Below are 144,179 nucleotides of genomic sequence, written 5' to 3'. Positions count from 1 at the left end.
TAAAACTATTTGGAAGACAATTTAGTTTCTTCCGTTCATTTGTCCAGTTCCTAGTTCGTAGCGCGTACAATACAACGAGATTACACAGCTTAGTGCGTGGCTGTAGGTATAGCTACAGTTACAATGGCGCGGATGAGAGCCGAGAGCGCAGCGTCCCTTCCGGTGCTTCCGGTGCGACGACGACGACCGACCAGTACACATCACAGCGGAAATAGGAATCACACACAAAAACCTTTTGTTACGCCAATAAAGCGCACTAATAGAGTTTGTATGTATTTTTTTTATAAAGGCTTCACCTGACACGTCCGCGCACAACACGGCTTCAGTGTCGAGGCTTTGTTGGTTCCGGTCTCCAGTAGATAGTATATATGTCGACGAGGAAGCAGCTGAGCTACCGATCCAGGATCAGGCGGGAGGCGGCCCCTTCTTCCAATAAAATTCATTAAACAGAACAAATAATCTAATTCCTATTTCTATGCATCACTATAACAGTGAAGCGGTTGTAAAAAGGGTGTCCGGGTTCCGTCAGAGCGTTCTCCTCCCTGCCGGCAGCTCCGGCCGCGCCGGCTGCGGGGCGCAGCGCCGGCTGCGGGGCGCAGCGCCGGCGTCGGCAGCAGCGCCGCTTCACTGCAGTGTGTTCCACGTGCTAGAGTATAACAGATGCCTGTGCCAATCGTTTTCGGCACAGTTCAGCGAGAATTGTATTATTTTTTGTTCACCCCGTAGAGAGAGTATACTTAGTAAGACTTACGGACCTGCCTATTTCGCAGTCGATTTTTAAATTTTTAATTTGTTTTTAACTCCTAAAAAAGTGTACGACAAACAAATAAGTTAAGCACTGAGTATCCTGCATTATTATTATAATTAGGTTTTAACTAGACGCGCCAATGTCGCGGACATCTGGATAGTTCCACTTGTTCCGCTGCGCCCGCGCCGCGCACGTGACGTCACACACGCGGCCGCGCACGTGACGTCACACGCGGCCGCGTCACGTGAACTCATCACTGTAAGTTGCGACATTATAGATTTTTTGTATTCCGAACCCAATTATCTTTAAATACCTTTCCCATTTGTCAAACTATTTGAAATATCTTTATTGTAACTTGTTTCCGATAAATGTTGGGAGGTTCAAGAGAGGAAGACCGTTGTTAGTTTTGTTCCGGCTTCCGGCACATAATCCTACGGTTGTGGAACACTTTATAGGAGAAAATATTACCTACCTAGTACCTAGCTATACCTAGATCCTTGTTACTATCTACACCTATCGGCGTGTCCATCCTTACATTGTAGCGTAGAAAAGGAGTGTTAATAAAAAAATGTCATAATTACTGCTGATATCTACCTAGTAAGGAACTTTTAGTATTCCTTAACAATCTTCTTCTTTCCATCAAAAAGAGCACAATGTGCTATCTACATTGAATAAATGATTGGTTTTCTTGAATGTGAAATAACAGCGGAAGCACAGATTAATACGGGAGGAAGTGGCTCTTTGGCCGTAGGTAACAAATCATTTCAAGACGCTACTAATAAATAAATAAGATACACATAAAAACGTTAGGCCCACGACGGTCGGGACCTTCATTACAATAACAAGTCGTCCTGCGGATGCGGACGTCCTTCGCGCGCCGGAAGAGGTCGTCCGCTTTAATTGTTGTCTTTATGATACAGTAGGTAGGTATATGTACGTACAAAGGGATAAAGGGATTCGTCTGTATAGTTTTCAAGCATTTTATAGTTTTGGCTTTACAATAGCATGCCCCTCGCCTGTGTCGGTTACAATTGCAAAACGTTCGGCGCAGAGCGCAAAGTCCTACCCAAAAATAGAATTTCTGTATTGACTTAGGCTCAAGAATATGACATGGTTGCATGTTTGCTGCGACACAATTTCCTGGTTATTGAGGTCCTGCCCGCCGATGGCGGCAACGTGGCGGCAACTCTCCTCGCAGTAGTCCAGCACGCAGAGCTCGGCCGCAGACTACAGAATGAGCTACTCTGAGAGCACGGCTTACAAACAGCCGATGTGGTTTAGTTTTTGGCTGAATTTTTAAGCCAGCATCGTTCACGAGGGCTCAGGACGCTTTTAAACCTTTGGTTTGGTTAACTATTGTAATACTATACCTACCTATATACCTTACACCTGCATATGCATTTTAAGGAATCAAGTGTCACTTGCTTCGTGGTCACGGTGAAGGTAAGCATCGTGAGGAAACCGTGAAGGCGTGTGAAGCAAACCGCCATGGGCCAGCGTGCCTAGACTGTGGTGAAATCCTTCTCATTCTGAGAAAACACCCGTGCTCAGTAGTGGGCCGGCAACGGATCGATATGATCGAGGATGGTGATGAAGGCAGGTTTGTTACAGGTGATGGGTGCAGGTAACAATGAAAGCCAAGTTTTACACAAAATATTGTATTGATCGCATCTACGCACGGGGCGCCGCAGCCTGCGCCACGTCCCTACGTACGGGGCGCCGCAACCTGCGCCACGTCCCTACGTACGGGGCGCCGCAACCTGCGCCACGTCCCTACGTACGGGGCGCCGCAACCTGCGCCACGTCCCTACGTACGGGGCGCCGCAACCTGCGCCACGTCCCTACGTACGGGGCGTCTAGTGCCACGTCTCTTGCAAAACTAGACTCTACACATTCTATGCTATATACATTGTACAAGTTTACCTTCTATACAACACGAGATTATCGGCATGAGCTAATATGGCGACGCGGAGCTGGGTCAGTGCTGGAAGCTCGTGTGCTGCATTGTATGCGATATTCACTGTCAACTGTACTGGACAGTCGAGTTGACAGTATAGTGTATACTGTACTGTCTAGTATTCATTTTGCTAATTCTGCTATGTTATGGAATATTGAATTAAGCGACTTTTCGGAAAAAAGTTACAAGTGCAGATCGATTCTAGGCATTAGATAGAAGGCTTTATAGGTTTTCGTTTTTTTTATTAAAATAAGAATAAGAATAAGAAGTGTTTATTTGCTTAAGTTTAAGTTTAAGCTTTTTATTTCTGGAAAGTGTTTGTTTTTTAGTTTGACTTTGCGTACATTGTATTGAAATTGTATGGATTTAATATTATTTGGCAACTGATTTAACCTAAACCAAATTGCATTAAAATATCAAATGACTAGTACATTATTGATAAAGGAAATTATTTTAATAAAGTTTTAATGCATAATCGAATTAAGCGGAAAAAGTGTTTAATTTGAGAAGTTTATGAAACAAACAAACAGACAGAAATTAATAAAAGTTAAATTGATATTGCACAACAACTTCCAGCATTAACCATCAAGCCTCAGACGCCTCGAGTTTTATGTACAAGTAGTGCCTAAGCAATAGAGTAAGTACTGAATACTTGTATTATCGACCCTGTGCAGATGTGCCTCGCGGAACTCGGCGACTCCTCTGCCGTGCGAACAGTACAAAAATATTGTATTGATTATGGTTGCCATTGAACTACTCAAAATATTTTGTCTTCTCTATTTTATCTGTGTATCTCTAAGCCGTGCCCTTAGTACGAGTCGGACATCTCAACTCGATAGACGTCAACGTTACAGCCTTGAAGCTCGAGTTCAGTCAGCGCCGCCCGCGCCGTGCTGCGGCGACTGTAACCGAGAAGCCCCGCCTCTCAGGACTGGAGTCTTACATTATGTTACGTCTCCCGTTGATCAAAATCCATCTACCTTATTGAGATGAAAATTCGTACCAAGGGCTTTGTATGAAACAAAGAAGTAGAAAATTATAAATGGATAGTTTGCCTGCTCCCCGGCGATGTGCGCGAAGCTTAGCGACAGCGAGGGACGTGTGGAGTCTACCAATAAGATCGCTTAGTTTCGATCGCTCAGCTCACTAAACTTTATACCAGTACGCTTAGTTTAAGATTTTACTTCTCACCAATATCGATAGTACCTATTCGAGTCGAAACAAAATAACGTCAAAGTAAAATGGACCTACAGATTCTTGGTTTACAGTCAAAAATTCAGTGCCATTGATTTTAATTTCGCAACGTTTTCGCAAGAACCGCTGCCTGTAAATATATGTACAAACTTGAGCATTCAAACAAGGCGATTAAGGGCAATTTTACTTTAACGATAAAGTGTTTCTACTGTTGAATACTATTAACGTCGCGTTGGTGAGACGTAAAATCTTACACTAAGCGTGCAGAGCCGAGCTGCAGACGGGTCGTCCTCGCACTACCCCGGCCCCGGTGTAAAGGCGGCCTTCAACTCATTTGTTTCGCCCATTTCGTATGATATTGACACTTGGAACATCTAAGTACATCGACACAAAAGGTAATAATTCTTTTTCAATACACTTCATTTGGGCACTTACTTACAAGTTACAATCTACAAAAAATAAAGATCTTAAAACGATTTACTCTCATAACTATAATAAAACTAATATCAACAATCTCATAACTATATTACAAGCGATTTTGTTCAAAATATATAATACTGGCTTTTATAAACATTTGTGTGAAGCAATGCTGATAGTTCACCGAACCAAACCCTCACAACGGCGACGTGCAGCGTGTATGCGCAGCTCGTACTCGGAGGACGTGAAACCTGGCCGCTTGGTGTGCAGGGAGGAGGGACGGAGGCCTGGGCCAGTGCTGCGTGAGGGCCTGCCTCATTAAATGCCAATTCGTCAAATCGGTAATGATAAGCCGAACTGCTGCATGTAGCCTGTGCGACTGTGAATGACTGTGTTTGTGAGAAACTACATTGGAAATAAATGGCGGGGAGTAGTTACCCAGTAGTAAGACTTTAGGAAAGGAAAATGTATATTCGAGTGATGTTTCAGCAATAGGTAACCATTTATTAATTTTTGTCTTATAAACAAAATAAGAAGACAAAAATTTATTAGTAGGTATTTAATGCTGAAACATCGCTCGAATATGCATTTTTCTTTTTTAAAAACTTATTCCTGAAAAGTTACCCTTTTTGGCAACTATTTTTTTTTTTTAAATAGACGGGAGAAAATAGTAGATAGAATGGCGACGAGTGCACTTCTATCGAATGAAATGGAGGATCCATTTCATTCGATAGAAGTGCGCTAGGTTTAATCGATTTCAGTGTTGCCAGTTTCTTTTAGGTTACAATATTGTCCATTTTGTCTACTGGGTCTTCGTATCCACGAGGCCCGGGCTGCAGTCAACCCTTACACAAATGCGCCCCTGTTTCTATGGCTATGCCAGGAGACTCATTTCGCGCTTTACAAAAACAGTCTGCGAGGTAAGACGTTGGTAAGATAGACACTGGCCGTGATTTGTCGCGGCACGCTGCACGCCACGGGAGCTGCGGAGCACACTCGTGCTGCGAGGGCTCGTGTCGGCGAACAGCCGAAGCTGCCGACTAACACTAACATTCCGAACTTACAAATAACAGTAAAAATGCGGCCTCAGACCGAAGTATTAATACTTTCAGTTTACGAGTAAAATGTAATAACAAACAAATGCAGTCACGTTATTGTGACGCCAGCCCGACCCCAAGCCGGAACATACGAGCTCCTCGGGCAGCATACCTACGTACCGCATGCTTGCATCGGTCGCAGTTACGTCTCATCGACTCACACTTAGCTAGATCAGGCAGTTGCTATAGCATTCATTTCTACGATTATTGCAACGATCTCAAGTCTCCTATAAGTTCGCAACAGGTCGACGTACGTGACAATCGGGGTATGAGGCGGGGCGTCTCCCCTCCGATTGTCATGTCGACCTGTCGCGAAATATACGTCCTAGCGGCTAGCCCTTCGTGGCGTCACTACCGAGACTATTTCGGAGCATCCCGGATTCGAAGCGGACCAGAGCACGAGCAGACAAACTCATTCATAATAACTAATAACTAACAATTTGAGATTCAATATTTACAGCATAAATAACAGCTTAGGTACTTTAATCTACGACATTCCCTTATAAAATATTTTCTTTAAGTGTTTTGGAAATTAGGGAGCTTTTAATTTGTTTAACGAATTAAAGTCACTGCATCTTATGTCCTTTCTGACATTGTACAATATGCCCGTTCAATCGATGTGATTTTTCGGAGAAACTTTAACTAGTAACGCAAACAGCGAACAAAACGATTCGACTGTAATATATCATGTGAAAAATAAGGGCCAGTTCCTGTCAAAAAATTTTGGCCATTAAAAGTACCTACTGATATCAATGATGGCTTCTTTGCTAGGCTCGGTAAATGGAACCATACAGTTTTATATGGTGTATGTTCTTCGACCACCTTCAAGCTGTCATCGCATTCACAGGGATCCTGTTTATTTTATTTATTTAGTAATAGACTTAATTTAAAGAGAAACATTTTTCACTATTTTTTATAGACCAAAGCACTAAAAAATGTTAAAATGTGTTTAAATAATTTACACCGTAAATTGAAGCTCATTTGGAATGGCAATGGTTTTCTTGTTTTCAGCTTCACAACATTTTTGTACTCCTTTGAATTTTGCCATCGAATCGTTTTGTTCGCCATTATTATTGTTGTTGTACACCAGTAGGTATCGGCGAGGGATACAAAAATAAAATATCTCTGACCACAAATACACTGACGAGGCGTATGTCATGCTTAGGTTTATATACATATAAACGGTTAACTGAAGAGTGCTGAGGGTGAAGGAAGCCACCCATTTGCACTCGAGATATAAGGAAATAGTTTTTTTAATTGTTCACGAATAAAAAATGGTAAGATTTCTTGAAATTACAGTTCGCGGTCTACAAATGCGAAGGGATGGCTCATGGGAGCCTGCGCTGGCGGCGGCGGCCTAGCAGGCCGGGGGCTCGGCGGCGGCCTAGGCCGGGGGCTCGGCGTCGGCCTGCAGCGCCAGCATGTCGGGCAGCTTGAAGTGCTGCATGTGGAAGGGCGGCTCCTCGGGGCTACTGCACGCGCGCGGCAACTGCAACACACGCGGCAACTGCAACACGTCGAAATATACTTGAACCTAGCGCGAGTTGTCGCGAGCTGCTACTATTGGTTCGAGATCAATTTCGAGTTTCATTTTTCACAATAATTATAAATACGCCAATTTTTTGATTATAATAGTTTTCTTATATGAATTCATCATAACAATATCATTACGCTGTGGGAACACGACATTTCCCGCTGTATGTTGACAGAAACATTGTGAAAAGGATAGCATTAGATCCGTTGATTCAGTTTACGAATTGCAAACAGGTATGCCATTGCTATATATATTATGCGTGTCTGTGTAGTTAAAGTTCTGAGTGGTCAATGCTTGGATCGATAAAATTAATTATTACACTGCTTGGAGCTATAACACATTGACCATGTATCAAACCACGCGTTGTATGTATGTATGTATTATAGTACAAAATAGTCGCCCGCATTTGGAAGCTTTCACTGCATCGAGTGTAACAATAGACCCCGGGGCGAGTGGGTGCCGCTAGCGGCTAGAGGGGCGCAGTGAATTACCAACTTGTGAGTTGCGCCCGCGCCGCCGCCGCGGCAGGATGCCCTTGCGCGCCATGAAGAACCTGCACAACCGCACACACCATTCAGCCAAATGTGAAATACATTTTTTTAAACAATTAAGTCAGTTGATAGCAAATTAAAATAAAAAAACACATTTTTTTATTCTCCTTTCCGTGAGACTTCAAGTTTGACAGTTATTGACCACTTTTCGTAGAGTATAACTGAACAATATGTCCTCTAAGTTAGCAAACAGCGTGACGCAGGGGACATTGTCGTACGATACGGGACGAGGTGACTCACCGTATGGTGGAGATGGGAATGTTGAACTGCTCGGACACGGTCTGGAAGGTGGAGCCGCGCGACACGCAGTCGGCCGCCTGGCGCAGCAGGCCCTCGCTGCGGCGGATGCGCTTGTTGAGCCCGCAGTCGGCGGGGCTGGCGTCGGGCGCGCGCTCCGCCAGCTGGATGACGTTGACGGCGGGCGCGCCGCTCGGCGCCAGCTTCAGCAGGCCGGGCTGCAGCAGGCCGGGCTGCAGCAGGCCGGACTGCAGCACGCCGGGCCGCACCTCCACGAACGGCCCGCGCGGCGACGACGCCTGCAACGTGCGCCGGCATTTGTACTACTGACGTTTCAATTTCTAACAAACGAGACGCAGTTTTGCTCCTCCTCACTCTACTCTAAACTTCATTATTTACAGTGGAATTTTTCGCAAATATTCCATTAGGTTGCTACAATGTGTGTATAATATGGTTCCGTATTGAATTTTGTTTTGGAAAACCATTCAAAAACTCGTCCTGTACTCCGTTCAGGGAAAAGAGCCAAGAAACCGCACGTCATTGGCCAGATGACGAACACCGGGGCACGTTCACGTGGCGACCAAAACGTCAATTCTGTCTGTCCTGTGGTCAGTGGCACGGACGTGGCGTCGTGACTTTTGATGCTCCTTACTTTGTTCTACTTTTCTGATTTTACGTTGACTTGGCTCGCTCATTGGACTACTATTGCAATTTTAAATCAAGCATTTTTTGATTCTAATAATTTTTTTTCTACGAATCGATCGCGCTACTCAGACAAAATCATTATTTCACTGCATGAAACCAACCATTAATATTTGACACCTGTTAATGTAGACGGGGTGAAAGCATTAATTAGCAAGCAGTAGCGGGTAGTGATGTGTGTGAGCACGTACCGTGGGCAGCTGGTGTATGATGAAGGCGGGCGGCTCGTCGCGCGTGTCGTAGTTGTGGTCCCCGGCTGCGGCGCTCGCGCCCGGCCCCCGGCTCGGCCGCTCCTCCGCCTCCGTGTCGCTGCACTCGTACTGACACTGCACGTTCGCGATCGCAAACTCTGAAACAGGACGTTATTCAAACTCCTTCGGAATTAAACTCAAAATCATATCGACGCCTCTCTGTCTTCCCGAGATGATGCTGTTGCACGTCAGTCGCTACTCTGAACTTCGGGACTTACCATTTTTTCTTCGATTTTGTCACAGGACCAGTTGTATACCGGGCGATAAAAGTAAAGTTCCGTTAAAGCTAACTTAACCACCAAAATGTCAGTCTTACACTGCATGGTATCGCGAAAAGATACCTACCTTAGATGTCTACGCTGAATCACAAAATGGATTTTGCACATAAATATAAACCCAAACATCACGGAGATCGGGGTCCAGTGTGTTTAGTGTGAACTGTGAAGTTCCACATCTCACTTACGCTCATAGTATTCATGTTTCGAAGACGTTAGAGAAAAATGGACTTTGAAGTGAAGAAAATGAAATGAATTCAGAACTTGAGTTTTGAAAAAAGAAGTACTTACTCTTAAAATACCTAATTAAAGTTTATTTTACTTCAACGCTCGAATTCTATAAACGTTGGTGAGATGTAAAATCTCATTCATGCTAAGCACACTGGAGTAGAGGCGAGCTAACGCGTAGCTCACGTTATACATATAAAGCACCTACTATGCCTGCACGTACACAACAGGTCAAATTAACTATTATTTGTATTAATGCCAGAACTACTCACCACTTACATGAAATAATATAACGAATCAGTTTAAATAGTTTATATTTATTTATCTTAAAATATATATCCCACTTACAAAATAACTACAACACCGTTAACCTAATCGTTGCTATCAAAATTAACGTAAAAATCAACAAAAAACTAACTAAGGAACCCTTTGGAATTAAATCTACTTTGGTTTATTAGGAACTAAAAGTACAAAATAATTTAAAATAAATAATGTTAATTGGCACAAACAAATTGAATTAAACAATTAAGTACTACGGCATGCCTGCGGGCATCACGTAACTATTAATACATAATAACTATGGCAAAAACAATATTCTTTGGACGTAAATCTTAAACTTTGTAGTAAGTAACAGAAAATACAATTATTTCGGATAGACTGGTGGACTGTACGTTCCTCGAGTGTGTGTTACATTCATAAACGTTACGCCACTCTGCAGAGCCCATTGTACAGCGTGAAGTTGTATGGGTTGTTTTCCAGCAACGGGACGATTTGCTCTCTAGTAGAGCTTTTAATTTACAATAATGTTTTTGTTTTGAAATAATGTAAAAAAATCATCAACTCGAAATCGCGAGAAACAATAGTAATTCACTAGAATATAAATTATAACGTAGGTACTTACTACTCGAATCGTACGCGCTGCGATAAAATGAAAATGTTTCGAGCAAAATAAGCTCTAATACTTAGACGAATAAGGCATAAATTAGCTTGTACGCTACCCGCGAGCTGTCAGCGATCGCGAGGTTACTAGTTCGAATTTTGTTTTTCACAAATTGTGTTATTTGACTCTAGCATTTTATATTTAAATCCATTGTACTATGGAGACTAAATCATTTGGCTGCGGGAAAACAATCATTCAAAATTCACCTCACACGATGTATGCGGAGTGTCATTAATACCACTCGCTCAAATGACATTATTTGTTGTTGGCCACAGAGCACACTGCACGCGCCGCGACTCCGGCGTTGCTATTGCGTGTCAAGTGGACGTGTAACTCAGTTGAACCAGCAAAGTGTTTTTTAGCGCGGGATAGGCTCGCGTTTCGTGGCATTCATGCAAAGCCATGAGGAGGCGTAGGTCGGAGGCGCTTGCCTGGAAGATGCCTATTCACTCTTGCTTTGAAAGTATGTATTTACTTAAGTTGTACGTTCCGATTCCACGCCTTAGCGGTCCGTTTCAGAAACACGTAGAGCCAAAGCTTCGCGCGAGGGGATGCCAATGTTCACAACAACTGCGTTACGGTATCCATGCTATGACAACCAACTGTTATCCTTCGCTGAGATTCAGTGCTTGCAACAACTCGGTTGGTCGCCAAACTTACCCGACACTTGTATTAGAAGGACACATAATATAATTATAATTCGTTATACACTTTGTCTGGTGTACAATTAAATTACCCACATAGGTACGTGTCCATCAAGGGTCATGAGACGGGTCTGCCCGCGAAATTCTTTAATTTGGTTTTCGCAATTTGTGAACTAATACGACAACGTTGGCCTAGGGCATTTTAATTGCGCCAATGGCAGTATCATCCTCACAGGTTTATATAAAATCTTCACTTGAAAAGTGTTCACTGTTCAGTTGAACGGGCAGACCCGTCTCATGCACCTAAGTTATGCCACGTTACGCAAAAGAAATGTAGGAGAACGAAACACTATTTTCATGGCCTAAATGTACAAAACTCAGTACGTAGCCAACATTCATAGCATTAACTGATTTCTTAGATTCCCCACATATTGTTATTAATGTTGCCATACACGAATTTATACACTAAATTAGTAGTTTCTTAAATAGTCTTTACATTTTCTTACATAACATATCTTAAAAATAAATAAATAAATATCAGTTTGTAGACCTACCTATTTAAAAGCTAATTTTGACACCTGGATCCTTAAACAACAAATTAGACTAGACAATATTACAATGTAGGATAGGTATATCATAATACATAATATTTTGTAACACTAAAATAAATTGAGGTTTGGTATTTTTATACGATCTACGAACAGATTGTCCAACCACTTACACATCCTGCTTGTAAACTGACTCTTTTAACGCAGTCATCAAAATTTTAAATTAAAACAATGGGTTTTACATAGGTACCTGCTTATGTTTGATACACGTGTGCATCTTTAACTTGTTAGTGTTAGCTGTCAAAACCCTCGTCTAAGGCTTGGCTTTTAACTGTAAGCCTCGGCCCTCGGCTGTAAATACCTAAATGAATAACTTATTCCCGGAGCACTGTGAAGCGAGCGTGTGAAGCACGTCTCCTAGTGGCGTCTGTGTGATGGAGCGGTCAGTGAGCGTAGTACAAGATTATAAATCTCACCAACGGTGATCAAATTCAAGATTCGAAACCAAATAACGTCAAAGTAAAATGGAACAAAATTTTCTTGATAAGTAAAAAATTAAATACTACCGATATTAATTCCACAATATTTCCGATTGAACGCTAACTATAGACATATGGACCATTTGAGCATTAAAACAAGGAAGTTAAGTTCCATTTTACTTTAACACTGAAATGTTTCGATGCTCGAATACTATGGAGTTGGACGTTAATGAGATGTTAAATGTTACACTAAACGTACAAGGACTGGTCCGACGACGCGACGTAGCGACCGCAGATGTGAACATGGTCGTTTAAATGCTAGCACCGACGCGGCTACACTCATGGCACGTGGCACAGATCAACAGATCAACAGCAACGCGGTCAATTTCTACGAAAGAGGCGCTAGTTAAACTTTAGGCTGCAGCGCCGTGCGACTTTAATTGCACCTACTCGTCACTGGGTGTTAAAAAAGTTGCTATTTACTTAAACGTGTTCGCGAAATGATTCTTCTGTGCCCGGAAGGTCCTACCACTCTACATAATATGGGGCTACAAGGCGGCGTCGAAGCGCTCCGCGCGGGCCTCGGCCATGAGGTGGAGGGGGTCGAGCGCCTGCGCCGCGCGCGCGCCGCGCCGCCCCTTGGAGAACTGGCTCTTGATGTCGTACTTCTCCATCCAGTTGCGCAGCGTCTTGCGCGGCACGCCGAACTTGTTGGACGCCGCGTACACGCTGTAGCCGCGCTTCACGGCGATGAGCGCGTCGCGCAGGTGCTGCGACGAGTACTGCTTGTAGGACTTCTCCTGGAACACGTCCGTCTCGATGTTGACGATGGCGCTGGGGCGGCGGCCCACGAGGCGCGGCCGCGCGTGCACGTCCAGCGGCACGCCGTGCTCCACGTCGATGAAGTGCCGCGTCACGATCTGCGTCGACGTCCGCACGCCTGCAACGAGCGAGGAGAAGAAACGGCCCTTAGTACTCTCGTATCGACTCCGCGTAACCGGCAAGTGGCGACCTCGACTGTCCGCGACGGGGCGTTTCTTTTCCTGGCTTCCTACAGGAGTGGGACGCGGGTCGGGCGCGATGTAAAAAGCGAGGAAAAGAAGCTCTGCTAACAGTAGTCGGCAGTTTGCGACACGATACAAACGCAAACGTGATTCTAAAAAGGCAACAGTGCCGACACGCCATTTTAGTTTTTTTTTCAAACTTAAATGGAATCATAGTACAAAGTAATGCTAGTGTAATTGATTTAACAAATATCATTCCCACAAAAATAGCGTGTTTTAGAATGTTTATTTGTATACGTAGGTGCTTTATTTGTTTTCGCCCGATGTTCACGGAGGCTCCCGAGACAAGTGTAACATGTGCCAACGTGTCAAATACGCAAGCGTGAACCTGCTAGTACGGATGGGAAACTTACACTAAGGCCGAGATCGAAGTAGCGAGCGTTATTTGACTTTGTTCTTTAATGGCCGAAATCAATATAATCAGCCTATTGGTAATCATTCTGTTAGTTACTGAGCCACGCTGTTATTTGTTGAAAAATACCATACAAAACATAAATGAATAAAGTTGCTATGTAACTAATCGGCAGATTACGGATAGACTGGTCGACTAAAGTCTTGAATCGCCGACACGAGTCTCGGTGTAAGTTTTAAGTTAACAAACGTGACACTGGATAGTGGATACGGAATTAGATGTACTTGTTTGATGTACATGTTACAAGATATACTTCGACATTCGTTAACTTAAAAACTCGCAATCAGAAACCCGAACGATCTAAACTATAAAAATGTTTTATATTTGTAAGATTGTAATTAAATAAGGGTCCTAAACCTAAGCATGACTACACGAGGCGGCTGCCTGGGCAGCTGGGGCCTGCCTGGGCGGCTGGGGTCTGCCTGGGCGGCTGGGGTCTGCCTGGGCGGCTGGGGTCTGCCTGGGCGGCTGGGGTCTGCCTGGGCGGCTGGGGTCTGCCTGGGCTGCTGCTGGGGTGCAAATAAAAATGCCAGTGGTCGTATGTATATATTTATTTCGTTAAACCCTCAATATATAACTGATACAATGATTATAATTATATATCTATATAATAATATAATAATCGGGCGGACATTTCAATACATTTATTTTAACGAAGTGGTCGGAAGTACGTAGTCACCGAGCTCGTACGTGTCGTCAAGGGATCTCAAATTCCTTTCAAGTTATGACATTAGCACTGAGGCAGGCCGGCATCGAGCTTGAGAGATAACTATGTAGCGGTATTGGAACCGATGCTTGGATTCTCTACGTGGTCAAATCACAATTGAGGAGTCCGTAGGAGAATCACAGTAACTGATATGCGAAGTGTAAGCGGCAATGGGCATGTAGTTTGAAAAACTGGTCTAGTGCGAGTCGGACTCGCATACGATGCCGTACCATCGCCCAAGATTTTTCTTTTTGAGGTACGGAACTCTAAAAACCAATACAAGTTGTGTTGTTGCTGTTGCTGCCCAAGTCGCTGCACTGGCGGCCTCGCACCGGAGAGCGCAGCGAGGCCGGCGCGTGAGATCCCACGAGAGAGCGATGTCTGCCGGCTAGTGACGGTGATGATGACTCGGATTTAAGACAAAGATACCTAGTCACGTCACATCGAATCAGTTGTTTAACCGTTTACGATTGACGTACAGTAGGTATACTTTGTAAAGAATTTAACTAACTGGGTACTTGAAGGTGTAAGAATGGCATTTCTTTGGGCTTGTGAATAGAATGCGTGTAAAAGATAAAGGATATATAAACAATGTGACGATCTTATCATCGACTGCAGAAACAACACTGTACTGTCGGCGGCGTCGCGCTCTCCCCGACACACGGCTACCCGCCGGCCGCCACTGTGGCCACGTGGCCAGTGGTGGCCACTGCGGGTGTCGATACACACATCTAGATTTTATACTCAAAAATAATTTCAAAGTGGCGACGCATCGAACTGAGTCGTTGTGAAAATTGTGACGACACTTACGGCGGCCAGCCCATCCGTCGCCTCTTATGTGGTGACTGTTTCAAGTTTATCATATTGGGCGTGTCCTACAGTGATGAGACGCGTGTCATACGAATGCTCTCGGGGTGTACTTCATTTCATTGTAAAGCAGCTATCATCCAATCTAGCACGAAAACGATGTTTTGGTACTTTGTTGAAAATAATGAAGAGAAGTAGATTTAGCCTCGGAGCTCTCATATAAAATAGATCGCATAAGTGTCAGACAGTGGGCCTAGGGTTCTTACACAATGCTCAAGGTCCTGTAGGATTCAGACCTACTATCCTCATTAACCTCGTCCAAGAGATTATCGACTTTCTACAGCAGGCCACGCTCTCGGCCTGCCGCCCGGCGGATGTGCTGGGAGAGCGCTCATGCCGCCGCGCCGCTAACGAAACGAACATAATACTGCGCAACAACACTGATGCATTACATTATATCTACATAGCCTTATTACTACGTTATTATGTATATACTATACTAATAGGCACTTTATGGATTTGGGACGCGTGTCATATTTCTACCTAATATTTTCAACTGGCAACACTGACAAATCGCTTCGCTAGTGTTTTAAAGTGTTTGAAAATTTCAGTTAATTCATTGTTCAATGGATTTCCTGGTTTTATATTTTTATTAAATTTTGAAATCGCATTAACTATTTGGTAGGTTCCACAAAAGTGCATATTCCGTCAACAAAAATGACCTACCGATAAAGTTATCGGGCAGAAATATCACACGCGAACTCGATACCCCTAGTACGAGTTGTAATACTGCGAAACTAAGGTTCGATAACATCCATTTATATAGACTATAGAGCTATTATGAATCGATATTGTCGCAACTCACTTTCGACGAGCGGCCTCACACTAGGGGTACAGGAAGTTGTAAACAACCGAAAAAATACTCGAAATAAACTCACTAGATATAAAATGTAGGAACATATCATTAGTTTTAGGCCTCCAATACTTGTGTGCGAGTGGAGCCGGAGTGCACCCCGCGAGCAACGATACAGTAACCGCACGCCGCACCCGCGTCCTGCGACGCACGGCCAGCGTCGGAGCCGACGATGCGTCGCAGTAGCGCCGTCTGTACGTTTGTTGTGCACTACTCGCTGACAAGTTGCATGTCATCGCGCATGACTAACGACTGGGCCCACTGCATGATATCAGAAATTGTTCGTCATAAACACCTCACCCCGGATAACTTCACACTAACTGTAGAATGATGCCAGATGGAACGTGCGGCACCGCCGATGTTCGCAGAGCGAGAGCTCCAACAGAACATTCTCCAGCAGACAATTTGTGATAACATGCAGCGCCTTCATCTAAAGGCGAGCCCGAGTTCAAACGTAAGGGGAGGTGCGCGCCTCCACTCGACCACGGCCTCGTCGGAAACTACAAAACGCTTAGGTATCGAAAATCGACGAATCAGAAACAAAACATCAATAAGTACTAATTATATTAAGTACAATACTTTAAATAACGAATAAATTACTATTCCTATCAGTATTATTAAGCATAATATATACTTCGTGGCAGCAGTTGCTTCACGCTAAAATCCGTTTAAACTAAATACTCAAACAAATATTTATCACAGAAATAGAATCGATGAACTATAATACTCACGAATCTACAATTTACATTTTTTAAATACAGATTAATTCACCGGGAAAAGGTTCATTTGAAAGGTTCACCCAACTCGTACTGTGTCCAGCGAGCAGCTTCCGCCGCGGGGCCACACCCGCCCGCCGCACGCGCGCCCCGCGGCGGACGGAGCACGGCCATCACCGATTTCACCAACGTCGAGTGACGTTTAATCGAGGAATGAATTGGGCATAACGACAGCTTTTCTACTGAAAATCTGCCAAAATAACAAATTTATTCTCGGATAAGACTTATTTTACGTTGGTGAAATCGATCCTAAACTTTTCGAGTCGCGACGATCGATAACGGGCCGAAACGAAGCCGACGTGTGAAGCGACCGCTGCCACGATACCAATCCGTAACTTACACAAAAATTACGCTAAAATTTCATTTTTTAAGTCTTTTATTTATCTTCGGACGAAGTCCATACAAGCACACGAATTTCATAAAGGCCAATTTCACGTTTCTACTACAATAATTAACTAATAAACTACATTTTGTATTCAAATAACAAATAAATACGAAAACGAAACAAAATATGTACCAAGTGTGCCTCAGTTCTACCAAAGCAGTAGATTTTTTTACTTTGCAACACTTGATCAATTCAACGGAATATTGATTTTTCGTAAATCTTATTCGATGAATATTTAGTCGAACGACGATATATTAAACACTTAGAATAAAATATTAAAAAAAAAAACAAAATCTTTGGGAATAATATTGCGTGCTGTAAACGAAAATATTTTTTATAAGAAGTATTCTCTTTATAGAAATCTTTGCTTTGTCTTTGGCAGTAAAGATAATACTACAGTATACAATATAATATTATGTAAATACATATTAACAAAACATCATATTTTTCGTATTTTGACAATTTCCAAGAAAACATCGTGAAATGTGATACAACTCGGTTTTAAAATGACCCGCGGCAGTCAACCAATGTAACTCTGTATACAATATGTAACTGACTAACTGACTGATGTACATAGACTGTTGGGTAGACAAACTTGTGCACATTACAACTCGGGCTGTCCGTCGACTTTGGTCCCACTTCAAATGAGATCGATTCGTGTCTCCAAGATGCAGTTGCGTGACGCGCGGTTAAAGTTCACTCTTTGTACGATTGTTAGCTTTGGGCCAAAATTTTAACTGTGACTTTAATCATCAACCCATTCACTTTGCCTTTTACTGGTGGTCAAAGTTCAACTGCGTGTGTAACTTTGTGTCATGCCACTGGAGCTAAGTAAAGTCTGAGCAAAGTCAGTCAGTCTCCTACATGTTACCCGCTCATCTTATTGAGAAAACATTTTGAGGAATTTCTCCTGAACGAAGTCGAGGCAGTGACAAGTGCGACACGTTGCCAAGTTTGCACCTCACCAAACGTCGATAGAGTTCGTGCGTCAAAACGGTAACGTTAGAGTAAAGCGATCTTACCAACGAACGACTTAAACGCTAGGTTTCCGCTCGGAACGCCGACTGTAGATGTGTAGATAAACTCGGCCATTAAGATTCAGTTTACTAGGACGCTGAAGCGTGACGTCGGCGGAGCTATGAGCGTCAGGGGAAGTCATTCGTGCAGCGACATGTCGATGGCGTCGTCGTCGCTGGGGGCGGGGTGGGCGGGGTCGGCGGCGTCGGCGCCGAGGCTGAGGAAGTGGGTGCCGAAGTCGAGCTGCGCGGCGAGCGCGAGCTGCGCCTTGTCGGGCGGGTCGTGCGTCTCGCGCTGCCGCTTGCTGTTCTCCACGAACTGCTTGAGCTGCTGCGGCATGGGGAACGAGGACTTGATGTGGCAGCGCTTCATCCAGTTGCGCAGCGACTTGCGCGGCACCTTGTGCGTCTGCGCCGCTCTGACACACAAACATACATTACATTTGCGAACTACTACCAACGCCCGAAACTCCCTCCTGCGAATTACCAAACTAGTTTTGCAGTCATCCGAGGTCCTTCCTCGTAATTCGCGTGAGTTTCAGCCGTTTATGGTGAATATCATATATTCTTACGAAATTAAGTATAAGCGCTACAATAATGACTCAAATTGGCTATTTCATTTCGTTTCAATAAACTGAAATTCATTGTATTTCAATAAACTATTTTCATTGTATTTCAATAAACTGAAAAGCCAAATGAATAAGCCTGGAGTACAGAAGCGCCACTTTTGTATGTTACGATGATGGAGATAGCGCACAAATGTTATTTTTGAATGGCGCGAAAATATCTCGGCCAATCAGAGCGCGCGTCCATCCGCTATTGATCGTCATACTCGTATATGTTGTGCGCGCAAACTGTAAGCGAGATAGCACGAGTCCCTGGTGTTCTCGTATGTACAATCTAAACGTCAAGCAATAAGGTCTGTATTTCATTAGTATACATTCGGTTTCAGTCTGCGTTAACTCTCTTCTGCGCGAAATAATTTTGCCGATGCGACTCATTAAAGTGGCGATACTGTAAGCCCATTCAGATAATTCAAATCAGCCACTTTCAGGCAGCAAACGTTTTGTACACATAATGTAACAAGAATGAGCACATACCTGTAGATGCTGCCGCCCTTCTTGACGTCCATGAGGGCGGCCCACATGGCCTCGTTGGAGTACCGCCTGTTGGGGTTGAACTTGCCCATCATGACGCGCTCCAGGTCCTTGCGCGACAAGCCCGACGAGCTCACCTCCTTGCCCTCCAGGAACTGGTCCAGGTCCGCCTTGAGCACGGTCTCGCCGATGTCCACGTTCTTGTCCTTGAATATCGGCGGGCGGCCGCGCTTCCTGATCAGCTTGTCGGCCGCCTTGGCCAGCGGCTGCTCGCGGCCGGCGTGCTGGCCGCGCGGGATGAGCTCCACCTCGGACGCGTGCCGCTGCGCGTCGCGCTTGGGCTTGTGGAGCTGGTTCGCCTTCAGCAGCGACACCTCGAGCTCGCCGTTCTGTTCGAGCCACGACTTGTAGTAGTCGTTTTCCGAGTTGTTGTGGTTGTCCTCCGCCATGTCGGTTAAGCCGTACTTGGAGAACTCGTTCTGTATCTCGGCGGCGTTCATCTTGGAGAGCCTGTTCATGTACTCCAGGTTCTGCAGTTTGGTCTGGAAGAACAGTTCGCTGTCGGGCTTGACGCGCAGGCAGGGGCGCCGGCGACCTGCAAACGTAAACGAGTGGCAGTAGCGTTGAGAGAAGTCATTCGTGAACCATGAATGCTTTAAAACACAAATGAAATGTCTGTAAGATGTAAGCTTGTTGAAATTAAAACAAAAAATTGGTAATTTTTAACAACATTCATGGTTCAAATTCTACCAAAAAGTAACAAATCTACCAACTTTCAAATATCGAAACTCGGCCTACCTTACAGACATTCATTTTGTTTATTTTTCACAATGCCCATTCACAATATGATCTTCGCTGCACTCGAATGGTTAGAGCCGCCAAAAACGAATTTAAAAAAAAATGTTTGTTTGAAAAAAGCGAAAAAAAAAAATGTTTTAAGCAAGTGACGAGAGGAAGTCACATTGCAAATAAACATTGACATTAAAAAGATTTAAAAGAAATAAAAAAATTGAAAAAAGTGGTATGTTTTGTCAGTAGGTGAGTCTCGCGCGAGTGTCTCGAGCTGTCACCCCGTACAACGCTGTGACGTCACAACAGCCGACCGCACGTCAGACGGAACCAGCGGGCTGGCAATACTTCCACAAGTACTTACCGGAAGACTGTCCTAAGCTGCTGCCAGGTTTGCCCGTTTCATCGTCCTGAAATTCAAAAATGCTTTTTAGGTTTTGAATTTTAAAATACAAAAAATTTAGGAATGGATCCGTGTATCATGAAAGAACAATTGCGTTTTGTTTTTTCATGATACAATAGGGATAAGATGAGATACAGTTTTAAGATTTAAAAAAAATCTACTGTCTTGGATTTGAAAATGGACGACTACTTCGTAATCGAAAAAAACTGCCATGTCAATTTCTTAAAAAATGAATATGCGTTAGCCATCTTGGGTTTGAAAATGGGCATAATTTTATAACCAGCACCCCGAAAAGCGTGAAAAATGACATCCACCCACCTCGTTGTACTCCAGGTGGTCGTTGTCCAGCTCGCCGTAGTACAGCCCGTCCTCCTCCACCGTCTCCTCCTTCACCTCCGCCTTCTCCCTCTCCCTCTCCTCCGACTTCCGCTTCTTGGGGCCGTTGCTGGTGCTGTGGAGGGGCTTGGACGCCGGCTGCTGCTGCGGCTGCTGCGGGTGCGCTGCGCAACATTACACCGTTAACTAACTCTGTTCAAGGGATTCCAACAAACCAACTATTTTCCAAAGCTTAAGTATAAGAATAACATGAAACGGATAGAAAAATGGTAGATATACAGGCGCCTGATTAGCATCAAATGGCGTGCCGGTGCAATGGCAGTTTCCGGTGTTCGCCGTAACGTCTCCACTGCGCCGAGCCAACATTGCTGGATCCAACAACAATAACTAGCATTATTTATGATTGTGCTGTGGTGAAAATGTGGTCTCATAATATTTTTAGTAATTCCACTCAGCTAAAGGCCAGGTGGGTGGCTAGTTCTGTCTCCGGTGTATCGTGCGGTGAGAGGCTTCGGCCGCGTCCAGTGCAGTAGTAGCTAGGCGTGACTGACCGTTGCTGCGGTGCGCGTGTAGCAGCGCGTCGCTGGCGAGGGTGAAGTCCCGCGAAGCGTCCGCGCCCTCCGCGCCGCCCGCGCCGCCGCCCTCGCCCGAACACAGGCCTGCAGCAATACAATACCAACTACTATTAATTTACTAAATCACATATAGATGGCGCAGCCTGTCCTTAACTTGCAGTGCTCTACATTATAGTATATATAGTATTGAAACCTTCGCGTACGAGTTCGTTTCGCACTTGTTTTTGTTATAAATCGATTGTACCTGTTGCCTGTACAAACTACAAGTACACAACAAATGTCAGCTGACCTCTGATCTGCAGCGCCTCCGCGGACTTGAGCAGGCTCGGCAGCTCCTCCTGCGTGACGTTGACCTCGCCCTTGTACATGAAGTCCACGAGCGCCTGCATCTCACTGAACCTGCCGACCGACCACGGCTTCGCTCAATACAACTCCACTAACAAATTAACACTAAATGTATTTAGTAGTACATTCTACACAGATGTTCTGTACGTGATAAACTTATTCCAGTCAAGGCGGGTAACCACAATCAACTTTCGAAGTTTCGAGATCGATATCGCAGATATGAGTGCAACGTGCAGTGCGGACTGTGGAGTACTCCAATATCAGAATTATTACTCGCTACTTCCGTGACAGTACTATAAAATTATGACTTTTGCCAATGCGTTTGCATTTTGGCACATGTTATGATCCATTATGATGTAACCTTTAGGATGATATTATCAGGCGGTTCAACCGGAACGAATGATCACTCGAGTGATTGTCTCATTTTGTTTATCACTTTTGATTCATTTTGTTCAGGAGTTTCATTTCGAGTGAAAGATGCCGACTGACAGACAGAAAGGAACAAAATGAACCGTCTCATATTACCATCAGGATGTAGCAGCTGGCTATGACGAGCTATATGGGCTCACCGCATGTCGCGCATGAGCACGATGGGGTGCTTGCAGGGGTTCTGCAGCAGCAGGCGCTCCAGGTAGGCGGAGCACGCCGACAGCACCAGCTTGTGGCAGCGCAGCTGGCGCGACTCGCACGCCAGCGTCACGTCCGCGAACTGCTCCGTCAGCAGCAGGCGCGGGAACACGGCCTGCGCACACAACCACGTCAGCACTGCCTGGGACACGAGCTACACTAATCAAAACTGGTGACTCCGCACAGGGCAATTCTAAGCTCCAAAGTTCAGCTCCTACATCGACGCAACGTTGCCCGTCGCACGATATTCTACATCTACACTTTGAGGGAGAGTGTGAGACGATCAGAGATCACACTAATATTATTATTTATTATTTATTTATTAAAGGAGACAGTTTGTATGTGTGTGTGTGTGTGTGTGTGTGTGTGTGTGTGTGTGTGTGTGTGTGTGTGTGTGTGTGTGTGTGGGTGTGTGTGTGTGTGTGTGTGTGTGTGTGTGTGTGTGTGTGTGTGTGTGTGTGTGTGTGTGTGTGTGTGTGTGTATGTTTGTTACTCCTTCACGCAAAAACTACTGGACGGATTGGGCTGAAATTTACAATGGAGATAGATTATACCCTGGATTAGCACATAGGCTACATCACTAAACGAGGAGGTACGAGCTACTCACCTGCAGGTTGGTGTGGTAGGAGTTCCAGCGCACGCAGAACTGTTGCGGGGGCAGAGCCATCTTGCATCACTAATGGGAAGGTGTAACGAGGAGGTACGAGCTACTCACCTGCAGGTTGGTGTGGTAGGAGTTCCAGCGCACGCAGAACTGTTGCGGGGGCAGAGCCATCTTGCATCACTAATGGGAAGGTGTAACGAGGAGGTACGAGCTACTCACCTGCAGGTTGGTGTGGTAGGAGTTCCAGCGCACGCAGAACTGTTGCGGGGGCAGAGCCATCTTGCATCACTAATGGGAAGGTGTAACGAGGAGGTACGAGCTACTCACCTGCAGGTTGGTGTGGTAGGAGTTCCAGCGCACGCAGAACTGTTGCGGGGGCAGAGCCATCTTGCATCACTAATGGGAAGGTGTAACGAGGAGGTACGAGCTACTCACCTGCAGGTTGGTGTGGTAGGAGTTCCAGCGCACGCAGAACTGTTGCGGGGGCAGAGCCATCTTGCATCACTAATGGGAAGGTGTAACGAGGAGGTACGAGCTACTCACCTGCAGGTTGGTGTGGTAGGAGTTCCAGCGCACGCAGAACTGTTGCGGGGGCAGAGCCATCTTGCATCACTAATGGGAAGGTGTAACGAGGAGGTACGAGCTACTCACCTGCAGGTTGGTGTGGTAGGAGTTCCAGCGCACGCAGAACTGTTGCGGGGGCAGAGCCATCTTGCATCACTAATGGGAAGGTGTAACGAGGAGGTACGAGCTACTCACCTGCAGGTTGGTGTGGTAGGAGTTCCAGCGCACGCAGAACTGTTGCGGGGGCAGAGCCATCTTGCATCACTAATGGGAAGGTGTAACGAGGAGGTACGAGCTACTCACCTGCAGGTTGGTGTGGTAGGAGTTCCAGCGCACGCAGAACTGTTGCGGGGGCAGAGCCATCTTGCATCACTAATGGGAAGGTGTAACGAGGAGGTACGAGCTACTCACCTGCAGGTTGGTGTGGTAGGAGTTCCAGCGCACGCAGAACTGTTGCGGGGGCAGAGCCATCTTGCATCACTAATGGGAAGGTGTAACGAGGAGGTACGAGCTACTCACCTGCAGGTTGGTGTGGTAGGAGTTCCAGCGCACGCAGAACTGTTGCGGGGGCAGAGCCATCTTGCATCACTAATGGGAAGGTGTAACGAGGAGGTACGAGCTACTCACCTGCAGGTTGGTGTGGTAGGAGTTCCAGCGCACGCAGAACTGTTGCGGGGGCAGAGCCATCTTGCATCACTAATGGGAAGGTGTAACGAGGAGGTACGAGCTACTCACCTGCAGGTTGGTGTGGTAGGAGTTCCAGCGCACGCAGAACTGTTGCGGGGGCAGAGCCATCTTGCATCACTAATTTTAATTACCTACTATAATACATTATAAGTACTCTTTGGCCAAATCTTAATCAGTCCGTTTTTTTTTTGTAAAAAAATTGCACACTTCTATAAAGTCCACCAAAAAGGTTTTATCACAGATCCTTTACTAAAAATAGTTTTAAGTACTGATATAATAAGTTAAATAATATTTATTTTCATTTAAGTAGAAACTTTACGACTAGACTATTTTTTTAGAATACTGAAACTTGCGGGAGTGTCGGTGTAGTTGGGGAACCTGCAAAACAAATAAATTCATCGTTTAAATGACCATATTTTTGAAAACTAAAATTATAAATATAAATCGTAATAAGTAAGTACGTATGTTAGAAATCGTCCATCTGTTAGTTTTTCTTTAACTATAGCACATTCAAATTCAAAACTAAGATCTAGTTCAAAATATTTCAAAAGACGTTGTTCCTGGTGAACGATTCACTACATCAGTGATCAACGATCATCGTCTGTTGTAGTGAAGCAAATGCACCGCATTTATTTTTAACTAGCTGATGCCCGCAGCTTCGCCCGCTTGGATTGGTCAGTTCCCCTGCAGCATCAGGATTGAGGAGTTGGACTCCAAATTTTTTATGAAACAATGTCGCAAAGTTCCTCTATCGATTAAAAAAGAAATGACGCAAATCGATTCAGAAATCTCGGAGATTTCGGTGTACATAGGTAGAAAAACACAACTCCCTTTTTGAAAGTCGGTTAAAAAAGTAGCCTATGTTACTCCCTGGTCAATTCTCTACTTGTCTGTGAAAATCCCGTCAAAATCGGTTCAGCCGTTCCCAAGATTAGCCTTTTCAAACAGACAGACAGACAGACAGACAGACAGACAGACAAAAATTTTAAAAACGTGTGATTCAGTTATAGTATCGTTCAAATAACCATATGACCTTAATATGCGGTAGTTATTTCGAAATTACAGACAGACACTCCAATTTTATTTATTAGTAGTATAGATTTGAAGGTTTGCTACATACTTCACGTATTATGAAGAATGAACCATTAAATAAATGAAATGAATTGACGTCGAACAGCGCGGATATCGAACGGTTCATTCGAGTGAATATTCACTCACTAGAGTGATTGATCCATTTTGTGTTCAGACGTTTCATTTCGAGTCATGCAGAAATCATTTAAAAAAATACGGGTCGAATTGAGGACCACCTCCTTTTTGGAAGTTGGTTAAAAGCCTTGGTTAAGCCAGAAGCCTCTCGATATTTTCAACCTCAAGAAGACATCGCTGCCGTGCTCAGAGTCGAGACAGCAACACCAACTTACATACGAACAACATACATAGATCATTCACCGCTCATGTACGTATTCGTCATTAAAATCAGAGCTAGCTCAAAAATTCCGAAGTGCTATGGAAATGGAACGCGGTCTGCGTGAAAAGTTAGTCCATGGTGAAAAGACAACAAATGTTTTTGTAATCGCTGGATCAAAGGAATATCTAACTGTCGCTATTTTCTTTCTTTTTTTCGTAAAACTTTTTTTTTTCTCTCTTGTCTGGCTTTACAAAGATTAGTCAATGTTAAGTTTGTAGTTATTTGTAACAAGTTAGTTAAACTATACAAGTATGGACCCCGTCTGTGCCGGCGCTCGCCGACACACGCACGGCACCCCCTTAGAGCGCTTTCCAGTCAGTTTTAACAAAAAAAAACACTCCAAAAAGGCAGAGCACGCCCGCCAGCTAACACCAACACAGACGAAGTCCTTCGTAAAACTTAAATTAATAAGATGAAAATTCAAACCAATCACCAAAGAGATTTGAGTAAACATTAGTGAAGATCCTTCGAAACATACTAATTACTAATCGATACAATCTCTTTTAGCGATTTTTAATTCAATATCGATTACAAATAATTTGAAAATTGAATAATTTTTTGAAAACACTTTTTTAGTTTTGTAAAATAAATTGATTATTATTAATCGTGCACGATGTCGTACAGTAAAAGTACAGAAAAATATTGTATCGATATGTAAGAAAATTATTTCTCTCTCGTCTCCATTTTAATCCACGAATCGAAATAAACAACAGTTAAAAATCTAATCAAATCATTTATTCAAACTAGGTAGGTACCATTGTAGACTTTTGATTGTCAATTGTGGAATTTGTAAGATAATGATGTAATAGTGATAATTTACCTACGTAAATTTAAAAACTAAAAGCTACGAGTAAGGAGGATACATTTACTCCATTTGCAAATAATTAAATAACTTTCTGTTCAAGTGTGGGTGAGACGGAACACACAGCAGTTGGTCGGAAAACTCCCCTACAGTAAAAGTTACAAATAAAAAGGTACTTTCTGAACATACTCGTAAAAATCAATACTGGTGAAGTAAAACGGAGGTGTTCGGACTCTAATGATGGGTCTAAGTTTTTAAATCTTTGCATTTTAATAATATTATTATTCATATGTACATTATACATATTTTTATTAATAAGTAGACTCGTTATTACTGGTCTTTAATTATAATGGTGCGTATATAAAAATAAAATAGACGCAAGAGCTTATTGAGAAAGTTCAAGGTTTACATAGTGGTCTCTTTCTAAACGTTTACAGGTAGGTAGGTACGGCCAAATTTCACTTTATTATGCTAACATTTTCAAACTAAATCTTTCTAATATTTTACAAAGCATACTGGCTAGATACTTTTATTTGGAAAACACTAAAGTGGACTGGGCAGCGTGTAATATAAAACTCAGGAGGTAAATGAAATAATTCGGTGATTTTATAGATCTGTAAGAACCTTTCGAGTAGACAGTACAAACTAAACACTCGAACATGAGAAGGGAGCGCTATCTTCGTAAAGATAAGCAAAAAAACGCCCTAGCGGGGGGGTCTGGCGGGCATCGGCCAACGACCCTAGGGGCGCGACCGAAATACTCCGCGCGGGGGTCTGTACTCCGCAGACCGCAGCTACTCCACCGCTCTAGGTATCGTTTATATTTGGATCCTTTTTGAGGCCAACAATCTGGAGAGCTCTTTCTTGGAACGGTGTCATTACGGAACCGTTCTTGTTAGATGACCTCATGAAACAGTTGTGGGAGAAACGGATAGTCATACGATTTATTATTTTGTTATCAAATAAGAATACTTAGAAACGCTACATTCGACAGATATAATTACTCCTAACTATGTTCTTCTACCAGGAACTAGCTACATTTAATTTTACGAGTATTTTTTCGTGATTTATGTCTAGTTGTATTTTATCATTGATACATAAGCACTCTTCGCGACCTCGTGTCGTGCAGGTATGTCATGCAAAAACAATTGTACTAAGGAAGCCTATTAGATATTTACACATTTGTTATTTTCTCAGATTCATAAAATATATCTATTTTCTTTATCACTTTCACAGGTTGGGCAATGTTCAATTGAATGGATATTTACGTCGTTATTTCGAAAAAAAAAGTTTAATCGAAGAGCGTCAATGGATTCCTTTACACATTGTTTTTTTATTGGTAAAATTGAATAATAAGTTTATCATAAACTCTATACGAGTTCTTTATAACTAAAGTACCTTTACACGCATTTTGAATATACGCATTGGAAAGAATGATGAAATCTCATAGTATTTTATTTGTATTTTGAAGTTGTTTTGGTAGTATGTACCTACTTGCTTTACAATGAAGTATTACAACCATTCAAATAAAACGCTGACGAATATCTTTTATCTCTACTCAATGATGTAAATGATAAGCAGTTTGATGCAAGTTGTTATCTTCATAGTTATTTTATTGTGGGTACTTTAGTAGTTTTTGCCCTCAACTACGTCCATGTAAAATTCGGGTCAGACCAGCCTCTGGTTCCGTCTGATTTTGGACAAAGTTGGAAGAGGAGGAGGCTTCCGAACTGCACAAGTTTCGTCTGAATCGGTTCAGCGGTTTTGAGTGGCATGCATGATGCATTTCATTACAATAATTCTTCCATGTTAGAGATTTGGTAGAGATTCTTATTGGAATGTGTAGAGATCTGAACAGATTCTTTAGTTAAGTAGAGAAATCTAATACCGGCACAAAGGTTTGTTTTAAAAAGTACTTACAATTTAACATTATGTAAGAATATTAGTATTTCTGAAATGGAAGTAAACAGCTTTTAATAATGAATGTTTCTGTCAAATAGAAATGTTGGTGTTTAAAGCTGGTTCAAACAGAATACGATCCGTTTGCACAGTGGAGTGTAGTCTGCGCCGGTAGATAAACAATGTTACACGTGATTTGTATTACCATAATAATTAATTTTTTAACCTTCACTACGCTAAGCTCGACTCTCAAGAATATTACACTGAAAAAATGTCAACATATATGTAGGTACAAACTACATACTTATACTTTCAATGAGAACAGTACCTATTTACAAACTAATATAAGTAGGTATTTTGATTCCTTCGATATCATTGAGACTATTCAGTATTATTTCAGTTTAAAGCTTGTGGCTATTGAATTACTCTGTAGGTGCTTAATAAATTTATTGAACAACTCTGAATTTACCTAATTCAATCTTTGCTCTTAAATTATGCTGTTTAAAATATAATTATCATCCATTGCTCCGAAAGTAAATCTCCTATTTCTGAGATGATTTCTTCGTCGATACAATTTTTCAAAATGCAGACTTCAATTTCCCGAAGACGTTCCTGCATGGTTGAATGCTTGTGATGGTGAAGCATGCGAGTTTCAAGCAGCGATATCTGCGATCTATTGAATGTTGCTAATGAGCGGCGACTAACATTGAACGCTTATCTTTTCAAGGGTTTTATTGATACAGCTCTGCCCGAGTGTGCGTCGAGTTTTGTCTTGAATTTTTTTCTTCATATAGTGAAGACGCTAAAATTTAAGAAAATTTCTGGGCCTCTAACAAGAATTACGCTCGGTAGGTGCTTATATCTTATCGGAATTTATACGCTCCTCGGAGCTGTAAACATTAAGTTTGACCAATTGAGCGATAAAGTGCAAGATTGTCTGAACAATATGTAAAACTATGTATTGTTATAGTATCGACTCACCGCAGAAGTAAATCCACAGTAAACTAAAAAATATTTGCACGTCCAAGAACAAAAACAACACACTGAAACACTCAAATGCCCATTGCAATCGGAACACCAAATAATTCCATCCACTCTTGGGCGCTACACGAAAGCATAATGGTTAAAACATGAGCACAAAGCCAACATTTGGCCGATCCCAAAATAGTATATCGCAGGCCCCAACTAATGTTATAAACATTCGTGCATGAGCGCCTGACTCACACATGCAAGCCCTCAATAAAAAAATCAATATTTAAACAATTACTCAAATCTATGTTTGGATCCCGAGAGGAGGTCTGATCCGACGCGAGCGGCGGCGGAGCGAGCCAAATGGTCGTCTATCATGTGCTGAAAAATGTGACTTTTCACGACCACAACCTCTAATATGGGAAATAAACTAAAATAGACTCATACTCACACGAGTGAGCGACCGCGCGGAACCACATCACGTATGCAATTAGCGGCGTCTGATGTTTTTTAACCATGAAAAATCAATAATTTTTAAGAGCATGAAATTGTTCATATTTTTCCACCGGACCCTGCTTTCCTCCCGCGGTCTCAGTCGCGCGGACACAAAAATGAAAAACCTATTGCAAGAAAACTGCGAGCGAAAGAGACGCATATACACCGTCGATTGTAAATAATGGCAGGAAAGATTCATAACAAACGAGTGAGACGGGGAACGTCTCGTCGCTCGACGCTCGTAGCCCAACAAAAACACCCACGTAATGATGTGGACTTAACTATTTTGCAAAGCGAAAATATAAGTATGTACTTACTCACCATATTGTTACTATCTCGTTACAAATAGATTTGAACACACAGTAGATTTTTCAAGATAATAATATTTTCAAAGTATCGTGGATGCATTTTGACAGCAGCAGTCACCCGTCCGTCACTGGGGAGTGGGGACCAGGGGACGCCTATTACTTTAAAGTATCTATGACGCCATTTGAAATACACTTGTGCTCAGTTCAAAGGAATGACGTTTTTTCAATTATTGGTGGTTTTTGTCAATACCATATTTTATATTGTGCTTATTATTATTGAAACAAAAATTAATAATTTATGATATTTCAAGAGGATTCTAAATAAAATCAATTAGAAGAAAACCTTGATACATCGATTATTTATTTAATATCGATTCAAAAATATTATTTCCTAGCTGGCATCACTCGGCTCTTCGACTCTACCATAGGGTCAAAGAGTATATAAACACTACGTCCTATGACATTCATGTCCGTTAGTTTATGTTTTTCACTGTCACTATCACAAGTTGTATGATTAACATTTGAATTGGAATTTAATTTTTAATGCAAGATAGTCGAAATTTCTTCCCATCTACTATCATCTTTTTTTTCTCTCTCGTCTGGCTTTACAAAGATTTGCCAATGTCAAGTTTGTAGTTATTTGTAACAAGTTAGTTAAACTATGCAAGTATGGACCCCGTCTGTGCTGGCGCTCGCCGACATACGCGCGGCACCCCCATATAGTGCTTTCCAGTCAGTTTTAACAAAAAAACACTCCAAAAAGGCAGAGCACGCCCGCCAGCTAACACCAACACAGACGAGGTCCTCTACTATCATCAACTATTCCCAGCTGTATTCCCTCTTCATTGGCGAAGTCACAGAGTACATTACTGCATTGGTATGGACCATAGATAATATAGAATATACTGATATAGACTATGGCGAAGTATTGCGTATAAATTAGTATTGCGGGCCCGTCTTATGCAGTAAAATAAAATTGAATTGAATTTGGCGGTTTTTTTTTAATATTTACAATGTTTATTAATTAATTACCATGTTTTTTACGTTTCTTCAACATTATGATATATAACTAGTTAGTTGTGTTTGTGGTATTTGACTATTTCTATAATACTTACCTAACTAGTTAATTCTTATGGTTTAGCCCATGTTTAGCCCTAGATCGATAGAAGTATGTAGTAATTATAATATAGATCGTACCTACCTACTACGCAAGAAGTAGGTTGGAGACAGCGTATATGTTATACATCGTGGTATTCATTGCTGCTCTTATCGCGCTTTTATAAATTGCTTGTCGTGGTCATCGTGGTATAGTATGAGTAGGTACCTACTTATTGTTCTAGTGGTAGTGCTGTGCTTGAGCCTGTAAATGATCTACCTACTGTGTTTATAAAGATAGCACACAAGACAGACTGGAACCAGTCTGTCTTGTGTGCCTTTTCAGTAAAACCAAAACTCCCACTGTGACTAGATTTATGGAGGAAGTGCAATCGAAACTTGGAAATATGAGTGGATTGCAAGGACCCGATAGTCCGACCATCTTCAGCTTATCTGTGCCCTCGGTTGATGCCTACTCTACTTGTTATCATATTCCAACGTCCAATGCATCATTTTCCAACTTGACTGTAGTGCACTTCATCGCTATCAACCCATCACTGACTCACTGCTGAGCATTATAGGTCTCCTCTCAGAATGATGGCCATACTCTACCAAGCTTGCCAACCACAAATTGGCAGACTCACACCTTCCTGCATGCAGATTTCCTCACATTTTTCTTGACAGTAAAACATACTTAATAGCTTAAAACGCAATAACTCCAGGTGTTAGAGATGCATGCCTGAGGTCAAAAAGTGGACCTGACTAGCAGAGTCCAACGTTTTAACCATTAGGTTCTCATTGCTTTTGCACACTGATTAACTTGTGTCAAATAAGCAATGTTATTTTGCTATTGGCTGAATTTGTGATCCTTACTTTAGGATGTTAGCTTTGAACCTTTTTCAACAGCCCACAACGCCTTTAGTGTGAAAGTGTTCAATTGTTCCAATGAGAATCATAGTTAGATAAATAGAGAAAAATAATTATAGGAGATATTTTTATGCAAGCTATTTATTTATTCAGCTCCAGACATACACCATTATAAATTGTCTATAAAGAATACATGCCAAGACGCATAATACAGCCTTATTGTTTTGCAGGATGGTGTCTCGAATTGTATTCTTTACTGGCACATACACGACAATGCTTAAAATATTTTCATTTCTGCACACATCGCTCCACCTCTGATCTGAAAGCAAACAAACAGCATTGCATTAAAAAAAAGTGTTACATGATTTAAGAATTATTTAAAATCTAATTCTTAATGTACATTGTTCCAATGGGGTTAGTGCCAATGGGGATTTGTTGAAGAACAGTTTATAAATCGGTACAAGTCTGCGTCGAGGCGCTGCGCCCGCGCGGCCGAGCGCTCACCTGCAGGCAGCGGCTAGAGCGTGAGCAGGTCGGGCGCGGTGTTGTGCAGCAGCGAGGCGGCGCTGTCGGCGGCGGCGCACCAGGCGTCGAGGCGCTGCGCCAGCGCGCCCGCGCCCGCGCGGCCCAGCGCGCGCGCGCGCACCCACGTCACCGTCACCGTCTCGTTCACCTGAACAAACAAACAATACCGGTTTGGCCACTGCGTCAGCTCTCAGCAGTCACTCTCATTGTGAGTCATGGCGCACCTGGTCGATGTGTCCGCGAATGAGCTTGTCGGCGAGGGCCTTCATCACCAGCAGCTCCACGTCGGCGGGCGGCACGCGCGCCTCGCGCGCTATCTCACTGAATGTCAGCCGTCTCTGCGCTGACGTGCGGTTGAACGCCATCTGCAAAACATTCATTTTTTAGAGTTCCGTACTTCAATAGGGAAAAACCGGCCAAGTGCGAGTTAGTTTCGCGCACTAAGGGTTCCATACTCGGATATTTTTTCCGACATTTTGCACGATAAAATCAAAAACTTTTATGCATAAAAACAAATAAAAATCTGTTTTAAAACATACAGGTAAAGCTCTTTCATAAATGATACCCCATTTGGTATAGTTATCTTACTTTGAAAATTGAAACACATTTTAATTTTTTTTTCTGTGATGTAACCACAAATTCACAGTTTTGACAGACAGATAAGAAAGTGATCCTATATGGGTACCGTTTTTCCTTTTGAGGTATGGAACCCTAAAACCCTTATCTTATAGGATTACTTTATTATCCGTCAGTCTGTCTGTCGATTCTTTTTTAGGAATGCGTGAAAATTGATCCTTGGTGCTATAAAAATGAGCTGCTAAATGAACCAAGGAAAAAAAATTGTATCATAATATGTATGATATTATTTTTTGTGATTACAAAACTTACATTTGCAGTTGAATAATATAAACTGATATGCATTATAAAACTAGTAAATAATAATTAATTAAATAAACACCTGGAGATTGGTAATATTGGTAGAATAGTGCTTTGAAAAAGGGTTTTAGAATATGAGTACGTAAATATGTTTTTATTGAGTAAATTGTGTAATTGTAAAATGTTAATAAATAATTTCCAGCAGGTTGTACCTTATTCCACGGAACTGTCAACTCGCAATGCTCGACACGTTTCTAATGTGACCCATAGCTACTGTACCAATCGAGTTGGTGATTCATACCAATATCTTTTTGGCACTTTCATTAAAAACTGGTAGCACTGTCAAAAAATGTTTAGTTAAGAATTCAAGTATGGATGTAAATTATGTAAGTGCGTGCGACTGACCTCCATGAGACACAATATAGCGATCTTCTGGCGCAGCTGGCGGTCCGCTCGGTGCAGCTCCTGGTGCGGCGACTGCGCGCTGCAATCACAGTACACACGCTTAGTCGTCAAACACACAACTGCGCTGCCTCAAACGTGTGGAGCTGCACTGCACCCACCGTATGCGCTCGAAGGCCACCACGTCCCCCGCGGCGACGGCGCGCAGCAGCTCGCACGCCCACTCGTCGGCCGAGCCCTGCAGCGACTCGAGGATCGGGTGAGCCAGCTGCGAGTGTAAGTGTACTATTGTTAACATATTCATATGGGGTAGTCGTGAAAACAGAAAGTTAAGTTCAAGTCGTTCATGATGTTAGGCTCCTGCGTCATGCATAGAGAGCCTGATGAGGAGGTACAGGCGGAGACCCACCAGCTCGCCCAGGTCGTAGACGGTGGGCGCGAGCACGGCGGCCAGCGCCAGGCGCAGCGCGCACTCGCGCCGCTCCTGCGGCTGCAGGCCCGCGCCGCCGCCCAGGCAGCCCACGTAGCGCAGCGCCGCGCGGTAGTAGCGCGCCATCGGCCCGCGCACCCTGCAACAACAATACTGGCTATAACAGACATTTCACTCAGGTCAATGCTCACACGCTTCATTCCCGATTCACACAACACACCAAAGATCCATTTCTGGCCGAAGTCAAAGCAGACTCATTGCCTATCGCCACAATCACACTATTTGTTCAAAGAATTGACAAAAAGAAAGAAGCAAAGTAAATCCAACAACAGCAATGGATCATCTCATTTGAATACTTTTTGTCATGTACCCACAAAACAAGTACAATTTTGACCTAAATAAACTAAAAGTAGTGATAGAGACCAGCCTCCTAGTCAGAAGGCCCTGAGCAAGCCCAGCTCTAACTTTTTGGGGTTCTTTGTATTATAAGCAATAAAAAATCACTTGCTTAAACAGTAAAGGAAAACATCGCGAGGAACCAGCATGCCTGCGAGTTCTCATTATATTTGCAAAGATGTGTGAAGTCTGTCACCTATACCATACTACTACCATACTACCATACTATAGGCAAAACCTTTCTCATTTTGAGAGGAGACCAGTGTTCTGTAGTGGTGTCAGAGCATGCACTTGATTGTAATCAGTACCTGTAATATTCAGAAGCCAGCTTGTAGAAGCGGCCGTGCACCGGCGTGACGCCGTCCGCGTCCTCCAGGGTGTTCTCCAGCTGCTCGATGATCTTCTCCGTGGCGTCCAGGTCGTTCAGGTGCTCCAGGTATATCTGACCTTGTAGCACCTGAAATATCATAATGCCCAAAGCATTGTTTCCAAAACTTAGTAGTGAATACAATTTGTTTCATGTAAAAGGATCTCGAATCTTTTCACATTGGACAAAAATAATGTACTCATTACACAAGTCACAAAAGCCTTTCAAAGCGGCTCCAATATAGTAGTAAGTTACCCTTACCTTACATAGAGCCAGTGCCTCATCGTTCATCTTGACCTTGGCCTCCACCTTCTCCAGGAACGCGATGGCCTCTCTCTTGTCGGTGTACTGCGCCACCACGACGGCCACGATCTCCACCAGCGACAGAGGGTTGATTCTGCAGGAACAAGCACAGCTTTTGCCACTATTTATATTACTACATATCCAGAAATATGTTCTGGATCGACGATATTATGTCAAATCGGCTATGTGGTACTGACACTGGTCTGATCTGGTGATAGGTTTGATTGTCGATCAACTGGTAGTTTAACACAATACCCCTGAAATAATATAACCTCTCATTATTTGGACCTGTACATTACTATACTTACAGTTGATTAATTTTTCGTACTTTACTAAAGTATATCCACCCTTCGACATGAAGCTTTTAAATATACTAGCAAGATACTATTAAAAAGTTTGATTTCAATTATTTGTATTCACAAAGGTACCTATTGTAAGATAGTAATGGATATGACTTGCAAAATGCGCTTACTTGTTTTCGAATGTGGTTAAGAAGTTAGTGTAGAGCTGTATCAGGTTGTCGCCGGTCTGCAGCGACGGATGCTTCACCAGCTCTTGCAGCTTTAGCGTCAGTTGGTGCCATAGCCTGGAAACATTACGCATGGGAAATTATTACAATTTTATCACACAAGTAATCTGTGGAGGTAGGTGTAAACTTACTTTTTATTGTAAAGTTCCTCCAACTTAGCCCAATCCTCCGATAGTTCCGGCTCAGTAGTTTGTTTTTTAGAAAGAAATTCGTTTACATCAACAACTGCATACTTCACAGAAGCCATGTTTCAAAATTTGTATCCGTAATTGTGTGAAGCTAGCTGCAAATGTCAAATTATCAATGTCATTTTAATCCATAGACAATTTTTTTTTTTTTTCAATTTTTTGCTAAGCAGATAGCGTCATCTAGCGTTGAGTAGATAGGCATTTGTTAAGTATTGCCATGTAGAAATACTACACATACCTATGATACGATACTAGATGTCACTACTTGTAAAATTATCTGTAGAGTCGAGATTTGAAAATTGCGCTCTACGGCTCTACCTTTTTATTTCAGTAAAACTCGAAACTTCAAATAATACCTAAGTACAGCTCCGTCCTTACTATAAGTATTTGGTAGATGCTCTTGACGATTTAAAAGTAGCTACTTGTAAAAGTCTAATTTAATAAAAATATATTTTTTTGTAGGTACTTTTTTCGCTTTTTAGGATTCCGTACCTCAAAAGAAAAAAAGGAACCCTATAAGATCACTTTGTTGTCTGTCTCTCTGTCTGTCTGTCTGTCTGTCCGTCTGTAAAGAAAACCTATAGGGTACTTCCCGTTGGCGGTTGGCCTAGAAGCATGTGGCAGGTAGGTAGGTCTTATAGCACGAGAAAAAAAATCCGAAAACCAGGAATTTGTAGTTACATCAAAACAATAAAATAAAATGTGTTCAGGAACAAATAATTAGTATTTTCAATTTTCTAAGTAAGATACCAGTGGAGTATTAACGAAAGGGCTTGCATATTCTAAAACAGATTTTATTTATTTTTATGCATAATAGTTTTTGATTTATCGTGTAAAATGTCTAAAAAATACCATTTTTAATATTAAAACTCTGACCGCCATCGATTTGTTGTATGTCGATATCGATTTATAACCCGTTGAGGAGAATTTTTTTAAACTCAATTTCAAAATCATCCAGTTGCATTTTTATTATACCTACCTAATTAATTAGTATAGATTGGTAATTTTTAATAGATTCGCTTTCCCAATTTGAGCAGGTAGCAAAAGCCATTTGTATAGATATTCACAACAGCAGAGGCGTAGAACGTACCTCGATGCACCTCATGTTCACAAAGTTCTCTTCAGTTTCAGACTAAGCGTCAAGCTAAGAACAACAGTAAAACACATAGTAATAGTTAATAAACAATCATTTTTTTATCAATCTTTATTGACGTGACAACGTCTTATAATTCGATAGAGCCGGCTGCACGCACGAAAAACATGACTCATGCGGCGTTACCTCGCTCTGAGGCGTTCCCTGTAAGGCTTGAAGTGCAAGCGAGAGCGCGGAACGAGCGACAAAGAAGCACGATCGGCCTTTGTTGTCACGTTCAACTATCGTCAGTAAACCGACTTTACAGACAACCAATTTTTTTATGATTGTGTTAATGTCTGAACGAAGGCATCAAAGCTCTGGAAGCAAGTACCTACCTGATAGAAATGTTACACTTTTGGACTTTAAGTTCTTGTTATTTTAGTGACGTCTATTAAGTTCATTGTGACGTAGGTGCCTAGGTAGTAAGTACACAGTCAAAAGCCTTTCATGGGTCAGTAAACATCGAAAGTCATAACTTTGTTTCAAGTATGATTTTATGTACTATCTCCTATAATTTTTGTTTTATAAACGCATACTTAACTGAATTTAATAAAAAAAAAAAATCAGAAAATATGAAAAATAATATGGTTTTTAAAGTAAAAATTAACTCAAGCCTACATTAATTTATTTAGTAAAATAATAAAAAAAAGGAATAGATGTACAAAAATAAAATTGTAATATCAGTATTTATTGAAATAACAAAAGCGTATGATTTTGTCTAGCAACTTCGGCATTATAGGAGCGGCATGCATCGGTCTTCTGGTAATGAATAGTCTTTTTTCAAATGTAGCAGTATGTGGAAATAGAAAAAATAAAAAATATTAAATAGTGACTTTAAGGTTTAAATCGTCATTTGAAACAAATAAAAATGAAGTTCCACAAGGAATGGTTCTAGGGCCTCTTCTTATTCTTTTATATATTAACAATTTGCACATCACAATTCACAACTAACAATATGACTCTTTTTGAAGATGACATTTCTATTCGTTTGATATGTAATGACCTACTCGCCTGAGTTGAGGTGATTCAATAACTGTTGATGATAAATACAAATTATGGGTACCAACTGGGTACACTTATTTCTTAAACTTTAAGTCCTAACTCTTCTATTATTCTGATTCTGCGCCATACTACACTCCTAAACCGTGTTAACTATCAGGAACTGTTGATGAATTGATATTGTAGTACAATAAGTAGGTAGGTACAGGCAAAAAAAAATGGCGCTCGCTGCGCTATTTCTCGTTGAAAGGTAAAATTCCACTAACCAAAGTGGCTGGGCTAATCTTTTCATGGTAAGAGGCTCCCGTTCTCAGTAGTGGAGCAGCGTGAGGATGGGGTCATGACTCATGATGACATTTATAAATAAGTACTTAAAGCTATCTCAGACAAAAGGAGGAAAAAACAGTGTGCCTTAAAGTAAACTATAAGGTATGTATTTACATATTATCAATAAACTTGATTGTACAGTAAGTAGGCACCTGCTAAGTACACGGAAATGAAAAATGAATGTAAGTAATAAATAATTTGCCTTATTGAAAATCCTTACACTAAATATAGGAGGTAAACTACTTCAAATTCTTTTTTATCCTATTTATTTAATACTTACTGTACTTAAAGTACCTACCAAGGTACTTAATTATAATAGGTATTTAGGCTGTTCAATATTCGAAGCTCGCTTGACCTTATCTCTGCTGCAGTATCTTACATCAATAGAAAGTTTTTACATTAATAGAATATTTTACAAAATAAGGTTTGTTGATTGTCACAAAGCAGTCTGTTAGGTTAGGATTTTTTTAGTAAAACTTTGTAAATGTGCATAAAGGGTTTTTACAGAAAAATAGGTGTGACATTATGGAGCTGAAATATTCACTAGAGAAAAACAAGGAGCCTTAAAATACTAGCACCCAGAAAGGTTCATGGACGGCGGTAATCACTTAACATCAGGTGACCCGCCTGTTTGTTTGCTCGCTATTTTTTATTTAAAAATTAAATAGCTTACCACTTGACTTACCATAAATAAAAATACATATTTCAGATTAAAAATAAGCAGACCGTTGGCATCGATTCTGATGTTTTTTCTAAACTGAAAGAAATCTGAATCTTTTTCTATTTAATAATGGTAAAAAAGACGGAAAATTAATTTTGAATTAATGACTAATTTTAGTGCTGCTCTACAAATGTAAACACTATAAGGCTGGCTCCCAATTCTAAATTAAATTAAGTTTGTCTGTCCTTACTCCTTTCATAATTATGACTAATACCTAATGCATTGGTACCAATTTAAATATGTATATAATAAAAACACCGACTTCAATAACCACAAACACTAAAAAGTAGAAAATAATTTAATTTGTTACCGAATATATTATTATGTATACAAAAGTGAATGTAATTCCATATTAATACTTTTCGGAGTCGGTGCCAATGAGGCGCACTCGCCGTCTTCATATTGTTGGCGACTGCAGATTGGCACCTCAGTGGCACTCCAATGAGCAGTTCTGTCCTCTGTCTCCGAAGATAGTCATCACTCATCAGATCTTCACTAAAGTAAAATAGGACCATCTCGAAAGTATGACCTACCAAATATATTTTTTTTTGTCAAAATCGGTTCATATTTGACAGAGTAATTGCGTAACAAACATAAAAAAATGTCTATATTACTTCCTAATAAATAAAATTCGAGTTTCTGTCTGCAATTTCGAAATAACTACTTCATATTAAGCTCATAAGGTTATTTGATTTATTTTGTTTTTTATTATACCCTAATTGAATAACACGTTTTTAAAATTTTTGTCTGTCTGTCTGTTTGAGCGGGCTAATCTTCGGAACGGCTGAACTTATTTTGACGAGATTTTCACAGATAAGTAGAGGATTAACTAGCAGTAGCATAGGCTACTTTTTTAACCGATTTTCAAAGATGGAGGAGTTGTGTTTTTCTATCTACGTTGATGGGATTTAGAAACTGTCGGTTATAAATAGATACTGATGGTATCTATATCAAGTTAAGACTGTCCGTTGAGCTCGAGGAGCCGACTCCTCAACCCTGATGCTGAAGGGATTGCATTCCTAAATCCTATTCCTACTCCTAAATGCATTTAAATGTTTTTATCAAATATGGTACAGAAATCCCATTCATACCGGGAACAGGCTATTACGGATAGGGTACTTTTATCCTGGAAAATCAAAAGTTTCTACGGGATTTTTAAAAACCTAAATCCACGCGGGCGAAGCTGCGGGCACCATCTCGTAATAAATAAAATCGGTTTTACAATAAGTAGGTTGTTACTGGTAAGTACTGGTAAGCATACGAGAATTACACTAATATTATAAAGGAGAAAGTTTGTATGTGTGTGTGTGTGTGTGTTTGTTACTCCTTCACGCAAAAACTACTGGACGGATTGGGCTGAAATTTAGAATGGAGATAGATTATACCCTGGATTAGCACATAGGCTACTTTTTATCCCGGAAAATCAAAGAGTTCCCACGGGAATTTTAAAAAAACCTACATCCACACGAACGAAGTCGCGGGTATCAGCTAGTGTAAAATAAAAGTATAGGAGGTACACTACTCAAAATTCTTTTTTATCTTTTTTATTTAATTACTTACTTACTGGACTTAAAGTACCAAGGTATCTAACTATAATTAGGTATGTAGGCGTCCGCGTCCTGTAAAAGCGAATTTTCACTTTAATTATATTCTCACAAATCTCACAATATTCGGAAACTCGCTTAACCTTATCCCTGCTGCAGTATCTTACATTTAATAGAAAGTGAAATATTTTACAAAATAATGTTTGTTGATTTTCACAAGGCAGTCTGTTAGGTTAGGATTTTGCAATGTGCAATAAAGGGTTTTTACAGAAAAATAGGTATGACATTTTGGAGCTGAAGTAGAGTAGAAATTCAAGGAGCTCTAAAATACTAGCAGCCGGAAAGGTACCTACCTACCTAGTACCTAGCCTACCTATGCTGCGACCAAATGTTCACAAGCTTGGGCTCGTCGGGGATCCGATGGGAACGTCACGGCCCCCGCACAAAAAGAAGTCCTTTTTGTTGAAAAATGCTTGACCTTTAAAATGTCTGGAGCATGGTTTACATGGAAATCTTTGTGAAGCTGGATAAGAAGGTACCTACCTATGCACACAGATCAACGGATTAATATAAAACTTACGAAAGCTCGCTAAACCTTGTTGCTGTTAATAGGGAGAGGGCCTTTACATAAATGGAAAGTTAAATATTTAATTTCCAAAAATTTTTAAATCTCAAAAAAAAACTGGTTAAGTGCGAGTCGGGCTCGCAACGAAGGGTTCCGTACTATCGCACAAGAATTTTTTTTGTGATGTAATGTACCTAACCATAAATTCACAGTTTTCGGATTTTTCCCTTTACTTGTGCTATAACACATTGCTAGTTGCTAGCACTAGCCTTTCATTATTGTCGGTCAACGGGAAGTACCTTCCCTTTAGGTTGTGATTCCCTTGACGGGTCTCGACAAACACGGCAGACAGACAGACATCCATACTTCCATACTTATAATATTATAAATACGAAAGTGTTTCTATCTGTCTGTTTATCTGTCTGTCTGTCTGCTACCTTTTAACGGCCTAAGAGTGTAACCGATTCTGACGAAATTTGGTACAGGGTTAGCTTATATCCCGGGGACGGACATAGGCTACTTTTTATCCCGGAAAATCAAAGAGTTCCCGCGGGATTCCTGAAGACCCAACCACTTAACCGATTTGTATGTTTGGTACCGAAGTAGCTTGCGTCCCTGTAATCGAAATAGGCAACTTTTTATCCCGGAAAGTCAACCATTTCCCACGGTATCTATAAAAATCTAAATTCACGCGGACGAAGTCGCGGGCATCCTCTAGTACAACATGAAAGGATCTTTTCTCTCTGGAAATACGGAACCCTAAAAGCATGAAGTAGGGCGTAGAGGAATTTCAAACGAAACGGAGTTGAACATTATGGAATTCTATGTTTCTGGACAAATTGTAAATGAAAGTCGTGTCCAAAATCTTGGTGGCTACGGCGTGCACCTAACGTAGGATGCCTCACTTAGGCATAAAACGCTCTGCGAGGTCGGGGATACAAGGTTACGTCGCCGCTCGGCGCAAGAGTCGACCGCCGCCATTTGGTCCGCGCGACTCGACCGCGCCGCATCCAGCCCGGGCCCGCCCCGGCCCGCTCCCGGGCCTGCGCCCTCCGCCGCCCCGGACGAGCGGCCGAGCTGCCTGCGCCCGCCGCGCAGCACGTGTCGCCACGGCTCGGCCCCCTCCCGGCCGAGCCGAGTGCTGCGAGCCCTCGTCGGGGCCTGGTCCTCGGCGAGGCGCGCCGAGCGGGGACGCGCGGGCGAGGCGCGCGGTGGCGCCGCGCCGCGTAGGCCTAAACTCACGGCTCCCGCGCGGCCGCGCCAAATTTTCGCAAAACTATCGAGCTAAAACATCCAATAAGATTCTTATAGGCCTATTTAGTGAACGCTCGATTCTGGATCTTCGGACGCCGGACTCTGTGATTGAAGTGGATTTTTGAAAAAAATCGCGACATTTCAACGATTTTGAATACATTTAGTGAAGTGCCAGCGCTGGGCCTCGGAGCGTGCGAGCGGAGCGGAGCGGCGATTGCGTCGTCGGATGGTTTGTGCACGATCGCTCGAGCGGGTAAGCCAGTCCTATATTTTGACCATTTTAATATATTTATATCAGTAAATAAATATATTGTAAGTACCTAATATTACTGATTCCTCAAAACTATTTTTTTTTGAGTCGAATCACGAATCACAATGACCGTCTCTACAACCTTTAAATCCAAAAGGAGATGGTGCTCACTGAAAGAATTTCTAAAATCCCTAAAAACAATTACTTAGTAAATCACAGTAAAATATATTTTGTAAGACGCCCGTCACAAAATGTGTAGAGGCACCAATATACACTGCTGATGATTGGTAAAAGATCTTATTAAAATCTGTTGATCTCTAATTTAAGTTAATGTAAGTTATAATAAACTTTATTTTTTGAGTATTTTATTTTAATAATAAACTTGTGTATTAAAAAATAAGATTTTTTGAAATTGATGTTATTGTTTAGAACACTAAAATCAGTTTCCGTACTTAGAGCTAAGATAAAATAGGTACAAAAAGAACCTCGGCGCATCCCCGGACAGGTGACAATGCCTTCCATACAGTCATTTGGCCCTTACACGATACACGACTAGTCAGTCGACTTGGCATCTTTAAAGTTACGTAGCTCTTCACAATACTTGTAAATGTCTTTTAGCCAAAATAATAACTTAAATGGATAAAAAATCTAATTTAGGAAAAGCTTTATCATGAACTGTGGACGTATCGCATGATGTTTAGGTAGGTTAAATACTAAAAACGGAAATTAGAAATGAATTGGGGTTTTTCAGGTAAAATTATAATGAAATCCAAAAACATGGATAACTAAATCTAAAGTTACCTAGGTGTATATAAGCAAGTAGGAGTATAAATGTATTAATGTTGAAAATGAAAAATGTCTAGATAGGTATGGACACCGTATCCGAATTTTTTGGCAATGCATTTTTTATAGACATTTTTCTGTAAAAATAATTGAATCCTGAAGTAAATATTACATAATATTACCTACTTACAATTCAACTTATACACAGCCAAATACCTATACATATAAGTAAAATTATATGTTTTGACGATTCAAAAGCACTTTATAAAAGTTTATTTAAATAAAACTATGTACCTACCTACACCTACCTACAATGTAAATATATATTTTATTGAAATAAACATTAACAAGTAGGTAGGCAGGGACTTTGGAACGCCAAATGCATCTACCGCTTGACTAGACTACCTCGCCGTTCCTACCGAGAACAACCAGCAAGAAACTCGGTGGTTGCTCTTTTAAGAAATTTGTTATACAACATTATGCATTATGTCATGTTTAAAAGCATCCAATCGGTGTCGTACATACTTCACTTAAGCGGAATTCACATTACGAAATTAGTGGCATGAAATTAGTTTCAAGACGTTGATTTCATTATCAATTGCACGTGTAAACGTCCACTAATTTCGTAATGTACCTAAATTCCGCTTAATAATAAACACTGCAAATAGGTATTTTTATTAACTTTTTCTTAATAATAATAATCTTTTTATTTCAAGCTACTATGGCTCAATTTGTTAGTATACAGATATTTAAAAACCTAATGTTAGTACCTACCGAAAACTACATATATTCGTGGCAACAGACAGAAATAAGTACAAAGGTGGCCTCACCAACACTTTAACAATCAATTTTTTAAATAGAAATTATACTATACGTGGGCTAGGTAGGTACCTAATTTATTTGCTAAAATGTGGTCAAATAACTATTTGGTCACGTATAATTTTTCCTGAAACATTTAGGTAGGTAGGTATAATGTTGCATTTTTTAAAACTGTCTCATAAATGATATTATTTAATAGTAAGTTTAAGTAAATTTGATTTTCCTTTAATTGATTAAATAAAAATATTTCCACTTAATCAATATTATAAAAATAATAAAAACTTATATTAAATTATTGTTATTGTTATTTTTTATTAATTTTTTTTTGTATCAGTTAATATTGGCCCATGTTGGTTAACTAAAGTTTTTAAAACTGTTTAATTATTGCAAGTTACCTACTTAGGTACTTAAAATTAATGTAAAACATATGTGTATTTTGACAAATTATATAAGTTACAACTCAAAATTACACATCATATTATGTTTCAGTAAGAAAATACCAAATTAGATAGGTACATAGATTCTCAAATTATCCTTTTAAGAAATAAATGCTTACATGATTTCCTTCTAAAAGTATTTGAAATGTAAGTAATTTCAAGGAAAATAACTATAGGATTAAAAGCGATATTATCTTACTTTAGGCCTATTTGTTGAGACCGCCTTACTATACATTATAATACCTACCTGGGTAGCGATCTACTTGGGCTACATTTTATAATAAGTACAACTATGTCTTCATGGTATATTAATATGGTGGTAAGTAATGTGTACCTAACATCCTGTCTACCTACCTAGGTTGGTAAAATAGGGCTTTTTAATTAAAAAAATTGAAAAATAAAACCTAAAGCGTTAAGTATTTATCTAAGTACTTTGATACCTACCTACTGAAATAATGATTTTTTTAATTTCGACATTTTCTTCAAGTGTAGGTCGGTACAACACTTAGATAAACTAATAAATTATGTATTAAGTACCTACTTACAAGCTGATGCCCGCGAGGTTTTAAATATCCCGTGCGATCTCTTTGATTTTCCGGGATATAAGTAGCCTATGTCACTCTCCAATTCCACTTAAACCATGCAAAAAATCAGTCGACCGTTGCTCCGCTGTGACGTGATTGAAGGACAAAATAACAAACACTTTCGCATTTATCATATTATGAGTAGTGCAGAAGTACTTATAACCCTATCTTGTGAAATGTTCTGAATTATAACGGAATCCATATTGAATTGCACTGAGAAGTTTAGGTAGGTTTACCAATTTTTTTTTATTAAAAGGTATAAGATCACAAAAAAAAGAATCAGCTTAAATTGGTGTTAAAAAAAGTTCTGGATAAGTAGCTAATTGTTGCTACTAGCTGAGCTCCAACTTCGTCTGCGTAGATTTAGTTTTTGAAAATCCCGTGGGAACTCTCTAATTATCCGGGATAAAAGTAGCCTATGTCCGTCCCCGGGTTGTAAGCTAACTCTGTACCAAATTTCATCAAAATCGGTTAAGCTGTTGGACTCTGGAAGGCTAGCAGACAGACAGACAGAGATAGGCAGACAGACAAACGGATAGACAGGCAGACAGACACACTTTTGCATTTATATATGTATAAAATATTATTATGGATTGGTACTGTAAGGCATTTAGTTCAATCAAATTATTGATTTAATGCGACATACATTTTATTCTAAAGTGTCATCCTTTAGTTTGCAGTCGGTCATTAGTGCTCTTAGCTTATGAATTCATTTAAAGTTTGGTAAATAAGGAGGTCATCTATTTATCAAAAAAGCTTGGTAAAATAAAAACGACGGCCAGGTACGAGTCAAATTCGCGCACCGGGGGTTCCGTACAGTCGTATTTTTTCGACATTTCGCACGTCAAAAACTATTATGTATGAAAATATATAAAAATCTGTTTTAGAATGTTCAGGTACAGTCCTTTCATATTATGATACCCCACTTAGTATATTGATCTTACTTTGAATGTTGAAAATACTAATTATTATTTGTTCATAAACTCTTTAGGTATTTTTTTTTTTTGTGATGTAATCACAAATTCACGGTTTTCGGATTTTTTCCCTTACTTTTTCTATAAGACCTACATACCTGCCAAATTTCATGATTCTAGGTCAACGAAATGTACCTATAGGTTTCTTGACAGACATAACAGACAGACAGACAGAGAAGTGAATACGGATTCCTTTTTTCCTTTTGAGGTACGGAACCCTAAAAATAAAGTCTTTAACTAGTCCCACACATGAAAAAGGTATCGGATTTTTTTTACCCTAGTATGTGAGGTATCATTTGTTTAGAGCTCATTGAGTAAAGTTAGAATATATGTTTTATCTTGTTTTTATCTTTAAATAACAAGGAAATGGAGGGCCTCCATAGTTGACAGTTTTAGTCCATTCTTGTGACGGGGGCTATCTCAAAAACTAAACTAGTTAGCAATATTCGATTATTTTATTTATTTATTTATGTACCATATTTAAATTAAAAATACTGAAAACGATTTATCTATTAGTTTGTACGCTGTGACCAAAACAAACATTTTTTGAGTTTTTCATTCACGGTTAATTGGTATGTTCTGGCTCGGAAAAGAAATATTTCATTCTTCCAAAACATGTATGATGTTCATAATTATGTACGGAACCCTAAGAGAGCGAGGCCCGACTCGCACTTGACCACTCTACTGGCGTCATTTAATATACATAATACTATATATCCACGCAAAATTACAGCTTTCTCTCTATGAGTCTCTAAACTACATATTATATAAATGCGCGGACGGCGGCGGCCAGACAGACGGCAAACTGCAAGGGTTCCTTACTGACTATGGAGCCCTAAAAATGTAATTGTGCTTGATAGTTAAAAAGCAAGATAAGCCGCAGCCAACAGGTAGTGTTTATTCGAATTGAACTCAAATATTTTTTTCTATGTAGCTTTAGATCCCGGATGCTTTTTTGCGGCGAATGTCAAAATACTGACTCGTGATATTATTGAGTATCCCCACATCCGCAATCCACTAAATCCATACCTACTATAATATTATAAATACGAAATGTGTCTGTCTGTTTGTCGGTCAGTCTGTCTGTCTGTCTGTCTGTCTGTCTGATAGCTATTCACGGCCCAACAGATTTACCAATTTTGATGAAAGTTGGTACAGAGTTAGCTTACATTCCAGGGAAGGACATATTATGCTATTTTTTATCCCGGAAAACCTAAGAGTTCCCCCGGGATTCTTATAGCACCATCCTTTTAAACGATTTATATAATATTTGGTACAGAGGTAGCTTGCATCCCAGAAATCGGCATAGGTAACTTTTATCCCGAAATATCAAAGAGTTTCCACGGAATTTTCAAATCCACGCGGATGAATAGTCGTGGCCATATTCTAGTACCTAATAATATAATTAATGCGACAGTGTGTCTGTCTCACAAATGTGAAATAGAAATAGGTATGATTACATAAACTAACGAGCATAATTCGACAAAGATATTATGGACTAAGAGCCAGCGCGTGCCAGACCTTCGTTATTTTATAAAAGCTAAAAGTTTGTCTGCGTATTGTCCCCGACACAGGGAGGAACGATTAGCGACTATCTATAGTCCGCGGACAAAGCCGCGGGATTGCGCTAGTGCCTACTAGACTAATGGTTAGCTACAGTACAGTGGTGAGGTGTCTAGACAGGCCCTCTCACGAGAGTGCAAAGTGCGGTGCGTCGACGGCAGCTGCAGAAGCCGACGGTCTTCAGTTTGATAGCCGCGACCAAAAGCTCTTGCGTTCTTTGCTGATCTAGCTAAATATAAAATAGTTCATACTTTTGCTTTTAAGTAGTATATTTTAATCCAATTTAAAAAGTAAATGGTCAAGTTGGTTCGAGTCTTTTTTGAAATAAATAAATCCATACTACATATAAGTATGGGACTTGTATGTATATACTTATATTATATCATCCATACTAACAAGGCCGTAGCCAGGAATTGGTTTCGGGGGGGGGGGGGGGGGGGGGTATATATATCTAGTAATACTATAATACCTAGTTGCCTAGTGGAATTTTACCTTTCAATTTGACAGCAAGATAGATTGTAACAAAAAATAGGAGCGCGAGCGCAGCGAGCGCAATTTTTTTTTTGTTTAACACAGATAAAAAAGCGAGAGATGAACAAGCTCAGCCATAAAACATGTTGTGTTTTAAAACGCCTCACTCTACTTTTCTCTTGAAAAATAAAGATTTTCTAGGGATATTCAAAAATGTAAACCCATGCGGACGAAGTTTCAGGGTATGTACTACAATAACAACTAATAGAATAAAAGCGCGAAATTTTTATTAATTGTATTTACAAAATATCTATATTTATATTAGCGAAAGTCCTTTTCAGGACTTATCTACGTACTACTCAGTGGTAGCTTGCATTGTATAGGTATTATATCCCAAAACATCAGAGTTTCCACGGGGTTTGAACGAAGTTCCGGTAATCAACTAATAAAATATAAAAGCGCGAGCGACGCAAACGCAAATTTTTTGATAGATTTACAAAAAGCTTGTAAATTCGAGAACTAGTATATTATGCATTTTGAAAACAATTTCTCTTTGTCTGGAATTTCGGATGGGGGTTTGAACCCCCAAACCCCCCTCCCCCCTGGCTACGGCCATGCATACTAATATTATAAATGCGAAAGTGTGTCTGTCTGTCTGTCTGCTACGTTTTCACGGCTCAATTTTTTGACGAACACGAACCGATTTTAATGAAATTTGGTACCTACAGAGTTATAGCTTACATCCCGGGGACGGACATAGGCTACTTTTTATCCCGGAAAAGCAAAAAGCTCCCACGGGATTTTTAAAAAACGTAGATACCCGCGGAGGGTGTCGCGGGCATCACCTAATAATAAATAAATAAAAGTTTATGTGACTCAACAAAATAAAGGATAAAAATTAAAATAAGGTTTTTCGGCTCATTTTTCATGTTCAGGAGATGCACTGATTATTTTTCAAAAATTAAATTATATAATGTCTGTGTAGGGGTAACAGGTTTCTATAAAGCGGAATTTACATTACGAAATTGGTTTCACGACATTAATTTCATTATCAATTGCACGTGTAAACGTGTACGACCGAGAATCTTGAAGGTAGGCCTTATAGCACCAGTTAAGGAAACAATCCGAAAACCGTAAATTTGTGGTTAGGACGTCACAAAAAACAAAATGTGATGAACAAATAATAATAAGTATATTCAATTTTCAAAGTGAGATAACTATACCAAGTTGGATATCATGTTCAGGTGAAAGTTTGTGTGTATGTTTGTTACTATTTCACGCAAAAACTGCTGGAATTGGCTGAAATTCGGGATGGAGATAGATTATACCCTGGATATATACACTCTGGGACATACGCTACCTACTTTTTGTCCCGGAAAATCAAAGAATTCCCACGGAACTTTGAAAAACCTAAATCCACGCGGACGAAGTCATCACGGGTGTCAGCACTAGTAAGATTATAAAAGAATGAGGGCGGCATCCTTTAGCTACTTCACTTTTCATGACATAAAAAACATACTTTCATGACATATAACGCGCCTATCAGCTATTATGAAGTGGCAGAAATACATAGAACACCCTAAGAATAAATAGTTTAATGTAAGTGAGTCTATTTATCTATTATCTATCGTATCCCTCGCCCGGAGCCGCTCCTGCGCCAATAGCCGTACACACACCTGTCATAGATAACACCACACTACTTAATCACATTCACCCTTTCACTCCATTGACTCAAGTTCTACTGATTTTTTTAGGGTTCTGTATCTCCACAGATAAATTAACCCTTATAGGATCACTTGTCTCTCTGTCGTGTGTGTCAATACCTATAGTTTCCGTTGACTTAGAATCATGAAATTTGTCATTTATGACGGAACCTAACATATCTCCTATCTTACCCACTTTGGGGTCATAAACATATTGACTTATTTTATAACCCCAAAATACTCATAAATAAGATTCATGAGTTGGCTTCGTCTAGCTCTCCGGTACATCCAACGTCTAGACGTTATGACGTCATGCCAAATCCAATATGGCGATTGACAAATGGTAATATTATATGCTAAAAAAATGAAATTGGGACATACATGTATCGATTAGGTATCAAAATGAAAGGTCTCATTGTGTAGATTTTGAAAATACAGTTTTATTCAGAAAAAAAGATCCTTTCTTCTATTATGGTGGTGATATTGTACGGGAGCTGTGTCTGTGTGCTCGACCGTAGCAATAGGGAAATTTCCCTTCCGAGCGACGTTGTGCTCGGTAGCGCCAGCTGGGCCGACGGTTGTGCGTTGAATCTTTTATATATAGTGCAATTTGGTAAACGCTCTGACAATGCGATTGAAAGGTGCGTGTTTCTCCTTGAGTTTCCAATTAAGCTACCCGTGCTGCCATCTAGGCCGTGGGTCATGAGTTATCAGGCTGGGGTTTGTGTATCGAGCGTTGTTGATTGATTGGGTTTAGAAGCGACATCTGCTTGTGAATGTGGCAACCGCTACATCATTTTAAATAGTAAAGTTTTCAAGACAGGCGGGTCTAGTTTTTAGGGTTCCGTAAGAAAGAAACCTGGCAGGATGACTTCGTTGTCTGTCTGCCTGTAAAGACCCGCCAAAGAAATCAAAACCTATAGGGTAGGTACTTCTTGACTCCTGTTGACTTAAAATCATGTCTTATATCTAGCATAATTAAGTAGATCTTAAAGAGAAAAATCTAAAAACTGTGAATTTGTGGTTCCATCGCCAAGAAATGTGTTACTTCTTGTGACGATGGTACGGAACTCTTCGTGTCCAGTTTGTACTTGACTGTTTTTAAATTTTGTTCTGTCGAAATACGCTTTTCTACAGACAGACGCCTTCCGGACTTCGCTCTTAAAAAGGAATTTACATTACGAAATTAGTGGCACGAAATTAGGTTTATACGACATTAATTTCATTATCAATTGCATGTATATACTTCTGATTTCGTAGTGTAAATTCCACTTTAACTATGAGTAACTATGTAGTGGTCTAGCGAGGAAGAAATAGACCTGTCATAGACGCAGCACATGGACACTGGACAGTAATCACATTCACCCTTACACCAAAACAGGTTCATTGCGGCATGGGAGTGTCCTTGACCACGAGGGTGCGAAATTCCTGTTCAAGGTCCAGGAACCTGTCTCCATTGAACGCGCCACATCCAACTAGTTCGGTCGGCCGGCCGCGCTCGCGCGAAGGCCGGTGCGGCGCTAGCACGGCGCCGGCTACCGGCTCATTTACATCATACAGGCGGGCTCGATACAATAAACAAAATATACTTCATGCGAATAGCTACTAACTTTGAATCGGCAAAGGTCTCTCTGTCAGTAAGATCCGGTCAAGTGCGAGTCGGACTCGCACACAAAGGGTTCCGTACCATCGTACAAGAAAAACACTTTTTCTAGGGCTCTGTGCCTGAAAGGGAAAAACGAAATCCTTATAAGATCACTTTGTTGTCTGTCTCTCTGTCCCTCTGTCGTGTCTGTCAAGAAAACCTATAGGGTACTTGGCAGGTAGGTAGGTTTTATAGCACAAGTAAAGGGAAATATCCAAAACCCGTGAAATTACAAAAAAAAAATATTGTTTCAATTTTCAAAGTAAGCCAACTATACCAAGTGGGGTATCATATGAAAGGGCTTTACCTGTACATTGTAAAACTGATTTTGATTTATTTTTATGCATAATGGTTTTTAATGTATCGTGCAAAATGTCGGAAAAGATACCCGAGTACGGAACCCTCGGTGCGCGAGTCTGACTCGCACTTGGTCGGTTTTTATTATGATGTAACTACAAATTGACGGTTTTCGGATTTTTTCCTACAGCAGTTGTGCTGTAAGACATGTATATTTATACGCTCCTGTAAGAAAGTGTTTGGACCAGTAGATACGTGGCCAATAAAAAATGCGACTAGACTATCTGGCGTCTAGCTAGCGCGTTAGCATGCGGCGCAGGTCTCGCCGTACGGCAAACTAGTTAACGAGCGATTATCATATTGCTAGGGTTCCGCAGGCGGATAGAGCCCCCCCTTTTTTTTTTGTTCTCGTGAGGAAAATCCGTCATGGATACCACCGACCACGGCGGAGCACAGTGGTTATATCGGACTCATACCGACTAAAAACCTCACGAACTTCCATCCCACCGCTGATGACGGAGCACAAGGACCGTAAACACCTCGTTACTCCGCCAGCGGATACCCCCTGAGCAGACCCACCACTGAGACACTACGTGCCCCCAAACACCGTTAGAGGCATGCCGGAACCACAGCATGCCAACTAACCCGAGGACCACACAGTGAGCGACGGACCGCCCCGTGTCCATCACCCACAGGTCCTCCCGAGGGCTAGGGTTCGCGGGAAGGGCAATTCCCTTTCCACTTTCTCCATCCTCAACATCTCCCTCGCCCGTCACCAAACTGGACAGGCGAGAGACCGGTGGGGCAGCCAGTGACTGGATGGGTGATGAAGCCCCATCACCAACCACCCAACACAGCCACACCCTCCGCTCGTGGGGCTATGCCCCATGGGTGCTTCTACTGCGCCCTCTGCTCGGGACACTCAGGACGCGCGGACAATACCCCCTCCCCGCCAGGTCAATTAGCTATGGCTAACAATATCCCATAAAGAGAAATCGTTGACCATAATACCAGGGTACACCGGCCCAAGCGCTGCTCTTCCCGAAAGGGACTCGCGACACTCAGGCACACGACGAGGTTCCTACACTACGTCACAGCTTACATATACTGACTCGCATTCGGCTGCGAATTATAAAGTGCCGGGTGGCAACTGGCACCAACAAGCTATTGGAGTTGGTTAGCATCGATGATAGCCTAGTGGTTGTAGGTTAGAGCTTCAAACAGAGGTAGTCGGGGGATCCGGGGATCCGTTTCGAGCTCTCTCTTTTCTTTCTTTCTTTCTTTGTAGAGAAAACCTGCACGCCTGAGAGTTCTCCACGATGTTCTCAAAGGTGTCTGGAGTCTGCCAATCGGCATTCGGCCAGCGTGGTAGACTGCGGTCTCCCTTCTCATCTTGTTATGGTCAAATTCTGAGAGGAGACCCAGTAGTAGAGGTGCTCAGTAGTGAGCCGGCGATGAGTTGATGCGCAAGTTCACCGCATTATTATTATCCCATAAAAATCCTCAATAGCTCATCGGTTAAAGGAGCAACTCAATTCTGAAAGGTCTGCGGTTCAACCCCGCCCGTTGCACTATTGTCACACCTACTCCTGAGCCCTGTCACAACCTTCACGTTTAGTTGTAGGGAAAAGGGGAATATTAATCATGATGCTATTCCCCACTCTATTAAGTAGCTACCTGAGTTCAACTATTTAGTCTCAGTAGTTCAACTACATCTAAATCCTTCTAAACTACTTTTGAACTGCTGGGTAAAAAGGTCTCACTAGTTCAACGGTTGAACTTATCAGTTGAAATAGGGGGAAGGAGTCTGATAAACATGTCTAATATGTTTCTTTCGGAAAGGACAAGTAGCGATTTCCATCACCCTCACAGCTATTAGTCTCGACTCGTGAGCTGTGCGTTGTGCGCGACAGACGCGTGTACGGAACCTCGGCGCACGTGGCGCGCCACGCACTTGGCCGGTTTTGCAATTGATTTGGTTACGTAATCCTGCGTACAGGTCGTGTCGTGTCGGTTGGGCTCGGTCGGCACTCGCCAGTGGGCGGACGGAGTGCTGCTGACGACGGAGGGTCACCGCGGTGCGTGGACCTCTGGGACTCTATAAACAATCGGATTTTTAAAAATCTCGAGAGTCGCACACAAAGGGTTCCGTATCGTGGCATCAACCATTCGCACAAGAAATAACATCCTATAGATAGGTAATAGATTTTTTACCGTTTGCCCATAGGGCCCTAAAAAACGGAGCCCTATTAATTAATGTCATTCTAATGTCTGTTTGTCTGCCCATCCGTCTGTCCGCCGGTCAAGTCTCTAGCTCGTAGACGAAAGGAGTTACAGATCTGAAATATTTTTTTTAATGCGTTTCAAAACTTACCCTAGCATGTCAGGCGTCATTGTTGAGAGCTCGTCGAGTCATGCTCTACTCATTTTTTTTTAATCTTAAGAAAAAGAAATGGGTGGTCCTTAAAGTTGTCACTTTTAGGCCATTTTGTTACGAGGGCAATCTCAAAAACTAAACTAGTTGGGGATATATATGCTACGGAATAAGTATGCTATGTACGCATATATGTATTATGTATGTATGTATGCATATACTGTATTTAAATAACAAATACTGGAAACAACGATTTATGAAGTAGATGGTAAGCTGTGAGCAAAACCAACGAACATTTTTTGAGTTTTTCTGTCACAGTGTATTGCGATGATCTACAAGCTCGGACAAGGAATATTTCACACACCCAAAGTATGATGTTCATAATTTTGTATACGGAACCCTAAAACAGTGAAGGCCGATTCGTATTTGACCGGTTTTAAAAATCAGACGGACGTTTCCAGTTTCGCATTTATAATTACTAGTCATGATCAAGCCATCGCCGGCTCACTACAGAGCACGGCTTCCTCTGCACCGCTCCGGCCGAGTGCGGATTGTAGTATGTGGTATGGACGGTTTATTCGTTATCGTGTTTCAACAACACTTGGCAAGTAGCAAGAATGCAGCGCACGCAGCACGCCCACCGCCACGCCACATTCACATCCTGTGACGTCACCCGCCACGTCACACAGCCGCTCCAGACGGTGAAAAAATACTTGGGGTCCGAGTGTTAGCTCACTGCTTGTTGCGTTGATAACGGTGCCGGCCTGATAACGCTTTGTACATATTGACCCTAAAATGTATTGCGGTCTATGAAAACAACAAATAAACTGGTCAAGTGCGAGTCAGACTCGCGCACCGAGCGTTCCGTACTCGCATTTTGCACGATAACTCAACAACTATTGTGCATAAAAATAAATAAAAATCTGTTTTTAACCCCCGACCCAAAAAGAGGGGTGTTATAAGTTTGACGTGTGTATCTGTGTGTCTGTGTATCTGCCTGTGGCATCGTAGCTCCTAAAGTAATGAATCGATTTTAATTTAGTTTTTTTTGTTTGAAAGGTGGCTTGATCGAGAGTGTTCTTAGCTATAATCCAAGAAAATCGGTTCAGCCGTTTGAAAGTTATCAGCTCTTTTCTAGTTACTGTTACCTTCACTGGTCGGGGGTGTTATAAATTTTTAATTTACACTTGTAGAATGTACAGGTAAAGCCCTTTCATATGATACCTCACTTGGTATAGTTATCTTACTTTGAAAATTGAAACACATTTTAATTTTTTTCTGTGATGTAACCATAAATTCACAGTTTTCGGATTTATTCCTTAACTTGTGCTATGAGACCTACTTAACTGCCAAATTTCATAATTCTAGGTCAACGGGAAGGAACGGGAACGGGACGGGGATTCTATAGGTTTTCTTGACAAACACAACGGACGAACGGACGGACAGACAGACAGACGACAGACAACAAAGTGATCCTATAAGGATTCCGTTTTTCCTTTTGAGGTACGGAACCCTAAAAATTAATTAATTATGCATAAAAATAAATGAAAATCAGTTTGAATGTCTTTCATATTATGAGTCCCCACTTGGTGTAGTAATCTTTGAAAGTTGAAAATTCTCATTTTATTTGTTTACTAGAGGATGCCCGCGACTTCGTCCGCGTGGATTTAGATTTTCCGTGGGGACTGTTTCCGGGATAAAAAGTTGCCCATGTCTATTAAAGGGACGCTAGCTAGTAGCTACTTCGGTACCCATACAAATCGGTTAAATGGATGGGTCTTTAGGAATCCCGTGGGAACTCTTTGATTTTCCGGGATAAAAAGTAGCCTATGTCCGCCCCCTGGATATAAGCTAACTCTGTACCAAATTCCGTCAGAATCAGTTACACTGTTGAACCTTGAAAAGGTAGCAGACAGACAGACAGACAGACACATTTTCGCATTTATAATATTAGTATGGATGGATGAATACATTTAATTTTTTTTCGCGATGTAACCAAAAATTCACGGTTTTCGGATTTTTTTCAGTAGTACAGGTACAGAAGCGAGTGCACGAGTCTGATTCACACTTGGACAGATTTTTTGACAGACATTTCCGAATAATATGCGGCTAGCCTAGAAGTATGAGTTATGACAAACATGGCAAAAGTAACGAAATAGAATCGCGTCCCCCACTAGGCGCTATCGGCGGGCTATCAGCAGCGGGGCGCCGCCGCGTCTCCGGGTGATCACCGCCATCACTATCACACCTATCACTCCTATCGGCTATCTGTTATCACTTACACGTGGAACGTATTGTCGCTGTCGTACAAACCGGTTAGTGGCCCAAGTATGCTTCTCTTATCGAGAGTTGTACATTTTTGTTCCATTTGCCGTGGAGACCCTGGGGCCACGGAATGCTAAAAAAAATTATGAGACATTTCATCGCTTTTAATATCGCGTTCATCTTTTGACAGAAGGCATTCGTGGCACCATTCCACGAGGGCATCTAGCTTTAAGTTTTATTGTAATATTTTCTGCATTATTCATATATATCATTCTTCTGGGACGTATAATATTGTAAAGTTGATACGTCAAAGTTTCCCTTCGTTTTGGTTTCTGAACCGGATGTACCCCTAACGGAATAAAAGAGGGGGCCCGTTACTAATTTGCCACCTTCTGTCATTGCATTGATGAACCGATTTAAATGCGGTTTTGAGCGAATGACCACCGCGCTGGCCGAGTGCGGAGGCAGACTTCACACAACTTTGAGAACGTTATGGAGAACTCTCACCCATACAGGTTTACTCACGATGTTTTCCTTCATCGTTAAAGTAAGTGATCCTTAATTTATTTTTAAAATGCACACATTACTCCGAAAAATAAAGGGTGCGAGGTTCGAGGATCAAGCCAAAAGAACATATTTTTAACCCCCGACCCAAAAAGAGGGGTGTTGTAAGTTTGACGTGAGTATCTCTGTATGTGTGTACTTATCTGTCTGTGGCATCGTAGCTCCTAAGCGAATGGACCGATTTTAATTTAGTTTTTTTTGTTTGAAAGGTGGCTTGATCGAGAGTGTTTTAAGCTATAATTGAAGAAAATCGGTTCAGCCGTTTGAAAGTTATCAGCTCTTTTCTAGTTTTCTTATAGAGGTTTTTTAAATTTTGAGTTATTGACCAGAATGTAGATTAATTCCTTTATCTGAATGAAAAATGAGTTGGAAACAAGCGTTGTTGTGAGCCAATTCTCAAATAGCCTTTGATGGAATAATTGGTGTGTCGTCACACAGCGCGGCCGCTGTGTGGGGGACTCCGCTTGCAAGTTTGCAAACGGAAAATCTAGCCTTCCTAATCAATCAATCAATCAGCCTGTTTCGTCCGCTGCTGGTCATAGGCCTTGCCAAGAGCGCGCCACCACACACGGTCCTCCGCCTTCCTCATCCACCCACTTCCCGCTACCATCCTAAGGTCGTCAGTCCAGCAGGTTGAAGTTCGAGCCACGCCACCCCCACCAGCGTACCCCACCACGTCTACCCCAGCAGCCATCGGTTCTGCGACAGACATGACCGGCCTACTGCCACTTCAGCAGACTAATTCGTTGAGCTATGTCGGTCACTTTCGTTCTCCTCTCGTACGGATTTCCTCGTTACGTATTTCGTCCCTCAACGAGGCAGCTAACATAGCCCGCTCCACAGCGCGCTGAGCGACTTCGCACTGTGGACGAGGCCAACTGTCAGTGTCCACGTTTCGGCGCCATGCCTGCCTAATACCTATCTACCTAGATTGTACTATAAGGAAATAAAATGTTTGATTACGAACTAAATGCATCGGACTTCAAGTGTTATTTTAAATTAGCAACTGTAACGTAACGTTTCTTAAAAATACCGTGGGAACTCTTTGATTTTCCGAGGTAAAAAGTTTCCGATGGCCATTTCCTGGACGCAAGTTACCTCTGTATCTTTCATATGAATTGATTAAACGGATGGGCCTCTAAGGCTGAGGTCTATAGAGTGTACTTTGACTTTGTTCAGACTAAAACGAGACGGTTTTATGTCAGCAGTATAGCGCTGTCTCGTTTTAACAATGTCTCAAGTCTAAGCAAAATCAAAGTACGCTCTCTAGATCTCAACCTAAGTGACCGCCGCGTTAAGCGGAATTTACATTACGACGTTAGTGGCACGACATTAATTTCATTATCATTTGCATGTGTAACGTTTCGTTCCACTAACGTCGTAATGTAAGTTCCGCTTTAGGCCAAGTTAGTCCCATGGAACGGGCAGCGCGCAGAGCCGGCTGCAGTTGCATGTATGCTAGGCCTAGCGCCCCACCCGAGGCGAAGGACCAATGGGGAACGGCCATGTTTCATTTATTTTTGACAGACAGCTTGGAAGGGACGCGGGGCCTTGTTTTTTAATTCGATCCGTTACTAGCGCTAGGGCCGGTTTTGTTCTTGTTGTGCTAATGTTGCATTTTATTTCACTTCACTGTGGCATTACAACTTGTGGTTACAACCTAGCGAAGTTTCATACCTACCCAAATTGATACAAAGAAACTCATTATAAGATAAACCTAATTCGTATTATAATCCGCCAACACAGAATCAAATCGAAATCAAAATGTACTAATTAGACGACCTCCCTGGCGCAGTGGCTGTTGTCTTATAAGTGGGAGGTCCTGGGTTTGATTCCCGGCAGGGGCAATATGGAATTTTATACAATTTGTCTGGTCTGCCTGCAAGCGATTTAGCGTACCAGTACGATGCTGTGTAAAAACCAAAGGGGTATGGGTTTAGTAAAAACTGCCATACCTTTACCAGGTTAGCTTACTTCTATCTTAGACTGCATCATTACATCACTTGCCACCAGGTGGGATTGCAGTCAAGGACTAACTAATATCTGAAAAAAAAAATTCGTGAGAAAAACTACTTGTGTCTTATGCTGCCAGCAAGAAACTCAGCAGTTGCTCTTTTCAAATCGTAAAAAGTTCATCAAGTGGACAACTGAAAGCTCGGCCGGAAAGCGTGCAAACGCTACTTTGCCCTCAGGGCATTCATAGCTTCGACTTAATAAGTTTGTAGATCATTTAGTGGTATGGTATAGTCAGCAACAAAGCTAAGTTTGCAGCCTCCCGCCAGTATAAGCGACACGCACAGCCGTCTTCCCACTTACAGAAGCAGTAACACCACGTAACACGCCAATGTGTGAACCATAGGTAAGTAAGTAGTAACATATCTGCAGGTACTTGTCGCCAAATCTGCACCGGAATAAGTGGCATGCTAAGCGTCGTCCTTGGAACCGAAACGTCCGCGTATCTGATAAGCGCGATCTACATACCTACTCGATACCTGCCCCGTTATCAATATTGACACACTTTCCCGTTACCTAGCTTCTTTTGTTTGTGACGTCGTTTCATGAGTGGGGTCATAGCACGTCATAGTGCGGCAGGCGACAGAGCTCGTCTTATATGATCAGATCGTTGTCTGTCTGTCTGTATGTCGTGCCTGTCAAGAAACCTATAGTGTACTTCCCGTTGACCTAGAATCCATGAAATTTGCCAGGTAGGTGAACCGTGAATAATTGTGGTTGCATCACAAAAAAATGTGTTCATGAACAAATAATTTTAAGTAGTATTTTCAACTTTTAAAGTAAGATTACTATATCAAGTGAGGTATGCTATGAAAGGGCTTTACCTGTAAATTCTAAAATACATTTTTATTTATTTTGATGCGAAACAGTTTTTGATTTATCGGTGCGCGAATCTGACTCTCACTTGCCCACCTTTTTTAAAGAACATCATCATAACTTGACATCGCCCTACCTCTCCAACAGATCAGACATTTGGACCCTTGATGGAGTACTCCTCGACTCACGAATGTAACAACTCCTCGCCTATACGTAGTTAGTCGAACGATAATAATCAGTGCTTCTGGCAAAGGCACAAAAATGCAGCTTCTATTCAAATACTGTATGTACGCGACGCGCGGCGGCCGACTCCATTCGCTAAAGCTCACAAAACTCATACTCCACGGAAATACAAATCATACTATTATAGATGAGAGAGTATATCTAATAAAATGATACGTACATTTGACGCTAGGTAGCGTGAGGTCACTCTGGTGATGAGGTCTGTTACGCCACAGGAGTCAGTTTGGCGAAGTAGCAAAATATAAAAAAAACTGTTAAACCGATTTCAAAAGTTCCTACTGAAAAATAATAAACACTTAATTTTAAACTCTGTCCTTCAAACTAATTTACCAATTAACAAGCTTTTATAGTTTATTCATAAAATGGCTGTGACACACAGACAGATGAACAGACGAATAGGACGAAACTATGAGGGTTTCTTGTTTTACTACAGAACCATGAAAGTCTTACACGACAAGTGGGCTGAGGTGTCTGTCCGAGAGCGGAACCCGCGACCCTGTCGTAAGGAGAGCTGCGCCGCCGCACCCCGCGCTGGCTCGTTCCTTACCAACTTCTAGAATTCAGGCTCCCAGACACGAGCACCAAATTTTAAATTGCTTTTACTTTAACAAATCGGTGGCAGTATTAAACTGCAACGCAAAATTGCCTTTAAATATTACGGTTTAAGAACTATTCTGGTTTGTAGCTTAAGGATTTGTAGTCTCAGAGTCAGACGTAAGATTAGTCGTGAGTTGAATCACAATGCGAAAGTTTGTGTGTATGCGTATGTTTGTTACTCTTTCATGCAAAAAAACTCTGGACGGATTTGGCTGAAATTTAGAATGAATACAGTCAATACCCTGGATTAACACGTAGGCTAAATTTTATGCCGGAAAAAAACCAAACCTATATCCACGCGGACGCAGTCGCGGCCATCAGCTAGTACAGTATAAAACCTATAACCTGACAAGGATTCTTTCGTTGTCTCTGCTACCCAACGTTCAAAACAGTCTTCCGAGCTCACAGACGTTATTCCGTCCGTCCATCAGCTAACCATCGTCATCATCATCATCATCATCATCATCATCATCATCATGTTAATCATCAATCAATGGTATCATGTTAATGCTTTTTTTTAAATTCATTAATTCATTATAGGCAAATGCATGACCACTATCACACCTGATAGAAAGTGTAGATGCAGCCTAAGATGTGGCGCGTTTACCTGGAAGGTACCTTTTCACTCTTGTTTTAAAAATATCCGGATTCTAATAGGAAGGAAACACAGATCGCGGAAGAGTATTCCAAACCTTAGCCATACGATGAGGAATGATGACGCAAACGATTCGTGCGTGTAGATCGAATATCAAGGATGAGGAATGTAAGGATGGAAACTCGACCGTCGTCGTCTTGGGCGGTGGTAAATGGGGAAGGGGAGACAAGATCGAATAGTTTCTGAGCACACTCTCCGAAACATATCCTATAAACCACCAATAAGCCGGCGACCTTACGGCGGTGATCGAGACTTTGAAGTTTCGCCAATAAAGGAGAGTCTTCGCCTACAAGTCTCCTAGCTCGACGGTCAACGGCATCCAGAGCCGCTAGTTGGCACTCAGCGGAGCCATCGTAGTGGTGACTGCAGTACTCCAACACGGTGCATTCAACACCTGTTAATACTGAAATGTAATTCATCAGATGACCCGTCACACGTAGCGACTGACTCTAGGGCTATTAGTTTTCCAGACAGTATTATACGTGTATAGCGGTCTTGCAGACTACCGAATTCAATTCTGCACAAATTTTGATATTCTGTCTGCGAGAGGGGGACAGGTGTATCGGTGATCGTGGGTTCGAGGGAGACACAGCATCTTCCTACAGCCAGACCCGTCTCGATCTGGTGTGCGGTGCGACTTGTAGCGTTTTGATAAGCAGAGCGGGTGGGCTTTGTTTCAACAATTTAGGTTTTTTTGTCTTCATACATGTTACGTGTTGAGTGATCCCGTCCGGGAAGTCCGGGGTTTAATCCCGGACACGCACCTCTAACTTTTCGGAGCTGTATGCGTTTTGTTGTTTCATAGATTTTAGGTTTTCCCTTTTGTCAGCACTCCTCATTGACTGCTAATTTATTATTAATTACGACTTGTTGCATACATAATATAGTTAAAGATCGGGAGAGTGATGTCGGCTACTTTTATGCCACAAAAATGAAAGAATTCCGTGAATGTCGTCAACTGTGGCGTTAGTATGCTTATAGTAAGATTTTACATAGCTCACTCATTGAAATATCTCACCGATAAAATTGATAGTAATCGATAATAATCGCACTTTAGCGTTACAGTTCAACCTTGTTTGAATTTTCAAGTTTGCCCATACATCTACGCCATGTTGCACAATTAAAATCGACAGTATTGAATTTTTGACTTTAAAATTTAAACCAAGAAATGGTTCATTTTGCTTTGAAGTTATTTGGTTTAGATTTGCGAATTCTATAAATGTTAGTGAGATGTATAATTTAATGCAAAGTCTCCAATGTCGTGGCGAGTTTATCGCTGCGAGTGTGGCCGCGCGACTAGCTAGACGTCCGGTCATCGACCCCGAAGCTGCTTCCGCGTCCAGGATCACGTCTACATCCTCCGTCTCCACGCTAGCTCGCCCTCGCTATCAGATTGTCGCTAGTCTGACTTATCAAAGTGTGAAGATGCTTGTTATGGATCCATCTGTTCCCAGCCTGCGAATGACACCAGGCGGGGTGATTCGCTAACTCAGTGATTATCACTAATTATATCCATCAAGGTCATTTGACATTGGTTGATCTACATTGCTGCTTTACTGAGTGATATTAAAATATTTTTTTGTAGAGAACCTTCAATGGATTAAAAATAAATGTCAAATGAGCCAAATAAAATAATAATTACATAATAAACCTCTTGTGGGCAATCCTGTAAAAGGATGTAAAAGATCCTGAATTAGTTCGAAACTAGTCGGGCTTACATCGACTAAACACGTGAGTAGGTATATAACCGGTACATTCTACATTTAAAATGGAAATCACTAACGATTAAACATTAAAATCCTGTAAAAGTTGTCTGGAGCAGTTCGTTAATGGTGATGTCAGTCAGTCAGTTCCCCGCGGGTAGTGTGGCCGCGCTCGCCAGACGGTCGGTCGTCGACCCCCGAAGGCTGCGCTTCCGCGTGAAGGGCTGTGTCTATGCGTCTCTATGTATAGCGCCGTCTGCCGCAGCCGGCCGCACAGCCTGCCCACTATCCGCCGTCTACCGCCCTTCTATATCTAGATATATCTAAAAAGACTTATTTTGACTGACTGACTGGTTTATCACTAGCTCAATCGCTGGAGTTAGTTTTTTGATCGTAGACTTTCATCACGTAGTAAGCTCCCACTTAGAAAAAAATTTGGAAAATTTAATCCTGTGAGGGTTCGGTTAAACATTGAGCTTCAATAATATACAAAATCGGAGATTTGTTAATTTTTGACAAAAAACTTTTTTTGTGGAAAATCCCTCCGCTCCTGGGGCTCTGCCCCATGGGTGCATCCACTGCGCTCTCTGCTCGGGACACTCGGATGGACGCGCGGACATCACCCCCTCCCCGCCAGGTCAATTAGCCATGGCTAACAATATCCCAGTAATGTTACCAGGGTACATCGACCCAAACACTGCTGCTACCCGCCACACTCAGGCACACGAGGAGCTTACCTGGCTCTAGTCTAACTACGATAGCCTGTGACTAAGTTAACATTGAAATTGAATTAGTGTAATTTTTAATTTAATTAGTAATTCAATTAGTGTAATTGGCCATATTATGTTCGTTTTAATTAAATAATAATAAATAAATAAATAAATAAATAATAATAATCGTGAGGAAATCTGCACCGCGCCTGTGAGAGTTCTCCATTATGTCCTCAAAGGTGGGTCAAATCTGTCAATCCGCACTTGGCCGGCCGCGGCGTGGTACACTGTATCACACTAATATTATAAAGGAGAAAGTTTGTATGTGTGTGTGTGTGTGTGTGTGTGTATGTTTGTTACTCCTTCACGCAAAAACCACTGGACGGATTGGGCTGAAATTTAGAATGGAGATAGATTATACCCTGGATTAGCACATAGGCTACTTTTTATCCCGGAAAATCAAAGAGTTCCCACGGGAATTTTAAAAAACCTACATCCACGCGAACGAAGTCGCGGGTATCAGCTAGTACTGTATATATAGCTTACCACTCGGCACTTAAGACTTTCTGATTTTGAGAGGAAACGTCCGCGCTCAGTACAGAGCCAGCGAAGGGTTGAATAAAAAAAAAATATTAACCACTAGACTAATATTCCCCTTTCCCCTCCAACTAACCACTCGGCATGAAACTGGCAGTTAGTCAGGGTGATGTTGACTACTAAGACTACGTCTGACAAAATCAGGCAACTAGGGTGTACTGAGCTGAGATCAATACAGAGCAGGTTCTTTGAGTTTGCTCAGACTTAAGTTTAATTTAAAACGAGACATTTATGGCAGTAATATAAGTAACGCTGTCTCGTTTTCACATGCCTTGAGTCTGAGTAAAGTCAAAGTGCGCTCTGTAGATCAGGCTCGGTGTCGTCGCGCCGGAGTCGCATAGCAACAGCGCACTGCTGCCTCGGCCTACTCCGCCGAGGCCTTCGCCGCGCGCCGCGGCACTCTCGCCCCTGTGAGCCAGGCAATAGGTGTCACTTTCCGTCGCAGCTAGCTTCACTTGCTCGCAAGGAACCGGACGGCGAATAATTGATAAGCGGGCAAGTCTTGTGTTTCGTTTGTTTGTTTTCGGCGCAAGCACTCGCGCGTAGGGTCGCCATCAGGCTGTGGACTAACCACAAGATCTGATAAAATACATTAAAATCCAAACATTTGTATTTGATCTCAAAATAACTGCTTTTGAGTCCAGGGGTTAGATTTCCGTAAACGATGCAGGTTTTCCGGAATCGACCAACAATAGGATCATCAGTGAATGAAAGCCTGACATTAGACATGTCAGGTAAATGGACATGATGAAATGTTCAGATGACATTTATTGTTTTCCATCGAAAGTTGCTACCAAAAATTATTTTTATATCGCACAGTGAAGCAGCAATGTCAAACCAACCAATGTCAAATGAATTTGATGGCTTTCATTTAGTGATGATCACTGAGTTAGCAAATCGCCCACGGAGTTCGTTAGGAACCTGGCAGCTTTAGTTTAAAGTTCACGTATCTACATCATTATGTAACGAATTCAACAATAATAATAATTTTACTATCAGTCAAAAATAAATGCTTTGACTGTTCCACAAACAAAAAATTATTGTCAAACAATTTCCCCGCGTTATGCTCGCTGAAGCAACTAGTTTACTCTAAATTCAATTTATAGTATAATATATATTTATATTATTTTGGTTTCTATGTATTTTTCACTACTTGGACTTAGTTTCAGGAACTTTTTTTAAATTGACTTAAATTGTAACTAGATGGGTGACCGGGTGGGTGGCTTTGGTCCGAATTTGGCCATTTCGTCTTCTTCTCTTACCGTTACAAATGTTTAATTATGTTTAATATAAATACTACGGTCTGCTGCACAGAACAAATTGCGACACCCACAACTGGGTATCCATAATTAATACTACCTTGTTTATTATAGTATTTACTCCAAATGTCATATTTAGAGACAAGCTTCGTCGCGTCGGGGGATTAGGTACTTGTGGTCAGTAGTGAGCTGGCACTTGGTTGATGATAATTAAATCCAAAGCGAAGTCGAGTGTACTGTGTACCCAGGAAACCTGATTTAACTAATGGCCATAAGATTAGTTACAGCAGCCCACATATTTATGTAATTAGTCTACATTATAGTTATCTGATTAGTGCGCGGATCCACGCTGCAACAGTGTTAGGTCAGCCACACTCAGCTCGGCGTAACGTAGGTACCTACTTACACCTGCGCACAAATTCCTTGAAACAATGCAACTGTGCACTATCGCGCTTACGCGTCCATTATAATGGTGTATCGCGGTTATTCTTCTGGGAAACACTATCCACAGCTATCACGTCCCATAAGGCCGCCTTTGCACCCCTTTCATTTAGTTTGTTCTGTCGTCGGACTCAAACACAAAGCGTTCTAACTTCCGTACCATAATATAAAATAATACACTTTTCATTTTTTTCGTGCTACTGTAACTCACGCTATAAATTCACGCGTTTCAGATTGTTTCCTTTACTTGTGCTATAAGACATTATTACCGGCCAAATTTTATGATTCTAGGGCAACGGGAAGTGTCCTATACTTAGGGATTTCCTTTCCAGGGACGGTTCTTGACAGACACGACAAACAGACACAGAAGTGATCCTATTTGTTTATTAGTTACCTGTTATCTACCAAATCCACGATGATCCAAACTTCATAGTCGCTGACCGTGCCTCCCTGTGTTGCAGGGGACATTCATTTTTAATAGATTTTTTGAACTTGTGAAAAGGCAAGTCCAAAATTGATTGTGGAATATTGTTGTAAAAGGTAAAGTAGTAAGTATATAGTAGGTAGTACCTACGTATGTATACAAGGTGGTATATAGACCTGTGCATATCATGGGCACCTACAGAACAAACATCCAGTGTGCAAGTTCGGCTAAACCGTTATCAAGTTCGGGAGCTGGTTCCTAGAATACTATCATCATATACAAAGTCTCTCGCGAATGCAGGCGATCGTTTAAACACCATCGCACCTACTTACTATAAGGGCTATAATTATAAACACAAGTAAACTTTTATACCATTTCCACGAACTGCCGCGTTGGTGGATCGATGTATCTATTGGTTGGTCATATCTAAGTATAACATATAAAACACCGGCCAAGTGCGAGTCGGACTCGCGCACCGAGGATTCCGTAGGTACTCGAGTATTTTTTTCGACATTTTGCAGGATAAATCAAAAACTATCACACTAATATTATAAAGGCGAAAGTTTGTATGTGTGTGTGTGTGTGTGTATGTTTGTTACTCCTTCACGCAAAAACTACTGGACGGATTTGGCTGAAATTTGGAATGGAGATAGATAATGTCCAGGATTAGCACATATGCTACTTTTTATCCCAGAAAATCAAAGAGTTCCCAGGGGATTTCGAAAAACCTAAATCTACGCGGACGAAGTCGCGGGCATCATCTAGTTATGCATAAAAATAAAAATAAAACTGTTTTAGAATGACACTACCGATTTCATCCATGCCGTGTTTATGGTGTTGGAAAGTTCACCTTTAGAAGAGAATGATATTAGCGTCCTTATCGCCCACAACTAACTGCATCGGCGTGTGTCGACTGCTGCAGGTCACAGGCTATCGCGCGTAGCTGCAGCGCCGCCACGACGACTCACATCATACTTATCTGCTGCCAATATATTCACTAATAGGTACTGACCATATAATATACCTACTGAATCTTTTCATTCAATGTCTGTCTGTACTGGTATTTGATCAATTTATTTATTTATTTAAACATCTTTACTGCTTAATACAATCACAAAGAATAAATATGGGTAGACTTAAAAACAAAGACCTGTGACCTTATCACTATAGTGATCTCTTCCAGGCAACCCACACTACTTACAACTGAAGACGGGGAGTCGCAAGCAATGCAACCATACAACTAAATATATACCTAAATAATAAGTATACCTAAACATACTTCAATATCAATCAATCTATGTGTTATTTTATACCAGAGTGGAGTGCGTTAGTAGCTGTGGTTGTGCAACCAAACAGCATTCATTGCATAAGTTACATAGGTTTACTTGGTATGTACATTGTACACACTGCCCAAAAAAAGGAGTGTAATGTTTTCAGATAGATATATGTAGATATATGTATCAGAATTCCGCATTCACATTCTTTGTATTCTAAACACCTGAACAGATTTGGATATAATATGGATATCGACAGAATGCTTACATCATCACGAGTTTTTTCTATAGGAAATCTGTAAAAAGGGCAAATTTATTCCTTTGATTAAAGTTATTTGACGATTGAAAAATATGAATTTGTGAAGTAGAATTCCTATTTATCTATTTAAGTATAACATTATCATTGTAGCTACCATACCATTGCATCTTCAGTATAATATTTTAAGCTCTACGCCAACATTCGGCATGCCCGCGTAGCATAGTCCTTCACCTAAGGCGTAGCGCGTAGCACCTCTAGCATCCCGTAGCACGCATTTCTGTTTTTTGTGAATTTGGAAAAACATCTAATTGATATCAAACGGAAAGTTAAAACATTTATTCAAAATTGGTACCATTGCTCACTATGTGATTGTCAATTGATGAATTATGTAATGGCGATAATAACTATGATTAGGTACGTAAACTTAAAAGCACAAGTGACAAGGATTCCAAATGTGCCTGTTCTAAGAAAGTAAGAACACACAACAAACTCAGCCAGGTTACTATTCCTTTTACTATCACTGCGCCTTGTTTAAAAATTCATAGGCAAATACGATTTCAATAAGGAAATACAATTTTAATTTGATGTGTAGATCTTCGTCCATATAATCTGGTTAAGCAACGTCGATCCAAGTCGGTAACTGGACGTGTAACCAACATTGGAGCACGTTAACCGTCGATTTCGCTTACCGGTCATATCAAATTAGACGGGTCAAACTCGTACCTACTTTTAGTGGAGTGGTATCCAATATATATGAGGAATACCTTGCGAGCCCACTGGATTATTGTCCTGGGAAAACCTACGTCATGAATAAATAAATAAGTAATGTAAGGGGTAACGCTCACTATAGATTTGCCTTGTAATACACAAGATAGATTTGTACTGACTGACGCATCGATGTTTAACTTTGTAGGACTGAGTACCTATTTGTTTTTACTTAGGTATACTAATAATATGGTTGATACACTGTATAAAAAAAAACAATATATTAAGTAATTGATGGATGAATTCCTTAGTTAGTAGATATAGATTAGTTAGTAAATATAGTTATCTTACTTTGAAAATTGAAACATTTTAATTATTTTTAATTATGTAAACACAAATTCACAGTTTTCAGATTTATTCTTGTACTTGTGCTATAAGATCTACGTCAAACTTCATGATTCGGTCAACGGGAAGTACCATTTGAAATCCATGACTATCGAAAAACGCTAAACGCACGTGATCCCTATTGATAAGTTAAGTAGATTATGTAATCAAAGTATTAATTCAACGTATTCAAAGCTAATATCACACGGCTTTATGTAAAAACGCTGTCGAATCTAGGGTGAAGGAAAAGCAGCCTCAATTAAAGTAAAACGAGCTGAAAAAGAGTCGAATTAAACATGTGTCCGTTTTTTCGTTCCTCGTCGTCGTCGGTGCGTTGGAAAGTATGCAAATGGCGTACAAGCACGTAGCAATTCAATATTTAAGTTATCTTGCAGCGACTGCAGCGCGAGCACGATTGCTGAGGTAAGGCTTTCTCGCGGTCTGCGTCGCGTTGCACAAGCCGCGAGAAACTAGTCGTTGAGGATGAGCTTACGGACGTCAAAAGTGCCCCTCAAAATATGTTCTCATCTGTTGGATAGAAGCAGGCGTAACTTAGCGATATTCCATAATGTACAATGAAGCAGCTGTAATCCGCCAAAACAGACAAATGTGTATATGGTACAAGGTGCAGTATGCGACACGCGGCGCCATGCAGGAAGAGCAAGCAATACACAACACCACACAGATTGTCCTGTAGAGTGTAGATCTACCTACACACTCGACGTACGTTTCACTCCTGCACTGGAGCGTCCTTCGGCGTGTTGAAGGCGATCAAGGACTTACGAATATGTACCTACTTAATTGTTTGGTTCTGCTGTGAAGGAGCTACGGTCTAAGCGACACATTTTCTAACGCATTTTGTATTTTGTGACTACGATCTGTCACATCAAGGCTGCGTTGGCTGTCGCAGTGGTCGCGCTGGGCTGCAGCTCGTCGCTCGGGCTCCGCGCCCGGCCGCGCTGCAGCCTTACATACGAACCGCTACTCCGAACGTACTTTCAGTTTGTTACCATGGCTATTGAACCGACGTCTCACTCCTTACGCGCCCCGGGCGATGCAAACTCGCGTTTAAGGCGATCAGCTTAAAGTAGGAAATGGGCCGCACCGGGCGCGGCGCCGGCGTGTGCGGCAGTGTGCGCGTGTGTGCGCGCCCTGCGCGACTGCAGCAAGCCCTAGGTCAGTACTCCTCGATGCACCCGCCCGAGTGCATTCGCGTCGCGAACACACCGAACATCAAAAATCACTGCAAAAGCGATTACGGTGACCAAAAAAATGCATTATGCGATTTTTTCAAAAGAAAACTGTGATAGGGATGGAATAACCGAAGCGTCTTTGTTCGCCGCCATGTTGGATCGCACGGTGAGTCCGCTTTCCAATTTTTTGAATTCGGAACACTCGCACGCCATTTTGAAAATCGTCTTTGTTCAACCTCCTCGCCGAACATCTGCCCTGCATGTGCAGGCTGCAGGCCCCCCCCGCGGCCCCCCCGCGGCCCCCGGCCCGCTCACCACTCTCGCGAATCACTAAAACATGTTCAATTGGATTCAATAATTGGATTAACCGTTTAATCGGTTAATCGCATGACGCGCTGGTAAAAATAGATCAATACTGCACTGAAACGCGTCGCACACGCCCAAACTCGGAAATCCGTTTTCCCCGAGTTTTATTGCGAAACCGGGTTAAATATTTTTGAAAATTATTTCCTGAACGAGGTTATTTTTTATGGGAAAACGTATAGAAAACATAAAAAATCTTAAAGCCACGTGATTACGTCACGTAAGATGCGCCATTTTGAACGCTCCGCACCCCGCGCGTCCTTCACGGAAATTATAAAATTGTATGTATACTTCGTGTATTATATACTTACCTACCTATGTACAACACAGGTACTTATTATATGGACAAATCTATGAAAATTTTCAACTATTATTGGATAAGACTAAGATAGATATACCTAGGGAGAGCCTAGGTACTTAGTACTTTACGTTCGCCTATGTTATTTGTTCGCGCGAACATAGGTTTACTTGTATTTGCGCGGGCATACTTTTCAGTGCTTTTAAAGTCAGTTAGTTATGCCTCAAAAGGAAAAATGGAATCCTTATAGGATCACTTTGGTGTCTCTCTGTCCGTCTGTCCGTCTGTCGTGTCTGTCAAGAAAACCTATAGGGTACTTACTTAACGTTAACGTAGCTAGAATCATTTTTGGGAGGTAGGTAGGTCTATGGCAGAGGTAAAGGAAAAATCCGGAAACCGTGAATTTGTAATTACATAAAAAAATGTGTTCACGAAAAAATTAATTTACTAGACTAAATCAAATCACGTAGGTACCTATAGACGGCGCAGTCCGTCATTAACTTGCAGTGTTCTACATAAGTGTTACGGTATATCTTGTACAATGGTACGGAACCCTTGCATTTCGACTCGCACTTGACCGTTTTTTTATGTTATATTTTCATTAAAAAAAATTACATAATATTTGATTGTCTTTTCAAGAGCATTCAACAACTATAACTTACCTACTTCACGAACGAATTCTTAAAATACAGTCGCAAATATGACAGACAGACAGCCTTCATAATATCGGTTTCTCAATTGGAAAACGAGGCAAAAAACTGTGATTTGTCTTCGTGTCGGCATTATACTGTACTTTACAAAAGATATTGGGAACTGCGGTTTGTTTATTTTTCGGGTTCCGTAATCCGTGCCTGAAGGGTTTCAAATTCAATATTTGGTTTTGGGTCAAAGTTCTACGCCAAATACCAAGTTTGTAACTCATTTCGTCTACGAGAGACCTGTGACATAATCCGGACAGACAGCAGAGTGACATTAATAGGGCTGCATTTTTCCTGTTTGGGTACGGAACCGTAAAAAACAAAAAGTATATTTTTTATCGATTATAATATTACAAGTTATCATGTAATAATATGGTACCAGCTCGTCCTGATCCTGTGCGCCATATTCGAACATATGGAGCAAGTTCTCTTCGCTCCATGACCGTACCAATTGGGACATTTCCCACCGAGCGGTATGTGCTCGGTAGCGCCACTGCGCCGACGGTAATACGTCGATACTTCTATATATAGTGCAAATTCTTAAACGCTCCGTTAATGCGATTCAGATTTGCGTGTTTTATTTGAGCTTCAGCTGTAACATACTGGTGCTGCCATCTAGTGAGAGATTGGTGCGTGGCGTCCGGCTTGGGTTCGGGTATCGAGTGATTATTAGAAGTTGGTCATAGATTATCTAAAAAAAACACAAAACCTGTGAATAATTAGAAAATAATTTAATTTAAGTAAATATTTATGTGATTAACGTAGTAGGTAGCACATAAGTTTTATTTCTATTCTATTTCATTTTAATTTTATTTCATTATTATATTCATTTCTATTATATTATTTGTAATAATCACTGCGCGCTACTGTTTGTTAGTCCTAATAAATAAAATAAAATAAAATAAATTATGGAATGAGCCATCTGCTTGCGAGTGTGGCAACCGCCACAAGTAAGTGATGATGCAGCACTCAGCTGCAGCATAGCAGTCTAAAATGGAAGCGGGTTAACTTGGAAGGGGTATGGAAATTTTTTATTGAGCCCTTACTGGAATCTACATTGCAACGTATCGGAACGCTATAATCGCTTGGCGGCAAAGCTTTGCCGGTAGGTAGAATCTAGCCACGACCGAAGCCTACCACTAGACCAGACCTAAGACAATTAAGGAATCATAAATTCCCAATTCCACCCCCGGGAATCGAATCCGGGTGGACCCGCCTGTTCGTTTGCTTCCGGTCAAGCGTGAGTCGGACTTCATTTCATTTATTTATTTCATTGCTGTCATGTACTAATAAAGCTAAATAAGTATAGTTACATAACGCCCTGTCAGGGCATCGCAATTTACAATATATTAGATTTATTATACACAATCATTAAACTTATATTACGTGTATAAATATAAATGTAGGACCTGATAGGTACAAAAATAGAGTGCCTTGTTGGTAAACTACGTGGGTAATTAATTTAATAGAAGCGTTAAGTAAAAGTTAATTGGGTAAAGAGTCAATTTCTAAATGTTCAGCACTTGCACGAATAAAGCGCATTGTTTTGTAGATATTAATTATAATTTACTGTATTTTTTTAATTTACTACCTACCTAGTACATAGATAATTAATTCTTATTGACTTCTAATAAACATTCCTGTGTGTTCATATACTTATTACCTATCAAGTTGCAAATTGTAGAGCTCAAGAGTCAAATATTCATGTTTTTTACTAATGCTTACTAAGTAGGTGATATATTGTATCGATCATGAAATATATTATGTACCTATCAAGACCTTACAGCAATATACATAATGTTATACCTATTTAATATGTATTATGTTTTCCATTGAAGGAAATCCTGAAAAAGTTAAAATGACCATTAGCTAGGTACCTACCTATCTATATTTTGTATCTTTTTGGCGCAGATTCTGATCAATTTGAATCAATAAAATGACTTTTGGAAAAATAGATGCATTCTGTCTACAAGTCAAATAAAGCTCAATAATATATACTCTTTTGTGAAATTCAGAGATCTAGTTACTTAAGTTATTCATACTCCTATACTAAACTGCGAAAGGACCTTTAATAATCCTTTTTGATCCAGTGTTGAAATATTAAAGCTTCAAAGCTATCTACTTACAATTTATTCCAAAAGTGTGACGGCCAAATCAGAATCAAGTAACTACGAACAAGGTGTTTTGGTCTTTTGATACAATTCAAAACGGAGAAAGCATTAGATCATTCACAGCATGAAGCAATTAATTTTTTCTCATTTTAGAAAATTACCAAAACAGTAAAATACATAGTAGGTAATTAATAACATAAATTGTACCCCAAAAGCTTCATGGCATAGGTTATATTATGACTGTTGGGGGATCAGACCAGGGTCCATACGGACCCAAATGGGGGATAAAATCCCCCTAATTTTATCCTCCATTTGGGTCCGTATGCCCTTATGGTCATGGTGCCCTTATAATTTTCGCCATCGTCCGCTAAATAAATATAGGGGTCACTGGCAGAGATCTCTTATAGAGATAAGTGCTTCTCTGTCCACTTTTTCTTTCTTTTTATTTTTAATGTTAAGTACAATTTTCTGGTACAAATAAATAATGAATAAATCTGAGTATTCTTATGAAATCCATAGTAAGCGACTTTGTTAGTAGGTAAATGTCGATGTGTTCTCGTCCGAAACTCCTCAGTGCTTGAAGAGCAAAGTCTTCGAACAGTACTAGTTCTACGTATTCCCGTGATCACATAATATAGAATATGGATCCGAGACATGGACTAGTTAGCGACCATGTCTCGGATCCATATTTGCTTTCTTATAAGGTCTAGTTATGGGCCTTATAAGAAAGCACAGGGTCACTCAGCGCGATGGAGAGAGCTATGCTTGTATTTTTTCTACGTGATCGAATCAGAAATGAGGAGATCCGTAGCAGCGGTAACCGACATAACTCAGCGGGTTGCGATGCTGAAGAGGTAATGGCCAGGGTACATAGTTTGAAAAAACCGGCCAAATGCGAATCAGACTCGCACACCGAATAGGTAGGGTACGAGTACCTACTCGGGTATTTTTCCGACATTTTGCACGATAAATGAAAAACTATTATGCATAAAAATAAATAAAAATCTGTTTTAGAATGTACATGTAAATCTCTTTCTGAAGACACCCCACTTGGTAGGTATAGTTATCTTACTTTGAAAATTGAAAATACCCTGTTATTATTAGTTCATGAACAACACATTTTTTTTTCACCTCTCTAGCTCAAATAAGGCGCGTTTGCTGCCCAAACCAGTGAGCAAAAGTCGTTTTTGCTCACTCCAGTGAGAAAAAGTATTTTGAATTTAGAACACTTTGGATTGGCATTTCTTCAATTCATCGTCTCAAGAAACGTTCGGAAATGTTGTGTATATAATATTGCATACCCCATACATTTTATTTCGACAATTTTTATTTAACTCTCTATTTTATTATTTGAAATATTTACTTTTTGTTAAAATGTGTTTTAGGCTTTACAATTCTGTAACACAACATGAAACGTAAAATAAAATTAATATTAATTTATTTATATATTTCTTCTGTGATTGACACAATTCCGAACACAGATTAAAAAGGAATAAAACATGGCGAAAAAAAAATTGTCTGTGAGGTCTTAAATCTTAATAAAACATACCTATCTAATTTCTTTGTAGATAATTGTTATAAAAGTTTAAAAAATAACAAAATGAGTGGTTCTAGTGATAATTTAAAACCATCAGTTATTAAAGGAATCAGTGTCTAACGCTGACTTAAACTTTGTTCCGGAAAAGTCGCGTGAAAAATACTTGAAATTATTTAACGATTGGAAACTTGTTAAAAGTGTGAAGTGAACTCAGAAACTGGTTTTTATTTTATCATATAAAAATGTAATATACTTACATGAATATAAAAATATCTTAGTGTTTCAATAAATAATTTTTATTTTCTTAGATCTTGTGTTTTTTCACTGTCGAGGTGAAAAGTATGTACTTATGTATCACACGATAGCAAAATTTTTGTTTCTTGTGCCTTTGAACCCCTCGCTACACTCAGGATTCTAACTTAGAATCCTTCGCCCGCTCAGGGTTCAAACTAGGCACTCGCAACAAAAATGAATTTTGCTATCTTGTTGAACAAATAACTATTGTGATGTAGTCACAAATTCACGGTCTCCGGATTTTCTCCTTTACTTGTGCTAAGTATAAAACGTGGTGGCGCTCCAAAATCTATGATCCCCCTATCTATGATCCATCTATAATCCATCCAATCCATAATAGCGAGCTGGCACCGGAAAGCGCAGCGTTGGAAGCCCCCCACTAGGTCGATATCAAGCGAGTTGACGGGAGCCGCTGCACGGCGGCGGCGCAAGGCCGTGGCGTGGCCTCTACAAGAGAGCAGTGGACGTCTATCGGTTGATGACGACGTTAGTAAATATATATAATGGAAATCGATAGATCGGTCTGTCCGAACATAGTATGTGACGGCGGCGGCGGGTCAACGCACGGCGTATCGACTTGCAGTGGGTGATTGGCATGTAGGTACATTGTGCGTTATAATTAAACTGTAAACAAGCCGGCTGCAACAATCCTTGTAATTTGCAGCTTCATTCATTATCCATACTTCCATACATAATATTAAGTATACCTAAATGCGAAAGTGTGTCTGTCTGCTAGCTCTCCCAGCGCAACAGCTTAACCGAGGTTGATGAAATTTGGTACAAAATTAGCTTGCGTACATCCCGGGAACGGACATACTTTTTATTTCGGAAAATCAATGAATTCCCACAAGATTAAAAAAATCTAAATCCACGTGTACGATCGCGGGTTTTACCTCTATATAGGTAGTAAGTTCAATAAATAATAATTATTGCAAAGCCACGTAACGCACTGGGCGTTAGGTAGATGGTAGGTACGTCAGGAAATTGGCGCTGGTCCTATGATTATCACAGTGCTTCAAATTACAATCTTAGTTGTTGTGTTTTACACAATACGTTTTTAACCCCCGACCCAAAAAGAGGGGTGTTATAAGTTTCACGTGTGTATCTGTGTATCTGTCTGTGGCCTCGTAGGTAGCTCCTAAACTAATGAACCGATTTTAATTTAGTGTTTTTTGTTTGAAAGGTGGCTTCATCGAGAGTGTTCTTAGCTATTTTTAATTCAAGAAAATCGGTTAAGTCGTTTGAAAGTTATCAGCTCTTTTCTAGTTACTGTAACCTTCACTTGTCGGGGGTGTTATAATTTTTTAATTTACACTTGTAGACGATAGTGAAGAAGCCCGTCAATTATAGGTGATTGCAATCCCACTCTAGCTACAAGGAACAAAAGCTTAATTTGCTATAATCCGCTAAACCAGACAAATCTGTATGGTGCAACATGCAGCATGCGATATGCACCGCCCGCCCTCCAACTGCTAAACACGCAGGAAAAGCCAGTCTTTTATTCTTGGTTCCTTGTAGCTATATCATGGAGTTCCGCAAAGTAACGCCTGCTTCTACAAGTGTAAATTAAAAATTTATAAGTGACAAGTGAAGGTTACAGTAACTAGAAAAGAGCTGATAACTTTCAAACGGCTGAACCGATTTTCTTGGATTATAGCTAAGAACACTCTCGATCAAGCCACCTTTCAAACAAAAAAAAACTAAATTAAAATCGGTTCATTAGTTTAGGCGCTACGGTGCCACAGACAGATACACGATACACAGACACACAGATACACAGATATACACGTCAAACTTATAACACCCCTCTTTTTGGGTCGGGAGTTAATAAAACACCACTGTAAATGTCATTTTATCGCAACTGACTTCGAAAAGATGACTTTGAAATATGTATCTCGCTTTTGGAAAAATGTTATGTACTTACCTAAGTATTACGATATAGTGATGATAATGATATGAACTAGGGAATGTTTCATGACCGCCAGTTTAAACAACGCGTCAAAAAATACGTACCTACAATGTCCCAAGCAAGAGATCATATTAAGTAAGTAAATTAATCAAAGACATTATGCCTAACAGGTATAAGTACCTACCTACCTATATCATGCTAAATGAAACACCGAGATAGAATAAACTGTGTCATTAGCTACATACTCGTCGATATATCTGCGTAGCAAGCAATAGTGCGGCGCTGCCACAGCGCGCCTCGTCTAGCCGTTTCAGCTGATTCCAGTAATCTAGAGCTGACTACATGTAGGTCATGTTTCTAGGTCGATACGAGCACCTATCTAGCTATCTATTGCAGATACGCAGAGCACTTATCACTGTGCCTAGATACCTACTCATCGCATCGTTCGCAACTAGTCTACTGTTATTTAAAGTCCCAATCGATCTCACATAATTTGCAAAAAATATATATTCAAGGTCAAAGTTCACAAAAATGGGATTTTTGCATTTTCCAGCTAAATGGTAAGTTTTATCATAAAATAGGTAACACAAAATATGTATATCAAAAAATTATCTACAAAAATTGTCTTGTACTTTTTTTTCTAAGAATCGATTACGATTCGATCGATAGTACTTATTACCTAAATTTTGCCTGAGCTACTACACAGTCCTTAACATCCACGTATTTTTTCAAAAGATCAAAGTTACTATTTCATTTGATGTAGCGCAACTTCTGTGTTTGACTCTACCGCCGCGCCGGTTCAGAAAGAAGATTCTACCTGCTATAATAGAGCCGTCAAAAACTCAGCAGTTGCTTTTTTCAAATCGAAAAATATTACAATAATTATGTAACAAAAAACAATTTTAAACCATCTGATAAAACTCAGCACGCTGCACAACTTTGTCACGAAGGAATTTGTGGGATCCTTACGTAGAACCTTGCTTTTGTCTTCTAATTTTTCAAAAAAATTGCAGATTCTTTTATAAAAATTCCTAGTTAAGTACTTCTAAAATGGATGTACAGATATGAGGCAAAATGTATCTCCAGACTACAGGGTAGGAGCTAGTTTCCTTTATTTCCTTTCCACTTAAAACTCTAACATTTTGGTGAAGGTTCTGAAACAACAAAAAAAGATCACATTTTTTTTTTTTTTTACTCTTTATTGAAAAGCTTAGTCACTAAGTGACTATGTCGCTTTATTATTTACAATCATCATAACTTACCCTCGAATCTTAAAAAATATTCTACTTAACTTATATAGTAATTTAGCTTGATCACACGCAGGAAATGAAAGAAACGTAACACAATCAAAAATATTAAAATTTAAATCAAAAATATTACATAAGCTTAACCTAAACGATTCATTCCGAACACACTCCAACAAGACATGGTAAATATCTTCAATTACTCCACACGTGGAGCAATTGGGAGAATCTGACTTTTTCATGAGAAAGGCAAATTTATTAGTAGGAATGTGTCCGGAGCGAAGCCTAAAAGCTGTAATTTGGAAACTGTAAACAAATAATAATCAAAAGCTTAATTTGCTATAATCTGCTTAGAATTTTAACGACACGTATAGTAAATTAATAAAAGAAGTGAAATACAATACATTGTTTTCAACTTATTTATTCGGAAAACATGAACATAAATAGAGAAACTTGAAAAACAGGCGACAAAAAGTTCCACGATCAAATAACAAAAGTAGATATACAGGAGCAGTGACGTTAACACATAGATAACCCTGCACTACACCACCTCAGTAAATAAACTTGTATCAGAGTAACCAATCGTAGTCGAAACTCCAAAATTTAGGACAGGGACGTGAAAAAACAACGGAATAGATAAAAACTATCCAACCGGTATTCCAAAACGCATGCCCGGGAACGAACCAATCGCGAGGAAGGAATAGACCAATAGAAAAGGGTCTAGGAGTCCTGCGGCCAATGGGGACCCTGCGCGCGCGCCGCCCTTCCGACCTGCGCGTAGGGCTCACTCCGGCGCGGCGCCAACTGTTCCGTGACTCACTGATAGTTGGGATGCCGCGGAAAGGATGCGTTCCGATAACAACTGACGCAATGCTTTTGGATTCGAGCTTTTCTACTTTGAAACGGTTCCCTACCTATTATTTGACCTTACATTCATAAAGATTCCAATCTGACCAGTAGAAAAATGCAATAGACCCGGCCGAGTTTGTTGTGGACCCTTTTCAGACCAGGGCGCGTTAGGAACCCTTGTAGCTTTAGTTTTAAGTTTACGTAAATATTGTCGCCACTATATCATCTTACAAATCTAACAACTCCGACCCATGCATCAAGGTGTGCAATAATACCTACTTTGAATAAATGAATTTGAGTTTGAGTTTGACCGGTGAGTAGACGGCAGACGCATAGTGTCGGTGGCTCCAAAGAAAACCGTTCATTTTCTTTGCTATTTATGCCATTTCCGTATCTATTTCCAGTCTGTAAAGACTTATAGTGCAATAAACTAGTCTTTATCACGTACCTAGGTACCTACCTACCTAGATATTGTAAGTTGGTTGAACTGTTCATGAAAGTTGGAATTAAAACCCCTCGCTCGTAAATCTGATTAGATGCATACACTAGTGTCTGGGCCGGTGTCAATCTGTCTTCTGTGTGTTGAGTTGACGACTGACGTGACTGGAATACCCACAAAACTGATTATTCTACGGTACGTAGTAGGTACCTAGTAGTACAGCTTTTACAGTAACACTTCTTAAATGATAGCTCAAAATCTACCTACCTATTCTGAACGCCGAAGTTCAACCAAAATGTTTTTTGCATTTTTTTACTTGCTGATGTCATAGACCTATAAATAATTAATTTAATGTCTAAAAGAATAGCAGATCTTGTTTTGTCGCAGCGTAGAAAAAGTTGCATCCTGTCAAATAAGTAAATTGATCTAATTATTGCGAGGTGAAGAATATCTAAACTTTCACATAATTGGGTAATAATTAGGTAACGTTATAATAGGATTTGGCAATAGAGCCTAGCCGGTCCATTACTTGAAAGTTTCATGCGAACTATCCCACGACAGTTTTCGATACATGGAGTGATTTTGTTGGGGGATGAAAATGGTGCTGCTATTGAACAAACCGTTACAATTTACCTTCTTACGTTATCCAGTTCACAATGTTCCCTCGGGAAGTGATGCCACCACTTTTCGATTTGTAAGTTTACTTAAGAGGTTTCGCGCAACGGAATTAGTCCCGTTTGTTGAAATCTAGTGTATCTATGATGGATTTTTGTACCTCTATCAAAAAGAAAGAGAGTCAAACTTCTTTTTGATGGGGAAAAAAAATTCTTCGAAAAAATATATACCTATAAAGTTTTTGGTAGTGGTTTAAAAGAAAAAGTATATATTCCATCAAGCCCAGGCGCCCTTCACAAAAAAACAAGCACTTTGTACCCAATGGTGTTCCCGTGGATGCATAGATGAGTTGGAGCGGGAGGACGCTACGCGTGCGAGGGAGACGGCCACTCCCCCACATACACGTGGTTTTTTTAGACGGTTAGGATAGATAGCCATAGGGCGGACCGTGTTTTTTGTCTGTTTGTATGTATGTATGTTGGCTGCGGCCGCTGCGGGACCTCACCACTGCACTCGAGAGCGAGGAGGCGTCGGGCGTCGTCACTGGCCTTCCTGAGGTCTCCCTGTACCTATTCCCCATCTCTCCATATACGCTGCCACAGACAAACAGATTGAGAGCAAAATCGGTCAAGTGCGAGTCGGACTCGCACACGAAGAGTTCCGTACCATCATATAAGAAATAAAACTTTTAATTTTTTTGACGTGACAACGTCTTATAATTCGATAGAGCCGGCTGCACACACGAAAAAACATGACTCATGCGGCGTTACCTCGCTCTAAGGTAACGCCGCATGAGTCGTTCCATGTAAGGCTTGAAGTGCAAGCGAGAGCGCGGAACGAGCGACAAAGAAGCACAATCGGCCTTCGTTGTCACGTTCAACTATCGTCAGTAAACCGACTTTACAGACAACCAATTTTTTTTAATTTTCATGGCGGTTACCCTGAAATGTGTAGCGGCAATACAACACATTTTCTGTGAAAATTTCAAGATTTAACTCGATTTAACTACATATTACGGAGCACGAGATACAGCCTGCTGACAGACAGACGGACGGACAGACGGACAGCAGAATCTTAACAATACCTAGGGGCCCGTTGGCACCCTTCGCGTATGGAACCCTAAAAAGGCTGCAAACTTTTGGCGTCATATTCAGTAAAAGAAATTAATGATGCTTATTTTTGTTCCAGATTTGATGAAGTTATGGAATGTTGGAAAATGATTAGGATAAGTGGTAAGTTCCTGTCTCATGTGTATGTTGTTAGGTAAATAACATAATGACTCAATTTTAGTAATAACAATAAAATACTGAAATTAAAGAGCCTACCTAAGTAAAGAAAGATTTAGATAATGCTGCGGTGCCACTGATGCGACCGATGCAGACGGTGGGATCCGTATCCGTGACCTTTGTTCTCCCTGGACCTCTTCGTTGCTAATGTGTTCAAGAGAACTCTCACACAACTCTCTGGATAGCTCACGATATGAGCAGTGCTTATGTCAAAATAAATTCTTTCTTAGGAACTATAAAATAGAGGTCAGCCAAAATTCGTACAATCCACATCCGTTGTTAGTTTTAACTTTGCTAACCATTTTAAATTAAGTGTCAATTTTACTTAGGTATTCGTCCATTTTTTTTTTGAGATTTTGCACTACAAGTAAATCAAAAACTATTATGCTTAAAAATAAATAAAAATCTGTTTTAGAATTTAGGTAGGTAGGTTTTCTTGACAGACACGACAGACGTATAAGTTTACGTAATTAATTATCACCATTACATTTCTTAGTAACTCCACAAATGCAGTACAAGAGTAAACGGTTAGAGTTAGAGTTTGGGGATAGTAACGACCTGCGCAGCTGGTGACACTGTTGATTACAGGCGATACTGGTGTTGTGATAACTGATAGCGTTATCTGTTATCAGCGTCGCTGTGACGCGCGGGGGGCTGCGGGTACCCCACACTATACCCACCTCTATATTTGTCTGGTGGGAGGCTTCGGCCGTGGCTAGTTACCACCCTACTGGCAAAGCCGTGCCGTCAAGCCGTGTAATAGAAACCGAAGGAGTATGGGTTTAACACAAACTGCCATACCCCTCCTAGGTTAGCCCGCTTCCATCTTAGACTGCATCATCACTTAAGTACCATCAGGTGAGATTGCAGTCAAGGGCTAACTTGTATCTGAATAAATCTAAAAACGCTAAGTGTAACGTGTAATGAGTTCAACCCCGATATTGTCTGTTTGTTTGTCTGCCAGTTTGTGTGTGGCATCGTACACCTACTTAGCGTTCAAATGTAAGGTCTCATAAGAATGCAGCTATGTTTAAGCAATTGGATTAATATTACTTTACGGTGAAGGAAACCTGCATGTCTCTCAAAGGAGTGTACTGTGTAGTTTGCCAATCCGCATTTGGCGAGCAGCGCAGCGGGGCAGACTATGTGCTATGAGACCCTTCTTATTCTGCTCACAAGCTCTGTAGTGTGATGGCGATGGCAATGGGCAATGAGCCAAATCCATACAGTTACACTGTTCAAGGATGAAAATTATATGATTAGTTTAAATTAGGAACCCATTAAGTAATTTACAAAAGTTGAACCCACGTTGAACCGAATAAAACCAAAAACTCAGATTTTTGGTTCTACGCGGGCAAAGTCGCGAGAAACGGATACTAAAACCGGTCAAGCGCGAATCGGCCTCGTACACGAAGGGATCCGTACCATCGTATATAAGAAATAACACTTAATTAGGGTTCCGTACCTCAAAAGGAAAAAAGGAACCCTTCATAGGATCAATTTGTTGTCTGCCTGACTATCTGTCTGTCTGTCCGTCCGTCCGTTGTGTCGTCAAGAAAAGCTATAGGGTACTTCCCGTTGACCTAGAATCATGAAATTTGGCAGGTAGGTAGGTCTTATAAGCACAAGTAAAGGAATAAATCCGAAAACCGTGAATTTGTAGTTACATCATTTAAAAAAAATTAAAATCAAATGGAAAAACGGTACCCTTATAGGATCACTTTGTTGTCTGTCTGTCAAAACTGTGAATTTGTGGTTACATAACAGAAAAAAAAATTAAAATGTGTTTCAATTTTCAAAGTAAGATAACCGATCAAGTGGGGTATCATATGAAAGGGCTTTACGTGTACATTCTAAAACGGATTTTTATTTATTTTTATTAACCCCCGACCCAAAAAGAGGGGTGTTATAAGTTTGACGTGTGTATCTGTGTGTCTGTGTATCTGTGTATCTGTCTGTGGCATCGTAGCGCCTAAACGAATGAACCGATTTTAATTTAGTTTTTTTTGTTTGAAAGGTGGCTTGATCGAGAGTGTTCTTAGCTATAATCCAAAAAAATTGGTTCAGCCATTTAAAAGTTATCAGCTCTTTTCTAGTTTTCTTGTAGAAAAGAAGGTTAGATAACCGTTAGGTTCATAATATTATGTCAATAGACAAATGTCAAGCTGTCAAGATGGACGTTGCCTAAATACATAATTATTTATTTGAAAATGATGTTTTGGAAAACTCAGATACTTTGGATAGCTATAATCCTAGAAAATCAGTTCAGCTGTTTGAAAGTTATCAGCTCTTTTCTAGTTACTGTAACCTTCACTTGTCGGGGGTGTTATAAATTTTTAATTTACACTTGTGTATTGGTTTTTGATTTATCGTGCAAAATATCGGAAAAAGTGCCTGAATACGGAACCCTCGGTGCGCGAGTCTGACTCGCACTTGGCCGGTTTTTTCTCTGAAAATACGGACACCTAAAATGAAATAAATGGTCGGCTAATAAGAAACAAGGTTTCCGTAGACAGGTTTGTTCAAATGCCCAAAAAGACCAAAAAGGCCCAGTTGAAGGACCCGGCGAGCGGTAGGCAGGTCGACGACCTTGCCTTTTTGCTCAACGTCATTTTGCTTTTGTAGGTACCTTATTTTGGGTGGGAGTCGATATTTAGAGTTCCGTTCACGAATATTTAAGGGGATCCCCGTGAGCACCGAATCCTTGCTAATCTTATTCGGGCGGGCATGAAATGAAATAAATACTTACTTAGGTCTATATAGTGGTTCTAACTAATGACATGTCAAAGCTGGTTCAGTTTACAGCCTACTGAGAAGAGCCGGTAAGAAACTCAGCATTAAAGTTTTTCAAAAGACAACATTTAACAATAGATCAATGCGACTACATATAGGTAAACATGTTCCAGCTCTTAGGTGAGAAGCAACTAAAAGTTAATTTAATTATAACTGGCCAAGTGCATGTCAGAACACATTATAAGGTAGTCATGCCTATTAGGTAAAAACCTTCTGGCTATAAATCAAAATCCGAAAACTGTGTCATATAAGGTTACATCACAAGCTTTAGGTATTTCTATTACGATGCTACGGAACCGCCCGTATGCGCGTCCGACTTGCACTTGACCGGATTTTGCATTTGAAACCCGTCACCATTCACACAGATCACACCATTGAGTCAAAGGCAAACAAAAGGATAGAATTTAGAGCACCCCTCTTTTTATGTCGGAAATTAAAAAGAAAAATTGTCATCTTACGCGCTTTTCCATACAAATGTTTACGCCTTTCTCAATTTGGCCCGTTTTTTTTAAATATATGCCTATATACACTGATTTTTCCAGGTTTCTGGATCGATTTGAAAAAAAAATGTTTTGGTGGGACTACCACGGAAACTTCTATTGATTATTATTATAGAAGTTTCCGTGGTAGTCCCACAAAAATTTCTGGACCCAACTCCTTAATCCTGATGCAGCAGAGTTACTGCCCGCTTAAGTTATCAACATTCAGGAAGTGTTCATAGTGAATTAATATTGTAGGTACCAAGCAACGACTTCATGCTCGAATCTCAAGTCCTAACTTCTTAACATGAAGATGCATGGTACAGCGCTCCTAACCTTTAAGGATTCAGGAATTATTCCTGGTGAAATGATATTGTGAATGCCGATTAGACTTCGTAATTGAATTCCAAGTTCCAACTGTTCAATGCTAATGCTGCAAAGTACTGAACTCCGTGTGAATTTGGAAAGTTTTGCCGGTGGATTGATATATTATTAGGTACCAAGCAATGGCTACTTACACTAAAAAGTTTAAAATTAAAAAAATATTAAAAAACCGACTTCCAAAACCACTACAAAGTAAAAATCGGGCGAGCTTCACGCTTAGATTTCTAGTTTCTTTTATTATTCTCGCCCGGCTTCATACATAGATATTATACTTAGGTATGTGCAGAAACAAAAAAAAAATTTTTAACCCCGACCGAAAAAGAGGGGTGTTATAAGTTTGACGTGTGTATCTGTGTATCTGTCTGTGGCATCGTAGCTCCTAAACTAATGAACCGATTTTAATTTAGATTTTTTTGTTTGAAAGTAGTGGCTTGATCGAGAGTGTTCTTAGCTGTAATCCAAGAAAATCGATTCATCCGTTTGAAAGTAATTATCAGCTCTTTTCTAGTAATCTGATAAATACAATGCTGAAGTAAATTGACGAAATTAAATTATAAAAATTTCCATACAAATAAAAAAAAATTATGTCAAAGTTTTCATGTCCCTAGCGTGCCCTAACTCACTGAGATCGTTTGCCATCTTTAGATAGGCCGAGGCCAACGATCTCAGTGAGAGTTAGGGCACGTTAGGACCATGAAAACTTGGACAAAAAAAAATTTAAAATTTTGTATGGAAATTTTTATAATTTAATTTCGTCATTATACTTGAGCATTGTATTTATCAGATCAAGTAGCATGGGTACGTGTCGTCATTTTATATACTAATTACCAAACACCCTGTATAACAGTTTGGTACCTGCCGAGTAAACAGCGACAAATATTAATAGCAGCAGTGTTATGATTTCCAATGAACAGTTTCACTTTTCCGGGAAATGGACGTCCGGCGTCCGGCGTCCGGGCCCGGCGCCCGGTTCCGGATCAAACCGGAATGTGCGGCTGCTCTAGTGGCAATCTGGGCCGTTGCTAAGCCCAATTTGCAGTGAAAGTATTATTATTTTGTTTCATTTCTTTTCACACTTTATTCTATAGCTAATTAGCTTATTGTCAATTCTAGAATTAGGAAGTCAAGTCAAGTATCAAGTCTTTCTCAAAAATAAATTATTTCTTGGGAGTTATTAAATAGAGGGTCTTCCAACATTCGTAAAATCCATGTAAAATCCACATAAGCTGTTAATTTTTAACCCCCGACCCAAAAAGAGGGGTGTTATAAGTTTGACGTGTGTATCTGTGTGTCTGTGTATCTGTGTATCTGTGTATCTGTGTATCTGTCTGTGGCATCGTAGCGCCTAAACGAATGAACCGATTTTAATATAAGTAGTTTTTTTTGTTTGAAAGGTGGCTTGATCGAGAGTGTTCTTAGCTATAATCTAAAAAAATTGGTTCAGCCGTTTAAGAGTTATCAGCTCTTTTCTAGTTTTCTTGTAGAAAAGAAGGTTAGATAACCGTTAGGTTCATAATATTATGTCAATAGACAAATGTCAAGCTGTCAAGATGGACGTTGCCTAAATACATAATTATTTATTTGAAAATGATGTTTTGGAAAACTCAAATACTTTGGATCGTCGGGGGTGTTATAAATTTTTAATTTACACTTGTAAGTTTATCAACCATTTTAAATTGTCATTTTAAATAAAAAAGTACGTCAAATTATGTCAAATGTTTATGACAAAATTTCATATTATAGGTAAGCTCCCTTATCGTTTTGACGTTTGATAAAAAGTCACTGATTTGACTAGTAGTCATCATCCCTATTTTAGAATTTACTGGAGGGTCGCGTGGCCTGGTTGGGATGGATCATGGAATATCAAGCAACTTGACTGAAGTGGGTGTTGGGAGGATCAACTTGGGAGGTCCGAATTTGACCTTCTCGTTCCCACTGCTCCTCGGAGAATCCTGGTTATTCTCAATTTTAATCATCTTCATCATCAACCTATGGGTTTAGCCATAGTCCACCACGTCGTTTTTTTAAAAAAATATTTTTATCCATTTGACAGACGGACAGACAGCTGACAGAAAGACAGACGGACAACAAATTGATCCTATAATGGTTCCTTTTGAGGTACGAAACCCTAATAATAACTGAATCATTATGAAAGTGAACCAGAAAGTAGAATTTACCTAGTTAGTGAAAAACAACGCGAGCGAAGTGAGCCCATTTTGGAGGTTTTGGATAATGTGCTTAGGTACTAGATTTGAAAATGCACATAAACTAATGATTTAATCATCCAATATAGGGCAAGCGAAGCGTAGGTACATTTTTCTTTAATTCTTCTCAATTTTATGATCTTAATATTTATAACTTTTTCGTTCTTCAGTATTTTAGGAGTCAGGGAGAGCAGGGCTTTTATAAGGTATAACATGTAATAATTGGGATTTCACTAAAGGACTTTTTGAAAGGAAGGAAGATTTGGAAGCCCCTTAAACCATAGGTCCTGTGTAGATCGCCCCTTCTATGCTTCGTCTTCCACTAGTTGGATGAAAAACATTTAGCATTTCGGGCCCCCATAAGACCGGGGCCTTAGGCTCGAGCCCCGTGTGCCCTTGGGGTAGAGACGATTCTATATCTCACCTAAGTACTTATAAAGAGCTAGGTATTTTAAACCGATTTGAAAGGAAACGATGATAGGTTTACCGACATATACCTACCTATCTACCTACCTAAAATGTATTGAATCATACTTTTGACAGATCAAGGACCTTCGTCCTCGATACTGCATGATTCTGTTATTAATTATTTTCTAATTACTTTATAATAAGGAGACTCAATCATACACAAAGTGTACCTACTTATCTATTACTCAAACATTTTGTGTAGGTACCTACATTATTATCACTGAGTTTTTTCACACTATAGGTAGGTAGGTAGGTCTGATGGTTTATTAGAACATTTCTTACAGAAAAAAATCTTTGAAGAGAGTCATTTTTGGAAACCTTTGTCTTTTTCTAAATTTATACTTAGGTAGATATCTACCTATCTGAATAATAAAAATTGTATTTGACGATCCAGTAGTATATCTATGGTACACGTGGCGGCGGAGTACCTACTGACTGACATGAGCTGGCACATGAAGTAGGATTTATTTTTTTATTCTTCCGAGTACAAGTAATACAGACGTTTAAATTACAAGCAATTTGCTGTCTGATCTAGACAAGCATGTCTCTCAGTGTGTTGTGAGAGCCGAGTGAGGTAGTGAGGTCGTATGGGAAGTTCTTGCAGCTGCCTGTAGAGTGTAGAAGCCACAATAATCAGTAAGTCAATCCGAGATACTGGTATTATTATAACGGTCGAAAATCAGAAGCTCTCTTTTCAAGTAGTTTGAAAGAAGCGGTCATTTTTAAAACAGTGAGGTCGCGGCGCTTGCGCACCCGTTACAATCGAAACGAACACCCGAAAACATTGCCGTCTCCCTCCCGCACGACGCCCACCGCCTACTCGGAGGTGCGGGCGTACGTAGCTACACACGTCTTGATACTTATTATTTTAATAAAATAAACCATATCACCATAAATAAATACCCAAAACTTACTCAATTTGCTGACTCGTTGGCCTAAAGAGGAACTTTTGCCTGTCGTATCCCACTTCTTGCTCGTAGCTTCGTCAATCCAGCGATATCTAAGACATCCAACGAAGTATCCCAGTCATTTTACGTCTCATTTGAATAAAGATAGTTTGTACCATCCCCTTGAGGTCAGATTTAATTACTCATAGGGTATTTTGATTCAACCAAAAATCAAAAAATCGCCCATTAATATTTTTTTTCATGAATACTTATCGTATCTTTGAGACGGGAAATTCACTCATGTAAAGGTCTTCTTCACTTATGTCAAATTAAGAAATCCAATTCTTGATTATTCAACATAAGTGAATAAATAAAAGTGAAGGCAAAGAACCAAAAGCTTAATTTGCTATAATCCGCTAAACCAGACAAATCTATACTAAACCCCGCACCACACAGATCCCAAAACCACTCGGCGCACGTTTTGCCGCGACACAAGAGCATCTTGGTGATGTAGACCTTACAAGAAAAAAAAGCTTAAAAAAAAGATCTGTATGATGCTGCGTGGTACCATATAGATTTGTCTGGTTTAACGGATTATAGCAAATTAAGCTTTTGGTTCCTTGTATGTCATGGACTTCCGCAAAGTAACGCCTGCTACTAATTTCTATACAACATTTAAAAATGAATGCATCACATATTTGTAAAGCAAGCCACAAAACAGGTTAGGTTCTGCACCATTGAATATAATAGGCATGCTCAAATGTGATACCAGCCAAGCATAAAATCTGTCAACGATAACACTATACAAATCAGTAGTTTATCAGGTTTTCTTATTATTTAAGTAAAACTTGGGAAAAATAAAGATGGTTAAGGTCAGGTGTTTTGGTTAATTGAGGTAGCTTGCGTCCCTATAATTGACATAGGCATTTTATCCAGGAAAATCAATTTCCTGGATAAAATTATAAAATATAATAATATAAAATATAATAATATAATAATATAAAATAATTCCCACGGGATCGTTAAAACCTAAATCCACGCGGACAAAGTCGCGTAATAAAAACTTAAATATAATATGAATAGAAGTAACTCGTAATCCGAAATGGTAGATTCACTTTAGGTACGTACAGACAGACAAGCCTTAAGAGGAGTTTATTTAAAGTAGGCCTACTTCAAAAAAACTTTATTTTAATTATCCTACAAAGTCTCTAAAGATTGCAGAGCTCACACACAGCCTTTGCAAAATGGCGATGTAATTTTCCGGCGTATTATGGCGTATAATCGTTCATACGCGCTTGCGCAAATGTCACTGACGCACTGCAGAATCGAGCCCACTCAAAGTTGTTAAAATCAAGGTTAAAATCAAACTATATTTGATGGAAATACATTTTATTACTGTATCTGTAATATAGAAAGCAAAAGTCAGTAATATAGAAAGAAATTGACTTGCAAATATTTTCTCATTCCATTTTTCTTTGTAACTAAAAGTAACAAAGTAAACTAAAAGCATTTTACCTCGAATTGTGCTCGTAATTAAACAAATTAATCAACTCGTACCAGAGCTCTTTTCACATTCCAACACACGACACAATGTAGTCATTCTGTTTATCATGAATACTTTGTGGATTATAATGCTACTTTTTGTAATATTCATGTTGACCTTCAGGACATTTATTTGCTTGCATAAGTCTTTATAAAAGGAAATTTTAACGAGGTGAAGTGAAGAAAAAGTTACATACAGTATTCCCGTTTCAGTCTCAGCTGTGGTCTTAGGTAGCGTCAATTCTTTGTCCTACACAATGGCGCCACTATTTTCAACTACAATTTCCATTATATTCCCTTTAAAAATAACGTTAATGTCTACTTAAGTACCTTTACTTAGTATTTAATGCTACCCGCGCCAGTATGCAGCTTTTAATATCAAGCGAATACAATGGTTTAACCTTGACCATATTTAAACATACCTGTTTCTGTACACAGAAGTGTTTTAAATTCCAGCACACTGCCTCGAAAGCAAAATGAAGCACGATGAGTTTTTGTCGGGCGAGATCTACGCAAGCGTATCAGACATCAGTGGAACACTTGCTCATTAGCATATTATTCCAGAGTTATTCAATGCGAGCACGCAAGGGCAGCTACGTAAAACTTTTGTATGGTGGCGACAGAGGTATAAATAGACTACACTGCATTCTATTTACTGCCATCACATTGACGATAAACCGTTTTCTAGTCTATAATAGTCATAAGTATAGTTCGTAACGGATACGTATTTAGCCAATAATAGTTAGTTTATGCGATAAAGCATATTTAGATTGAGAAGAATTAGATTATTTGAGCTCAATTTGAGATTATAAACAGAAGAGCCATTGCTCCAACGTCCTTCAGATATCGAGCACGTTAGCTCGTTTTAATCTTTTCAGTCTGGGGGCGGCTAGAAGTGAGTTGGCAAGTGGGTTCGGATACTTGGCACTACGAACTTTCTGTTTTTTGGAGTTCTTGTTAATTTCATTACAAATTATAAAAAAATTGTATATGTTTATTTTTTCTGAAATAAATAAATTAAAAAAAAAATTACACCTGGGTACTGGCATACCTGAGAGTTCTCCGTTATGCTTTCAAGAGTGTGTAGATTCTGCCAATCCGCACAGGGCCAGCGAAAAACTCTCATTCCGAGAGGAGATCCGTGCTCAGAAATAGGCCAGCGATAGGTATGCTATGATTTACATAGACCTCGTTGCTACAATTGTGCTAAAAAAAGCTACAAGTAAATAAGTTATAAGTGTGTCAAGAAGTGCATCTTAACAAGATGCAGTAAGGAATTCTTTATTCCCTGAAGAATGTGGTCTCTACCAAGAAACGCCTCAAGTAAAATGCTTATCGTAAAACATTACCATGTTGCAGCCAGTTAAGATTCACGTTCAACTCGTCGCGAGGAATGAACACGACGTGGATACACGATTATAGCTCTTAAAATGTAACTAATAAGATAAAAAATGCCATAACAAGTTTTTTCATTGTAGTCGATCGTACAGTCTAGACCTCTAATTGAATGATTCAGAACTATAAATAGCGGTCTATAAATAGACAAGCTGTTGCTAAGCAGAACATTCCATGCTATGCCGACGTAAATGCATGCAGCCGCACTGCATACTTCACAAGCTTTAAGCATATTTGTGAAAATTAATTATTTATTATGATTATAGCTTGTTAATTTATTGAAGTGCATGCTCATTAATTTTAATTGAATTTTTACATGTTCAATTGTGAGGTGGAAGTTAACTATAAGATCCGTCGGATGTTCTTTAGAACTGAAGAAGATGGTATTTAATTTAAGTGTGAATTATATTAAACATCATACATTTCAGTATATTCTATAGTTTTGGTTTATTTCTTCGCTACACACATTTTATACACCCTAGAGCTATACGTATTTACTATTTGTCTCTTTTCTTCTCTATATTCATACAATCCACAAACCAGACCTAAGACTAATAAAAGTGGAATTGCATAGGGCAGCTAACTAAGCAGAAGCATTGCAAAATAAAAAGTGCAAGGAATCGAATAAATATTAAATACGGCAAATTATTTGAAAAATCTCAAGTACCAAGACCGCGTGCGTCGCGCTATATTGATCGAAATTCAAGTTCGGAGCAAAAAGTAGACCACGCCGCTCTCGCTCGGCCGCAGGCTCGCGCCGCGAGTGCGAGCGGGACGGCAGACGTCGCCCGCGCCCACGTACAGGAGGTGCAATGAACTCTTTAATTTGAGGTTGAACGTTGAAACCGATAGCCGTCTCGTTCGGGGCTTTGAACCGCGATTTAGTACTTGTTTTAGCGACATCGTTTGTCCTTGTCACGAAACGCGTACTTTCTTTCGAGTGATTAGACAGTTTTTCTTTTACTTGTGCGTTTTGTGCTGTTTTCTGGATTTTCTTTTATGGGTGAGTCAACCATTTGCTCTCCCATTAATATCACAAATCACAATCTCGATCCCATTTCGTAGAATAACCTGCAACATCTCGAGAGGTCGCGATTCCCTCAATGTGATCATGTTCCTTGTTGACGAGAAAATGATTCCGTAAAATGTATTTTTCAGCTATCATAAAGATTTAAAGTTACTGGTGGTACCTACCTAAAACATTATCTGTACTAATAGGAATTATATTTTTGTTATAATATATACCTACCTACCTACCTACAGTAAGTACCTTTGACTAAACTTGTAGAAAATTTTCAACTTTTAAGAGTCGTTTTTGAGATAGGTACCTAGGTAGCCCCCGGCATAAAAACGTCAAAAAAAACTCGACATTGAAATAGTTATATAGATAGATAGATACTTACCTACCTAGACAGTTAAAAAAATTACTTTCAAAGGTAGGTACATACCGACCAAGTACCTACCTACCTACTCCATAAATCTGTGTAGGTATCTACCTAGGTAAAAAAATTGGAGCCCTATTTTGTTACCAAGATTATTTTGACCCCCATTGACACTTGTGTATTTGTCTGTAGGTATTAGGTACCTACTTGGTAATGATAATATTAATTCGTCATGATCAACCCATCGCCAGCACACTACTGAGCACGGGTCTCCTCTCAGAATGAGAAGGGTTAGGCCGTAGTCCGCCACGCTGGCCAAGTGCGTATTAGCAGACTGCACACACCGCCGAGAACATCATGGAGAACTCTCAGACATGCGGGTTTCCTCACGATGTTTTCGTTCACCGTTAAGCAAGTGATATTCAATTGCTTAACGCATATGACTCCGAAAAGTTAGAGCTACGTGCCCGAGATCGAATCTCCGACCCACCGAAGAGAAGACCGACGTCCTAACCACTAGGCTATCACCACTTCGTATATTAATTCACCTTCAGCCAATCCTCTATGCCCAGGTCTTAGGTGATCAGAACTCAGAAATGCGGAGTTGGTCAGGATTCGAAGTTCAACGATATTAAAGTCCTACTTGGTATGTAGGTAGGTACCTACCTGTCTACTACATCAACCCACAATAGGCAAATCCTAAATCTTCCTAGCTTTCGTGGTCACCCTACCCCTGCAGCGTCAGGGTTGAGGAGCTTGAACCCAAGGTTTCCAAAGGACGATTGCGAGAACTTTATCGGTCAAGTGTTAAATTAAACAAGTAGGTAGGTACCTAATCATAAAAAAAAAAAACAAAAACGCGACAGCCCTGCTATATTGTTTTTTTTTTTTTTCAAAAAACTTATAGCTCGTTTCACTCAGAATGATGTGGGGATTCTGACGATGCCCCATAATATTATCTAGATATATTCAGATCTGTTATGAGAATTCATTACCTCTGAGCCATTTATGAGCAATTTTGACCCCTTATATTTTGTTAATCCCTGCATTTACTTAAAAACGTATTTATGCTACACTGTAGAAAATTTTCTGATTTATTAAATTGGAAGACAACATTTTGCAATTGATTGATAGTTTTTTTCTTATTGCCTAAAACACCAAACGCGATTATTGAATTTTGGGTTTCGTGTAATCTTTGACGCTCCCTACATCAAAAGTTCCTTGTTCGATTTACAAAAAAAGATATATTTATTAAAGTAAGAGTCCTAAACTACTAAAACGAAAGACAAAAATCTTTGAATCGGAATTTTTTACATTATAAAAATCCAAACAAAAAAGTTATAATTTCACAAAATTACTGACATATAAAACTATCATTTTGGTGGATTATTTTTCTTCATTTATAAATAAAATTAAGTATTGATAAAAATAGAACATATTTGCAATATGTAGAGAAAAAAAATCTTAAGTTAATTATTATTTTGTTTCAATAAAATAAGCTTGAAACACACTCCGAAAACTGCGCGAACATAGAGTAGCCAATTAAACTAGGAAACTATTACTAGCCGAGGCCTCGCCGAGACCGGAAATATAGTTTTTTTCATAGTAAATAAGTTTTTAAGTAAATGCAACGGTAAACAAATTAAAAGGGGTCAAAATTGACTCAGGGGGTAATGAATCCTCTAGGCATAAATTTGGAAGTTATGGTGGTATAAAGAAACTCACATGTATGTCAACATACAGAACCCACTCCTTTAAAGTTCCGTACCCAAAGGCTTGAACGGAGCAGTATTAGGCATTTTGCACATTATAAGACACGGATAATATGCGCGATGTATGTCTGATCCGACAAATACAACTGAATTTCTTATAAGACATTTCTCATAAGACAAGTAATTTTCTTATAATGTGCAAATGGCCTTAATGTCACTTCACTGTCTATCTGTCTGACTGTCGAAATTTACAAATATGAAATTTCGGTATTTTGGTGTAGAATGTTGACCCAAAAGGCCAGAACCGAACATTGAACTAAAAATTCAATTCAGTTATATTTCGTGGGGCTCTCATAAGTAGGTAGGCAGGTAATTACACGAAAAAGGAGCCGGAGGATATCGATATAATAGGTAGGTATATTCGAAGCTGCGGTGCCATGCCTAGACACACAAACAGACAGAATCATGTGTGGTTAATAATATAATATACCTACCTACTAAATAATATTTTTAGATTAAACTTATATTTATTATAGCGACCCTGTTTTCATCAGGAGCTATAAAAAAACTGGTCAGGCACGAGTCGGGCGTCGCTCTGTCAGCGTTGGGTACCTACATAAGTATTGAACAACATATTTTGAGTGTATGAAATATTTATTTTCCAATGTTGTAAGTACATCGCAACAAACCTTGAAAGAAAAACTCTAAAAATGTTCGTTTGTTTTAGTCACAGATTACAAACTATTTTATGAAACGTTGTTTCCAGTATTTGTTGTTCAAATACAGTATATGGTATATAATATTACCGAGATTTCATATTCCTAACCAGTTTGGTTTTTGAGATAGCTCTCGTCACAAAAATGGTCATAAACTGACCACTTTGATGATTAAGTTATTTTTTAAGACAAAAAAATTATAAAAAAGTAGGTACTCTACTTAATGAGCTCTAAAAAATGATACCATGATAAAAATAATTTTTTTCGGCTAATTTTTGACGTACGGGAGCCCCCTAAAAGATAATTTAATTGAATTTGTAGTTCAATATTTGGTTTTGGGTCAACGTTCTACACCAAATTCAAAAATTTCAGGTTTGTAACTAGATAAATTAACAGGGCTCTCTCTGTCACGTACTCCATACAATGGTAGTTCCAATTTCATTTGAATACTAAGCAACCAAAGTCCATGAAATTTTACAGACATATTTTAGAAACTAATATCTGTGCCTGTGGTGTTTTAGATTTTTCTAAAAATATGTAGTTTTAAAATTACACGGGCTCAAAGATTTGTATGTGAATTTTTAAGACCGCGTAACTTTGAAACCGAATATTATAACGGAAATCTGGAAAACCACAGACATAGATATTAGTTTCTAGAATATGTCTGCAAAATTTCATGGACTTTGGTGCTTAAGAGGATCATTGTCAACGATCCCCCGTCGATTTCCTACGTATGATATTATTGTTCTCATCTCTATCTGCCCTGGTTCGTGTATTCTCGGTTCCTAGATCGGTGCATTTGTGATAACCAATTCTAATTGCTGTGATTGGCTGAATTTACCATGTTCTTGCTGCGACAGTGAGTTTGAGCCACTAGCGGAACAATGTTAGCCGGTCAGAAATGATTGCAATTAGTCAACCTGTATGACGTCCGTGTTCTGTTTTTGATTACAAAAAAGAAAAAATTGTTATTGCAATCATCAATTTTAGCAAATAGTGAAAGAGAGTCGACCAATCAGAGGTCACAACTACCGTCACACTTTCTGTGAAACTATGGCAGTAGGCTTACCGAGTAATGAAAACAATTTTTCATTCTGTAATGTCATGTGGCAAGTAGGGTTGCCACCTGCCTCTTTTTGATTTACAGGCTACCACCATCAAAAAAACGGGGTTTAGATTTGAAGAAATTTAAAAATTTGAAGTATTTGAAGAAATAGGCGGTGGTTCTCTCTGAAATGCATGGAAAGCCTATTTAGATATTTCAGTTTATTTGTAAGTTTTGTATTTTTTCTCTGTATGTTGCCGTGTCTTGATTGGTGAACTGTGTTTGCAATGTGATTTTAAATAAAAGATTTATTTATTTAAATAGCTTTTAAAAACTCTAGTTTTGTAAAGCAAAATGTTATACATTTCATGCATACAATCTTTGCATTTTAACTTAAATTTACATTTAACTTGTAATTCCACCTTCACAGTATCAATACTATGGCCGTAGCCAGGAATCGATTTCGGGAGAGGTTTTATCAGGGCCGGAACTGAATCCTGTCATGAGGAAAATAACATTCGCTCAACTTTATGGGCTAATTACCTGGTTAGTGGAATTTCGCCTTTCAATTTGACAGTGAGATAAAATACAACAATAAAAAAGCGCGAGCGCAGTGAGCGTAAGTGTTTTTGGTTCAATTACAGAAAGAATTAAAGTGAAAGGGAAACGAGTTTAGCCATAGCAAGATTTTATTTTTAAAGCTCCCTATCCATACTAATATTACAAATACGACAGTATATCTATTTGCCTATCTATTTGTTACCCTTTCACGGCCCATCTTCTTTACCAAAATTTTGGTACTTACTATTCAGAGGTAACTTGCATCCCAGACATAAACTTTTTAGCCCGGAAAATCCCCCACGGAATTTTTAAAACTCTAAATTCATGCAAACGAAATTGCGGGGCTTACACCAAGTAATACAAATTCAAAGCGCGAGTGAAGTGAGCGCGAAATGTTTGATATATTTCCAAAAAAAAATTGGTAAGAAAATGCAAGAAATAGTGTAAGTATTATTTTAGGCTTAGGTTTTTGACGGCTTCCCAGGCGCAGTCGCCATTTCTAAATTTCTGGTCTGGTGGGAGGCTTCGGTCATGGCTAGTTATATGGTTAGTATGGCCCTAACGGCCAAGAAATTAGACTGCATCATCACTTACCACTAGAAAAGATTAAAGTCACGGGCTAACTTGTATAAAAAAAGGCTAACATCCTCAAACCAAGCCCCGCCGCCTTGGCTACGACCATGATCAATATCGAGTGGGTTTCGGCTACGCATTGCCGCAAAAGGAAAATATTCTTTCTACTGGACATAACGTCAGTGTTCGGTTTCGCCAGCCAAGTGCGAGTCAGACTCACGCACCGAGGGTTCCGATTCGGGTATTTTTTTCGACATTTTACACGAGAAATCAAAAACTGTTATGCATTAAAAAAAATATGCATAAAAATAAATAAAAATCTGTTTTAGAATGAACAGGTAAAGCCCTTTCATATGATAACCCACTTGATATATGTAGTTATCTTACTTTGAAAATTGAAAATACTAATATTTGTTCATGAACACATGACAGACGGATAGAAGGACAGATGGACAGACGGACAGACGGAAAGACAGACAGACTGATAGACAACGAAGTGATCCTATAAGAGTTCTTTTTGCTTTTGAGTTACGGAACCCTAAAAATATTTAGTTTTATTTGCCCCGTATTTTATTTTCATAATTACCGGTTTCTCTATCCTGACATACGGGGTAACCAGTAAAATACGGGGCCTCTGGCAACCCTATTCGGAAAACACTGTCACATTCAAGTTAATGTCAAATATTTTGTTTTCAATTACAGAAAGCTGCATCAATCATTATTACAATATTTTCTTTGTTGTGATTGGCTGAATTTTTGAGTTTCAGCCAATAAACAGACTGTTTGCCAATTAAACGTCATAACAATATAAATGCCAGAAAGTTTAACCAAATAAAACAAACTTAATGAGAACCTAGTGAGAATGCAAACGGCACACAATTTATAATACATATTATGTTAGTCGTATATAATAGATATTATAGTAGTCGTTCACTTTGGTAATAGTCAGATTGTCATCAGTAAAATTAAATGATCAAACGAACTTACCAAGTGAAGTTCGATCTTGATTGTCCCATCTTCGGCGAAGAGATTTAATATTTTTCACTTGTAAGTAGTCTTCGCTACGCTTCAACCCACTCGCACGTAGTTTAGCTATATAAGAAAGAAAGAGATAGCATGCTCCCTACTTTCATAGCAGCCATGCCGGCTACAGGCGTCATTTAGTTTAGAGAATAACAAGGCCTCCAACGTTGATGTTTCGGGTAAATAATAAATAATTATTATAGACGGGGATGGGAGGGACCTTAAATCTCTTCGCCGAAGATGGGACAATCAAGATCGAACTTCACTTGGTAAGTTCGTTTGATCATTTAATTGTCCCATCTTCGGCTCCGAGATTTAATATTTTTCACTTGTAAGATGTTCAGAGGAAATGGAAACGTTGGAGGGCAAAATATTAAACCAAAAACAAATCTAGATTAAACAAAATAAGTAGTTATTTATTATGAAAATTAACATAAAAATTAACCTGAATCTGTATTCCATACAAAGAAAATAACTTAATTAGGCGAAACATTAAATAGTGCATTAGCAAAACCTAAATTATCGTTAGTCAAAGGTCTATTATAAAAATTCGCAAAGGTTGCTGACTGCTCTGACCAGGTAGCAGTCTTTCTTATAGTATCGACACTGACACCTGCTCGTAGTGCAGCAGAAGCAGTTGCAAGTCGAGTACTATGAGCACTAAATATTGCCGTATCGACGCCACTAGCTGTGAGAATTTGTTTTATCCATCGTCCAATGGTTTGGGACGAAGCAGGATGAAAGGGTTTTTTAGTAGTAAGTATAAGTCTATCATCGTGACTAGATCTGCAGATCGAGGTCATCGTTATATAGGATACTAGTGTATCCGCTGGGCAAACGCTTGGCCGTTGTATAAAATAAGGGAGGTCAAGTCTCGGTTGTGATTTGCCTATCCCTGAAGTTTTAATAATATCGGTAATCGTTATAACAATCCTTTCACTGCTCATTTTAATATTTGGGATCCTAATTAACGTTAATGTCTGACATCTTTGTCCAGTAGACAAGGCTAGTAGAACTACTAGCTTTTTAGTGAGTTGTTCCAAATTAAGAGAGCTATTTGGGTATAAGTTTGCAAGGTAATTAAGAACTACATTTGGATCCCAAGTGGTATCATACTTAGGAAAGGTTGGTTTAATTTTAAAAACACCTTTGAGAAACCCTCTTTACTCGTTCATCTTGGCCCACCTTATTTATGGTAATAAGAGATAAAGCTGAACGATGATTATTTAATGAACCATAAGAGGATACATTCCTTAAGCAATCTGCTAGGAAGTCCAGTAAGTCATAAACCTGAATATCAAAAGGATCTAAACTTTTAGTATTGCAATAGCCATACCATACCATAGTTTAAAGCTAGAAGTATACTGGGATTTTGTACTATTCGACAAGGATGCAAGAATTGTACTCATTGCTGATGGAGGGACTTATTGCCTGGCGAAAGCTTGCCTGATAATACACCCACCACCAGGGAAAGGCACCGATGAAGAGGATGGGTTTCCCTGTCCCTTTTCCAAAAATACATCGTAGATAATTAAGTATATCTTTATATGTATAAATTATATATATATTCGAAATCTGCATAATGGATTTGATATCAAACTCTAGCCATCTGTCTGAAGTTAATTTTTTCTTGACATATCTACATTTTTTTTTTTTTTTTTTCATATCATGTATCTAAGTACTTCTAAATTCGCAACGCTTCTTGGTTTTTTGTTGGTTATATCTCCTAAATTGATTTGTTTTGACGTCATAATAAAGCCTCTAACATACGGGACGGGATTTATATTAAATTTAATGTGTAGTTTGGCAATAATGAGGAAATCGATAAACAAACAAACACACATACATAGCTGCCAAATTCTCTGTCTTACCCTAGTTGGGTACAGAATGGTCTTGTTCGATAAGATTTGATAGGTATTTTCTAGTTCGTTCTTCAAATTATGTATTATATTTTTACAACAGCTATAATCCTTAACTACATACGCAAAACACAAAAATGAAAATATTATATATACAAAAATTTTAAACTATCTGTAAGAAAAAATTACGAGTATTAAAAATACCTAGTATTGAGATGTGATAGTCGTACTACAATTTCAGGTATATTCTAAATAATCCAATAAGAATTTTCAAAAAACTTTCAGAAAACTTTCAAAGAATTTTCAGAAAACAAGTGTTACGTCCGTTCTCGGAAAAGCCTCGACCGATACTAGTTTCCTAGTTCGATTCCAACTGCATGTTTGCGCAGTTTTATGGTGTATTTCAAGTTTATTTTTGGTAACAAATAATAATTAAATTTAGATGTTTTCTTTAACCCCTTCATAACATATATTGTAAATATGTTTTACTTTCATGAGTACTTAATTTTATTTATAAATAAAGAAAAATAATCCACCTAAATGATAGTTTTACATGACTATAATTTTATAAAATTATAACTTTATTGGTTTGGATTTTTCTAATTTAAAAAATGCCAATTGAAACTTTGAATCTGTTACTTTGTTAGTTCAGGACCTCATCTTTAAAAAAAAAAATATATGTCTTGGTATGAATTGACCTAGTAACTTTTGATGTAGTGAATGTCAAAGATGAGACGAAACCCAAAATTCACTAATAGTCTTTTGATATTTCAGGCCATAAAATAAAAAATAAAAATAAATTGGGAAATATTTTCTTCCAATTTAATAAAACAGGAAATATTCTACAATGTAGTATGAATATATTTTACGTAAATGCAGTGTTTAACAAAATATGAAGCGGCAAAATGGCTCAAAAATGACCAAAGCCGTGTCAACGATCTTAAGCCAAAAAGTAAAACCAAGAACTCGAAAAGAGAAAAAAAAATCTTAAATATTTTGTGTGATTTCTGTGTATTGGTACCAAAAAGTAAGCTTCTTTGCGGTCTAGGTTTACTATATAAGAGTTTTTGGTCATTAACTTAATTGCAGTCCTAATATCTTCCATTTTGAAGTGACTTATATTTACAAGTCTTATTAAGCTTTTTTTTTTTTTTTTAATTTAAAATAATACGTTTTTCACCGTTACTTTTAGGGACCAGAAAAATACCTTGAAACAAATTGGCCCTTACACGGTTCACATCTACGAATTGCTTGAGAAAAAATTAAACTCATTATTATTATTATTATTGGGAAGAGATATTTTTGGATAAGATGTTGGGTCCTGAATTGGTAATTCGGTGAATGGAATTTTATACCCAGAAATGCTATTAAGAACAGCTTCATCATTAGTAATATTTTTCCAAGCTCTCATGAAAAATTTTAAACGACCCGCATGTACCTGGGAACTTATCGTTTCTGCTTCGCCAGCCACGACTGCTTGTGACGTCGAGACGTCGATGGTGGCGGCGTTGACGCTCGCGGCTCGCTGCGAACCGGCTGTGGTTGGTACGCTGTTGAACGGCGCTGGTAAACTTGCGTCGGCGTGAATTTGGCCCCCCTGCCGCGGGTCGGCTGACGTCCGCCGCGGTAGTTCGAGTGTGTACGCGGCAGGGAGGGCTTGAAGTTTAAATCACTTGATGTGGCTGAAGATTGGATAAGTTTCCCCGTCTTCTGGATGCCCCGTGAAGACTTGATGAAATCAACCAATTTTTCTGTCGACCATAGGCGTCACGAGTGAGCGTCTGGTTTCAGAGTCTAAATAATGGGAGTCAGCAATCAATTTACCCGCATCTGCAAGATTTTTCAGAATCGCCGGTGCTTCTATTTGTTTAGTTAGCATGTTCGACATTGTCTTGCTGAGTACTGTAAAAGCACATGCCAGCTGGTTTTGCTTTTTTAAAACACGGGAATCTCTATTCCGGGCCGACTCTGTTAGCATTGTGCTAATTTCTGGATTGAGCACGGAGGGCTTCAGCAGGGGACAGATTTTTGGAAATAAGCATTTTTTTTTTTTTTAATAATTCGCCCCTTACCTCCTTTTTTAGTCTCTCTTTAAGGAGGCTCTCGAAATCCCCTAAAGCGAGTAAGAGTTCTAGTCGGCACTAGGGGGTGCATTTGTAACCTCTGTCAGATCGGGTACTGTATGTAGATGCTGCCACCGCCGCAGGTGGTGATGGCGGGGGCTCCACGCCCCATACTTCTGGCTCAATCGAGTCAGCCCTGTGTGGAATTTCCACGACAGAAGGTAGCGGTCGTGCTGTTGGTTGCGGGGACCGGGGAAAGTTGAAAAGATAAATAAATAAAAGAAGGGTTAATATCTCGTATTAACTCATAATATATTGCTATTGGTCAATATCTCGTATTAACTCATAATATATTGCTATTGGTCAATATCTCGTATTAACTCATAATATATTGCTATTGGTCAATATCTCGTATTGACTCGAAGCCGTTTTGTTTTTTGTTTTTTGTTTTTAATCTACGGTCTAATATCACGTAGTAGATCAGAGATATAATTGCTATAAGTAGCCAAGAAATAGTCAGCATGGAAACAAAAAGAGTAACTTTTTCGTACATACCTTCACTATCCGATCCGTAATGCTGGCGTCGTAATTTTTCTTCATATTTTCTAATCTTTTTACGCCATTTTTTTTTTCCTTATGCTATGCTTATGCACAGTGCTATGTGCCTTCTTTTCGGCATGGTAATTAACTTGAGAAATATTTTATTTTTTTTATTATTTTTATTATCTTTTACTACGTGCGGTAGTCGCGCGCGCACGAAAACGAATGACGCCTGTAGCCGGCATGGCTGCTATGAAAGTAGGGAGCATGCTATCTCTTTCTTTCTTATATAGCTAAACTACGTGCGAGTGGGTTGAAGCGTAGCGAAGACTACTTACAAGTGAAAAATATTAAATCTCGGAGCCGAAGATGGGACAATTGATATTGGTCGATGTATCGTAAATTATTGTTTCGGTGACAAATATTTTTATTATCTATTTATCTTTGAACAGAATGGAATAGAATGAAATGGAATGGAATACAATGATAAATTTTTATTCCTGTAAACTTTTAGGTAAACTTCAAAGTGTTTTTGGATGGTCAGAAAAATTTACCACTGGTTCGGAATGCCGTTCCTACGTTTTCTAGGGTTTCGTACCTCAAAATGAAAAACGGAACTCTTATAGGATCACTTTGTTGTCTATCTCTCTGTCTGTCGTGTGTGTCAAGAAAACCTCTAGGGTACTTCCCGTTGACTCAAAACCATGAAATTTGGCAGGTAACCTAACTGCGTAATTTTGGGTAGTTTTTTTAATCGATAAAGAAAGTTTGCGACATTGTTCAATAAAAAATTTGGATTCCAACTCCTCAATCCTGATGTTGCAGGGGACCTGACTACTAAAGCTAATGGGATTTAAAAAGTGTCGATTATTAATTGATATTGAAGGTATCTATACCAAGTAAACACTTTGTCGTTGACCTCAACCCTGATGCTGTAAGAAATTGCATTCCTAAATCCTGGTGATCCCTCGGGATTTGAAAAGGATAATCCGTTTAAATATTCTTACGTGATACAGAAACAAGTTGCATCCCGGGGACGGGCTATTACGGAGAGGCAACTTTTGTTCTGGGAAATGAAAGGATCGGGATTTTTAAAAACCTAAATCCACGCGAGCGAAGCTGCGGGCATTAGCTAGTTGTAAATATATTTAGAAGCTACTATAAGATAATAGATAAGGTACTTATTTCCTTATATTTTTATTGTATGGCAGCGCGCGGTTTTAAATTATAAATTGCACGTCCTGTCCTTTTCTGTAATACATTTTTTTCTCAATATCTACCGCTTTATCTCATAGCAAGAGTCCGTAAGACATAATACAGTGAAAATAGGCAAAATATACAATTTTTGCAGTTTCCACGTCAGTACCTGTCGAATTTTTCTAACAGTGTAAGCAGCAGAGCTGAGTTTACCATCAAGTGTTGATATGTGGGTGTTCCATAGAAGCTTTGCATCTAACATTATACCGAGAAACACGGGGTTCTCCTTTATTTTCAACATATGATTATTTATCAATGAATTTATGTCATTTAAGGTCCTGGTATTGGGCAGTGTGAATTCAACACACTTAGATTTCTTTGCATTTGGAAGTAAATTGTTAGCAATAAATCAGAGAGTGACCTGTGATATGGCATTACATATAGTATACATTGTCAAAAATTATAATATTAAAGCTGTGCGTATTGCGTGAGGAATAGGTTGCAAGAGAGTTGCAACTTGCAGGGTTTGATGCATACGCTATTGCCAGCAAACATGAGACATATTTTTATCTACAGGCAACGTCTGAGTAGGTAACGCATACGTCTAACGCAAGTTGAAATGTATTTAGTTAGACCTATCGACAAGATTGGAGTCGGGTGCAGTCTAAATGTGGCCCGTGTGTTTAGACTGTCCGTTTCTGTCAGTTTCGCGTGTCGTCCCCCGCACTTCACCACCCCGCTTGCACAAATCGAGACAGCACGAAATTTTCAAGATTTCTGGGTGTAATTTCTGGTTTTCGTAGTTCCCACATAATTATAACAATATAAAATAAATAACGATAATTTTTTTACTACATAATATTCATTAAATTTTCTAGGTCTGTGGTTTTTCCAAATTTCATTAAATTGCTTCGTTGTCTAGAAAAACGAGCACAAAGTTGGGCCTTTTTTTAAAGAAAAATACAAATCTTTGAGCCCCTGTAATTTTAAAACTACATATTTTTAGAAAAATCTAAAACACCACAGACACAGATATTAGTTTCTAGACTATGTCTGCAAAATTTCATGGACTTTGGTTGCTTAATATTCAAATGAAATGGGAACTACGATTGTATGGAGTAAGTGACGGAGAGAGCTCTGTTAAGTTGCTTAGTATTCAAATGAAATTGGAACTACGTTTGTACGGAGCGAGTGACGGAGAGACTAGATACCTGTGGCACGCGGACAGTCAGCCAGACCACGCCAGATCGACAGACAGACAGCAGAGTGACATTGATAGGGAACGGTACCCTAAAAAGTGCAAAATGATATCTGCATCATTTTTGAACTTGGTTTATAAGTCAATTTTTGAATCCATTTTTTTTTTTTTTTTTTAAATATTATTTTTTAGTTTTTCGCTATTAGATAATAGTTTGATTATGACTGGAGTAAATAAAATCTATCTCAATAATTATTATACCTACTGCATACCTAGGTACTCTCTTATTTTTAATACAGCTCCTTAGGTTACTACCTCTTTCCTTATTAACAGGTTGGTAGAACCTCGTGTCATTGGCTTGGCTTGATAACGTCAGAGCTGCTATATTGGATGTCATGTCCAAGATAGCAGCTAAAACTACCCTGGAACTACCCCGGAAGGGCTAACCGCGAGGGTTATAGAAAAATCTTACCCCTGATAACCAGGCTTCTTTGAAAATTAACAAAAAATAATTTCAAAATAAATGAATAACCATTTTCATAAACGGATCAAGAAATGATTTGTTTATTGAAACAATCCTGTTAGGAGAATAGGTAACAGAGTTAAAAGAGTTGTAATGAAGTTGTAGAGCTCAGAGCTCACACAACTAGCGCCATCTGTTGACCAGTAGCGATAACGTGCGACTCGAAACCTAGGAAATAAACACTGACCTAGACAATAAACACTGCTTCCTGCTCATTAGCAAGATTTATCAAAATATATAGAAGGCTCGCTCTCGCTTCGCACCATTGCCCTTAATTTGATGTACACGGCAACCTTGAAGCAGAAAATATCGGCCAAGTGCGAGTCAAACTCGCGCACCGAGGGTTCCGTACAATAGAATTAGCAAAACGGTAAGAATCAATTTTGTTAACGAACCTCAAAACTAACTTTGTTTGTAGAGGTTTATTTTTAATATCAAAAAAACTAAGCTAGTTAGAGCGTTGGTTTTATTTTTCCGGTAAAATATAGGTACATAAGTAAACTGCTATGGAAATTGACTATAATTATGTATTTCAGATTTTTCATCGGTAAACTTCGGAGATAAAGGGGGAGGAACGGTATTTTTTCGACACTGCACGATAAATCAAAAATTATAATGCTTAAAAAATCTGTTTATTAGATAAATTGAATCTGTATATATATTATATAAAATTGAAAATACGAATTATTTGTTCATGAACACATTTTCCTTTTTTTTAGTGATGTAACCACACATTCATGGTTTTGGGATTTTTCTCTTTATTTGTGCTGTGAGACGATGAAGTGATCCTATAACGGTTCCTTTGAATCCTTACAAAATTAGCTCCTTAATTATTATGAAATATCCTCCGACCTAAGTGTTACGTTTGACGACCGACCAGCTTCCTGCCGCATCACCAGGCCCTGCTCCCTAACTAACTACCAATCACTCGTCGAGACTATCCCGACGGCTCCATGAATGTTACCACATCATCACATATAAAGTTAGAGGTTATAATTCGACAAAACGGCTGAACAGATTTTCATAAAACATAGCTAAGACTAAGAACCATCACGATTAACCGGCCTCTGGCGAAAAACCCATAATTTAAGGGATATGGGGCTTAATAAATACTGCCATATCCCATCCAGGTTAGCCCACTACCATCTTAGACTGTATCATCGCTGACCATCAGGTAACATTGCAGTCAAGGGCTAACATGTGTCTGAATAAGAATAAAAAATAAAAATGTTTCACTAACTAGTATGATCAACACTAATAGCCACGGAGCTCATATTTTGATATTTATTTTTAATCCATTGAAGTTTTCTTCGGAAAAATATATTACTATTACTCAGTGAAGCAGCAATGTACAACCAACCAATATTAAAAGAGCTCGGTGGCTGTAATTTAGGCTGAGATCTATGGAGCGTACTTTGACTTTGCTCAGACTAAAACGAGACAGATTTATGTCAACGAGTGCTATCTCGTTTTAACAGTGTCTTAAGTCCGAGCAAAGTCAAAGTGCACTCTAAAGATCTCAACCTTGCTCGCTGAGAGCGAATCACCCCACACAAGACTATTTCATGCCATATCAAACCGTTAGTGACACATTATATTTAAGATTATTTCGTAGTCGGTTAAAGAGTAGAAACTGGTGAAAACTCTGGCAAGAAATATAAGAGCACACGTGAACACAGCGAGATCTACATTCGAGCCGGGACTCGAACTTGGGACCGTGTCATTGCCTCGTGAACTGTGCACTGTTTCCATTACCACACTCAATTTTTTCGAGACGAGTTTTTTCTCGGTGGCAACCTATCTGGCGCAGTGGTGAGCACTGTGGTCTTGTAAACGGTAGGTCGCGGGTTCGATTCCCGGCAGGTGCACTTGGGAATTCATAATTTCTAAATTATCTCTGGTCTGGGTCTGGTAGGAGACTTCGTCCATGGCTAGTTACTAACTTAGCAAAAGCTGTGCTGCCAAACGATTTAGCGTTCTGGAAGGATGCTGTGTAGAAATCATTCAGGGGTATGGTTTTATAAAACTGTCATACCCCTTCCAAGTTTACCCGCTTCCTTTTTAGACTGCAACATCACTTACCACTAGGTGAGATCGCAGTCATGGAGTAACTTAAAACGGAATAAAAAAATGATCCTCACTAATATTATAAATAGAAAAGAGTGTCTGTCTGTGCCTGTCAGTCTTTCATGGCTCATCTTTTGAACTAGCTTACGTCCAGGAGACGCTATTCATGCTGGAAAAGCAAAATATGTAAGTGCTATTAGGATTTTTAAAAAGCCCTGAAGCCATGAAGACCTAATCGCGGGCGACAGCTAGTGCCTAGATTTCGTCTTTTTTAGTCATTTTCGTCGTCATTTCACCTTTCCATAAAATCCGACAGCCGTGCTAACCAGGGCTGGAACAACTCTCACGCAGCCAGCTTAATATTGTGTGAGCGTGATAGTTAAAGTTATTGTTTTGTTTTCCTAATACGATTATAAAGTACACCGTGATTTTTTGTTTTTAAACCCACCCGTGAGCGGCGCGTCAACCGATAATAATTATTGTTTGTTTTGAGGTTGAGGTTTTCTGAAAGACTTGGATCAGGCAAAATATCAAGAGGATCATCTCGCGAAACAGTGTATGTTTTACAACTAGCTGCTATAAACTTCACAAATCCTAAATATTACATTCTAATTTCTAATGCATTAAAATAAATAGAGCAAACTACTGCAACTATACAAACTTCAAATATTATTTTTATAAAACAGTATTCCTAAGAATTGAATAAAACATGTTTTAAAATACACGCATACCTGATCCAACTGAATATTTTGTAATCGTTATTAAAAATCGTTTCGTGTGCTACAATGGAGTCGATCCCGCGTAACGCGGTAGCCGGACCGGCCTGGCCTGTCTGCGCTGAATCACGCACGCACACCGGCGCGCGCGCACGCACACCGGCGCGCGCGCACGCGTGTGCACACCACGCTACACGCCACGCACGTGTGAGTGAGGTGTGCGTGTGTGTACAAATTGACAAGAAAATTATGCTTGCGAATTTGTATGGAGAGATAAACCAGTGCAAAGTGACCCCTACGTAGTAAAGGATGCTTTACTTCCTCGAGGTCACAGTGTAGCGCGCGTAAAAAGCGAATTTATTCATAGCGATAAGCCAATGTAAGCTGAACTCTACATAGCACAGAATTGTATTAGTTTTGTAGGTCAAACAGTTTTTGTGTTATTATTTGGAAGTGTGTTTTTTGTAGTTGCGTATATTTTGTTGTTAGAGATAATCAGTATTATGATGACCCCGTGTGTAGTACAGTTCATAGGTACCTATTTATTTATGGCGATAAGTTTTGTCTGTACAACGTAGTATAGCTGCGAATGTTTGTAACATCTTTTTATGTCAACTTTGAGTTAGCTATGCTACCATTCTGCAAAAGCGGTGATAGCCTAGCGGTTAAGTCAGCTGCCCAGTCGTGGGGTTCGGGGTTCGATCCCGGCCACGCACCTCGAAATTATAAACAACTAGGGGATGCCCGCGGCTTCGCCTGCGTGGTTTTCGATTTTTTAAATCCCGTAGGAACTCTTTGATTTTCCGGGATAAAAAGTAACCTATGTCCTTCCCCGGGATGTATCCCAAGTCTATACCAAATTTCATTAAAATCAGTTTAGCGGTTGGGCCGTGAAAACGTAGCAGACAGACAGACAGACACACTTTCGCATTTATAATATTAAGTATGGATTAAATATTAGGTACCTATTTGCTTATAACGGTGAAGGAAACCTGCATGCCTGACAGTTCTCTATAATGTTCGCAAAAGTGTGTGAAGTCTGCCTCCGCACTTCGCCAGAGTGGCATACTGTGGACATAACTCATACCCCTTCTCATTCCGAGAGGAGACCTTGCTATGCAGTAGGGGGCTGACGATGGGTTGATCATACATAAGTATCACGTTGAAGCAAACTGAACATTTATTTTGAGTAAGTTACATTCAAGTAGGTAGTTACTTGAATATATTGAGTAGTTGACAGAAAGCTCACATTCGCCAGCCTCACGCCCGTTGATGTCTATTGTACTTGAACTTTCACACGCTGCACGTAGCCTGCCTTACCACCTTACCGTAGCCGCCTTGTAAATTATGCCAACTCCATTTTTGGAAATATTCAAATAAATCGATGATCACTAATCTATATCTATACTAATGCTAATAATAAATTGCTTATAATTTGAGCTTTACCATAAATGAATAACACGTTTTTAAAAAAAAATTGTGTCTGTCTGTTTTAACGAGCTAACATTGGAACAGCTGAACCTATTTTGACGGAACTTTCACTGACAAGTAGAGAATTAACCAAGGAATAACAAATGCTACTTTTTTTATCAACTTTAAAAAAGAAATGTTTTTCTACCTATGTACACTGAAATCTGAACTGATTGGCGTTTTTTTTTACGATATAGAAACTTTGCGACAAAAAAATAGGATTCCTCTTTATTGACTAGAATAGGATAGGATTGATTCCTTCTTAATCTTGATGCTGCAGGGGACTTGACCATCAACACTGATGGGATTTAGAAACTATTGGTCATAAATTGATATAGGAGGTACCTACTTCAAACTACCTTACATCCCAGGGATGGGCTACTACGAATAGGCTACGTTTTAATGGAAAATCAAAAGTTCCCACGGGATTTTCAAAAATCTAAATATACGCGGGCGAAGCCGCGGGCATCATCTAGTGGTTATATAAATTCAGTTCATTGACTTTCCATTTCGTAGACTAACTGACTCACCGCGGCTTCGCTCACTTGGACTCTACGTTTTACAGGAAATTACAACCTATATGCAAAATTTTAATTTTCTTGACCCGACGGCATAAGATTACATTGATATGACATTATGTCACTTTATCTCACTTTGTCTCTGACAGTCAGTTTATCTATACATAAAAAAGACCTATCCACCAAGAAAGGGTTTTTGAAAATTCCACCCCTATGAGGGGTTAATGATGATGGATGGGATGAAAGTATGTGTGAAAGTCCGTCAATTTTCAAGTTGCATCCATGATATTTATAATTAGTAATAGGTAGTATTATATTATTTATATTAAGTAACAAGTGTAAATTAACAATTTATAACACCCCCGACAAGTGAAGGTTACAGTAACTAGAATCAAGCTGGTAACTTTCAAACGGCTGAACCGATTTTCTTGGATGATAGCTAAGAACACTCTCGATCAAACCACCTTTCAAACAAAAAAAACTAAATTTAAATCGGTTCATTCGTTTAGGCGCTACGATGCCACAGACAGATACACAGATACACACGTCAAACTTATAACACCCCTCTTTTTGGGTCGGGGGTTAAAAAGATTTGCCCTGACTGACTGACTGAATGATCTGTCAATGGGCAGCCTAAGCGCTGGTGCAAAAAAATACAGTAGGTGTGTTTAATGGCTTAGTAGGCACACACTAAGCAGAGATTTTTAAAAATCCCACCCCTAAGAGGGTTCAATATAGAGAATGAAAGTTTTTACGTATGAAAGTCCGTCATTTTCCAAGTTACTCAATCCGTGAAATAATGGCATTTCGGTTTTCGATTAAAAATGAAAATAAACTTGTTTCAGAATTTTTGGATTCACCGATTTTGAAAAATTGCACCCAAGCCGGAGCGGGTCAGCTTGTGTTGTGTAAATACATAATATATTATAGGTAAGTGCAATGCAATTTTTTTCGCATTTCCGGTTAATCAATAATCATACTAATACTATACCTAAAGTGTGTTTGATTGATGGTTTGCCCTTCAACAACGATGCAACGGATCGGGTGGTTTTTGCATGGATATACCTACCTAGTTAAGAACCTGGAGAGTGATATATTATATAGGCTGCTTTTAATTCCAGAAAATTTCATTTTTCATTTTCTTTTCATTTTTGTATTTACGCGCATTTTTCATACCCGATTTTTTGGTTTTGTACATAAATTGTTTAATGGGTGTGAAGTGTGAACGTTTCTTTGGAGACAGCTGTTGTGGTTTATGTTTTGTGTGCGTTGCCTGTTATTTTACTTTAGTACTGTGTGTCGCCATAATAATAATATGAATAAAAATGAAAAAAGAAGAAAATCAAAGAGTTTCCACGGGATTTTAAAAACCTAAATTCACGCGGATGAGGTCGCGGGCATCAGCTAATCTATACTTAGGTAATATTATAAATGCGAAAGTGTGTCTGTCTGTCTGTCTGTCTGCTACGTTTTCACGGCTCAACGGCTAAACCGATTTTAACGAAATTTGGTACAGAGTTAGCTTACATCCCGGGGACGGACATAGGCTACTGTTTATTCCAGAAAATCAAAGAATTCCCACGGGATTCCTAAAAACCCATCCGCTTAATCGAATTGTATGAAAGGTACCGAGGTAGCTTGCGTCCCTGCAATTGATATAAGCATCTTTTTATCCTGGAAAATCAAAGAGTTTCCACGGGATTTTAATAACCCAAATCCACGCGGAAGAAGCCGCGGGCATCAGCTAGTAAATTATAAACGCTAGGTAAAGTCGGTCGAAGATCGTATAAATGCAATGTTTCTTAACAAAGGAGCATCGAATCGATACCGCGAGCGTTGGTGCTGGGGTGCAAGCTGCACCCCATTGGCCGGCCCCGGGGTGAGCTCCGGGGGTGGGTCCGCGGGCGCGGGGCACAATCATTATGTGCAATGACTTTACTCGCCCTTCGGGGATTCGCCCACAAGGAGCCCTATTCACTTTGATTTTTGTTATATTTACTTTTTGGCGTTCCATATTTCTTAATGGAACAACCCTTTTTAAGGTTCCGTACTCAAAGAGTAAAAACGGTCAGCTGTCTGTCCGTCTGTCTGTCTGTCCGCCGGTCAAAGGTCTATAGCTAGTAGACGAAATGAGTAACAAAGCTGAAGCACGAACCCTTTTTTTTCTCTCTCGTCTGGCTTTACAAAGATTAGCCAATGTCAAGTTTGTAGTTATTTGTAATAAGTTATTTAAACTATACAAGTATGGACCCCGTCTGTGCCGGCGCTCGCCGACACACGCACGGCACCCCCTTAGAGCGCTTTCCAGTCAGTTTTAACAAAAAAAAACACTCCAAAGAGGCAGAGCACGCCCGCCAGCTAACACCAACACAGACGAAGTCCCAAGAACCCTTTACACTTCATATTGTTTGTGAATCCACATTGGCACCGACTCCAAAAAATGTTATTATACAACTACATTTACTCTTATATACAAAATATATTCGGTAATAAATTAAATAATTTTTACTTTTTAGTGTTTGTGGTTATTGAAGTCGGTTTTTTATTTTTATTTATTGTACAATTTTTATTGGCCCCACTGTATTAAAATATGCTATTGCTGGTTTAAAAACCTACTGTTTACTAAGCTATTACAATGATCGCGGGTAATTTGCTCTTATTCATCTCCAAGATATTCATCAGATCTTCACCAAATTGAATTGGGACCACCTCTGAAGTATGAATTATGAAAATCGGTTCATTTTGAAATCGCATAAAAAACAGACGAAAAAAAACATACAGTCTATTTGAGAACCTCCTCATTTTTTGAAGTCGGTTAAAAATAAAACCAATGCTATAACTTACATAGTTTTTTAAATATTAACAAAGCTAGTTTTGCGGGTCGTGATTCTCGCCGCTTTACTTCTGAAGTACGGAACCCTCGGTGCGCGAGTGTGACTCGCACTTGGCTGGTATATTTTTTAATTATTTTATTTACTTGTCTATTATTTATTGGTACGGACATAAATTATATCCCAATTACACTAATTAAATTACTATAATTGTGGACATTATAATGCCTTGTAAGCCGCTGAGCATATTGCTAGAATGACTCTACCGATACATCGATGACTCTACCTTCTTTGATGATCATGCACCACAGATGGTGAGCGTAAGGATTGTAAACACTACTTACTTTTGCCTAGTCAGTCAATTATAGTTTCTCGGCTTTCTACAAATTACCTATCTACTCTTCTGAAGCCTTAAAATTAAAGTTAGCATTAATTCTTCATTTCTATACAAAATGTTTTGAAAAACGGCACACTGAGAAATGGCTCTCATAAAGAACTTCCTCGTGTCAGTAATTGACATTTGCACATGTCATTGATGCAAACCAAAATATACCGTATTTACTGAACCAATACAGTTAAAATCCACTTAAAGCTACAACACTTATCATCTCTGAAGCAAATAGGAAATATTTTCAACCTTATTTCCACGGAATAAGAGTCGATTTAATCAATAAATTTTGATAGAGCGTAGCGCCAAATAGTATGGATCCTATTCCAATTTAATAAGAGTTAATATTTTGAAACTAAAATCGAAACCGAGTTTTGAATCTCGGTACATCGCAAAAAGCGACACGCGTTCGGTCGACGAACTTGTTTGGATGTGTGCGTTACATCGCCGGCGTGTGTTGTGCTTGTGTGTGTTCCAACGATATGCTTAGAACGTGTCGTATACGTTGTGTCGCATGCGCGTGTGTGTGCGCTTGTACTAGTGTGCGTGCAACGACCGCGTAGAGTTCTGTGCTTGTGTGAACTTCCACTGATACAGCATGATTAGAATCGTGTTCCTTGATTTACTTCTTATAAGATTTGACCAATAAATTGAGTAATTGATTATAATGATGATGATGATGGGTATAATGACGCATTTTATTTAAATCTATTAGGTATCTTGACAGATTTTTTTTAAAATTCTCGTTAGTAACAGTAACTTTTAACCCTCGGTGTAAGAGAACGGTGTTTCAAGTTTAACAGCTTTGTCTGTTCGTGTGTATGGTAACTTGGGCCTGATACTACAACATGCTGACTCCACAACTTACTACGGCAGATGTATCTTGTTTGATCTCGAAGACTAGGTAGTTGGCTTACAGACTAGCAGGGTCAAGGTCCAATCATTACGACTACAAATCGACACAAAATTTGACTAAAATATATAAGTATCTACAAGCTCATCGATATAGTGCGATATCCAACCACCATAGACAACATTGCGGGTTATTCTTTTATTGAAGTAAAAATTTCTTTAGGTGCGTTGGGCGATATTGGGACGGTAAAAAGTTCCAGGTTGCGTCAGCGACATGCTAATATTTACACAAACAAAATTATACTCTTAAGCAATCGTTATTAAATTCAATTTTCACTGTCTATTATATGCCAGTTTATTGTTTATGGAAAACTAATCTTAACTTTTGAGTTAACTAGGTATAGTATGTTTGTAATTTTGGTTGGATCATTGATTGGTACTATTATTAGTTGTATCGGGGGAGTTATAAACTCACAGCTTTGCTGGTGGCATTGACATGTAAAAATATCCAGATGTTTTTTGAATTAAAAACTGCCGTCGCCGTCGCCGCCAAAGGCGCAAGAGTCGGGTTCTGTCTCTCTCGAAATTTTTAGAATATCTGCACCTTTTTCTCTTTAATATTTCTAAAATAGGGCTGAAGATGAATTTTAAATTAAAGTATCTAAATTTTACAAATTACTCTACAAATTTTAAATACTTACGAGATTAGACAAATTTTAATTAGATTTGTCTGTCCATTTCTTATTACATTGGTGAAAAAAAAAAGATACGAATACTCTAAAATTGAGTTGCGATCAGAACCAGTACCTATATCTGTAGCTACAAGTAAGCTGAGAACTACTGTTACTTCATAGTTTTTAGTTTTCACTAACTGCAAATTTTTTGGTTGCTATTGTTCAAATCACTTAACATGATGTATAAAGACTGCGTCAGTTGCGTGTGTGCGTGCGTGTGCGTGTGTGCGTGCGTGTGCGTGTGTGCGTGCGTGTGCGTGTGTGCGTATCTTTGCGGCCAGGATTGTTGGGAGTTGGGAGCCCATGTTGTTGTTAACAATAATAATCCTATTATTATTATTATTGAGAAGCAGCGAGCCACGTGGCAGATAACCAACTAGAATATGGCTCGGTAGACGTGTTTGTGGCCGGTTATATCCACCATGTTGGATTTGTCATAACGTCTTTGAACTGTAAAAGGCATATCTATGGTAAAAGGCCAGCGCTCACGTCTTACGTAGAATGACAAACAACTAAAACTCATATTAATACGGTTGCAACTTGCAATTGTATTGATTAAAGAAAAATGAAAAAAATCGGCCAAGGGTGAGTCAGACTCGCGCATCGAGGGTTCCGTACTCGGGTATTTTTTCTGACAATTGACTGTTATGCTTAAAAATAAATTCAAATCAGTTTTAGAATGTACAAGCAAAGCCCTTTCATATGATACCCCACTTGGTATAGTTATCTTACTTTGAAAATTTAAACACATTTAAATTTTTTTTAATGATGTAACCACAAATTCATGGTTTTCGGACTTATTCCTTTCCGAATCCACACGACTTAGGAGTTCACTATCTTGCAGCATCAGGATTGAAGAGTTGGGACTTGGAATTCAATAACAAAATCTATGCTTGGCATTTACAATATAATTTCACCAGGAACAGTTCTTAAATCTGTATGGTTCAGGAGTACTGTACCTACTGCATCATTAGGGTTGAGGAGTTCAGATTTGGAGTTTAATCGTGAAGACGTTGCTTTATAAGTACCTAAAATATCAGTTCACCATCAGGAATTCCCAAATTCCCACGACTTAGGAGTTCAGTCCCAGGATCAGCATCAGGATTGAAGAGTTAGGACCCAAAGCTCAAGGATGTAGTTTATGCTTGGTACATAAAATAATATTGCACCATCCGCAGTTCCCGAATCACTACAGTTTAGAAGTCCTGTGCGCTACATCACCAGGGTTGAGGAGTTGAGATTTGGAGTCCAAGCATGAAGTCGTTGCTTGGTACCTTTAATATTAATTCACTATGGACGCTTCCTGAATGTTGATAACTTAGCCGGGCAGTAACCCTGCTGCAAGAAATTGGATCCAGATTTTTTTATGGTACCACCCCGGAAACTTCTGTTGATTGAAAAAACCGGCCAAGTGCGAGTCAGACACCGAGGGTTCCGTACTCGTAAAAACGCTCGAGTACGAATCTACAGGGTGTTTGGTAATTACTATATAATGACGACACGTACCCATATGCTACTTTGATCTAATAAATACAATGCTGAAGTAGGTATAATGACGAAATTAAATTATAAAAAATTCCATACAAAATTTTAATTTTTTAAAGTCGTAGCCTATGACAAAAGGCCGTAGCCTTTCCAAAAGAAAACACTTTCTCATTTATAATATTACCTAGAATGTAGACGGCAGTATGTATGAGTGTATGAGTGTGAAACACATGAGCCTACGTTCGGCTCGGCGCAGTCGGGTAAGCGGCGCACGCGCAGCGCGTGGGGCAGGTCGCGGTCGGGAGCGGCGCGCTATCTGTGTATTGTACTCGTATATCCGCTCAAGGTCGAAGCATTTAGGTAGGTATTGTAATCATGCATGATTTTTGCCACTAGTCCGTTTACATGCTTTATTATCAGCTGTTTACCAAATTTTATTATTATCCTCTACTTAATTTTATTTAAATAAAAATTGGTTTAGATATCTTAGCCGAGTTCGTGATTTTTATTTTTAGGGTTCTGTACCTGATGGTTGCCAACGGAGACTATTACTAAACCTACGCTGGCTGTCAGTCCGTCCGTCTGCAGGCTGTATTTCTGAACCGTAGATGAGAGATAGTTGGAATTTTCCCAGAATGTGTACTCTATTGCCATTTTGCGCTTTAATTACTTTTATTCATTCATTCATTCAAAAATTTCAAAATGGCCGCCATGAAAATTAAAAAAAAAAGTATTTAGTCATTTTATGTATAATATGTGATGTTACGGAACCGCTCGTGTGCGCGTCCGACTTGCACCGACCGAGCTTTTAAACTGTAACAGATTGGTATATGTATGTGTCTGAGTAAGAATTATAAGTTAGAAATATGAAATTGACACAAAAAAAAGCATTTAGCATTACTGTCCTAAAAACCCCATAAAAATATAAAACCATAATATTGTTTAATGGAAGGAGTCGCAACCCTCAACCGTGAAGAGGAAGACCAATACAAAAAAATAAATAAACGAGCTTTCACATGCATTGATGCATCAATCGTGTAAGTCTACTATCTGATGCCCGCAACTTCGTCCGCGTGGATTTATGTTATTCAAAATCCCGTGGGAACTCTTTGATTTTTCTCATTCTAAACAGCCAAATCCGTTCGGTATTTTTGCATGAAAGAGTAACACACACACACACACACATACAAACTTTCGCCATTATATTAGTGTGAAGTCTGTGAATGAATCAGTCAGGGTAAGTGTTAGTAGTAACTAGTGGAGCATAGACTAGACTCCTAGAGACATCACCTAGATAAGAAAATCTAAGTAGAAGGAGGGTATCCCTAAAACTCCAAGAACTTATATTCCGAACGTTCGTTAGCTTTCCAAAATGTTCCAAGTTCAGTACTTAGTTAGTGATTCCATAAGGGGCATGCAAAGCTAAAGCCTGCAAGCGCCGTCTCGCCAACAATTTGCAGTCTGGAGGGACGCGGGTTCGACGCCCGGCCGGGGATGTCTGATCGAGGAGCGATACCAAAAAAATCTTTAAGTATATTATAGAAGCAGGCGTTATTTTGCGGAAGTCCATAATATAGTCATAGTCATTTTTTGTTGATAATATACATTATTCGTCAATACAATTACATTACGTAATTAGTGGCACCAAAGTAGTTTCACGGCATTAATTTCATAATCAATTGCACGTGTAAACGTCTAATTTCGTAATGCATGTGTCATGAAATTAGACGGTCACACCTGCAATTGATAGTGAAATTAATGTCGTGAAAATAATCTCGTTCCACTAATTTCGTTATGTAAATTCCGCTTAATGCATAAATTTTGAGAAATTACTCGGCATATTTTCTGTATGTGGCAACTGTCATGTCAAACGTAAGGGGCTCAGCTTTAGATTAAAGACCGTATTTTTGACATGACAGCTGACACATAGAGCCAATATGGCGACCACGTTCTGAATTACTATCTTGTGGTTTTAGGGTCCCGTGCCTCAAAAGGAAAAACGGAACCCTTATAGGATCACTTTGCTGTCTGTCTGTCTATACAGAATCCCGAAGCTGAGGCGTCAGTTTTCTCAATACTCGTCTTTTCGTAAATGGCATCAAGAATGTTTTTTTGTATTTTTGTTCCGGTTACTAATCAAAGACAGTCATTAAAACTAGATTTTATTGAATAGTCAGCTGCGAGCCCTATTGCTCTATGTATTCATTATTTATTTACAAAGCATTTATCTTTTTTCTTAGTTTCAAAAATAGTTATCAACGTGGATGGACCCCTAAAAACAAGTAGCTAATTTAAAAGCTTAGCCCCAAAAATTAAAAAAATTACCAGTATCATTCAAGATGGTGTAAGGATTGTAACAGTACCATACCATACTTCCATATCTATTCAGGCAATTTTGAAGTTACGGAGATATTCACATACACACACTCTGAAAACGTTACACTGGTTTTGTCAGTCAGTCGTGCAATAAGGTTTTTCTGCAAGCGGTGCGTCCGCAGGGCGTTGACCGGCTGCATCGGCGGCGCGCTGCAGGCTCGGGCTAGAGATTAGGAACTCAAAGGTTACAAGTTCGATGCCTGGCCGGTGTTATAATATATACTTACTATCTGACGGCCTCCCTGGCGCAGTGGTGCTGTGGTCTTATTATTGGGAAGTTCCGGGTTCGATTCTCGGCAGGTGTTTGGAATTTTATTATTTCTCAATTTCTGATCTGGTCTGGTGGGGGCTTCGGCCGTGGCTAGTTTCCATCCTATCAGCAAAGCCGTACCGCCAAGCGATTTAGCGTTCCGGTACGATGCCGTGTAGAAACCAAAGGGGTATGGGTTTAAAAAAACTGCCCTACCCCTTCCAGGTTAGCCCGCAGACTGCATCATCATTCATCACTTACCATCAAGTGAGATTGCAGTCAAGGGATAACTTGTACCTGAATAAAAAAAAAAACTAGCTGTCCCGGCTTCGCTCGAGAGGAGTTTTTGAAAATGGGTGATTCCACCACGGACTTTCCAAAAATCATGAAACGAGTACTTACTTCTTCATTTTTGACCTAAAGCCCAAATCTTCTAACTAATCTATCTATCTAACTTGATAAATGAATCTATGTAAATTCGTACTAAAGTTTAGAGGTTATATTCTAAGTTTATTTTACTCCTGAATGTTACAAAATAGTATGCTTACTTTTGTAAAACAGTCCGGCGTCCATAGCAACAACTTAAAAGTAGCACCCAAAGTTGTTAAAAGAAAATAAATGAAAAATAATAAACAAAAGCTCAAAGAGGAACTCTTAGGAGGAGGCGATAATCTTGTTGTATAACTTATCGCAATCGTAATTAAGTTGAAAGTCTAACAGCAATCTTATTAGATTTAGTTGGTAGCATGGGAAAATAAAGCAGAAAAGCTTTTCTCAAACGTCATCTGTCAGTTGGCCCCCAGCTGTGGCGACGGGAGGCTGTGTCGTGCCGTGAGACGAAATCTTGCGTATTTATTCACGAAATGTGAAAGAATTTGGAACCCTCGTAGCTTTAGTTTTAAGTGTATGTAATTGAATATCAACATTACATCATTATCTTACTAATTCAACAATTGACAGTCAAAAAGTGTATAATGGTAGGACCTAATTTGAACAAGTGCTTTGAGTTTTGAGTTTAAAATTATATTTTAGTTGGTGCTTTTGTGAAATGAATCTGTGAATGGTTTTACATTTACAAAAAAAGTCATGGGTATTGTAAGTTTCGTGCCCTCCAGGAAAGACCTGTGCAGTTATGGGTGAAAACAGAGTGATAATAATGAAATGTAAGTTTTTCTTGAGAATTTTAAGAATCTTCATCCTTTTTTAGGGTTCCGTACCTCAAAAGGAAAAACGGAACCCATATAGGATCACTTTGTTGTCTGTCTCTCTGTCTGTCTGTCGTGTCTGTCAAAAAAAACCTATAGGGTAATTCCCGTTGACCTAGAATCTAGAAATTTACTAGGTAGGTAGGTCTTATAAGTTATAGCACAAGTAAAGGAAAAATCAGAAAACCGTGAATGTGGCTATTTCACAAAAAAATGTTAAAATGTGTTTATCAAATATTAGTATTTTTAATTTTCAAAGTAAGATAACTATATACCAAGGGGGTATCATATATGAAAGGGCTTTACCTGTACATTCTAAAACAGATTATTATTTATTTTTATGCATAATAGTTTTTGACTTGTCGTGCAAATGTCGAAAACACACCTGAAGACGGAACACTCGTAAGCGAGTTTGACTCGCACTTCGCCGGATTTTTTCTAAAATCTGTGTAGCTTCAATCTTTGGGAAAACTGCAGTCAAGTATAGATACGCGGATATCCATAATCTTTGAAAGAGCTGTTTAGTCTGGGTTGGATTTAAGGACGGTTTATGCAAGGCTTAAAACTTCGTAGTGCACTCCAAACAAGAGTAGTTTGGCTCTCCTTTGAATACTAACCAATCAAACTCAATGTGTAGATACGTCCTAGGAAATGATATCTATATCTGTTGTTTTCTAGATTTCCTTTAAAATATTCAGTTTCAAATTTACACGGTCTAAAGAATTTAAATAAGTAGCATAAGTAGGTACAAATTTTAAAACCCGTGTAACTTTATAACTATGTAGTTATTTTTTTGGAAAACTGACAAAACATAGATTTATTAGTTTCTAGAATTCGTTTACAAAAGAAGTCGGTTAATTACGAGTACATGGAGTTTGATTGGTTAATATTCATGATTCAAATGAGATCCAAACATGTATGGTGTGAGACGTGACTCGCGAGTGACGGAGAGTCCTGTGTTGAAGCCATTTCTACTTATAAGTACGGGACGGTCACACAGTTCATTCATTTCTGAGAATACTTGCAGTTAATGCGATTACTAATTTCTTAGGAATATTATAGGAAAATCTTTTCAACTTAAGGTGTGTCATAATAAATGATAATAACATGTTGAAACAATTACTGGGGAATAACACAAGTGTAAATTAAAAATTTATAACACCCCCGAAGATATATAAAAGAGCTGATAACTTTCAAACGGCTGAACCGATTTTCTTGGATTATAGCTAAGAACACTCTCGATCAAGCCACCTTTCAAACAAAAAAACTAAATTAAAATCGGTTCTTTAGTTTAGGAGCTACGATGCCACAGACAGATACACAGATACACACGTCAAACTTATAACACCCCTCTTTTTGGGTCGGGGGTTAAAAACATTCGTGGCATAACTTTGATTAGAAACCGTGGGACTACGATAGCATCTTATTTTTCAATTTTCCTGAAAACTATTAGAACTGCGGCAACCTGCGCTCAGCGGGTTAGCGCGGGGGCTGTGCGGATGTGCGGGGCGGGGCGCCGCCACCCTGCTTGCCATCTCAACTTGTCGCGCACTAAACTTGGGTTTTCGTTTTGAACGTGTGAATTCTTTTGAAGGTTTGAATTCGACTTTTGTTTTTGACTTGATGAGGTAGGTAGGTATGGTGCTAGATGGCTAGATCAAATACGTTTTGAGATCTAACTCGCCATTTCAGCTCTGTGTCAACTGTCATATCAAAAGTAGGCACGACTTAACTCCCTTCTGCGGTGTTCCAATTTTTTAAATTATAGAATACTAACCATGTTTTTCATGACTTATGTTCCCCCATTCCGAACTAAGCGTAAAGCTTGTGCTAGGAGTAGGTACGACTATAGTGCAACGGGTGGGATTTGAACCGCCGCGCAACCTTTCGGAATTCAGTCCGCTCGTCAACCGTTGAGCTATTGAGGCATTTTACCATTAGATTACAACTTGGGGTTATTCAAAGGGCAGACCAACAAATTCCTGAAAGGCCGGCAACGCAGTGGAGGTTCCTCTGGTACCGGTTCACTGGCGGTAATCACTTAAGATCAGGTGACCCGTCTGCTCATTTGCTCGCTACTTTTATTTAGAAAAATTTATTGAAGGTTAACCGTACTTTTGACATGACAGTTTTTTGTGGCACAATGTCGCAAAGTTCCTCTATCGATAAAAAAAAAATTACGCAAATCGGTTCAGAAATCTCGGAGCTATCAGTGCATAGGTAGAAAAACACAACTCCACCATTTTTAAAGTCGGTTAAAAAAGTAGCCTATGTTACTCCTTGGTTAATCCTCTATACCTACTTGTCTGTGAAAGTCCCGTCAAAATAGGTTCAGCCATTCCGAAGATTAGCCCGTTCAAACAGATAGTCACTTCATTTTATTAACTAGAAAAGAAGTATAGATACAAGTTAGCCCTTGACTGCAATCTCACCTGGTGGTAAGTGATGATACAGTCTAAGATAGAAGCGGGCTAACCTGAAAGGAATATGGAAGTTTTCATAAAACCCATACTCCTTTGGTTTCTACACGGCATAGTACCGGAACGCTAAATCGCTTGGCGGCACGGCTATGCCTACGGTATAGCCCCCGGGCTGTGTGCATGACTGAGGACGTGCAGTGGGAGACGCTGGCGCTGCTGGTCGCATGGGCGGTGACGCCGGCGCGCTGGAGCGTGTAGGTCGCGGCCGTCCGCTGTCTGCGCGCCGTTGTTCGCGTCCACCGCTGCCCAGATACATACTAAAATATACCGTACAATATTTCATACTCTAGATTACCTTATGCCCGCGACTAGTGAAAATGACTCCTTTTACAACCTCTCAACCTGCCAAGGGTCACTGAAGAGAATAGAGATCTCTTATCCATACTAATATTATAGATGCGAAAGTGTGTCTGTCTGTCTGTCGTCTGCTACGCTTTCACGGCTCAACCGCTGTATCCTAAGTATGTAACTTAGGATACATTCCGGGGAAGGACATAGGCTACTTTTTATCCCGGAATAACAAACAGTTCCCGCGGGATTCCTTGATCGATTCGTATGAAATTTGGTACCGAGGTAGCTTGCTTCCCTGTTATTGCAATAGACAACTTTTCATCCCGGAAAATCAAACAGTTCCTACGGGTTCTTTAAAAACCTAAGTCCACGCGGACGAAGTCGCGGGCATCCTCTAGTAAATAATAAATAAAAAAAACCGGCCCAGTGCGAGCCAGACTTGCGCACCGAGGGTTCCGTACTCGAGTATTATTTCCGACATTTTGCTCGATAAATCAAAAAATATTATGCATAAAAATAAATAAGGCGTTTCCAGTATAATAATAGTAGTAATAATTTGGTAGCCAATATGCCCCCAGTTAAACCATTGAACAAATAAACAGTCGGAGTGATGGGAGTCTAGCATTCGTTTCAATTTAGGTATTGTGTGGGTTCACGACCTTGGGCCCTTGACCCGCTGTCCGGCGCGGTTCCACTGCGCTGTCGTCGAGTGCAGCTCGCCCGTGACATTGCTGGGGGTCGCGACTCCTTCCCAACCCATCCATTCTATACTACACTATCACACTATATCCTCCATACTTACTCCATACTTAATATTATAAATGCGAAAGTGTGTCTGTCTGTCTGTTACCTTTTCACGGCCCAACAGTTTAACCGATTCTGACGAAATTTGGTACAGGGTTAGCTTATATCCCGGGGACGGACATAGGCTACTTTTTATCCCGGAAAATCAAAGAGTTCCCACGGGATTCCCGAAAACCCATCCGTTTAACCGATTTCTACAAAAGGTACCGAGGTAGCTTGCGTCCCTGTAATTGACATAGGCAACTTTTTATTATGGAAAATCAAACAGTTTCCACGGGATCTTAAAAACCTAAATCCACGCAGACGAAGTCGCGGGCATCCACTAGTAATATTATAAAGGTGATTTGTGTGTATGTTTGTTACTCTTTCACGCAAAATCGACCGGACGGATTTGAAAAGAGTAAAGATAGATACTTTTTATTCCGGATAATTAAAAAGTTCTAAATGCGAAACTGTGTTCGTTTGTCGGTTTGTTTGCTTGCTTTTCACAGTCCAACAGTTTAACCGATTTGATACAGAGTACAGAGTAGCTTAAACCCCGGGGACGGACATTAATTTTTATCCCGGAAAGTCAAAGTTCTCACGGGATTTTTCAAGTTCCATCCGTTTAACCGATTCATATGAAATTTAGCTTAGTCCCGGGGATTCACATTATACAATTTTTTCCCACGGAATTTTTGATAACCTTAATCCACGCAGATGAAGTCGCGGGCATCACCTAGTCCCGGATCTTCACACGACTTCGACTCGTTTAAGTTACGATTTCGATAAGAAATTAATCAAATAACAACCAGTAATGGGAGGTATCAGTAATAGGAGTAACAACGCGTATTCTAATCTCACCGGTTGATCTATTGTACTTGTAACCACTGATGCCTTCAGAAGGGGTAAGGGCCGTGATAATTTAATGTTGTCAACAAAATAAAACACGAATAGCTTCCATAGTTCAATCGTTTAAGCGGACTGAAATCCGAGAGATCGTGGTTCACCAGGTTCAATTATTTTTGTTTAGAGCACAAATGGGAATATTTTGTTGAGTTTAGTTTCATCGTTGTCCTAATCTCAATCGATTTTACAAACTGCTTTCGATTCGTTAAAAAAATCTATAGGGTTGTTTTTCCTAAGCCCGGCGCTTCAGACTTTCAGGAGTCAGGTTTTCACTCGTATTATATCATGGTTTCATTGTCAGTTTACTAGAGGCCGGATGGGCTGTGTGTAGTGCGCTTCTAATGAACTTCAGCGAAAACCTACTTGTATACCTTTTCTTCAAGATGAGAAATAACGGAATAGGTATACCTCCTTACCATTCTGATACCACTGGTTCGGTTCACTAGAGAGAGAACCAGCAAGAAACTCAGTGGTTGCTCTTTTAAAAATTCAATTAACTCTCCTCATTACGTGGTCTACTGTTACTGAATGAAATTGATAAAACATGTTTTTAGATAAACCTGTGGTTTTTAGGGTTCCGTAGCCAAATGGCAAAAAACGGAACCCTTATAGATTCGTCATGTCTGTCTGTCTGTCTGTCTGTCCGTCCGTCCTACTTTTTTACTTATTATATAATAATAGCTAGTTTCCATTCTAAAACACCGTTCCACGGAAGAGCAGATGGCGCATGCTTTTTTCTAAATGACTAAAAATTCGCTTATTTGTCCCCAAAATTAGTTTCCCTTTATATTCCACCCTTCTACAACCCTAGCGTTTCGAACAATATATCAAAAAAAAAAATCAATATGGTAGCGAAAATCAATAAGATCGATCGCGCCGTGACCGAATTTAAACTTTTATGGCATTTGTTACAAAAATTGAAAAAATAATGATTTGTTACCCGGGGGTCGTAGACGCTTCCAAGCTGTTGTTCGGTTTATGTTATAAGTGATACAAACATGTTTCGGTGCTAAAAAAGCGGTGACAGTCTGTTGGTTAAGACGTTGGCCATCTATTCGGTAGGTCGAAGGTTCGATCCCGGGCACGCACCTATAACTCTTCGGAGCGTTTTAAGCAATTCTTTATATTATATGTACTTACTAAATAGTAATAAAAAATTGTAGGGCTAAAATCATAATATAATATGGGCATTTTCCGAATTTTCCATGAAGCCCTGATCGATTTCTATATCATTCAAGTGAAAAACAGAATCCTACTGATATTTTAAACGCGATAGTTTGTATGTGTGGATGGATGTTTGTTACACTTTCACACAAAAAAAACTACTGGACGGATTTGGCTGAATTTGGAGATAAATTATACCCTGGATTAACACACAGGCTACTTTTTATCCCGGAAAATCAATGAGTTCCCGTGTGATTTTTAAAACCCTATATCCACGAGAACTACGTCGCGGGCATCAGCTAGTAATGAATAATCACACTATCGATCAAGCAGCTTGTTAAAAATATGCGTAGGACGTCAGGCGAAACAATCAAATTGGTAATTAATAAAATCTCATTGTACTTATTTGTAATTTATAATATAAGTATACCTATTTTTTTCTCGAGAGTATCGCTAGGGGCTAGAAATTGTTTACTGAATAGTAATATCATGAGATCATGAATTCTATAGGCTCCTTACGGTGAGAGCCTAGTGACTAAAACGTCTACCTTCTAGTCTAAGGCTCCGGGGTTGGATTCCGAGCACTTGCCACTAACTTTTCATAGTCATGAGAAGTAAATATCACTTGCTTCAACGGTGAAGGAAAACATCGTGAGAAAACCTTCTAACTAAATGTGTCTAAAGTCTGAAAATTGCCACTAGGCCAGCGAGGCGGACTACGGAAGTAAACCCGTGCTCAGTAGTGAGCTGATGATGGGCTGATGATGTAATATCGCTTGCACCATATAGTATAACTAACTGCAAAATAGTAGGCTGTATATAACAAATAGCTACTGTTTGTGTGTTCGCAACTTTTGCACGTCTTGTGTACTAACTAGATCAATCCCGCGAATCTGCGTCCGTGAATTTGGTTTTTTTAAATTCTTTAGGAACTCTTTGATTTTCTGGGATAAAAAGTTGTCTTTGTTAGTTTCCGGGACGCGAGCTACCTCTGTAACCATATAAATCGGTTAGATTGTTAGACTGTGAAAAGCTAGCAGACAGATAGACAGACAGACGTACTTTCGCATTTATAATAATATTAAGTATGGAAGTATGGATAGTATGAATGGATGTCAAGTGATTCCAAGGAGGTTTTCTCATTATTTACAACATTTGTTGAGAAAGGTTTATGTAGCACATTCACTTCGATGTATAGAATACGCAAACAACCCGTGCGAAGCCGGGGCGAGGCAGCTAGTGAGAAATAATTTGTTTCGAAGAGAGAAGCGGTTTTTAAGAGCTGTGTCACGATTCATCAGACAGACGTGTGGTCTAAAGAAAGAGATGTAGCGATTCTTTAGTCGCTATTTTTTTTAGAAAAAAATTATCAACATCATACTTAATAATTGATAATTATTTATCATTGATGTACCCAAAAAAATTGCTATGCTTTATACACATTATATTTGACGCTATGAATGTTTTTTTTATTATATAAGGCAGTACCGTGGCTGGTCAGCCAAGGCTGTCTATCAGTCGATAGGCAAACTGCCTAAACTGGTGGGTCTAGAATTTGCAATTTGTAATCTAGGTTTTCTCTATGATGTGCTTTAAGAAATGATTCTAGATCTTAAATACAGAAGCCACGGTAATTAGCTACGAGTAGTTTGTTGACAAGATCGTCGACCATTTTTCTTTTCAGATTGCTTAAAAACACGTTAATAGAGCTATTATCAAAGAGGTGCCTCTTTGATAATAGCTCTATTTTAACGTGTTATTTTATTAGAAGAGTTTCTAGTTAGTCAAATATGTTATGAAGACGTTTCCAAAGAAAATACTGGATCCATCCCTTTATTTCGGATCGCGGACTAAAATCCGATGTGTGGGTCGACATGTCTACATGACTCCCCCGTACTTTTGTGCGCTCCTGTCTGTCGATGTCCTCGGCTATTCGGGAGACTTTTTGCACGGCGTTCTATTTGTCCCTCGTTTGCGTTATTTGATGCAGTTGTAAGTGATCTATTTTGACGGACAATACCCCGAGGACTCTCCCCCGTCTATGCAGGCTGTCATCAAGCGTTCCCGCGCTCGCCACCGCTACCTCCTATGCTAGGCACCACATTGCCTTAAATCCGGTTTGTGCGCCGACTGAAAAAATGTCTGCCGCCGGTCTACCGCCGACCGACGAGTGTCGGGCGACGACTGACTAGCTACCGTCCGAGAGATGCCGTACACTAGAGGCGGCGATGGCTACACGAAGTCTTTGTCATTCAGAAAACCGGTCACGTACGACTTGAGCCGCACACGAAAGGTTCCGCACCATCGAACAACAAATAATAATTTTTAATTATTTTTTTTTTTTTTTTGATGTCACCAGTGGAAAAAATCCAAAAACCGTGAATCTAGTTACTAACCACATATTCCCTTTACTTATGCTCTAAGACGTTGCTACCTCTTACCTTCGGTCCACGGGTACTACCCCATAGGTTTTGATTCCCTTGGCGGATCCTGCAGATAGACAGGCAGACCACAAAGTGAATAAGAGTTCCTTTTTTCTCTAAAACACGGAAAACCCTAAACCCTTACTCTTACTCTATCTATCAATAATATCGTTTGCTAGCTTTTCATAACCCATCCGTTTTACTGATTTTGACGAAAGGTACGGAAATCCCGGAAACTTAAAGTAAAAAGTTAAAAACTTTTTTTTTTTCTTTCTTTATTTATTTAAGGGCTTTGATACATTTAAAAGTACATGTCAGCCCTATTATAATCTAATTAAATACAACAATACAACAAAATTCTTAATCTAACAAAATAAGTCTTCCTCACTATCCATAATTTGATTTAGAAAGCAGCCATGTGCCAGATGTCATTATCCCCAAACCAAACCGAAATATACTTCATAATCTCCTCAATAACAAAACCAATAAATGCTTTAATCTTTTCTTCGAAAGTGCAGTCCGACAAATATATCTCTTTCAATTTTTGAATTAATTTCATATAATTTATGCTACCTTTTTTTCTCTCGAATTTGTTCTTCTCATTGCCTTTGTTTTCATCATCACACTCATCCATGGGCATACCTGTATTACTTTCTTTCTTCTCTTCACCACTGCTTCCTGTTTTCGTATTATTCTTATTTCGTTTCCTAATCTTCTTATTTCGTTTTAAAAGTTAAAAACTTAAATCTACGTGAATGAAGTTGCGAGCATGATACCTACTTGGAATAGAGATAGCTGCATCCTGGAGACTGGCAATAGGCTATTTTTTATCCCGGAAAATGAAGTTGCTGGCATCATTTAGTAGTTTGAAGACTTAGACTGAGATCCATAGAATGCAATTTGACTTTGCTCAGACTTAAGACACTGTTAAAACGAGACAGCGATACCGCTGGCATACATTTGTCTTGTTTTAACTGAAACTTAAGTCTAAGCAAAGTCAAAGTACGCTCTATAGTTTCAACCTTATAGTTACGTTCATATGTATTCGTTCCAGTACGTATTTGGCTAAATAGAGGGTGGTTTTTGAAACCCGATATAATGTGGTCCGCTCCTCTATGGTCTACAACTCCCTGTCGGGCCAGACAGCCAGGAGGGCCATACGCACGCAATGTGAACCTCTTTTTATGCCACGAGGAACTGTCGTTAGGACTTCTTGTGGGTTTCGTTTGCTTTAACCGACTTCAAAACGGAGATTTCTAAGACATTAAGGGTTTATTACTTTCACTACACTAAACTATGCATATGACGCATCGGGCGCGATTCCAAGAAAATGCAGGTTTGAATCCTGCCGGTTCTGCAATTTTTGATATTTTTTTTTTAATTAGTGCCCATTTATAATTAGGAAGTGTGACACGAGTCACACAGGCGCGTGTATCGTGTAGGTGTACTGACTACTGTTGCCAGTCAGTGTCAGCGAGACGTAGCGTGACGTCACGACGATGTCGCCGGATGTGGCGCAGACATGCAGCGTGGCATTCTTGTCCACAACAACACGCCACTGCCTGCGCCCAGCTCGAACCTTGACCTCACCACCGCGCCCTTTATTTTATTTATTACTAGCCGATGCCCGCGACTCCGTCCGCGTGGATTTAGGTTTTCTAAAAATCCCGTGGAACTCTATGCTTTTCCGGGATAAAAAGTTGCCGAAGTCAATTTCCGGGGCGTAAGCTACCTCTGTACCTTTCATATAAATCGGTTAAACGGATAGATCCTTAAGAATCTCGCACGAACTCTTTGATTTTCCGGGATTAAAAGTAGCCTATGCCCTTCCCCGGGATGTAAGCTATTTCTGTACTAAATTTCATAAAATTGGTTCAGTGGTTGAGCAGTGAAAACGTTACAGACAGACACACAGACACACTTTCGCATTTATAATATTAAACCTAGAGAGTTTCCGGTGCACCAACAGCAAGTGCACAAAGCGCCTCTACCCGCGCCGGGACACGACACTTTGTTCAAGCATTATAAACAATAACTTGAGATGATATACCTACCTACTCAAAATAAATTATTTCGGAGAGATTTCCAAAATTCGTAAATTCCACTTCCGCTGTAACTTTTAAGCTTTAACTAAAAAAGTAAACTATGTCAAATGTTCACGACGTCATATCTATGTATTTCATACCAGTTTGACCATTTGAAGTTGCTGATTTTTCTAGCTGTAGGCATATCTTTAAATTGGCCGTCAGCACAAGTAGCAAATATGCGCTACACTAACACTACCTACCCACACGTTTGTTTCTCAGAAAATAGTAATGATAGAGCATGCATGACCCATAGAATTCCATGACCGCCATGCTCTATCATCATCATCATAATCAATCCATCGCCGGCGCGCGGCTCTCCTCTAAGAATGAGAAGAATTTAGACTATAGTCCACCACGATGAACCAAGACGGATTGACAGACTACACAAACCTTTGAGAACATTATGGAGAACTCGGGCATGTAGGTTTTCTCGTTTTCCTTCGCCGTTAAAGTGATATAAATATTTAACGCACACCGAAAAGTTAGAACCCCGGACCCGCTGACATAAAGGCCGATGTTTTTAACCACTAGGCTATAACCGCTTTAAAGGAAATAGGCAAAGGAAATATTTCATACTAGATGATGCCCGCGCCTTCGTCTGCCTGGATTTAGGTTTTAATAAAAATCCTGTGGAAACTCTGCTTTTCCGGGATAAAAAGTTGGCTATGTCAATTTCCGGGATGCAAGCTACCTCTGCACCAAATGTCATATAAATCAATTAAACGGATGGGCCTTTAAGAATCCCATGGAATCTCTTTGATTTTCTGGGATAAAAGTAGCGTGTGTCCTTTCCCGGGATGTAAGCTAACTCTGTACCTTTCATGAAAATCGGTTAAACTGTTAGTTCGTAAAAAGCTAGTATATACATTTATAATATTGTATGGATAAAAAAATAGTTTTAACACGAAAAATCTCTTGTTCCAGATGACCTGGATGTCACACGACGCACCGCCTGCTCCTGGAAGACCAAGACGACAGTGTCGCCCGCACCCGACTAACTGACTGCTATCCTGCTGCTTAGCGCCTCACGCCTCAATACAAAAGATATTATGATGCTTTGGAGGGTGATATTATAGTGTAGGTACAAGACGATGACAAGTAGATGAACCGTTTCACAGGTAGCATGTGAAAATTGTGAAACTCTCATGCATGCAGGTTTCCTCATCATGATTTGCTTATCGAATCAAAAAAAAAAGAAAGCCAAGTGCGAGTCAGACTCGCGCACCGAGGGTTCCGTACTCGGGTAATTTTTCCGACTTTTTGCACGATAAATCAAAAACATGCATCAAATGTATAAAAATAAATAACTGAAAAAATAAAAAACTGTTTTAGAATGTTTTACAGGTACATGTGCCCTTTTATATGATACCCCACTTGATAGATATAGTTATCTTACTTTGAAAATTTGAAAATACTAATTATTTGCTCATGAACACATTTCAATTATATTTTTTCTGATGCAACCACAAATTCACGGTTTTCAGATTTTTCCCTTTACTTGTGCTATACGACCTACCTTACTGCCAAATTTCATTAGTCAACATGAAGTAACCTATAGGTTTTCTTGACAGACACGAGAGACGGACAGACAGACAGATAACAAAGTGCAGATCTCCTATAAAGGTACTATTTTTCCTATTGAGGTACGGAATCCTAATAAAGACGGTTTGAAATGATCTCAGCCCTTGAAACATGTTTATTCAAATAAATTACAGATCTTTGGGCTTTGCCAGTTTCATTTGTCATCGTCTTTGAATGTTAATCAAATGTGCAATATTAGAGTTGATGCTCTTGCTAGATCGTACAGTCAGTTAGTCTGGACGAAGCCTTAGCGAAGACGTGAAGTTGCAAGGAATCTGTGCTGACTGAAAATACATATATGAAGAGGTAATGTACTTAATGTCACTTTTTCTTTCTGCATGCACGTTTGATAGCAAAAACGTGCCTAGTTCCTGAGCTAATAACAATAATTCAACCCCTCCGTCACACGCTCCATACAAACGTAGTTAGGTTCTCATTCGAATCTTAATCAATCAATCTCGATGTAATTTGTAGAAACGTTCGAGAAACTATAATATATTTTACGTCTGTGGTTTGCCAGTTTTCCATAAATTAAATTACACCTGTTGTATTTTGAAACTACATATTTTAACGGAAATGTGGAAAACCACAGACAGATATAACACAACACTACAACTTACGCCCCCGACTTCGTCCGCGCGGACCACACGAATTCTAAACTCCTATTTTACCCCCGTAGAATTTTCAAAAATCCTTTTATAGGGGATTTCTCGTCATAACTTATAATAGTTCTGCATGCCAAATTTCAGCCTAATCCGTCCAGTAGTTTGAGCTGTGCGTTGAAAGATCAGTCACTCAGCTTTTCCTTTTATACAATTGGTTGTTATTCAAATAAGAGCCTAACTACGTTTGTGTGGAGTGCACTACGAACTTCGCCCACACTCCACACTCCACAGTAACTCGAACCCGAAACCTAAAGTAGTGACAATTTTAAATCCAGCAAGTCGATCAGCTGTCTAGACGGCCTCCCCCGCGCCCCGCCGCCCCCCGCCACCCCCCGCCGCCACCCGCCGCCCCCCCGCCACCCCCCGCCCCCCAGTCTAGACGGGCGGCAGACCACCCCACCTGTGTAGTGTTCAGCTCAGCAGCTAAGTCAATAGTCATAAGGGAGCGATTAGTCAAATATTTATGGTATTACTGGATGCCGACCTACCTGGTCGGCTCCGCATGGCTAGGATATCTTTGCCGATTTAATCGGAAATCAACTCAGTTCGGGAGATTCATACTAATAAAGGTTCCAAAAGAATTTTCAGATTTGCCATAACACAAAAAAACATTGTATAAAAAGTAAAAACACACTTATTAGTAGAGGGATGACGAGGGATTCCATAGTGACAAAGTAGCCTGAAAGCAACCGGCTAAGATTTCCAACTATAGATGGTATAGTTGTATTGTAACTTTTTATGAGTTGAAAAAAGCCACTGCTGAGTTTATTGCTGGCTCTTTTCAGTAAAATCTATATTCCGAATCCATTGATTCGGAATATAGATTTCTGCTAAATCTGCTATAGATTAATGCTAAATCTGTAACTCTACCATTGTAGAGTTACAGATTTAGCATAAAATCCCACGAGCTGTCCTACATGAGAGGACATTTTGATTTTTGATGTTTAACCTTATTGTACATTTATTTCTTCCTCATGAATTAGTTTCCCTTTAGGTGGAAACAGAATGAAAATTCCTACAAACATTCCAGACAAAAATACATTTTTGCTGCAGCATGTTTTGCTTATTTCTAAGTATAACTTGATGGCCTGCTCGTTACAGCATTGAAGTAGGATATACTCAAATCGCTGCTTTATAGTGTTAAGGTTTTTAGGTTTTTATGTCAGACAAAAATACATTTTTGCTGCAGCATGTTTTGCTTATTTATAAGTATAACTTGATGGCCTGCTCTTTACAGAATTGATGTAAGATATACTCAAGTCGCTGCTTTGTGTTAAATTGTTATGTGTATGTTTAGTTTGTTAACGTCATAGAACACCATTTTAGTACAGAATAGCCGTCCTATACATTTAATTCAATAGCGACAAGGCTGCAGAGTTCAAATACTGTTAGTCAGTCGCTAAAACAATTTTAATATCCCAAATGAACCGTATCAAATACCGTCTTGTTCGACTTACGCACAAAAACGAGCATGGGGTTTTTTGCGAAAAAGACGTAAAAAACCGCCATTGTACATCTAAGCAACAGCTGTTCGCTTTCTCACGGCAGCTTTTTGTGCTTTTTGCAATTTTTCGCGTTGGCAACACCTGTTTTGATTTTAATATCGGGTGTGAATTGGAAGATACTAATAATATAATTATCTATCTACTCTTAAAATAAATAATTTATGATAATATAGATTAAATTACCTTCTTTAGTATAAGTACTTTATCCAATTTCTAAGCGGTGATAATCATCATTAACATACATCGGCCCACTACTGAACACGGGTCTCTGCTCATGAGCAAGGTTTCGGCCAGAGTCCACCACGCTGGCTGCGGATTGGTAGACTCCGTACAACTTTGAGGACTTTATGGAGAAACTCTCAGGCATGCAGGTTTCCTCACGCTGTTTTTCTTCACCGCTAAAACAAATGATATTAAATTGCTTAAAATGCACATAACTCGGAAAAGTTAGAAGGTTGAACCCGGGACTCTCAAATAGGAGATCGACGCGGCGTCTCACCACTGGGCTATCGCCGCTTTTAAGGGTTCCGTACGCAAAAGGTAAAAACGGGGCCCTATTAATGTCATTCTCCTGCCTTTCTGTCTGTCTGTCTCTAACTCTTAAACGAAAAGAGTTACAAACCTGAAATTTTGGTGTTTGGTGTAGAACCTTGACCCAAAAGCGAATATTGAATTAGAAATTCAATTGAATCCATACATGAAAATAAAGCCCGTTTTTTTCCTTGCCCTAGCATGTGGGGTATCATTCTCTAAAGCTCATTGAGAGTCTTAGTAGAGTATGTTTTTTTTTCGTTTTTAGGGTTCCGTACCTCAAGAGGAAAAAGAAACTCTTATAGGATCACTTCGTTGTAGCTGTCTGTCCTGTCTGACAATTTGGGGAAATCAAACCTATAAAGTACTACCCGTTGACCTACAATCATGAAACTTGGAAGGTAGCAATGTCTTAAATAGTATAAGTAAAGGAAAAATATCTAAAACTGAGAAGTATTCTCGTACTATGGTGCGGAACCCTTCGTGTACGAGTCCAACTCGCACTTGAACGGTTTTTTTAATCTTTAAAAATTGAAATGGGAGGCTGTCAAAGTCAGTTTTAGACCATTCATTTTGCTTATCTCAAAAACTAAACTAAATAAATAAGGTGAAATGAAGGAGATTGTAGGGTGTGACCTGTGACCAAAACTTAATTATGTACGGAACCCTAAATGAGCCAGGCTCGACTCGCACTTGACCCGATGTAGCTACCACCTACTACCAAACAAATAATTGTAAAAAGTGTGTAAATTGCCTTTTTGAACAAATTTTATTGTCACATTCGCAACAAAGGGAGACAAAGAATAGATGGAATCCAATGTTAACCTACACTCGTACCTCTAACAGTACTAGTGGGTATAGTCCATGGGGTTTTTTGTAATATAACGGATTTTTTGAGATTAGCCAGTTTCCTGGGTCGGAAGTGAGACATCAAAATGCTCGATATCATGAGCAACAATACAAATCTGGTCTTGATTTATATTCTTAGTTTTACAATGCAACATTAACTCGCTTTTTCGCCTATTTTCAGGGCGGCGACAATGCGGCGTCGTGACGTCATCGAAGTATACCTGTGCCTCAAGCATTCATGGAAAAAAGGAAAAGGTCATTCTCAGCCCAAAAAAATAACATCTGTGGCATCACCACATCACCTGTGGTAACAGCCCAAAAGTAACATTTTGGGCACGAACTTTTCTCCATTTTCTTTTTACACTCTAAATACTCTAGATTTATCAATATTATTTCTCCATCCACATTTTCATTTGTTTCAAAAAAAAAATTATCTACAATGTATCAAATTGGTTTCTTTAGTTTAATAGAACTGCATGTAAGGTAAAAAAAAAAAACTACAACTTACAAACATCTTTGACACCACGTCAGAGGTAGTAGCCGCTTCTTGTACAAGTAACAACAGTTAAAAAATGCATGTAACGTGAGAATACACATAAGGTAGGGTTCCGTAATTATTAACGTTGCAAAAACGTCGAACTGTAAACCAAAAACTAGAATGAAGTAAGAGTGGTGGCTCATTTTTTCCTCTTGAGATAATGAACTCTAAAATTATTTCTTCAAAATCCTAATTAACTATGACAAACAACTACCCACCTGCAATAGTTTCCGACCAAACAAACGCACAAACTAAACCACTGAATTAAACTAGGTTTCCTTATTTTAATAAGTCCTAAAAAATTTACAACACAACTTACATACTTTTGACTATGTACACTAAATAGGTAGGTACATAAAATATGTAAGTATATGTAATTTTAACTTTCATCACCAAACTTTTTGAAGCGAAGCTTCATGGAAACGAAAGATCAAATTCCCCCATTTTGGCTGGGCATTTGTCGATACAAAGGCCATGTAGCCACGAAACGCACTTTTACGCCGCGCTGGTTATGCTAGCCCTGCTGGTATTAATCTCTTCTCGTTTCATGGAAAGACTTATCATCTATTAAATAAATTCAAAGCATCTGTGTCAGTTTTATTTCAACCACCTTCACCTCACGTAGAGTTAGCATTTTATTTTACTTTGTACAACTTTTATTCGAGCCTTTAATTTATTGATACATATATTCTTTTGTTTCGACCCTAATTATTTCTTTTTCCTCAGTAGCGAATCCAAGAATTGTGGAATTGTTTGGTTCGCTACAGCTTTCTAGCAAAGGCCTCCTCAACTGGAACCCGTAGATCCGAACTTGTGCGCTAAAGTCGACTGGAGACACTGCTGCGACTACTCTGTCGCGAGCCTGTTGCCAAAACCTGAACATCCGTTTAAAACTATGACAAATAAATTTCATTCAAAAATACATTCTGAATATTCGATATAGATTTACGTCACAGTAATATTTTTGAATATTTTGGGAGTACGACGACAAAACGCAACAGTCGCGCGACAGTCGCGTCGCACGAGTGGGTCTCACACAAGTTTGGTGATACGCGGGCGCAGTTTTGGCTGGAAATCATCGCCTCTTCAATTGGTTTATTCACTTTTCTTTTACTTTTTGTTTGGAAGTGCACATTTTAGTAGATATTTTTTCTTCAGAGGCCCTAGTGTAGATAAGTTTTCAAGTCAACAAATTGTCATTTAATTTGGACGGCAAACGTTGTATTTTGCAGCTTTATAATATCATAATTTCGGCAGTTTAACGTAATGCGGCCGTCAAGTTTTTAAATTACTTGAAATTATTTACAGTAAGGCCTCAGATTTTTTTGTTGTAGTTCGTTTTCACTATTTATTTATTAGTATTATTAATATTTTGATTTTTGGTAAACTGGGAATTTTTGTGTTTCACTTCCTACCTCCTACCCACTTAAAAAAATAGCAACATAATGTATAAACGTGATGTTGATTGTGATGTTTTATATTTAGTGAAAACTATGATTTTGCGGAATCGTGAGACGAACTTTTATATTTTGTCTGTGATTGTTCTGTGTGCATTATATTCTCTGAAATAGCTTAGATTAATGACCGATTTTTACGTAATCTGTCGATAAGTTACTTAGAAACATTGTTATTTGTCAAAAAACCATACAATTTTTAACAAAATAGCAGCGTTTCTAAGTAACTTATCGACAATTAGACCACATTTACACGAGAGCTTTTTTAACGTCCGTTAAAAAAGTGTCAAAATAGAACAAATGTATTTCCAAGTGTCGTTCACACGTAAACAAGCTTGACGTACGAACATATACTTGGAAATACATTTGTTCTATTTTGACACTTTTTTAACGGACGTTAAAAAAGCTCTCGTGTAAATGAGGCCTTAGGATTATATTAATTTTGACCGTTAGCCTTGACAGTTATCTATCTATATAAAGAGGTGTCAAAATGACGTCATGCATAAGATTCTGTTTTTAACCCCCGCGACCCAAAAAGAGGGGTGTTATAAGTTTGACGTGTGTGTCTGTGGCATCGTAGCTCTAAACTAATGAACCGATTTTAATTTAGTTTTTTTGTGTGGCTAGTGAAAGGTGGCTTGATCGAGAGTGTTCTTAACTATGATCCAAGAAAATCGGTTCAACCGTTTGAAAGTTACCTATCAGCTCTTTTCTAGTTACTGTAACCTTCACTTGTCGGGGGTGTTATAAATTTGTAATTTACACTTGTTAATATTTGAATGTTATCTGTACGTAATAGCGAATAGTCAATAACAGGAGGGCCGGAGCCGCTTGCCAGCACAAGCCGCCGGCGGGGTGAGGTAGTAGGTTGTATAGTACTGCATTACACCACTGAGGAGAGACTGTATAGCCTGCTAACTTTCCCGGCCGGCGGCACCGCTTCAGGGAGCACACTCGGAGCGACGCGGGACCATCTGGACATTCGTTACAGTTACAATTTCCGACGTGCCCTGTTTGTTCTGGATTGTAATGTTTTCTGTCTAGAGGCCTGGCTCACTGCGACAGTGAAATCGGAACTAATTTTAACCGACTTCAAAAAAGGTGGAGGTTCTCAATTTGACTGTATGTTTTTAAATCCATTTCACAGTCAGGTTGTCAAGCAAGAACTGTTTAATTTGTCATCACAATTTATGATTTCAATGTCACAGAAAGTCAGTCCCTCACCATAGAATCATGCCGCGTCATAGTCGAGGTAGGGTTGCGTAAAGTTGTATGGCTCTATAATTTGGGCTGATCGCGGCCCAGCCACGTCCATGGCACGTCAGGATTGTATGTTTATTGTAAGGTTTAAGGCCGGATTTATGTTACGCCGCGCATGTACAAGGCCGTGCCGTGTCTGAGCTTCTCGCCTAGAAGAGGCACAGGCGAGGCACTGACACGTTTTGGATAGAAGCAACCGTTACTATGTGGAATTCCATGATATATAAGTAACAACAAGCTTAATTTGCTGTAATCCGCCAAAACAGGCAAATCTGTATGGTATAACGTGCAGCATACTAGTCACTTCCGGCCCTTCCACTACTAAAGAAACAGGAAAAAGCAAGCAACACACCACCGTAAAAATCTTCCAGAACACACTAAAAGGACGTTTCACCGGAGTATTCTTAGGAGATGTACACAATACACAATCGCAAAGTCTCAAAGACTAACGTAACGTACGTTGGTTACGTTGGTTGGTACATTCTGGAAGATTTGTGTGTTGGTGGTGTGTATTGCTTGATTTTACTTCTTTAGCAGCGGGAGAGCAGGTGGTACATGTCATGTGCTGCATATTGTAACATACAATTTTATCTGTTTCGGAGGAAGGAAATTAAGCTTGTGGTTCCTTGTACATTCGACATTAGCGTCAGTTCCTCACCCGAACGCTGCCCGGACACGGCACGCGTCGAAGCCAATGCGCGGTCTAAACTAAATCAGCCTTCAAACTTTTTATCTCATACATTTTAACTATAAGAAAGACGAGTAAAAGAAACGTGGCAAGGGTATTCCCTTTATACCTTCTTTGTAGCGTTGCCCACGCTGCTATAATCTATGGGAAGGATATAATCCGTGCCACGTTCAGGCTACTTGCTATTCTTAGATATTCACATAAAACGCTAATGTTGCGTACACATCGGTCCAGTATGCAACGGATTTCATCAGTGCTTGCTGGTCCTACGACGATGGATTCGCGAATGCTGACGAATACATTGAACCTTTCATTGAAGAATTAAAATCGTTGGATGTCCAACGCATCGTTGGCGCCTATTGAGCTAATGTGTCTGCAGCAATAGTTAAATTGTGTACTACCTACTTAAGTTAATTATCTATTACATGTTATACAAATGATCTGTGATATGGACCCTTAGACATAAGGATAGTACACAGACTAAAGACAGTAGGCAGTATTGTGTGCATGAAATAGAAATATGGAAGTGAATATCGTGTATACTCGCATATCGTCGATGCTGTGGTGTTGCTTGTGTATGTTGTCTGCTGCACATCGCTCCAGTGCAGGTACATAACCCAGCGCTGGAATTAAGTGAAGTACAGTGTACTGTGAGTAATCCAGTCCAGTAGCTGGCACTAGTTATCCAATGCGTCCGGCATCGTCCAGTTCAGCGTCATACCAGTGCATGTTGATAGTGTGTTACACCACATTTTATAATGACTGGGTTACTGTAGACAACGCCGAATACAACCCAGCGCTAGAACTGACTGGATCCAGCTACTTGGACGATGTGACAGCCATCACATGTACATTTAGTAACTTTAATAATGAACATTAGCAACGACGATATAACATACATTACATAACTATATCTACAGATAAGTGTAAATGTGTATTATGTACCTACAATCCGTTTTCGCTCACGTAGTACTAAGTAGTACCTACAATTTTATCATCGTTTACGTATCATTGTTTATGTTTATATAATGTTATGTTTCATTGAAAATAAACTATGTAAAAATTAAGCAGTTCTTTTATTAATCCTGATAACCTTGACGATTCAAGAGAAAGGGGGATTGTGTTTCGGCTTAGTAGGCAAGTTGAGTAGGTAAAAACCTACTGAACCCGTAAAACATACGAGTACCTATCTAACCTAATACTTACCTACGTACTCAAGACCTCTGACTGCTATCTCACCTGGTGGTAAGTGATGATGTAGTGCAAGATGGAATCGAGCTCTCCTAGAAGAGTTATGGCGGTTTTAAGGGTTCCGTACCCGAAGGGTGCCAGCGAGAGCTTATTGCTAAGCCTCCGTTGTCCGTCCGTCCGTCCATCTGTGAATCGTAAATAGTCACAGAATCTGTAGTAGGTATAACGACAAATAATAAAAACTTCACTTTGTGTGCGAGTCCGTTTTTAGGCTTCCGCACCTCAAAAGGAAAAACGAAACCCTTATAAGATCACTTTGTTGTCTGTCTAGAAAACTCATAGGGGTACCTACTTCCCGTTAACCTAGAATCATGAAATTTGGCTGGTTGGTAGGTAGATCTTATAGCACAAATTATGGAATAAATCCTAAAACCGTGAAATTGCAGTTACATCGCCAAAAAAAATTAAAATGTTTTCATGAACAAATAATATGTAGTAAGTATTTTCAAAGTAAACCAACTATACCAAGTGGGGTATCATATGAAAGGGCTTTATCTGTAAATTCTAAAACAGATTTTAATTTATGCATAATAGTTTTTAATTTATACATATACTTTGGACTTGGGATAGGTCCCATGGGCAGCGCAAATCTAAGCTCAGCTAGGGGCTTGGCTCTACTAGAAGATCTTATAACTTTTTAACATTATGAACTTGTGAGTCTTGGCAACCTTTACATCAAATGTTTTGGGTGGGCTTTCCTTTAAAGTTGAGTGGTTGATATAATCAATTATAAAGGTATATTCTCAATTGCGCTAAATTTCAACTTTACTACTAAAATAAAAAATCTCTAGTAGTCTGTGGAGAGATTGACATTTTTTGCTTTATCGTTGCATTACCGTGAACCAGATGGCGCTAGTGCTGGCATAAAACGCGCTACCTGTTTAAAATAACCAATCCGTATATTGTTATAGATGTAATATAATATTATGTTCTATTTACGATTTACTATTATTATTCTAATTTTTGGAAAGCGGTACACGTCGTAGCGTGTACCGCGGAGGATCGCCCCGGACACAGCACTGCTCCTCACTTCGGCGGGGAGGGACACCGGACAACGCACGCACAACAGACGGAATTGCTTAAATGCGGAAACCAGCCCAGAGAGAAGAAAGAAAGATCACTATTCCTCAGTGAGCCCTTATGCCCTTTTTAGGGTTCCGTACACGAAGGGTAAAAACTGAGCCCTATCAATGTCACTCTGCTGTCTGTCCGTCCGTCTGTCTATCCGAAAGCATATTGTCACAGGTCACGCTACTTATTCGATCGTTTGTGTAAATATAAAATAAAATTGGGGTGTCTGTTATCTCGAAATAACTAAGTACCTAATATCATTGGTTATTTGAACTGTACCAGGACTGGATCACGCGTTTTTAAAATTTTTGTGTGTCTGTCTGTCTGAACGGACTACTCTTCGGAACAGTTGAACCTATTTTGACGGGACTTCCACAGACAAGTAAATTTGAGGTTAGGCACATCACAAAATAATTTAAAATATTGTGTTAACGAAGAAATAATTATAAGGTTACTAAATCACATAAGTATATAGATAGCGTTGTCTGTCATTAACTTGTAGTGTAAGTGAGTTACACAAACAAGTGTTACCTATTATCTTATACGATGGGTATGGAACCCTTCGTGTGCTAGTCTGACTCGCTCGGATTTTTGGTTCGGCTTTTTGAGGGTTGCTGAATGAAAATTATTATATCACCGTTGGCAAGGGCAACAATACTAGATCGGAGGCCTTTTGGTCTGCAAGCACTGACGAATTTTGAACAAGACGACATCTCGAATCGTCTATTATTTGACTGAGTACAGTAAAATACTGAAAAGATGTGGGCAAAAGCTACTTACAAGTGGAAATATATACCTAATATACCTACTTGACACCACCTATGACGGCCTATGAAATATGAGGATAAGGAGCATTTAATCTGGAAAAATCTTTATATTATAAAAATGTAAGGAATTGTAGATTTCATACTATTCTATTCTACTCACACATTTCGCACGAATTTTTTTAAGCTTTTAAAAAAACTGCAAAGGGTGCGTTACGTGGAGCAGGATTAACGATTACAAAAGGGATTTTTTTTTACTTTTTACCCCATTTAGCACCTGGCCTTGATTAGGGTTAGCTATTTTTTTTAACAATGGTTTGATAAATGCGAGATCAATTTTATTATTATTAATAGCTACGTGAAAATTGTAACAATCGAAGGGAAAGCCGATGGTATTACCTAGCCTACCATGTCTTATTAGAAAAATTGTTT

At 39.7% G+C, this 144,179-nt stretch overlaps 2 protein-coding genes and 3 long non-coding RNA genes across 16 annotated transcripts; 2 read left to right on the top strand and 3 right to left on the bottom strand.

Annotated features, from left to right (window-relative positions):
- Positions 1-6,539: 6,539 nt before the first annotated feature.
- LOC123871420 (protein bric-a-brac 2-like) lies at positions 6,540-30,266 on the bottom strand. 11 transcript variants are annotated; one of them, XM_045915216.1, is made up of 12 exons: positions 29,863-30,265; positions 22,661-24,286; positions 21,996-22,168; positions 21,371-21,480; positions 21,058-21,165; positions 20,489-20,670; positions 20,132-20,177; positions 8,629-8,786; positions 8,000-8,034; positions 7,739-7,954; positions 7,443-7,500; positions 6,540-6,902 (listed from the first exon to the last, which is right to left on the bottom strand). In XM_045915216.1, exons 2-12 carry the CDS (start codon positions 22,718-22,720, stop codon positions 6,798-6,800), a joined length of 1,251 nt encoding a protein of 416 aa, XP_045771172.1. In that variant the 5' UTR covers positions 22,721-24,286; positions 29,863-30,265; the 3' UTR covers positions 6,540-6,797. The 11 variants fall into 11 exon arrangements, with proteins under 11 accessions (XP_045771172.1, XP_045771171.1, XP_045771174.1 ...); XM_045915215.1 differs by having other exon boundaries at positions 7,739-8,034; positions 29,863-30,266; XM_045915218.1 differs by having other exon boundaries at positions 7,439-7,500; positions 7,739-8,034; positions 29,863-30,264.
- A 1,673-nt stretch (positions 30,267-31,939) lies between these two features.
- On the bottom strand, positions 31,940-35,922 carry LOC123870726 (26S proteasome non-ATPase regulatory subunit 13). Its single transcript, XM_045914111.1, has 10 exons — positions 35,771-35,922; positions 35,583-35,696; positions 35,069-35,204; positions 34,749-34,897; positions 34,024-34,183; positions 33,776-33,882; positions 33,618-33,696; positions 32,561-32,701; positions 32,316-32,484; positions 31,940-32,130 (listed from the first exon to the last, which is right to left on the bottom strand). Exons 1-9 carry the CDS (start codon positions 35,884-35,886, stop codon positions 32,329-32,331), a joined length of 1,158 nt encoding a protein of 385 aa, XP_045770067.1. The 5' UTR covers positions 35,887-35,922; the 3' UTR covers positions 31,940-32,130; positions 32,316-32,328.
- A 6,103-nt stretch (positions 35,923-42,025) lies between these two features.
- On the top strand, positions 42,026-132,792 carry LOC123870727. Of its 2 annotated transcripts, none has more exons than XR_006797136.1 (4): positions 42,026-42,625; positions 81,920-81,963; positions 112,178-112,262; positions 132,515-132,792. It is a non-coding gene; the product is annotated as an uncharacterized LOC123870727 (long non-coding RNA). The 2 variants fall into 2 exon arrangements; XR_006797135.1 differs by lacking the exon at positions 42,026-42,625 and adding an exon at positions 70,366-70,540.
- Positions 108,417-120,411, bottom strand: LOC123870730. The gene is made up of 3 exons (XR_006797138.1): positions 120,390-120,411; positions 114,445-114,449; positions 108,417-108,503 (listed from the first exon to the last, which is right to left on the bottom strand). It is a non-coding gene; the product is annotated as an uncharacterized LOC123870730 (long non-coding RNA).
- Positions 132,793-133,109: 317 nt separating the features above from the next.
- Positions 133,110-137,254, top strand: LOC123870728. The gene is made up of 2 exons (XR_006797137.1): positions 133,110-133,477; positions 136,903-137,254. It is a non-coding gene; the product is annotated as an uncharacterized LOC123870728 (long non-coding RNA).
- Positions 137,255-144,179: the final 6,925 nt, after the last annotated feature.

Source organism: Maniola jurtina, chromosome 13, assembly GCF_905333055.1.
Source record: "Maniola jurtina chromosome 13, ilManJurt1.1, whole genome shotgun sequence".
Classification (NCBI taxonomy): domain Eukaryota; kingdom Metazoa; phylum Arthropoda; class Insecta; order Lepidoptera; family Nymphalidae; genus Maniola; species Maniola jurtina.
Note: the sequence above shows the minus strand (reverse complement) of the source record. Positions and strands in the feature narration are given on the sequence as shown.

What these genes read in the sequence shown, in the direction of transcription:
- LOC123871420 (XM_045915213.1), bottom strand. Translation starts at nt 22,720, where the DNA reads ATGGCTCTGCCCCCGCAACAGTTCTGCGTGCGCTGGAACTCCTACCAC. An exon ending in CCTACCACACCAACCTGCAG is followed by an intron (nt 22,169 to 22,660) that starts GTGAGTAGCTCG and finishes TTGTGTGCGCAG; the next exon opens with GCCGTGTTCCCGCGCCTGCT. An exon ending in ACACGCGCACCGCAGCAACG is followed by an intron (nt 20,671 to 21,057) that starts GTCAGTCACGCC and finishes AATGTTGCGCAG; the next exon opens with CGCACCCGCAGCAGCCGCAG.
- LOC123870726 (XM_045914111.1), bottom strand. Translation starts at nt 35,886, where the DNA reads ATGGCTTCTGTGAAGTATGCAGTTGTTGATGTAAACGAATTTCTTTCT. An exon ending in AGGCACTGGCTCTATGTAAG is followed by an intron (nt 34,898 to 35,068) that starts GTAAGGGTAACT and finishes ATGATATTTCAG; the next exon opens with GTGCTACAAGGTCAGATATA. An exon ending in TCTACGACCTGGGCGAGCTG is followed by an intron (nt 33,883 to 34,023) that starts GTGGGTCTCCGC and finishes TTACACTCGCAG; the next exon opens with CTGGCTCACCCGATCCTCGA.